Genomic DNA, 144179 nt, shown 5'->3' with positions numbered 1-144179 from the left:
TTCAGGTCAAAAGGTTTTTGAAACTTTGGGGAATGAGATTTGGTGTGCCCATGCCATGGTGGGGTAGCCAGTGTCACTAGATATTTGCATATCCACTTTGCTTGAGGTATTTATATGTCATGGGGGCCTCAAATGAATAGTATCCTCTATCCAACCTAAGTTGTACATGCTTCCAAGTACTTTAAATGTTGAAACCAGTGATGTAAAATATGGGCTAATCTAGGCCCCTTTTCAGTCATAAGTCTGATTTCATTTCAATGTCAAGCAAAATCAGACAACCATTTATGTCTACTTTGTCTTATGTCACTCTTCATGATAAACTTCACACACTCCAAAAATCAAAAACTTGTCCAGGAAAACTTCAAACATCAAAAACCCCAAAAACAGTGTCAAAAATGTTGCAACCTCACGCGGCAAATATAAATTGTCTCAACCTTGCATAGGTTCCATCTTAGGTTTACAGGTTTGTCATTATCCTTAGTGTAGGCTCATTTCCACTACATTATCATTGTCATTAGTTTAGGCTCATTTCCACGTCATTATCATTATCCTTAGCTTAGGCTCATTTCCATGTCATTATCATTATCCTTAGTTTAGGCTCATTTCCGCATCATTATCATTATCCTTAGCTTAGGTATGTTTCCACGTCATCATCATTATTTGAGTTTAGATTCATTTCCATGTCGTTGTCATTCCCCTTAGTTTAGCTTCATTAACACATCATTATCATTATCCTTAATAAATGACCACAATACCCTTAATAATTTAATAATGACTTTTGAAAGATAAAGATGAATTAATAAATAGAATTTAATAATTTATTTATTTGTCCCCTTTGTCCATTAATTAAATAAATTTATTTTATTTAATTAATTAACCCATAAATACGAATAATAAATTAATAAATTGTATTAATTAATTATCTCTAGTTATCCTCCCATATGAGGATAATATTTGTTCTTTTTTAAAAAAAAATTTAAACTCCTCTTTTTTATCCTATTAGGTGGAGATTTTTGAATAATTTTTAATTATTAAAATCTCCAAATAGCTTCAAACCTGCTACTTTGGTATTTATGAGGAGATAATTAAAGATTTTATTTTCAATTCTCATAATATCTTCCCATTCGCCTTCTTCCATTCTCATCCTTCTTTGAATGGCAGCTTTGTGTTGCATTCGATTGCATTCGTCCATCTCTTCAAAAATCATTTCAATCCTTGTCGTCTATCGAATATCAATTTTCTATAAATTGAGGTCTCTTTCTTTGTCAAATCATCTAATTTTCATGCATTGTTACTCTGTCAAATTCATTAACAATTAGCAATTAGCATTTCATTTTTGTCAATTTAATTTGTATAATCACGTTCCTAGTAAATCTCAAATACCACATCCTTTTTTTTTGCAATCATATTCATGCATCATGCATTTGGGGAGAAATATAAGATATTCATTAGAGATTAAAGGAGAAGAAACTAAGTTTAATTGAAGGAGCGCAAAAGGATGGTTTGCATATTTACGCTTTGTTTTGATTACTTTGTTAGTTAGATTAGGATTGATTTGCATGTGTTTAAGTTTGTGATTAGCTTAGTTCAATTCATTCATGTTTTAGTTTTCTCATTTGCATGATTTTTTATCGACATTTGGTGAACCTGACATGAATCGTGCGACCAATTCAATGGTTGTGTGAGTTTCCAATTACATGCAAGTGATCGAGGACAAGATTCGTCATCTTTCGTGTCACTACCCCTGACGTGCACAATTGATCCACGCATTTGGAGTATCCTATTGCACAATTGGAGCATTTTGTTGTGCAGTAGATCAATCATGTTGTGTAGTTGATCAAGTTTAAGTGTACAATTGATGGAGATTTCAGTGAATTTGATAATTGTCCTTAGTTTTGCTTAATCTTTTCTTACATTTAGGTTTTCTAGGGTTAGATTGATTACATGCTAAAAAAATTATGATTAGGAGTCATATATGTAGGATTTTGGGAAGACCTAACATATGCATGTAGGGTTTTAGCTTAATCAAGAGACCTAACAATCAAATTTCTTAATTAAAGGCTTAAAATGAACCAAAAATCTCACATAGCATAAATAGGAGATCAATTAACCTTTCATAAAGAGCACACCACAACGAAGAAAACATTGAAGAGGATGTATCAAAATGTCTTTAAAGAGATGAAGAAGATGTCCCACCTATACAATTTCTTGTTGAAAACTATGGAAAGGATTTAAAATCATGCAGAAGAAAGGGTATGATAGGCATAGTGGTAATGGCACAAACAAGCAAGGTATTATAGAACTCATTCAACCAAAGAAGCGGCATCACACCAGAGGACTAGGATTTAAACCATTACAGATTGGTCCCTCCAACACCAAGTTAGCCTTATGTGAGGAGGGGCACACTCCTGACAATGAAAAGACACCTAAGGAAGACCAGAATAAAAATGATGCTAATGAGTAGGATGAGACTCCTATTCCTCTAGCTCCCATTCCCTAGGTGATATTTTCATTGACCCCAATGACTTACCTATTGAAGAAAAATATGTAAATAATTCTTCTCCTATACAAACTTGTCCTAGACCCTGGATTCTAGACTTTTGGGATCCTAGCACATCTTTTAAATAATGTAATACTGAACACAATTTTGGCAATGATACCATTGATTTCCATATCATGATCATAACCTTTTCCACACTAGATTTGTATAATACTGATGATAGCATGCCCTCAATTCATCTCAAATGTATCGATTTGGACCATCAAGGACCACTGAGTTTAGACTATTTCAAGAATGATGAATGCATAGCAGCATTCCTTGAGTCTCGTGAGGGCATACCAACACACTTTGGGGAGTCAATTTTGTCTTCTAGTCATAAAAACAATGAAAAAAATGAATGAAATGAGTCTCTTGGTGAAAAACTCGAGGCACCTCTAGACATTAGAAAAGTAAAAATAAATGACGTATTTGAGTGTGAAAACCTCTCTAAGGTGCCCAAGGATGGAAGACTGGACAAACCCCCAACACATCATGTAAAATCTTCTCTCTTACTAGAGATAACACAATAAAACAATTTTGGTATGCTAGATAATGACAAGGTCACCCCTTCCAATATTTACTCCATGAGGGGGTAACTTTTAAATGGAATGAACAGTGTTAGCAAACTTTCCATAATTAAAGGACTATTTGTTATCTTCACCAGCCTTGATGCCTCCCATTGAAGGCATACCTTTCATATTGTACATGTCAGCAATAACAACAGTAATAGGAGCTCTCTTAGTACAACACAATGAAGAAGGAAAAAAGAGATCCATATACTACATCAGCCAAATTCTGGTTAGCTATGAATTGAACTATACCACCATTGAACGTGCATGCCTAGCAATTATCTTTACTACCCAGAAACTAAGACATTACATGTTGACTCACAAGACATTGCTTGTAGTGAAGATAGACCCATTAAAGTACCTACTCAATAGAGCAACACTCATAGGACACCTTGCTAAAAGGCCGATGATATTTAGTGAATTTTATATCCAGTATGTAGACTACAAGACTATAAAAGGACAAGCAATAGCATATCAACCTGTCGAAGCTCCTATCCAAGATGATCACCCATTGTTATTTGATTTTTAGATAACTCCCCATTCAATATCACACCTACCACTAAATTGCAGCTCTATTTTGATAGCTCTCACACACAACATGGCTCGGGGGCATGTATTTTGTTTCTGATTCCGCAAGGAAATGCAATCCCTAAATCATACAAAATGAATTTTGAGTGCACATATAACATTGCAAAGTATGAATATTTATTCACAAGGCTAATAATTGCAGTGCAATGGGATGTCAAGAATCTTCAAGTGTATGGTGATTCTCAATTATTCATTTGACAAGAAAATGATGAATATGAAACTAAAGATGAAAAACTTATAACTTACAAGAAATTTGTTGATTTCTACAAGACTAGGTTTGTTACAATCACATTCAATCAAGTACCTCAACTAAAAAACAAAATAGCAGATGTCATATCCACTATTGCATCCATGCTTTATATGCCATAAAATGTTTCTAAATGCGAGTTCTTGGTGGAACAATTTCTCATTCTTTCTTTTGAAATTCCACAATCTGAAATCGTGTGTGAAATTGTTGGTCCCAATACCCCTTGGTACCAAGATATATACAATTACTTACAATCCCAAGCATTGCCTCCCAACTTGTTAAATAATCAATGTTGCTCCTTTGTCCGCCAAAACTCTAGATATGTTATCATCAGTGACACCCTCTACTGTCACTCTTTTGACCAAACCTCCTCGGGTGTGTTGATTCTAAAGAAGTGCAAACTAATTTACAAGAGGTTCACAATGGTATTTGTGGGGGGCATATCATTGATTTAAGTCTTGCAAATAAATTGACAAGAGCAGGATACTACTAGCCTACAATGGAACACGAGGCTCACACTTTTGCAACAAAGTGTTGGAAATGTCAAGTTCACAGAGACCTAATTCATGTATGAGCACAAGAACTCAAACCTGTCATATCTCCTTGGCCCTTTTCTCAATAAGGACTCGATCTCATAGAAAAGATTTACCCTACCTCCACCAATGGCCATAAATTCATAATCACTACCACATAATACTTCACAAAATGGATTTAATCCATTCCCATGACTTACATCACTGGCACATAGATTTCCAAATTCATCGTCAATTATGTCATATGTTGATATGGAGCCCCTTTGGCAATTGTTACCAATAATGGTCATCCATTCAAAAACCAAGATGTTAGGGAACTTTGTGAGAAGTTTCATATTGAGCATCACTTTTCCACTCCCTACTATCCGCAGAGTAATGGTCAAGATGAGACATCTTAAAAAACTATAATAAAAATTCTCAAAAAGTGTCAATGAAGTTGGCTACGACTAGCATGTTCAAATAAACCCTTCTTTATGGGCATACCGAACCATCATCCCCACACCTACACGCACTACCCTTATTCCCTATTCTATGCTACTAAAGTCATACTCCCTATCGAGGTTGAGATCCCCTCATTGAGAGTCTCTTTGCGCCATATCATTGATGATGAAGAATACAAAGTATCTAGGCTACATGAGCTAGAAATGTTGGACGAGCGACGCCAAACCGCCCTAGCCCATCTACAAGCATATCAAAATCATCTCTGCAGGAACTATAACAAGAAAGTCAAGGGTAGGCACTTTAATATCAGATACTTGGTCCTCAAGATGAATCCAAAGAATCAACAAGATAGGGAGAAGCTAGGCAAATTTGAGCCCAATTGGCTAGGTTCCTATGTAGTTACTGCATCCTATGAATCTAGGGCATATCAGCTCGCAACACTAGAGGGAGATTTGTTGTCCGATCTTGTAAATAGTATGTACCTCCGCAAGTATTATACTTGAGGAAAGGTGGAAAAGAAGAATCAAAAAGAACAAAAAATAATTAAAAAATGATCTTGAAAAAGAAAAAAATAAATAAAAAGGGATCCTAAAAAAATAGAATAAATAATCAAAGGAAATCAATCGCCCACTAGTGAAAACCTAGCAAATAGGCGCTTTGGGTAAGTAATGTGGTGAGAACCTAGCAAAACAGGCACCACGCGTAGCAAGTCCTCACTCCACTATATATCATCAACCTATATGAATTTCATCCATATCCATACTAGACTTTATATCTGCATCACCATCATCCCCTTTTATCCTTTATGGCTTGAGACTAGTCGTTATTTACTACCATTTATTTGAGTAGCCAACTTGTATATATCTTTATTTGGCTATTTTATAGAGTTTGACACAAATTGGGGATAATTCTCTTATCATGATCAATAGATGGAGTCCTTCTCACTACAAGATTGAAGGATGTCAAATGTACATAAAAAAAATGTCCTAAAAAAACACCAAAACATCCAGATAAAGTCACGAAAAACTTCAAAAACATTCGTAAAAATGTCTAGAAACAAAACCAAAAACAATTCAGAAAACATCCTAAAGAATTATACAAAAAAATCAAATAACCACAAAAACCCTTGTAGGGATAGCCTGTAATCCACTATTATTTCTGCCCTTAGAATAGTAGAGAGAAGTCGTACAAAAAAATCAAACAACCACAACAACCCTACAAATTTCAAAACAATCCAAAAATCCAAAAACAATCAGTGTTAGTCCATCAATAAATCATCCTTTTTAATAGGCAGACATCTAAGTAGACAACATACGAAAAACCCATAAAACACTGCAATTATCAAATCATGCAACAACAGGCAACCTCTCACTCAAGTTAGCAATCAGACAAATCAATTTGTCGCATCAATCAACCAATCAAGCAACACTATCCAAACTATCATTTGTCTTATACAAGGTGCAGTATACTCAAAAGAAGACTATATCCGTCATAAACAGGGTACATCATTCCTGAAACAAAAAATCATGATCGTCATATCAAACACAAAATATTAAACTCTAACAACAATATCAGAATGGTTGTTGATTTGCTTGGTCCAGTGTGTCTTATCTTTCATATATTTATCTTTGATCATGTTCCTATGCTACTCAAGGATACCCACAAGTGATTAGAGTGGTCGAGATGGTTCATGATCTTTTGCTTTTGTCTCTTGTTTATGGGATGTTTTCATGACATTTTGAAAGAAGTATGTTTTGGAAGTTTGTGTCGGTAAATTCACTTTGTGACTATCACACATACCTCGACCCTTAACATACAAACAAACATTTCAAAACATAATGGAAACATTCCTTGTTTGCAATATGTCTATTTTTCTGCAATGGGATCGTATTATCGCTTTGACCTCATATGTCGCGACGCAATGTATCCACTCACAATATTAAATAAAGCTCTCTTTCTCTAAAGGTGAACTTATGAAGGCAATGATTCATCACTACTAAAATTTCTCCATCTATTTTTTATCTTTTACTAACATTTCTTCAATTAGTCCACGAGTCCTCTTAATTCCGTACTTTACTATTTAAATACAAGTGTATCCTGCATTCACGACATGTTAGCCCGCATGCATATTATAACCATTTTCACATTGTCCCATCCCCCCCACATATGTTAGTACCCTCATATAACATCATGGCATAGCATCATAATTCATACATCCATAATTCAAATCCATACATCTCAGTAATAACATCATGGCATCTTGCAAGCATCATCATCAACATCATATAGAAACAACATAAAACACATAGACATAAGCAAATCAAAGCATCTCATATAGTAAAAATTCCCATATAGAATCCACATCTCATATACATATCATAAATAGTATCAAAGTACAAAAATCTGAGTCTCTGTGTCAAATAGAGCTCGCAAGATTGGTACAACCTCAAAAAGTGTCTACAAAAATGAGTGTATATTGCTATTGTTGAGAGAATCACAAGGTGATCCCTTGATCCTCCTATCTCTAATCCTATCCTAAGGATGAAGATCCTCCTATCCTTAGTCATGCCTGTCTGGATGGCCTCGATGACCTGATAACTCTTACACTGCTATGTGTCATTTGAGAATGTGTCTCGTTGCATGATCTACTCTGAACCTGAAGTGCTACATATGATGGTGCTCTCTGCCCTGTTGAAACCAAGCCCTCATATAAATCCCTCCAATATTTGATCTCATGTCCATACTACATCATCTAATCAAAAGCATCTCGCATCTTAAGATCATGTACACCATCAAGGAACCCTCAAACCCTCTCATTTGCCCTTTGTGCTTGAGACAATGTTGTCTCAAGAAGCTATCAATGAAGTTGTCTTTGTTGCATACTTATCCCTCTCTGCTAATAGTATATCTCTCTCTGCACTCAATTGATCCCTCTCCATTGTCAATTTCTTCATGCCTGCCATCAAAGATGCTCTCTCAACATCCCAAGTTGTCCTATCCAGCAAAAGAGATGTTATTTGTCTCTCTGACAATGAGTTGTGCTCTCTGATACCGCACATCATCCCTCATGGCTCTGTCATCTAGAATATTCTCTACATCGTTGCCTACCACCACATCTTGCATGGGCTCATCCTGTAGAACCTGTATGTCATCGGCCCCATCCATTAGGACAACATCTTAATCTCCCTCCTCATCATCCTCATCTGAATTTGCCTCATCATCCTCATCTAACTCCTTATCCTCATCCCCCTCTGATTCCTTTATCTCATCATCCTAACCTCTCCTTTGATATCATTTTGGTGCCATCCTCGAAACAAGAATATCAGGATCTGTCAAAGGGACTAGCTTGTGCTTTACAAACCACCTATCATATGTTGTCATACTTGCATCTATAACATATGATCTAGCACCCCAATCTCTCAACTATAACTGCATGAACTTAGTATAAGCTACACGCAGTCTAATCACTGGTCACCAGTCTCCAAACTTCCTGTTGGATCACACATAATATGCCATACCTGTACGAACATCTTGTCACTCCTAAATCTGCCTATGTACCCTCTCTAGTAGCTGAATCTCAATAATCCTTCATCTTAGAATGGTCCAGCCTATTAGATACCTCTCTTGTCTACAATAAGGAAGATGTTCATCATCATCTAGCCAGCATGGGCAATCCCTATATGGTCTCAATGTAAAATCCCTGAGGAAATCTAGTTGATGTCTCCAATACAAGATATGACCCAACGGTCCTCGTTACAGTGCCCCATCATAACAATACATGTAAAGTAATCTTGGTTGCATTTGTTTGTCTGATATAGGTTTGCACATTTCTATATGCTCAAAAGCACACACATGTAATAAAGTCAACCCGCAACTAATACTCAAAGTTCATTTGTATGACATTTGGTGTAGATGAAAGTATAACATCCCAAGCATGCATGGTCCCCATGCAAATACTGTCCACTCCATCACCATGCCCTCTAGGAGTCAACCCCATCCAATAGGGATTTCATGCCCTCTCCTATCTAGTGCTACCAATCATGTTATCACTACACTTATGACAGTCACCAACTTCAAATGTTAATCTATCATAGTCTCTTGGACCTAATATAATAGTCGATGATGCATAGCTTGTCCTCGTCCACCTCAAACATCTATCGCAAAGCCTCTCTCCCAGTTGCAAGCTTGTACATAGCTAACTCACCATGGATAGGAATCCTCAGTATACGCCACACGTCCTCTAGTTTGATTGTCACCTCTCTTGTCAGTAGATGAAATGAATTTGTCTCAAAGTGCCACCGCTCTGCTAATGTGGTGATAAGTGCCATATTCGCCCTTATCACAGACATGAATGTGATATGATGTAATCTTAAATACAACAAGCAATTTGTCCCTCATCTTTGCAGTTGATGATACAATGACAGACATGTAGGTTGACTCTCACGAGTCTATAAAGTTGGAAGATCAACCTACAAGACAATGGGGCAAAAATTGTGTTAACCCTAACCTCATCCATCATGTCTTATTAACCAAGAAAGTATGTGAATAAATAAATCTGAACCATAACTTTGATGTCCTAATTCAGTACCCTAATTAGGCACATGAGCATCAACTCTAGTCAGCCCTTGTCAATCCAATTCTAACCCTAGTTCAAACCATTCCTCATCTTAGTCAAACCATATCCTTAAAGCCTAACTGATCTACATTTTGACCTAGTCAACTACGTAGCAGAACCTAGTCAAATGTGTAGTTTAAGCCTTCAATTGTGCAATTTTGGCTTCTAACTACGTAGTTTCAGGCTCCAATTGCATAGTTCAGACCTTCAACAGCATGGGACTTTCATCAATTGCATTGAAAATACCCCCAACAGTGCAAATTTGACCCCATACCCCTCAACAAGCATCAAAAATGAGAAAATTTAACCTAGAAAAGTATGCTCAAATCATAAATTGACAAGTGGGATTTGGAGTACGTACCTCTAGTCATGTGCCCTTCGATCACTTGTAGCTCCACACGCACTTGCCATGATGATTTTGCCATGGAATTTGCACCATCCTTGCCTAGTCCTCCTTGCTCCAGAGCTCCAATTCTTCCAAATAAGAGAGTGAAAATGAGCTCTTTTCACCCTTCCCCCCTTTTTATACCCATCTTACTTGCCTAGATGGGCACACATGCACTCCCATTTGTGTTGGTCATGGTCTTTTTGACCTTCCAGAGCTTGTCTCTTTTGCGTTTTAACTCCAATTTCACTTTCGTTCACGATGTTGGAATCATGGCGTCATTGTCAACAAATTAACCTTTTTTCCAAAAAAATCAGTCAATTTCTCGAGGGGGCACCCTTATACCATGTCATAACCTAGGCATGTTTTCATGTGATTTTTCTGAAATTTCTTTGAAACAATGCTCCAAATCACATTCTCTCAAAGAGGGTCAAAATGTAGACATTGAAAATTGGTCAATACATGCATCTCCTATTTTTAACCTAATTGTGTGTAAAGTCTTTACTATTCATCGATCTTCTCTCGCTTCCTCTTTCCCATTTTCTGTCCCATTGATATCATTTTCTCCACATTTTAATTTTTTTATATCAATTTGTCCTAAAATCCCTTCCAGTGATGTCAATTCATCCCCATTTAGATCCTATGACATCAATTCATCCCAAAATCTATCCTGATAAGGTCAATTAGCTCTCATTTTGATCTTGTCATTTCGTCTTTGCCATTTTATGTCTAGATCGCATCATTTTCTCCCAATTTCGAGTTTTTGAAATCATTTTTACCTTGTTTTATGTCCCATGGCGTTACATCGGTCTCATTTTAGTCCTTTGAATCACCTTCCCCTGATTTACCTGTTTTCACTCAATTTGACCTAATTTTCCCATTTTGATTCAATTATTCCCATTTTCTGCCCGAACCTTCCCAATTCTTCTCAATTTCACCTCATTTGACCTAATTTGACTTAATTTGACCAAATTAAGGTCTCTAGATATCGGTTTAACTTATTGGCCCTTTTAGGTTTAATTAATTAATTATTAATTAAACCCCCTTTCTTACTAACAATTCTTCCAAAGTTAAATAAATAAATTTATTAATTTATTTATTTGTCCTCTTTGTCCATTAATTAAATAAATTCATTTTATTTAATTAATTAACCCATAAATGTGAATAATAAATTATATTTATTGTATTTATCTTTCAAAATAAAGATAATAAATTTTATTTATTAATTGATATTTATCTACTTTTTAAGATGAGATATTTAATAAATCTTATTTATTAATTATCTCTATTTATCCCCTCATAAGAGGATAATATCTGCTTTTTTTTATTTTTAAATCTTCATAATATTCTCCTAATTTTCAAATTTGGAAACTAATATCTTTCCTTGTTTTTAATTGACTTTAAAAAATCATCTTTATGGGCAATATATCATTTATCTTAATTCTAAATTTAAAAATGAGATGCACACATTCGAAAATCAGCTTTCTCTCATCTCTTTTGCTTTATCTCTCTCATCTTCATCCTGTCTAACGTGATCTTAGTCATCCTTTCCACAAAAATCTTGTCGATTCCGATCTTCCGCTAAGTCTCGAGTCTTCTATAAATTGAGGTCTCTTTCATCAATCAAATCATCTAATTTTCATGCATTGTTATTCTATTGAATTCATTAGCAATTAGCAATTAGCAATTAGAATTTCCTTTTTATCAATTTAATTTACATAATCACGTTCCTAGTAAATCTTGCCATCACCACTTGCTTTCATTTGTTTCGTGCTCCTCACATATAGAGAGCAACATGTCATCATTAGAGAAGAAAGGAGAAGCAGTGAGTTTAATGAAAGGAGCACAGATTGATGGTTTCCATATTTATACTTTGTTTTAATTACTTTGTTGGTTAGATTAGGATTGATTTGCATGTGTGTTTAAGTTTGTGACTAACTTAGTTCAATTCATTCATGCTTTGGTTTTCTCATTCACCCGATTTCCCGACTGACATATGTGTGTGCACACACACACACACACACACATACCCTTGATGTTTGTTGATTTATGCACGTAATGGGTATCAACTCCACATAGCTCTGTAGGTTGGAGCATACCCTAAAAATGGTTAAATTAGTGATATCACACTAGACAAATTCCTTTATACCTTGCTCGCCATACTTAATCAATCCCCCATGTGTTTATTAGTGTGTACCCCAACTACCATAATTAGTAATGTCTAGAAAACCCTAAATTCGTTGTGGTCAACCAGTAAAAGGTGTTTGTGTAATCATATTTAATTGCATATTATTGTCAATTTTAATGTGAAAATGTATTTTAATGTTTGATTTGACAACTTAATATTGGAAAGCTAAAATATGTCTTATGTGTATTCATTAAAATTGCAATTGCAATTGCATAATTAGGGCATTTGGGTGAAATTCGCAATTAGAAATTAGATTTATTTTATTATTACTTTATTATTTACATAAATAAAATAAACAATGCTAATGGGTTTTTATAAGGGAGACAGTTCATTTTTAAACACTTTGCCTTATTTTGAGTTTTGGAGCTCTAAAAACTCTCCCTGTGCTTGATTTTTCAAATGGAGATTATAGAGGGATTTTTTGAAGAATTTTTGTGTATATTGAGACATTGGATTAGAATTGTGCCAAAGATCTTGCTACTCTATGGATTTGCGAATTCGTTTTGAGTTTTTGGAGATTTTTTATTTTCCATTTTGGTGTAAATTCAAGTTAGGAACCTCATATCTCTCTATTTTGTTAATTTTTTCAATTCTAGTTGCTTGTTGAATCAATGGATTAAAAGTTATACTTTTCTTATGCAAGTCATTTTATTTCAATTTGTATTTAATTTGTTATGAGAAAAATTGGAAAAAAAAATATGTTATTAAAATGCTACCATGAAAATTTGGAGTGGATGGATAAATTGTGAAATTGATTGTAAAAACCTAATATTGGGTGGATAGGAATCAAAAGGTATGTTTACAATTTTTAAATTTGAACTCTTAGTCGAAAACATTATTCCCTAGCTTCGGGGGAAAGTTTGGAAAAGAGAAATAAGTGGAATTTTGTTTATTTTATGATAAATTATAATGTGGAATAGTAAAATATATATATGGAATTTTAAAACTGGACCGATTCGGATCCATTATCATATGATATTTCGCGGATTGACTATTTGTGCATGTGTATATGAATAGTGGTGAAAAAAGGGAAAAAATTTCTTTATGTTTTGGAGTTGACTTCTAGATTTGATATTTAATTGTTAATTAAAGTGGCCCCTAACGTGCTCCCAACCCAAAGTGGCTTGTACACTTGATCATGGTGTGGAAAGTCAACTAATCAAGTAATAACTAAATTAAAGCATAACTAAAAATTAAACAAGATAATTGGATGCCCCTTGCATGCCTTGGGAGCTTGTATAGGCTAAAGATGACTTGGGAAGACATGCTTGCTCTTGCAATGTTGGACTTGTATGACTATGCATTCTCATCCATATAAGATGATGCTAGGTTCTACGTGAAGCCATCCCTTCGTGCTCATGTTATGACACTTCCCTTCTAGCACTCTAGCATCTAAATCCTACTAGCTTGAGCAGTACCCAAGAGATATTCCTTTCTTTCTCATATTAGTGTTTGCTCCTTGAGATTGTACTTCTTTCTCTCGTGATGTTTACTCTAGGTGAAAGTATAGTGTTGTGTCGCACTTTAGGCAAGTGTAAGGAAAAAAAAAATCCTACTCGGTCGAGTCTATGTGGCGCCACATGGGGCCTACGTGGAGGACGGGTAGCGGGGTATACTCGGTCGAGTAGGACTCGACCCTACATATACCCGCCGACTACACTTAGCCCCCCATTTCCACAATCCGAAATAGCTGGAGCGGGAGGGGGGCTAAGAAATCCTTAGGCCGAGCAAGGTAGGGACAAAAGGCTTTTTTTCTTTTTTTTCTTTTTTTTTTGTTTGATTGTTTTAATAATATATGTATATATTTAAGGTGAAAATTTTCGTGTATTTTTTTATTTTTTTATGCAAATGAAGAACACATAAAAAAAATACAATCCAAAACACCTGATATAAAAAATACAATCCAAAACACATGATATAAAAAATACAATGCAAATGAGATAATATTTAACCATTGTTACCCTATTATTTTGCTAATAGTCAAAATCCTATCTTTGGTAAAATAAAACATATTTAATGTTGTCTCTCCAAATTCGGAACATTTCGTTCTTACTTATGAAGTGATCTTACTTGTCTTGTTTCAGTAAACCTATATGTTGAACCCATGTCTCGGTTCAGAATTCAAAGTTCACCTAGCGCCTTTATGTGTCTCGCGGCTTTGTTTGTTGTTAAGGGGCGAGCGTAAGTATGTTAGGTCAATTTTGAACTTGAACCATTGAACCCTTCTTGTCTGGTTCAAGGTTCGAGATTCATCTTTGTGTTCGTCTAAAAGTCTTCGCTCGTTCCTAGTTCAGTTTTGTGTTGAGTTGTAAGGTAGTATTTTGCATTTCAAGGCCCCTTCATTATTGTTCTCTCATGTTGAACTTGAACCTTTGAAAAAAATTTAAATGGTTCACGATTCAAAGTTCATTGTAAGTTGGCCCTAGAAATATAACAAGGCGGGGCAAGTTAATGAAAGGTGGCACAAAAAAAGGAATATTCTAAGCATGTCAGTTTGAAAATCCTAATTATGGAAAATAATAATGAAAGATCGAGCCACTTGTGTGGAAGTGATTTGTAATAAAAGCAGTCGTCAGAATCCCATCAAATCAGGAGTTCCTTCACATGATTGTATAAGTTGTTAAGAAGCATGCATAAGTTTTGTATAGATTTTCTTACCTTTAATATGCAAACCCTTCAGTTGTAATTTAGTAGCTTCTTATTGTTGGAGAAGCGAAGGGCACTAAAGGTAATTATAGCTCCATACTTCCGAGGGTTGCATAGATTTCATGACAGTAACAAGTGGTTTTTGATTATCCCCTTTCCCGCTGTGTTACTTGATCGGAAAGCCATTGTAGTGCAATCTTTGTTTTGGCTAGAATTTTGTCCTTGTTTTGAAATACTTGATGAATGTAAGAGTGACAGTCATGAGGCCAACTTTTCCAAAACTTGGTCACACATCATGTTTAGTGAGTACACTTCTGGAGCTGGGAGATACTTATTTGGCTCAGGCTGACTTGGGAGATTTTCTAGAGAGAGTGGGAAACCCAGATGGTAATTCAATCATGGGAAAGATTGTTAAGAGTGGGTTGATTGAAGTTGTTGATTTCCCTACTGCTGCCCCTTGCCCCGAATTGGTTATGGAATGCATGAGTAGATATGACGCAGACAACAGGTGTATTAGAACCAGTAGTGGTGAGGTGGTGGTGAAAATTCACAGGGAAACGATGATGGCTACCATGGCCATTCCCCATAAGGAGTCATATGAGGACTGGTCTATTGGTACTTCATATGCATTTTTCTCTAAGAAAAAGGGAACCTACAAGAGCATCATTGCCAGGAATTGGTTCCTTAAGTTGCAAAAAAGATGTTCCAGATTACGCAGACCTCTCACAAGAGAGCATTTTATAACGGAGGTGCGAGCTATTACAATTCTGTTGAATAGACTTAAAGGAAATACACATGCCTTCTACTAGGAAGATTGGGTGTATTTTTACATTCAAGTGTTGCTGGCCGATGAAAAATATTTAGACTGGGCACAGGTTATCGCCGACAGACTTCATGAGGGTCTGCATAATTTTGTCAGTATGACCAGTTTCTGTATGTCTTCCTATCTATTTTATATTATTGCTTGTACCAGAGAATGGCAAGGGTTGCATCATGAACCCTGGGTCGATGGCATGAAACTTTATGAGTATTACCCACACTTGCAACAACAAAAGTATGTTGAGAATTTCACAAGATGGAATGATGTCTTTGCGGGCAAACTTGTCTTTGAGTTGCAAGGAAATGTGAATAAGAGGATGTCAGCTGAAGCCAGGGAATTAGTCAGCATATATGAAAGCTACTACATCCAATTCTCTAGATTGACCTACATTAGAGTGGGGGGCTTTGAAGGTGAACCGTTTAAATTTCCCAGGAATGCCCTAGACAGCCATGTGCTTATTGAAGTCTATAGACAGCTTGCCCACATAGATAAGAAATTAAAGGAAAAAGGTAAATCTGGGGTAGTTTTTCCAGTTGAACTTGGTCATTACAGTTGCAAGTCTGTTTCTGATGCTTTGAACCTAGAACTAGAATTCAAGAAATTGAACTTGCAGCCCTACGTTTCTAGACGTAAGTTTGACAGTAGGGGATATGCAATTGAGCATTTGAATGTTGATGCAGATTTTCAACATGAACCCCAATTAGAGGACTATTGGGAAAATTGTTCTAATGAATTGGAGGTTAGAAGAAGACTATGATCAAGGTTCACCTTGCAACAAATAGTTACAATGGGATTATCAATAAATATTTCAGGAGTATGGGAGGAGGGGAGTGAAGATGTGTTGGATCCCGAGTTCAATGAGAGAGTTCAAGGAAAACCAATTCCTGAAATCAATTGAGACAGAAGAGAGGAAGAAAGTATTTAGAGTAAGTCCTTTAATGTCATAAAGAGGACAGAGAAGTGGTTGAGGGATCGTAGATTCTCTCGTAAAGTGGAAACAACTGGTCAACTTCATGTTGCTACTCAGTTTCCCACTTCTTCCTCTAATGTGATTGTTGATATTGCAGGTGCCATGAGACGAAAAGCAAAAGAAGTTGGGAGTAAAAGGTCAAAGAAATCATCATTGAATCGCTTGTCGGTTCGAGTCACACGCTCAAAGAGAAAAAAGAAAAACAAGAAACCTACGGTGGACCAGATTGTTGTCAACCTAGACTCAGGCGAAGAGACTCAGGTAACAATGGATGAACAAATGTCGAATAATCCCCCAGTTCAAGATATGGACAAGGAAAATGAACCTGAAGAAGACCAGGACCCGATAGGCACCATGACCATTGTTGTTCCTCCCATCTATTAGACGCCTTCACCCAAAGTTCCCTCCAGTGCTCCCAGATGGCTAGAGACCTCTATTAGTAAAAAATGCAATATGCTTCCCATCACCATTCACATTGAAGACATGGTTAGCAAATGCCTTGGGAAAACATCTAAGTACAAAAAGCTTAAAACATAGGCTATGATAGATATTGATGATAGAACAGGGCACTGGGTAGCAAAAGTGGCTAGGCCCATCTCAGATAAAGATGCAGAAAATGCCACTGAAAAGGATTTTGTGGTTGAAAAGGGTGATCAAGGAGTTGCTTCAAGGTATGCAGATGCTAAGCATTTGGAGTAATCTGCCAAAAGGATGATATCCAGAACTTGGAAGGACGAAAAGGAAAAACAAGAGTTGAAGCATATTGTCAGACAGATGGTGGAATATATTAATGTCATGCATAGCCTGAATCCCCAGCCTTTGTCACAAATGTCACTATCTTTTGATCCGAAATCACCAATGAACCTGAAGCTACTAGATCAAGTTCAAAGGAACCGCATGATAGCTGAAATTTTTGATAAATGGCTCGAGTCCATAGCACAGCAAGGCACGAATTACATTGATAATCTGATAAAAGTGTTTGGAGATGTCATAGCTATAAGTAAGGAGATGGAACTGGAAGCTTTAGCGTGGGAAAAAAAAAGAATAAATGGGTAGTAGTATTGACACAAATTAATGATATGCAGAGGTTTGGAGTTATGAAATTTCTTGTCGAGAAGCTTGTGGATGGTTTAGATGATAACGTGTTGTATGTGGCAAAGAAAAATATTGAATGGGGGAACTCAATCATCAAACAATGCCATGAAGAATCCATCAAATTGCTTAAGGAGTTAAAAGAACTCCTTAACATAATGCAAAAAGATCTGAAGTGCATTGATATACAGCTTTTGAAGGATGATGGACAGACTATCGAAGATGCGGCAGAAATGATCAAATCCTTCAAGGAAAGAGTGCAGCTTGTCAAAGAGACGAAATCCCTGACTACTAATGATTTCTCTCAAATAGCAAAGATTGAGTCCATGTTGACAGTTTGCTTTGATCATCTGGAAGCACATAAGATAAAAGTCTTGCAAGTAAGCAAGGACAAGGAAGTCTGGAAATAACACATTATACATATTGGGCTTCCTCATTATCAGCTTGTCCTCAACTTCTCAGCGGCACATCTGGAGTGGTGGAACATACGTGGCACCCCAGCAAAGCAAGATAAGCAAGTAGATTCTTCAACTGCGTCAGAATCTTGATCATGCCACCCTATTCATGGCTCTTGGTCGATTATCTTTTTTTAGTTATGTTAGTTATAGACTGGACAATTTCTTCAACTCTTGGATAGAGTTAAAACTTAATTTTGGTTACTTTTCAAAAAAAAAGATAAGCCTGGAGGCTATTTATGTAACTAAAGAAGTCATTTCAAAGGTCCGAAATTTTTTGAGTAAAGTTAGCAAACTGTGTTTTTTTAGCATGTTGTGGATTTTTCAATGAAGACATTTTTATCTGTGAACGAAATGATACATTTTTAGCAGCTTTCAAATCTGTGTTTGATTGTGGAAAACAAATCTCTATTGGGATATATGTATATGTGCAGAATATGTTACTTTTTTTATTATCCACTTTTCATAAGTCTATGAATGAATCTGATAAATAAATCTACTGTTAGCTTTTGTTTGGATATTCTGATCCCCCTTGTCCTTTGAGGCATGAGAGAGACTCGATCAGAGTCCATGATACATTGATTTCTTTAATAAGGGTAGTTCTATGAAATGAAATTGATCTGATTGCAGGTCTGTGGGATTTGCATATAAAGCATTTATCTTTGTAGCATTCATGTGGTGTTGACTAATGAATGTGGAATGCCTTTTCTCGCTTTCTGGTTAAAATTGAAGTTAATGTTTGTGTTTTTTTTTAAATTCATTGAATATCATACGAGAAGTTGCACCCTTAGAGGGTAAACCAATAATCGGTTCACCCAACTGTTGGTTTCATTTGCCTTTCAAAAAGGGCATACATGAGTCATTCACTGTAAAATTAAGAAAGGGCAAATCTGTTAATCAACAACCATAAACTTTAGAACATCATACATTCGCCATCCAATCGTAAACTACATGTCATTAGCACATTTTGACATCCAACCATAAACTTTCAAATATGCAAACATATGTTGATACTTGAATGCCAACACATCATCACTTCTAGTGCAAAAAAATCCTTTTAGGATACCTAAACAACAACATTTATTACCATGGATTGACATCAATGTTAACACACTACTCCATATCTACAATAACCACAGTTCACTGGATCATTAGATCATAGGAAAACTAAAGATGATTTTTAATAAAAGAGTTTGATGTATTCTACAATGATGTTAAGTTTGTGAAGCAATGAACTACTTTCTATACATGTCATAGTACTGAAGGGCTAGGATAAAAGTTTTGAGTGGAGGTATGTGGATGAAATGCTTATATATATTAAGTTAGGATAGATAGTTTAGAGTGTTTTCATGTGTGAATGTACAAATTTCTCAATGTTTATGTAACACATGATTCGTCTCAGGTTTATCTAAACAAATGTTAAATAAGTCCATGTGTATGTTCATGTAAAAAAATTTCAATGTAATCTTTAATTTTCAATGTCTATAGGTCGCAATCCATTTGATTCATTTTGTTAAAAATGTTTAAAGCATATTTGTACAATGTTTCATCTTGTTGTGGCATACATTGTATATGAACTTGTTTTTAATTCAATTTAATGTATATATGCAAATTCACATATATATGTATATATGTGTGTGTGTGTGTGTGTGTGTGTGTGTGTGTGTGTATGTATATGTGTGTGTGTGCACGTATATATGTGTATATATTCACACACACACACACACAAACACACACACACACACAAATATATATATATATATATATATATATATATATATATATATATATATATATATATATATATATATATCACATCACATAGATATGGCTTCTAGTGGTTCACAACATTTTTCTTCTGAGCAGAGTGTGCATCCTGATTCTCAGCAGACCTCACGTAGGTCTGAGACTCCTGAGAGTACTTCTGAGAATTCGGAGACTACTCGTACTCGGACTATTTTGAAAATGCAGTCCTCTCTAATGCAATTACAATGGACTTTAAACAACACTCTGTGTTGGCCAATAGGGATAAATTAGAACGTATTAAAGATGACTTGATGTGTATGATTGAGCTTGCTCAATCATACAACCCATATGATGACCTTCATATTGAGCATTTTTATAGGACTTTATCTCACACTATCTATGGCAAAGTTAAATGGAAAACAATAGATAGAGATGTTTATGCAATGAATCTGAAATCCATGTTCCCATTTTACATGGAAATGGTTGTGGTTAGAGGATATCAGGTCACTAGATGCGAGGATCCTATTGTCGCACCATTCATATATCCTAGATGATTGGCGACACATCATAGGTTGCAGAAGGATGAGTTGCCACAGTATTTCTGCAAACAATTGTACGCAGAATTTTATCTAGTATATGATGTTGACTACACACACTTTCCATGACATGCTGGGCAGGGTAGGGGCAGATTTGCAAACAGATTTAGACAATGTGATATGCAGCCCCTTAGTAAAGAGGGCAATGGTGGGTCAAAACCTTTCTGTTTTTCTGAAAGGTTTGGATTTTCTCACAGGTGGTGTTGGTGATATGGCAATCGAGGAGGCACATGTTGGCATGTATTCTAGCATTGCCAACATTGCTCCTCAGGTTGATGAGATGACTTCTGATCGTGTGGGCTGATATATGTTGTGTTCTCGTACTGCCCCTATTGTTGATGAGACGGATCCATTTTATGACCCATATATTTGTTATGAGCTACCGTCGCCTGCAGAGATCGCACAGTTACTGGAGGATCGTCTATGCCAGATGAGCTCATATTTAGTGAGTGATCTTGTGGATGTTTATCAAGCTTTCTCTACATTACATGGGATCACTCCCCAGCAGCTTCCTGAGTTCATTGGACGAGTACTTTAGAGATCCTCGACTAGTACCAACCATGGTGGAGGAGATTCAGAGACTGGTAGTTCCAAGCAGGAGGATATTTCGATACCTCCTACAGCTCCCGAGACTACAGTGCATCCTACACCACAGATTCTAGGAGTTCGGCGACGAGGTTTTTCATCTCTTCTTATGGATGACTTTATTGATCCAGATGTTATGTCATTACACTCTTCAGAGATATCTGCCATCGGGCGTGCATTCGAGGAGAGGAATAAGGTAAGAAACCAAATTTTGATTTTAACTTAGTTGTATATATAAAGTTTCTATGTACTCACTACCACTGACATATTTTTTTAATTTTAAATGTATATTATAGGAGATTATGATGGTCGTGAGATATGGAGATTTGTAGGCACCTGGTGATCCTATTCATCAAGATACACAGGTAAATTTATATTTAAATTTAATTTAAACTGATGTGTCTTATTTTTTCCCTATTCATCAGGATCCACTATATAATTTTTTTAGCATGGAAATTGTGTACACAATGTAGGCCCCTAGAGCAGGCGACGGATCAGATCGGGGATCGGGACAAGGCGCGACATAGCTCATTATTGTTATATACATGCTTGCCTCTTCTATTTTGGATATATTTGACATTTCTATTATGTATATCTGACATTTCTATTATACATGTTGTGGACATTTCTATTATACATGTTGTGAACATTAAATTTCTATTATGCACTTGATTTCTATTATACATGTTGTGGACATTTAGATATTATACATGAACTGTGGACATTGCATTTGTAACCTTATTTTAGACATTATACCTAGACATTTCATACATGTTACATGTTTATCTAGACATTTCATGTATTACATGTTTATAGACATTTCATGTGTTGTACATGTTTATTTTATGTGTTACAGTGTGCTCTTACTCTCAATTAGGTGCTCTCACTCTCCTAATTCATCAACACCTTTCCTTAATATTTATAATTTATTAATTAGTGCATAATTTGGTCTAAAAATGATGTCTTAAAGAGATCATAATACATGCTAAATTAGTATTCAATTTCTTCAAACTCATTATTATTGAATTTGTCTACTTAGTTACGTTACATGTTTATTTTATGTGTTACAATGTTCAAATTTCATGTGTTACATTTCAGTTAGATTGATATGCAAAACATTTCTACATTTCTACATGTTTCATTATTAAAATTAACTAAGAAGAATTTCTACATTTCAATTAGATTGATATGCAAATCATTTCTACATTTCTACATGTTTGATGTGCATATTAACTAAGAAGAATTTTGTAAAATTTTAAATGACATCTAGAGCTACTTTATGAGGTTGTGCATTACTAGATAGGTCTTAAAATTCTCAATGAACAAGTTTGTGTATATTATCTAGAATAAATAATTAAGATTTGATATTAATCTAGAGTTTAAACATTATTTAAGACTACATCCTAGGACTACACCTAACTTTTGTTATAAGGATGTCTTAAGGGGATGTTTGAAGAGGATGTCTTAAGGGGGTGTCAATGAAATGTCAATGAAAAATCAAAATGTATTTTCTAAATCAAGTAATATAAAACTCTAATAAATATGAATAATGCAATTATGACTAGTGCCTTGTTCTTAATCAAGAAAAAGTCTTGAGTTTAAAACTACAAAAAATATGTACATAATTTCTTAATCAAGCAATATAAATAATTACTAATAATCTAATTCAATTAATATAAATAATCACTAATAATCTAATGTAACAAAGAAAGGAATTCACATGTGTGTGAACTCATGAAAAATCAAATAACAATGTATATATAATTTAGCATGTGTACTTAACATAAGGGGATCTAAAGTTAGGACCTATTCTAGGATGTCTTAAGGGGATGGCCAAAGAGGATGTCTTAAAGGGATGTATAACATAAAAGTATACATATAAAATCTTTTCAACCAAGCAAGCATAACAATTTATATAATTTAGCATACTTAACATAAGGGGATCTAAAATTAGGACCTATTAAGATGTCTTAAGGGGATGGCCAAAGAGGATGTCTTAAGGGGATGGCCAAAGAGGATGTCTTAAGGGGATATATAACATAAAAAGAATACATTTAAGGGGATGGCCAAAGAGGATGTCGTAAGGGGGTGTAATGGAAATTTTTGCATATCTCCACAATCAATGCATGTACTTTTTATACATTGTACATTGAAGTCATCTAAATCTTCTGATTTATCACATAAAATTGATTTCACAAATTGGGTCGTACTTCCAGAGATGACAATATCTGGATTAAGTACTGCCATATCTTTTTTATATGACTCTAAGTAGCGATGAAACTCAACATGATTTCGACAGCAACAAGTTGCACGTACCTTATTTATGCATACAAAGCAAGGGCGCAACCTCTCAAACATTCTCTGACATATTTTCACATCTGAATATTCTTCCTTGAATGCTTCAAATAGTTCACTTTGTGTTGTATCTACAAAATGTTTAGGATGTGAAATCTTCATACCGGTTTCTTCATCTTTCATCTATATAGTGTCCCTTCTATTGGAAGAAACACAGGAGTGGCTGGTCCAATATTCAATTACCAGTCTTCTTACATCTTTAGAAATGTTGTCTTTTCGAGGAAGTCTACAAATATTTACCCAATACATTTCAATGTTTTCATCTAACATATTTTTCCTTCTAATATATCTTTGAACAATTTTTATAGATATATGCAGTAATTCAGAATTTGTTGTAACTTCTCTTTTATGTGACAATCTCTTACTAGAAATCGTAATCATCAATGCTCTACGTGCAGCACTTGAATCAGCTCCTCGGCTTGTGGTATTAATAAGGTTCAATGCATCTTGCAAATTTTCAACTATTGTTTCTTTTACATGACCTCCGGAGCTTTTCCTATTATCGACACCCAACAACTCCAAAACAGGAGTCATTTCTCTTTTCCTCGATAACTTTACAAATAATTGTGCTCTCCCGACCATAGATTTTTTTTCAAAAAATTCCTCTCGCATGTTTTTGCAATGCAATTTAATTGTGCTCTTAGATACCATGTGTTCAAATGAAATTTGATTGAAAAGAGAATCATCATTCATCTCCATCAAATTTCTCATGACAGAAGAAAAATTTGTACCTACACTAGTACCAATTTCTTCCACTACTTCAGTTGCATCATCTTCAACATCAAAAAGATCTTCTTCAACATCAACAGGTTGCTCTTGATTACGTTTTGTATGACCTTTCATTGAATCATCTCTTATGCAATCATATGTTTTTTCTCTATTTCTTTTATTCCCCATTACACAAAGTATTGAAATTTGCTTTCCTAAAATCACAAGTGAATACTCCTTAAGAAAAAAATCAACTCCTTTGGAAAAAATCCCCTCCTCCAGAAAAAATCACCTCCTTCGAAAAAATCGCCTCCTTCCTTGAAAAAACTCACTTCCTAAAAAAAATTGAAATTGAAATGAATTGTTTTTTGTTTTAAAAAATGAAAAAATGACCTCATTAATATATGAGGGAAAGGGTGGGTGGTCGCTTCCCCACGCAACCACTCGCCGAGGGTCCCACCGCTTGGGGGACTCGGTCGAGGCTGCCTATGTGGCATCCCACATGGCAGCCTACTCAGCAAAACCCCCACAATTTGCAAAACTTTCAAGTTCCGCAAAGAATTAGACCATCAATTTTTTTTATTTTTATTTTTTAAATACCTTTTTCAAGAGCTTGAAGTGAGAAACGTTGACATAATTTTTATATAATTTCAATTAGAATTAATATATTAAAATTACAAAATACTACAGGTAGGTATTTAAAAATTATATATAACACTACAGGAGAGAGTCCTCTTCAAGAATATATATTTTTGGGGGGGATTGCTATAGCTTTGATAGGGGAAATTTGGTAGGAGACAAAAACTGTCGATTTCGGAAAACTTTGACTTTGAATTGTTATAACGGTGAAAATATACATCGAAATCAGATTTATTTATTTTTCTGCACTGGCTATGGATGTCATCTAAAACGTATTTCAAAATCAAAGGAAAACAAGATTATTTACATATAGTTTTGTGGTGGGAGGTGAAACCCCTGATTTGCAGTATTTTTCAATAATTGAAAAATTGACTTTAATAATTAAATCACATACCAATTCTTGTTCCAAAAAAAATTTAAAAATAATAGGCATAAACTTCATCCACTTTTACACATTTCATCAATTTACATCATCTTCAAATATCAAATAGAAATATTACTTTTGTGCTATTGAAGTTGAACTATTTTGTTGTTGTTAGCCTTTTCCTTTATAAAAGAGAGACACAAGTTTGTACTTTTACCCCTCTATGATCGTATATGACATGTATACTTCATGATAGGTGTGTGTGTGTGTGTGTGTGTGTGCGCGTGCGTGCGTGCGTGCGTGCGTATCTCCCCATTGTGTATTATTTGTTAAGTGTTTGGGTCATGTGATGATCTCCATGGGCGTGATGGGGCGGACCTAAAACCGAGGAGAAACCTAGTTTCTCAAGCGAGGTCTGGCAACTTTTGTGAAGTCTTGTCAAGGTTGGAATCCCTTCTTAATCATCCTTAAGGTTTAGAGATTTTAGTCTTCCGCCTATGCCTTGTCACATTATGACAAGAGGTCGTAAGTGTGTTGCTGGAGTTAGTGATCTTCATATTGTGTTGTTAGTGTTTGAGCTCAGGTTGGTTAGTGTAGTGTGATGTGGATTAGAGGTCGATGATTTTGTCAGCTCATCCTGGCGTCATTTCATGGGATGATGTGATCATGGTATGTGTTGATCGTTGTCGAGCTATCATCATTGTGACAAATGGTTGAGTTGTTAGTCTTTCGTTGTGATCACCTCGCATGTGCAATGGCGTGATCTTGTGTTGTAGTCTCTCTAGCGACACTTGTGTGCATGTCATCGTGTCATGCGACATGTTGTGTTGTATCTTTGGTGTTGTAGTTAAGTTAATCTAGAATGTTTTTGGTTTTTTTAAGATTCCTTGGCTTGTTTCCTCGAGAGTTCATTTGCAGGGCATTACATGAGGTGACACATCTCATGACCAAGTTAACCCAATCAATACCAAACCCAAAGACTAATAGCACTTTATGCAGGAAAGCTATTTGACACAACCATAATTTTTGGCCATGACCAACTTGATAAACATTGTCTTCTCCTTAAAAATTGTCGAGTGAATAGCCTCAATTTCAACTATTATCCCATCCAAATTTTGCCTTCCAGCAACAAAGCCACCTTGCTCCTTTGAAATTAACGTAATGATCCACCATTTGAGTCTCTTAGCAATCAACTCAATAACTATTTTATAAAGCACATTGCAAAGAGCTATAGGTCTAAAGAAAACCAGAGAATTATCCCCTTCTTTTTAAGGAATAAAAGCAAGGAGTGTAGCATTCATGGCTCTTAACATCTATTTGTTCCTTTGAGACTCCTAATCTACCTAGAGTAGATCAAATTTAACAATCTCCCAAAACTCCAGATAAAATTCAATTAAAAAATCCATCGAGATCAAGGGTTTTCCCCTTCATCTGAAAAATAATCTCCTCAAATTCACCCAAAGACATAGGTCTAATAAGTGACTCATTCATCTCAATGGACACCAATGAAGGAATGCAATTCAAAATAAGATTTTCTTCATCCCTTGCAAGGGGAGAGTCCTCAATAAACAAGGTGGAACATAATTGAGAAGCCTCCCTCAAAATCTCACGAAATGAAAAAAATTGATTCCCTTCAAAAGACAAAGAGAAGAGACCAAATTCCCTTGCTAACAGAGTTGTGCAAAAAAGTAGCGTTTCTATCAACTTAAAGCCAATCAATATGAGACTTTTGCTTCTAGAAAATCTCCTCTTGCATCTTCCATTCCCCGAGCTCCTTTATAGCTACAAACTCCTCTCTACAATTTTCCTTGGACCATTATTACCAATCTTGCTATATGGCATTTAAAGGAGATTGGGCAATTGTTTTAGCCAAAAATAGATTGCTAAAACACTGCCTATTCCACTTTTTAAGCTTATACTTAACAAACTGTAATATCTTAACAAAAGAGTATAGTGTCATGCCACAAGCAGGGTTCTCTTTGTGCCACCACTCTGGCATAAGATCCTGAAGAGAAGGATTACGAAGACACATACGCTGAAATTTAAAAGATAGGTTCTTTGAGGCTTTGAAAAAATTAGCAAATCTGATAAAGAGTGTTGTCATCATGGGATTATCAGTCTCTTATATATAGACATCATGTCGTCATTCTCCTAAATCTTAAGATCATTAAATTGAGTGACGAGGAAATTTACGGGAGATTAGGAAAAGATATATACCAAATTTAGAGGAAACAAATGTGTTCACTATATGTTACAACTCATCAAGCTCTCAGAGAATATTTATCAAAGGATATGATACAAATCAGATAAAGAATGTTGTAAATACAATTGATTAGTGTAGTTACACTTACTAGTTTGTATGACTAATGAAAGCAATTTAAGACAAGCCTGCTCACTCATTCTATTAGAATGAATCGGCCAAAACAAGGATGCAGAGGAAAAATGTAGAAAGCTTTCAAGCTTGGCCATCATAGGGCCCACAAGATATGTGGAAAATGCATGCTTGACAAGTTTGGCCATGTAGGAGCCCACATAACAGTTTTTGACTAGGTAGAACCTTACATTCAAGTCCCTGCTTTGTAAAACCAAGATATTTCAGCTTCAACCTGATAAGTTTGATTATAGCTAATGATGTAGAGAAAATCACATCACGAAACTTCCAAAAGGAAGACTATCTTTAGTCGTCTATCGATGAGTTGTCTTAAGTGACTAGACATTTTATAAACAACAAAGCAAAATAACAGAGGAAAGATGTGAAGTATGAGTAGAAAATAATTAGGCAATAAGAGTTTGCTGCAATGCTTCACAAACAAATAGAAGAGATGTACGGAAGTCAGAAGGTTAAGATGCAAAATATTATAGTGAGAGGATGTAGAGTTAACACAAGACAAAAGCAATATAATCAACCATAGATGGCACACTCGCCGAAAACTCAGCGAGTGACAAAAACTCACCGAGTTTTTGGACCTGGCGGGTAGTAATGACTTCTACTCACCAAGAAAACTCGTAGAGTTTTTGGCGAGTTTTTGTCAAAAACTCGGCGAGTTTTAAAGAAAAACTCGGCGAATGCATTTTTTGTTTTTCTATATGGTTTTGGGCTGAGAAGGGGGAAACTCACTTGGAAGGGCCACCCTGAGAGCCCACTATGCCCTCAAGTAATCGCCGAGTTTTTTGGTCTGTCCGTCAAGATTCATATATGGAATATAACATTTAAGTATAAGAAAGAAGAAAGATCTCGTATACTTTAAGTTATATTCCATATATACTGTCAAGATGTTTGCGAGTGGTTTCGAACCTCCAGGAGTTATAATGCAAAATCTAGTTTTTCGAGGATTCTTCAATTTTCCAAACTTAGTCAAATTTCAGGATCCTTCGGCGATGCCCCTTGACCCCAACTTGGTGGCGCTGCCCCCAAACCCCCGTCGAAAAATATAGAGGGAAACTGCGCTGATGGAAGTAGGAAAAATTTAACCTCCGAGTTTGATTAGGCTCCATATAACAACATAATTAGCATTGAAGAAATCCTGGTATTATACATTTTAGAGTTGAAAGTTTGAAACTATGAGTATGAATGAGAAATTTCAAATATGATGAAAGTTTGAAAGTAGTTTTAGCTAGAGCTGGGAAGAGGAAGTTGTATTTACTTTTGGTTTTACAAAAACCATTTACTATTTTGCTTCCAGCCATCAGCATTTCTCATGAGGATGCGATTTTGTAGACACTTTGCATTTAAATATATCTAGAATCAGCTTGTTTCTTTTGTGTTATCATTTATTGACTCATTGGATGCATCTTCTGATTAAATTTTGCAAAAAATATGCATTTTTTATTAAAATTAAGTGTGTTTTTACGTTGCCGAGTTTTTCGCCGAGTTTCTCCGAGTTTTTCCCGAGTTTTCGCCGAGTTTTTTTCTCAGGGGCTTGGCGAGTCTAGCCGAGTTGCGAGTAGTTCAACTATGTAATCAACTATCAACTAGAATTGGAATTTGAATAGCTGATATAAGGTGTTGGGAGCCAACAAATAGTTTGAGAAGACTTCTTGCACATGCTGGAGAAATAGGTCACCCAGTGTGGGAGAGGATGAAAGAAAAGCCCTAGGATGCAAAGACTACGGTTACCTGGGGTTTTAAGTTGTAAGAGGGACTAATGATATGCTTGACGGAAGAGCTGCCTGACCCTCCACTCAAACTTTACCACACAAGACTCACTTCCACTACCCCATCATCAACCATGACTTTTGTATTGGCAATACTTCAAAGAAGCAAAATCCAAAGAACCTAACAGTTGACAAGGATGATGTATACTCCTAAATTGTGTACTTTTAAGTTTATTAATTAAGATATGAAGTCCTTTGAATCTAATTATTGTGGTGTTGTCAAGCAATAAGTTGTGTGTACTACTTGCATTAGGCAAGACTAATTGTCATTGTGTAAATAGTTACACCTGCATCAATCTATTCACCATAGAGTCCAATCTTATGGGCATTGCTCGTAGTCATCATAACATCGTAACTACATAAGATTATTGGCTATTATCATGTGATTTGCTGTGAGATCTTTGTGACTAGACTTGGAGATATATCAATGCAATGGACTTCTTTTTAATATCATTTGTCCCATATAATCTGAATCCCATTGTTCCATGTCATGTGATGTGTTTTAATACAATGTAAATTGTGTGCCTTCTTATGTAGAGGAAATAAATGTACAAAGTAAGATTTCCTAAGATTTCCTCCTTCAGCTACATTATCTAGGTCAGGCAGAGATGTACAATTGTTCCTACCAACATCCAAACCAAATGGGCAGCAGTTAAGACATTGAAGACTTAACTCCATGCAATAACCATATGAGGGTTATCTAAAGGAAATGTGCAGTTAATCGAATTGAAAAATGGCAATGAAACTTATATAGAATACTCGTGAACTTGATAAACATTACTATACAACAACACAAAGTATATTAAATTCATAATATTTGCATTCATGCATTTAATTTTCCTGAACTGAGCCTGCAAGTATCTCCAACAAACATGAATATTATCCCAGAAGGAGAGAATACATCCACAAATAATTTAGTCCAGAGAACAAATGGAAAAAGAAATCATGCAACTCAAAACAAAATTAGCACATCCTTCTAGAATAGGAAGGGGGGGATTTTCTTACTTGTACTATCCTGGTTAGTCTATTCATCGTCATTAATAGTTTGTAATGAGATTTTTTTTCAAATAGAGGGGCTTTTTCTCACTTGTGTCATGGGGTAGACGTGGGCTTTAATAGGATTAATAGTCCTGAGATTTCTGATTTCCTTCTGCTAAAAACAGCTCTGCATAATAATCTCGTATGATTCATGCTTATCTAGTAATATCAAACAGATGGAAAAAAAATAAGTCTGTTAAGCAGCTGCCAGTAAGTTGGAATCTGCATATTCTTTATTTTCCTTCGAATAATCCATACCCCGAATATGTATTGTCATGTGCTTGTAGTTCTTTTACATTAATTCTCACCCTTTTTACAAGGGAATGACACAAGAACAACATTTTCGACGAATATTTATGAAGACTTCAAATAAAGAATGCATGTGATTAAATAATGCTGATTTGGAGTCATTAAATTAAGAGGCAAAGGTAATGCATATTGAATCTACTGGATCATTACCATAAAGCAATAAATTAACACTGCCTATGGAAAGAGCCCAATACATTTGTATGCATATATAGTTTTACTGTCAAATTCACCACCACCATAAGTAATTATATTGCAGTACCTCAAAAATATATAAATCTAACAAAACTTTTGTAAAGCATCATCAAGCTAGTTGCACTACTACTCACGTTCTTGATTTCTTATTTTTTGTCCAAGACTCTCTTGCATTTACTTCCCTTCTACCTTGTTTCTTTTTTTCTTTGACTTTCTCTTTATCTCTCTTCTGGACTCCTGCCTTCACACTAATCAGACCACTCTTGGATATTTTTCCATCACCGTTCTGTAAAGCTGCCTCAAAATCAGCCTCTCTGCCTTCAATAGCATAAAGCTGAAGATCCTCAGGATTCAACATAGTTTGCAAACTCTCATTCATTTTATCCTGCACGAGCAACAATAAATACAACATATCTTTGACCATCCTCTAAAACTTAACCTTCATAAACTTACAAATTTTGATCAAAAGATGACCCAAATTTCAGTAGAGGAAATAAATAGTCATTGTATAGTTAAATTTTAAAATAGACAAAAAGTTTTGATTCTGAAATTGTAGCATTCAAGAATAATCAACATAGAAGATATGCACTACTCACTGTTACTTCCTTAGCAGCATTTTTAAGGTCCTCCTCAACTGATGTACTGTGAGGCTGCATAGAAATCTGTGACATAAAACAGTATGTTTTCTCAAGATTTATTGTGCCTTTAAATTTGTAATATATGGCTAGATAGTGTATTTATCTTGTTATGAGTTATTTTTACCTGCTTTAACCGTGGTAAGCTAGATTCGATCTCTTTAGCAGCAGCTTTATGCAATTGCCCATGTAGCTTTCTCACAATTTTGCTGAATAATGCTAAGATTTGTTGTCTTTTCAACTGCTTCAGCTCTGCCTGCAGACATTACAGTTTAGATGAGTTGAGAAAAGTCTTCAAGAATTTAAAACATATCGTGTTTTAACTACATTTGTGAAACCAAACAAACCTCCACATAGTCAACGTCATGATTTTGCAATCCCATACACAGCAAAATTGCTGCTTGACTGTAGGACAATGAAGCTGGTATCTTCTCCTCAAAATATAGATGAGCAAGACAAGATACAAGATCTAGTATCTGCACACAAGCCACCCAAAAAGATCCAATAAGCCAAAGAAGTTATGATAAGTACGCGCTATAAATGCAGCGATACAAAATTTCATCTGATAAGATTCAATACTCTTTCTGCCCTTGTGTGCACTCACAACTATAAAAAGAAAGCAATGACTGAAAGAGGAGCCAAGAAGCAAGAACATGCACATGAGATAGAGATAGATATCTGACACCTCTAGAAAATGTACACTTACATCACCTAATTCAATACATACACACCCAAGACAGTAAAAAGCTAAGTTACCGGTTCTCCTGAAAATGCACCAGGTCCGGGTCCTGGTTCGTGCCCGGTCCTGGTTCAGCCCGGGTTCGACCTGGGTTCAACCCGGGTCCTTCCCAGGTGGCCAGGTTCCCTGTGGCAGGACCCACAGGGAACCCGGCCACCTGGGAAGGACCCCGGTGGAACCCAAGTCGAACCCAGGAGGACCCGAGTGAACCCAAGAGGACCCGCGTGAACCCAGGCCCGTGGGTTCCCAAAAACGGGGCCCACGGGTCAAAAAAACAATAAAAAACGACTTTAAAATAGTTTTTTAATAATAAAACCCTAATTCGCCCCTTTATGACTTGTTAAAAAAGACTTGAAACTTGAATATTATCTTTTTTGCAAATTATGAATATGATATTAGACTTTAGTTATTAGTTCACTGATTACATTTGCGATATATGAATATTTATTGGCATTGGCAATTATGGATTTATCATTTATCATTTATGTATGGAAAGTCACATTGTATATTTTATTTTTGTATGGATTGTATATATTGAACATATATATAATATATGTGTATGTATATATAATTAAAATATATGTGTGTGTGTGTGTGTGTACGGACGAACCCATACCCGTACCCAGGAATTTTATTTTTTTGCCGAATCCACGAATCCGAACCCGAACCGGTAACTTAGGTAAAAAGGAATAGAATAAAGCAAAAGTAAAGACATCCAAAGCTTTTAAACCACTCGGCTATGAGTTTTCTTTATTCACCAATCAAATGCTGCAAAGTAACTACAAAGTGCAATGAATATTAAAAAAGGTGAAGAGACAGCACTTACTTTATAAATAAAGTCAGAAAAATGTAATCTTCCATGAAAATAACATTATGAAAAATTAAGATAATAACACAATAAAATGGTCACCATTAATGTGAGGAAACATTTACTTTGCCACTGATTGAGAATAACACACAACTAATATGTCCACCACTCAATACTCACATCCTTTGATCTACCAACCTTTCATTTCTTGTATACCATCCTAAGTTTCCTCTCCCGACTGACTATTTGAGTTGTAGATTGTAGCGCCCACCTATGTATCAACTCTTACCTTGTCCTAAATGTTCTATGATTGGGTTAAAAACTATGTTAAGAGGATTTTGATATGATGTACCTTCAGGATGGATATGTACCTTGCTAGATTGCACATTTTTCAGCTGATGTGTATTGTTTTGGTTATGATCTCCATTGTCTGATTTGATGCCTTGCTCGAGTGTGCAAGATGTACATATATAGGTATAGATTGGTATGTGCTTGGACTCGGCCTTATTTGGCATCACTGTTTTGTTATGATATTTGATCTTGTGTGTGCTCATGAATATCAGCAACAGGATAAACTATTATTCATCAGTATATCCGAATCATACTTGTGTCAAATGGTTTTCAGTTAGATGTGGATTTGGGTATTATCTTGTTGGTGGCTATCACATACTATACTCTGGTTGTTCTGTATTGGACAAGTATAGTTGATGGGTTGATGGTTTCCTTGTGTGTGAAGGTGCAGGTTTTCCACAACATTGATTAAATGGAGACAACTGATTTGGGTAAATGTGTTTATGTTTTACATTTTACCTTACCCATCTCACTCAAAGTCGAGCTACGAAATGCATTTTGTGTGGCCCTATGAACCTAAATCCAAATCAGTTGATTTTGGATACACGAGTCGTGTAAACCCAAAATTGTCCCTCCATGTTAGCCTGATTTTTGTGTTTACGTTACATAATTATTTTCTATAACATTTGTGTAACTTTTACGATTAAAATTTAATTAATTAAGTTCCATAGGTTTTTGTGTCTAGCAAAATGAATTTATGCCAGATTATGATTTAAAATGTAAATTATGTTTTCCGAATGCATTTTAGCATTGTTAAGTGAAATAGTCGAATAACAGCCTTAGTCAGAAAACAGTGTCACCATGTTATGCCTAAAAGCTCAGTTACCAGGTTCAGCATCAGAAGCCCAGATGCAGGTCTGGGTTTGTGTTGGGTCCACGTCCAGTGCGGCTCTAAGTCAGTAGTCAACAAAGAATAAAAAACAAATGAATAGAAATTCACAAAAGCGGCAACAGAAAAACTGAGCCTGGACAAATACTACGAGTGGTTGAATTGCTAAAACCAAGAGTGTTGTGGAGAATATGACCTGGATGTCACTGATTCCTCAGACAATGAAGAATAAGATTTAGTTGTTCTGCTTCTGACGATTGAATATTTTGAAGTGGCAGCCAACAAAGCGGTGGTGACTGTTACATGCAGCTCTGCTGCTATTATCAATTATTACGCATTTTTTCAAGAAGTGAGGGTTTAATAATTTTAAAGTTCATATATATATGAATTTTACATGTTTTTTGTACTAACGAATCCAAACCCCCCAAAAACATTTAGCCAAACCAGTGAACTGGATCCCCAAACTAGCAACTTAACCTAAAAGGTACAACTTTTGCTTGTCAAATTCCTCACCTATTTTCAAAAGGAAAAATTAGAACAGGCAAACATGTTTAAATGCTACAAAATTCAATTTAAATATGAACAAATTTTATTTTTTTTATTTGGGAAAATGAAATAAGAGTTTTGGGAATAAAAATAAAGAAAAAGATATCATTTTGGGCATTGGAATTTGGAGGGTATTTTTGAAACTGCATTTTGGAATCCCCTTCATCTATCTCCTCCTTGGCATTTTGTCTCCTTCTTTCCATGGCTGCTAGGTGTGACGATTCATGGGGAGGATTCCTGGGGTGCTTTGTGCTGGGATGATACAGTGAAAGCAAGAATATAGTAGAGAGGGTGTTGGGTTTGTGGCTACTAATTCACCTCGTTTCCCTCTTCTCCTCTTGCATCTCTTGGACATGAGAGCTGCTGTCTCAGTTAATGTCTTGGATCAAGGTTTGTCTGGCATGCAAAGTAGTAGGCTGCCCTCTCAAGCCTCCATTTTTGGAAAATAATTGAATGATTATATTTACGAATATACAATGTAATAAAGGAATTACAAGACGGTGCTCTAAAAAGAAAGAACCTTAAAACTAAAAGCTAAAAAGCTTAAAATGCTAAATAAAGCTAAAAAGCTAATTATGCGTTCTTATAAAAGAAGCAGTAGTTGCACTTAAAAGACTAAACAAACTGAAAAGCTAAATGACTAACTAAATGACTATTAATAGAACTAAAAAGGTAACTAACTAAAAGAATTAATAATTCTAATAACCTCCCTTAATGGTCATTGTATCGACTAAGTACCCTACAGAAGACACTGCAAGTCTTTTGATCACAAACGTAAGAACACTCTGTTGCTGCACAGACCCTCCCAGGATCTGCAAAGTGTTAATGACAAAGAATAGCTAATTTCGTCCAACAAATGTATCCCTCACACGCAAATTACAGAACTATCAAACGCAAATTACTAAGCCTAAAACCATGATTTTAAAGAAAACTCGACAAACCCTCCAAAGAGCAACAAACCCAATTTTAGCAAAAAACCGCAAACGCTTTTGTAGAAGAGTATTGAGCATTGTTTGCTCCAGCAACTCCAAAACATACTACAAGATACCACGGTTGCAGATGTTCACCCCAACAAATCCATGTGCGACCCAAAACTATCTACAACAAAGCATGAGTTTTGTGGAAAAAACAGTTAAGACCCTAAAACAGGAACCCTCCAAAAGAGAATTCACGATTTTTGAGGAAAAAATCGATAAACCAAGAAACCTGAGGTTACAAATCATCGTTTCTGTGGAAAAAACGGTAAAATCCAGATAACCAAAATCCCACACGAACATTGCGAACTACAGATGATAATTTTTAAGGAAAAATTATAAACCCTACAAACAATTTTTGAGGGAAAAATCATGAAAACCCACAAATTAATTTAGAGGAAGAAATCGTGAAAACCCAACAAACAATTTTTGAGGAAATAAATCATCAAAACCCTCAAACAATTTTTCAAGAAAAAATCGTGAAAACCTACAAACAATTTTTCAAGAAAAAATCGTGAAAACCCTCCTACAATTTTTCAGGTAAAAATGTGAAAACCCTCCCATGATTTTTTATGGCAAAAAAACCAGAAAACCCATAAATAATTTTTAAGGAAAAAATTATCAAAACCCATAAATAATTTTTAAGGAAAAAATTATCAAAACCCAGAAATAATAATTTTTTTAAAGGGAAAAATCATAAAAACACGAAAACATTTTTTAATGGGAAAAAATTATAAAACCCTAGTTGTAGAGAAAAGGCACTCAAATTGGTAGCGTCCACGAAATTCAGAAAATGGCGCCTAAAAATAAATCTCCACGAGCAAATATGCAGTCGCCATGAAAGGAATCACGTCCAAAACAAAACGTGTAGACTCCCGAGAGAAAAAACTCAAACGCGGGTATGAACGGGACGTGGCACCCAAAAACCATGATTTGCAGACATACTGTAAGCAGAAAACGCAATGAAAATCGCGTCAAACACCAACGTGGGATAAATGGTGGACGAAAATCACAAAAACCATCTTCTGAAATCACAAAAAAATCGTGACTGCAAAACCCTAAATCGCAAACAAAAAACATGAATTTTCTCAGTTGCAAAGAAAATTGCGGAGGTCAAACCCAAATGCGCAAAAAAAAAAAACGCATCGTCGCCACCAAACATAGATCAGACGTGAAAGATTAACCGTTGTGCCAGAAAAACACCACATGAACTTTGGTCTCCAAAAAAAAACAGTAACAGAATAAAAAACCCCAATGCATGCATGCAAACAGGTCGTAAAAAAGGCACGGAAATATTGAAAAAACACGCCCACGAACTCGCTATCTGGCACCATCACGGGAAAAGAAGCAGCGCAAAAAAAACCATCAAAAAGTTAAGCTTTAGAAACCCCACGTGGTGAAAACTCTTAGACACAACTTGTGAAAAAGGAACAGAAAACCCTAGCAATTCAGATTTTTTTTATAAAAACCCTAAAAAAAAATTGGAAATTATATCTAGGTAGCAAAAGGCTACGAATTTTTCATTAAAAAATTCACCAAATTCTGAAAAATCCCATTGACTCGCTCTGATACTATGAAAAATAATTGAATGATTAAATTTACGAATATACAACGTATATAAAGGAATTACAAGATGTTATAAAAAGAACAAACCTTAAAACTAAAACTTCAGCATAAAGCAAAAAAGCTTAAAACGCTAAATAAAGCTAAAATGCTAAAATCTAAAACGCAAACTATGCGTTCTTATGAAGAAGCAATATTTGCACTTAAAAGACTAAACGAACTAAAAAGCTAAATGACTAACTAAATGACCATTAATAGAACAACTAAAAAGGTAACTAACTAAAAGAATTAATTATTCTAATTATTTTACCCCTCCCTTTTATTGTGAGCTTGGCTTTGAGGTAGGTGGTTAAATTTCAGCCTTGATTTTGAGCACTTCTTTGTATGAAATTTTCCCTCTTTTGCATTTTGGCCATGCCCACAATAGATGGAGCATATGGCAGCTTTCCATGGAGCTTATTGCATGGGACGAATCCATAGTTTTATTGCCTTATGAATGTTTTATAATACTGCTTGAATTTCTTGGAAATTTCAGATTTGCATTGTAATGCTGCCAAAATTTCAACAAAATGTGATTCTCGTTAAAAAGAAGTTTAATTTGATAATTTCATCATTTGGGATCTGGGAGAATTGAGGAAAAATCTTGTGTGAGATAAAAGGAAAATTGCAATTTTGCATTGTGCGTGTGTCAAATTTTTGTAAGAACAAAGGTCTTGTTATAGAAATTGGTGGAAACTTAGTTTGGGCTCATGAGTACCCTATCCTGGACCTCCTTTTGGTGTCATGCACCTTGATGTTTATTCAGTCATGTGTTCATGTATTCTTTGATGACTGCATGTAACTTTTGTATGCTTTACTTGCAAAGACCATATGTGATCAATGCGATTAGTATGGGTGTGCATCAATTGATGATTGAATAGCCCCTGGATTATATCTTGTTGGTTGATCCTAGCTTTCCTCCTTGTGCATTGTGTTGCATACGAAATGTGTGCATGTGATTCATGGCTTGTTGGTTGGTTCGTCTCTTCTGCCTTTTTGTGGCAACTCTTGGATGGTATATTGATACTTCCTTATGCATGCATTGTTGTCATGATTAAAATCCTCATGCACGTTTACTTGGCATTATATGTGCTTGATGGGTCACAAGTGTATTCACGGATGGTGTTGGTAGGTTGGCATATGTATGATTGTAGCGGAGGTTGCTTCTAGTGTTTAATCCCCTCTTTCTTTGTACCTTGAATTGCTAATCTAATGACAACTTGTGATCTCTTTGCTTATGTGTGATTGTATGTGTGTGTAAATCACATGGAGGACAAACATGAGATTTTTCATAATGGATTTTATCGATGAGTAAACAAGGCAAAGGGACCAAAATGACAAGGCTCTCCTCAAATTACTTGGTGCTAGAGATTGTCTTACTCCACGAGACCACAAAAAGGGTTTTGACGTTGACCTACATGATTCAACATATTTAGGGAATAAACAAAGTTCATTCTCCACATAACCAATAGAAATCTATGAAAACAAAGAAATCAAAACCTGAAGTATTCATTCAAGACTTGGTAGATTTATCATTTGAAAAGGAACTCTCTTAGCAAAAGATGCCATTGCCATAAACTTAGCCATTGACCAAAATCAAAAAACTCGCACAAATTCTTACTAGCATGAACTCAAAAGAAAAACAAGTTCACAAGGATCTCCTATAATGTCCCCATTTTGAAATGGAATTTAATGGTAAATATTAATATTAAAATTAACATTTAAAAGAATAAAAATAAAATTAAAATTAAAATATTAAAGAATATAATTAAAAACTTAATTAAGTTAATGAATGGACAAAAGGCATGAAATGATAAGTTGTGACTCTCCCAAAAATGAGGTATAAAAGGGGAGAAGAGAGCCTCATTTGAGAGGGGATAATCTGGGGAATCAGATGTGCAGATCTAATTTAAATAAAAGTACAGATCTGATTGTGGAAAGTTGTGTCCCTTTCAAAGGGCAGAAATAATTAAAAGTTGCACTCTTTCAAAGGGTGCTAATGATGAAAGGGTGTGTCTAATGCCAAAGGGCATACAAGATGAATAGAGGTGACCCCTCCCTCTCATTGGGAGATATAAAGGAAAGGAATCAAAGAATCCAGTGAGAACACCATCGATCAGATCAGACCAGAACTGTTATGAAGTTATAGACCGTCTCCATACTCAAACAAAGGCATATATAAGGCTGCTGCATAGGTTGATCTAAAAACAACGAGCACTATAAAAAAAGGCACATTTAATTATTACAGAGAAGCGAAACCAATCCAGGCAGAGATTTTATTATACGCCAATGCAGCATTAGCATGGTAGCAAATGGATTAATGAAACAATAAGAATTGTGTTTACATTATCAAGTATTATTAATAATCCTTGATCAGGTGTGATGATCAGCAGTCGATTAATTAGTTAAGGCAAAAGACATGATATGAGGAGTCACCACCTTTGCAAGGATAGTGACTGTTTGGAAAGGCGTAACTTTCCAGGCAAATCAAGGGTTTATATACAGCATAACAACCACTCAAAGTAAAAGCATCAAACAATGCTGGAAGAGGTGAGCATAATAGAGAGATCGAATCTGCAACTATTGTTAAGATAACACTATATTCTGGTATGAAGTTCTGTGCATATTTCTGATAATATTCTCTGCATATTATTATTGATAGAAAATCGTTGCTAAGATCATTCACTGCATGTACTCTCCAAACTGCTCATTTCTGACTCATACTGTGTGATCCATTATGATCAATATGATGGTATAATAATGTTAAACCAAGGGAACTTGTAACACCTACAAGACTTATAAATTACAAACTCATTGCTTAATGTATGTGGGACCCTCTCTTAGGTATGCGATGCAGAGGGTATGGTGGTAGTGGGCAAATTCCTTGGTTTCTTCTTTAGGGGTCAACACTTGGCACCATCCAACCTCTCCAACCTTCCAAAGGTTATCAAGCCTGTCCTTGATCCTTCCCAAGGATCAATCTTCTCAGGACAACTTAGTTTCTCTAGGAGACTCCTACTCCTAAATACTCAACCCCTAAACCAAGACACCTCACAACCCCCAAGCCCTTTGCCAACAGGACCTTTTGCTCAAATGGTGGAATCTATCATATGTGAGTGTTTGTATATGTTTTATATGGTATTTGCATTGACCTTGACCCCTTTGATAGGTATTTATAAGTCCTTTGTGCCTTTTGCCCCCATGGACCTAGGAAATAGGGCTACAAGCAATTAGCCCTCCATTTGGACTCTTCCCACTTTACCTATCAAACTACTCGAACAACCCCCTGAACAAATTAGAAGCTATTGACTACACCTTAATATCTGGTCCACGAGCTATTGGTCCCACCCACCCCCCCTACAATTTTATGGTAGTCGGTATATAGTTGGAGGTTCCCCGGGGCCCAACTTCGCTGCATGGGACGCCCTACTCTATAATGGTGGGTGGGATAGGAGATAAAATACCCTCGCATTGATATTCGAGTACCCTTTTGGGCATTCTAAAAGATTTCAAACTTTTGCATCTGGGTTTTGAGTGCAAGTTTTCAAACCCTATTGGGCCTATTTTTGGTCTAACTAGCCAGTATAGAGGTTTAGGCCTCAAAACCTTCACCAGTCAGATGGAGAGGAAGTCACAGCTCTTGGAGAAGGTCTACACATGCCTAAGGGTCCTTCCCATGCAAACTTTACCACCGTTGTGTCCACTGTCCCAAGGATTCATTCAATCCTTCACTGCACAGACTTGCCAGATGGAAGATGTCAAGTCTAGGGCATCATTCCAAAACTACAAGGCCAGATCTTTTGCTCCCCAAACCAAGCAAAACAACTAGTATACATGGTAATCCAACATTCCTCAGGGTTTCAGACCTTTCCCATAGAGGAATGTTGAATAGGGTCTCCTTTTGCATCCAAACCCTGGTTTTGAGGGTTTTACCAGGCAGCAAGGAAGAAAAATCAACTACTCCTCAACCACAGCTTTTAAAGACCTCAAACCAACTTCAAATGAGAGGTGATACTGCTACAACCAATTCCAGGCATCAACCTTTCCAGAAGTCCATACAAATCCGTACCAAAGCCAAGAACTCCAGAAAAAACAGTAAAAATGATAGTTTTAGATTGGTAGGAAGCATAAATTTCATTCAAAGCCTCAAATGTAACCTTTGGGAATCGTTCCTCAGGCTTAAATAAGACTAAGGAAGCCTTCTAACCACTTCCCAACGTACAAAATGCAACCAACTAGCTGTTGGGCAACCACAACTCAAAAAGTTGCAAAAATTGCTCATGACAACATAGTAACTTTTGACATATCATGACATCACACACTTGCCCTCATATTGAAGGTTACAAATTGGACACACAACACCTCTAGGACCCCTAGAGGCCAAAAACATAATGCCCATACAAGGCTTGTGACCAAGTATACAACTTTGGAGCCTTAGGGCTTATTACAAGCATTGGTAGCATTGGACCTACCATATCCATCTAGGACCTATACAAGAAACCTTCAAGGCAACACATCATGTTGCATTCAAACACATGTTCTAGCACACCTTTGAGTGCCCCTGCACCAATACGCCACTCCATAGTGGATGTGTAAACCCTGCCATGTGGAGCCAAGAGGGATGAAGCATCTGATATTGGGCTTAAGAGAGGGGGTGGTTGTGATGAGGGGGAACGGCGATAGGACACCACACTGGGTACACCCTCCATGATGGATGCTTAACACTTGCCACATGGAGCCAAGAGGGATGTAGTATCTGCTCTGGGGCCTAGGGTGGAGGGTCTCTTGGACACCCTATCCAGCTAGCCTACCCTAGTGCACTAAGAATTGGATAATTAAGAATGGCAACTAATGTACAATCTGATTTTATCTAACAAATATAATACTAATAGTAATTAATATATTCAAGAATGGTATCGCACAATCTCATTCATTAGTATATGTTTCAGTTTATAAGTATTACTTCATATGTGTTCTCTAATTGTGTTGAAGGAAAACAATATACAAAGGTACTCCCATAAACTTAATTACCTATTTTAGATTTGGGTGAATTTAGTTTAATTTGAAGTATAACTAAGTAGGGGACATTACATCTCCTCTTGAAACATTCTTATGTGTTTGTGTGTTCCTACACAAACATGTTGTGCTTAGATCCGCAAAGGTTATAGGGCAGATCAAACTCTTTTAGCAAAAGATGTCCTTTGACATAAACTTAGGCATCGACCAAGATCAAAAGCTCACACAAATTGTTGCTATCATGAACTAAAAGATAATTAAGTTCAAAGGATCTCCTCTCAAAACATTCAAATGTGTTTCTTTGATCCTACACAAACATGTTTGGCTTAGATCCTTCTCTCATCTTTCATCACTTGGCAGTCAAAACCTAATGCCAAATTGATCAAGCAAAAGCTCCACAAAATGCACCCCAAGATTGCTTTATTAGTCAGCAAAGAAATTTAAAAACTATTGGATGCTAACTTCATTAGACCTATTGATTACTCAAAATGGATCTCCAATATTGAACCAGTTTAAAAAGACAAAATCGATCCCTATTTACTCAAACTTCCAATACATCAACAAAGCTTTCCCTAAAGATATTTTCCTCTGCCTAACATTGACACAATCATTGATCTTACAATAGGTTATGAGATGCTCTCCCTAATGGATTGCTTCTCAAGCCATAATCAGATATATATATCCCCAGAGAGTAATCAAAAACTATTTTTATTATGCCTTTGAGAACCTTCTATCATTGATTCATGCCTTTTAGCTTGAAGAATGCAAGAGAAACTTATCGAAAAGCTACAAGAGTAATATTCCATGACACACTTCATCATGAAGTTGAGGAATATTTTGAATAAGGCAAAACTAGAGCAGATCAACCCATCATCTTGTGTCACATCCTACAACTTCGAGAATAAAAAGTTCACTTGAATCTAAGAAAGTGTCTTCAACATCACTAAGGGAAAATTTTGGGTTTACATTATTTCTTGATGAAGGATTGAAGTCGATCCTAACAAAGTTAAAGATATGTTGGACATGCCTTCACAACAATACCTCACATAACTTTGTAACCTTTAGGGCAAATCTTAGTCCATTAGACAATTCATTGTTAAACATGCCGAAAAGTGTTGGCCATTCACTCATCCCTCAATGGTTATATGGATACCCACTAAAGCCAATCGGTTGCTAGTCTTATATATCTCCACCGCTTGATATGCCTTGGGAGCATTGTTTGCACAACATGATGAACAAGGTAAGGAATGAGCTATATACTATCTTAGCTAAACTCCAGTTGACCATGAACATCAATACACACCTATCGAAAGGCCTTTCCTAGCTATGGTATTTGCCTCAAAGAACCTCGAGCAGTGAATGCTCTCGCATACCACTAAGCTCATTGTTAACAAGTTGCCTACCAAAATAGGTGAGGCTCCTTAGCAAATTTGAAATTGAATATGTTGATCAGAAAGCAATCAAAGAGCAAATCATTGTTGATCAATTAGTAAGAGCACCTCTAAAGGATACACAACCCTTACATAGTTTCTAGACTAGTTCCTTCTACATATTGGAGAACCATGGGTATGGAGACTATATTTCAATGGCTCTTGCACCAAGCATGGCTTAAGGACAAGGATCGTGTTGTTAACAACTCAAGGGGATCTTATCCCAATCTCTCAAAATCAGTTTTCCATGCACCAACATAGCAAAATATGAGGCCTTATTGGTAAGTCTAAAATTCGCTATTCAAAAGAACATCCAATATCTTTCAATCTTCAAGGATTCCTAGCTAAACCTTAAGCAAGTCCCAAATGAATAACAACAATGATCATAAGCACATTATAGCCCCCACCAAATAATTCACTAAGTGGGTCAAAGCCATTCTTCTCACTTATCTAACTGACAAGCAGATTTCAAAAATCATACTCAATCATATCATTTGCCAATATGGTATTCCCAACAAAATCTTTATTGCTAATGGTCACTCATTTAAGAACCATGAAGTACACGCCTGTTGTCCTCATTTTTGATAATTCAAAAATGTGACAACCCTTAAAAAAATTTGCTTAAAATGCGTCATTTTTGTCTCCAAGGCACGTTTTACAAGGTGCAAAACTCACATTTGTTAGTGTCAAATCATTGGGGGGTGTCTTTGCCATCATTGTCCAGGCTTTGATGAGTTTTGGTCTTCAATTTCCTAGCTTTTGGTGCAATTTCGGGTTTCAGAGCAATCACTGCAAGTTGAAGATTTTACTCTTAAGGCACGCTTCCCGAGGCAAAAAATTGCTTCTTGCTGGACTAGACTAATCTTCAGTCCATCTTCGATTCACATTTCAAATTTCATCGCATTTCGAGTTCGTTTGCTATGTTTTTTCTTCAATTTTGGTTTTTTTCTTCCTGACTGGAGGTGGGAAAGTTTCCTTTAATTGCAAGTTTTAATTTTCTCTTGTTTTAGTGTTGTAGGGAAATTTTAAAACAATTACAAGTGCACTTTATTTAAAACTTGTCACTTGTAACTTACTTTTTATTTCCCCCTTGCTTTTTATGTCTTTTAAGTCATTGTAAGAACTTTCTGGACAAATTACAAGTGAATTTAAAATATTAAGAACTTGTAATTTCTTTTTAAAGTTCCTACTTAAGTGATTTTTAAATGTAATAGGGATTTTATTTCCCTATTACATGTTTTATGTCCTTTTAGTTGTTTTAGTCTTTTAAACTTGTAAAAGGGATTTTATTTCCCTATTACAAGTCTTTTTGTCAAAGTCATTATAAACTTGTAAAGGGGATTTTATTTCTCTATTACAAGTTATTTTGACATGTCTTTTTGTTCTTTCTTCCCTAAAACCCGAATTTGCCCAAGGAAGAGAAAAGTGAAGTAATTAAAACTTGCAATGGGGTTTCTCAAACCCGATTGCATCTTTTTTGAAGGCATTTGTTACTTGTATTTGCAAATGAAGAACTCGACCAGCACATTTGCTCCCACAAATCTGTTTTTTGTGGCTTTCTTCCCCAAAATCCGTCCAACATTCATGCAAAATCGTTGGGAATCAATGCTGGTTGCCACATTTTTCACCAAAAACGGTTTTGGCAAACACGTTTTGCACTTTTGAAGGCGTTTTTGAAGATGTTATTGAAGACATTTTTGAATCCATTTTTTAATCACATTTTGGCCACGTTTTGAATTACATTCAAATCGTAGTGTTTGGCACTTAATACTTGGTGTTTCCATTCTAGAACACGTTTTCTGCTAAATGTGCCCTACATTCATGCCGGTTGTTGAGCCTTGGATTCTGGACGTGAAAGAGGTTGCATTGATCTTGTTTAAATTCTGGTTTTTATTTGTTCTTCCCATATTGTAAAAAGAGAATCTTCTTTTTACAAAATTTACAAATGTTGAAGAATTGCCATGAGACTCATTCATTTGAATTCGAGATTTCAAAATCCGATTACAAGTAGAGATTTTTTCTCATTTTCCAAGTTTGTCATTACCGGTTGGTATCATTCTTTCATCATTCCCTAATGTCAAAATCCCTATTCCCACCATTTCATCCATTCATTTCACCTTCATTCATTTTTCCCATTTAAAGTCTACTTGCAATCGAAATTTTAAAACCCGATTGCAGTTGTGTCTTCACTTGCAGTCAGCCTTCTAGAACCCGAAATTGGTCCAAAATGCACTCAAAAAACTCTTGAAAATGAGTCTTAAAGGTCCAATTACAAGTGCAAACTTGTGGCTACCCATTACACATATGAAGTTGCATGTTTGTTCTCTCCGCAATTACAAGTTAATGCTTTTCTTTTTCCGGACATGTAATGCAGTTTCCAGAACCCGAAATTCACTTGTGAGCCCATTTTTGCATTAATTTATCCCTTCCAATGTTAGTCTTGTTTGCACACACGACCTACCAAATCAATGGATTAAGGCATGGGCCTTATTTTGCAAACAGATTTCAAGATTGGAGGAGGATACAATGAAGAGATACAACAACAATTCATGAATACAAATTATAGAATGCTCTCAAGACAAAGATGGTCATGACATGAAAAGAGGAAGGCAGCCCTTTCCCTCCTGAAAATCCAGTACTACCCCAAGCAAGAAGAAAAGGATGAAATTCGTTGGCCAAGGACACAAAGATCATTAAGAATGCAAATTCCCCTTCCGGTTCAAGATGTCTTCACCAATCCAGAATACATCAAGTTCTAGCATCCTAAAGCGACATGAAGATCATCACAGACAAAGGATGATGCAGTTGGAGTCGTGTCTTTGGACACTTAGATTAATTATGCATTTGTAATTTTGTTTTGACAAGTTACATGTAATGTCAAAAATTATAATTGCAAGTGTCACTTTTACTTGCATTTTGTAAAATGTAATTAAATGTAAAGCAACTACAAGTTGAGTTGAATTAGGACTGTAGTTGGAATAAGTCCTGGTGGTTGAGAGAATTTCTCAAGTCAGTTGGGATCCTCCCACCTTTTTCTCAAGCCATCTCTCCTATAAATACTTGAGGGGGTCTATTGTAATTTTTCTTTTGGCAATGCAACAAAATTTTGTCAGTTTGTATGTGCACTCTAAGACTTTGAGCTTAGATGTAAATCAGATTGCTTTCAATAAAAGAGGCAAGTTGTGTTGAGACTTTGTGCCAATTCAAGTTGTTATGTGACGACATTTTCTGGAGTTGATTGTGATTTTTGTTCTATTTTTCAAGAGGTATTTAAATTCAATCTTGCAGGCTTTGAGCTACTAATTGTATTTGTTTGATTTTCAAACTTGGTCTTGCAAACTTTGAGTTGCTTATCATATTTAAAACTAGTATGGAAAGATGACAGCAAACATCACTGGGTGACTGCAGGGGCAGCGAACATCCTTTGGAGGTCAGCGAATTCCATTCAAGACTGAGCGAACTCCATTCAAGGCTAAGCGAACTTCACCTTAGAATCAGCGCGCCTCATTCTTGTGTCAGCATGCACTTATATTGCAGATAAGTTCTTTTGGACTGCTCTTGTGTGAAGGAATCATTCTACTGTGATTCATCTCTCTGCTGATTGCTTCAAGTGCTGAAGCATATTGTAAATTACTTCTGATTATTGACTAATAAAGATCTTAGATTTGTTGCTGGGTTTTTCACCTCCAAGAGGGAGGTTTTCCCAGGGTAGTTAGGTGTTCTTTGTGTGCATTGAATTGTCTATTTGTTATTTGCTACAGTCTGATCCTAAAACTAACACAAGCTAGATAATCCTGGGAGGCAGTCAAATCTGTATAAAGTTTCTCCTAACATTTAGAAGCTGAAGAGCTATTGGTGGTAATAAAAAATTGTAATGTGTGATTTCCCTTAAGAAATGTGCCATGAAAGAGTGGTGTGAGAATGTGCTCAATGTTAAGAAGAGAAAGGGCCAGACCGATGACAGCTAGATCAAGGTGTCGAGAAGCATTACTTACACTGGATCGCAAAGATGAGAAATGTCTAACAGATCTGTCTCAATGCTAAGAGATTTCCACAATCCATCATATGAAGAGAATGCTCTTTCTGGAATCAATTGTGTTCAAGATTTTTTTGCATCAACGTTTCGGATCACACTCCATGATCCACCATCAGGATGAAGAGAGCCAAAGGAATCAAATGATGGATCATGGAGTGTGATCTGAAACATTGATGCAAAAAAATCTTGAAGACAATCGATTCCAGAAACAGGATCTGTCTCATTCATACACAAATCAATAATCTCCAAAAAGTTCTTAATGCCTCTAACATCTATGATGGGTTCAAAGGAGGTAATCAATCTTGTCAATCTAGGACCACCACAAAGAGATCTATGCCTCAACCTAATGAACTCACAAAGCAAAATGGCCAAGCACCTTTGATTAGGTAGTGGAAGATGGATGGAGAAACACCATGATACATATACAAACATCAGTAGCTTCCATGGATTTCATGGTAGACCATACACTCGATATTAAAATGCTCCTTAAAACTCCATCCTCTGAAGAGAAAAGAAGCACCAATTTTTATATCATATCTTATTAACAGTTGCTGTATTTGCATGTTCAGTTGATATTGCACTCTTTTTTCATTAAAATCTTATAGAAACACTTCCCTAATGTTCATAGAGTCATTTGTATGTTTTGTTTTGTTTTTCAGAATTTTGCCAAGTTGCCAAGTCCATGTCAAAATTGGGTCTGTCAAGTTTTGCATAGCCACAAGTTTACAAAGTTTACTTCAAATAATTATAATCATCTTACCCAAACAAGTATAGATATGAATGATTATATTTTCCCAATTTCTATAATAATGATTCAACCAACACAGCAACTTTAAGGATTTCAAGGTAATTAGAGAAATGGAGAGAGAGAAATGAGATACATCCGATTCCTCATATGGAAAAGATCTCCACTAACCAGATGGTAATCTGCAAGATTGTTTGTGTAGGATTCCAAGCGCTGCATGTCATATGGACTTAGCAGAATTTTTCCCCCAGATATATTTTCTGGTGATTTTCCCTCCTGTATATCTTGTTCTGAAAAGCTTATCTTTGGATCTAGAACACTAAAACAACGATCCCATTCAGGAACTGAGGTGCATCCAGTATCATCATAGAAAACCTGTCTATACTAAGGATTGAATCATATTACAAAAGTATGTATTTACCTCAAAGCAAGTGCAGGAGAAAATGTCCGAAAAGCAGAGCACAGAAGTCGAATGAACCTATGCCGAAAGTCTGCATGGTACAAATCATCCTAACCGATCAACATATAAACTCTTAAAGGAAACTCATAACAATGTCCCACTAAGTGTAAATTTAAATAGGTGAATTCCATTGCCTTGATGAAATGGCTCAAAGAATCCACCAGGACCTTTCCCTTTGTATTCAATTTCATCATTTTCCAGAGGCTTCAACATCATACAAGTGTGTTCCCCAGTTATGGCATTCTGTACAGCAAACAGAGACAACAAGTTACATATGCAGCATATTGCAAACAACTTAATGCACCACAGAAGTTAATTTAATAGTAAGCTTTGTATAAACTACAGAAACAAAATACATTATTTCCTAGGAATTCATCGTTCAAGTTTCAATTATTCCTCAAATAACAACTCATTAATTTGGTTCAAATTGGGCATATTACCGGGATCTGACAAATATAAAAAGGCACAAACTTGTGCTTTCTCCAGAAATTGTACAAGTGTTGAGTAAGCCCAAAAGAAACTCCAATGTAATGCAGCTTTTCAGGCCGTCGTTCATGAAGACCAACAAGTAAAGGCGGAAGATTAGCTCGTGGCTTGATTTTTTCTTCCATCAATGAAACCTGTAAGGTAAAATTAAAAGGTCAGTTTAACTGATTAGATTGACTAATTATTTATATTAAAATATAGATCACATAAGCATGCAACATCAACATAAATCATAATTAGAATTTCAAAGTGGTGCAAAGAAGATATTGTATGCACCTACATTGCATGTAAGAATTTAAGTGCATGCATGGACAGGATATATGGACATAGAGTGGGTAAGGAACAAAGGAACATGCCAAAATCATATGACAAGACAGCTATGACATCCTCATTAATAAATTTATAAAAATTGTTAGGGAAAATGATTAAAGGAAAAATCTGACTGTATTAACTAATCAAGTTTGACATGAAAAAAAATCACGATTTCGGAAAAAAAAATGGCTGCGCCACAACATGCCAAAAATCTGGCAGAAAATGCAATTTAAAATCACAAGCAAGGAAAATGAACACTCAGAACAGGACGGAAAACACAGAAGTCACAAAAATTCCACCCAGAAACCCTCCTGCAAGCCGCGACGCCAGAAACACAGGTCAGAAAAAAATGCAAAGGTCGCCCTTCTTGCAAAACAGACTCCGCGTGCCCTAGCCGAGCAATTTTCCAAAATACTTAACCTGCAGAAAAATACCTGCATTTTTCAAAGGAAAAAACCCTCGAAATTTTCCAGAAAAGAATGCCCAAAAAATTTAAGAAAAAAAATTTCACTAAAAAATTTCAGTTTAAAAAATTTAGAATTATAAATTTTTCAAAAAATTTGATCCATGCTCTGATACCATGAAAAATAATTGAATGATTATATTTCCGAATATACAACGTATATAAAGAGGTTTTCAAGACGGTGTTCTAAAAAAGAACAAACCGTTAAGTAAAACTAAAAAGCTAATAAGCTAAAAAAACAATTTAACTAAAAAGCTAACTCTGTCTTCTAATTAAAGAAGCATAAGTTAAAACAAATTAAAAGAATTAAATGACCATTAAGTAAAGGTAACTGACTAAAAGAATTAAATATTCTAATAATCTTTACTTATAAATCAATGTACAACTGTTGACTGTAACCTATCCAACCAGTTAATGCACCTCATATATGATTTAGAGAGAAAGAGAGATGATTTTTGGTGAATCTCAAATACAGCAAGATATAAAAGAGCCAGTTGGCATCATGTTTGTTAAATTACTTTATATGTACACAAATTGTCATCCACAATTAATTTTACAATCTCAATGTACGACATGACAAATTAACAAGCCATTTGCAAGCCCATTAGGACATCAAACGAAGAGATACATTTGTAATGAGCAAAGACTCATTTAATTATTACACTGAATATTTTAATTTAGCATTATAATTGGTCGTTACAAGTCATGGCCAGTCAAATTAACGGAGCGATGCATGCACTAAAGCTTTCCAAATTCAAAGCTGTCCAGAATCTTTTTCCCAAGAACATTAGAGTATTTGGAATCTTACTTCGGTTAATTATGGGTTTTATACAATATGTTTTGTCTTTACCATGTTTGTCCTCTGTGAAGCAGATAGAGTAATAAATCCGTATTGCTTTTAGTTTTAGTTTTAAGCATATACGGAGTATAAAACCAGGCTGCACATCCAAAGTTCATGGTGCTACGAGGCCATGTACCCCAAGTTTTGGGCAAGTCCTAAACATTGCCCACATGCCTCAACCCCTCGTCAAAGCAAAAACTCTTCAAGGCCCCAACTAATGATCACTCACTCACAAACGAGGGAAGACCCACAAAATTGAAACGAAGCCAACCACACTCCACTTATAATGATGTTGAGGGGGTTGGAATGCTTCTGATTGTATAACACAAAAAGAATAACATCTGACTGAGTTTTCCTCAGTATCCATTAGTCACTGCTTCCAATGCTAATGGTGGCTTAAAAGGGTTTAGAGATCCCTATTAAGAATCCATGTTTTGGAACAATAATGCACCAAAGGAAAAGGGCCAAGCACCTTTCAACAAGGAACTTAAAGAAAGTAAATAAAGAATTTCCCAAGACTTTCTTTACATAGATGGGAAACTAAAAATAAATTGTCCCTCTAATCACAACCTCATTATAGGACAGGTTGCAGATTAAATCGACTTGCAAAATATGGTGGTCAGCATCTACTTGTAATTTGTAAAAGTACACCCTCAAATTGCCATAAGAAATGCTTAGGCCATGTGACCTATGATGTTGGAGAAGAACTATCAAATTCATTGGTCACACCATCTACAAGTCATACAAAATACTCACTATGGAAGATCAAATTTGCTGTTAAGAAGCTATACAGGAAACATCTAAGAACATGTATGTGTAGTCAGTGTATCCTCTCTGAAAACTCTATTACTGACTTCCTTGAGGGAAGAAGGTGATGAGGAATATCTAAGGAGTACCTAAATGGAGAAAGTTGATTGATAGTGATGCCAATAGATTGAAGAACAACACTCGTCTCAAAAAGTCAACAATGTTGACACAAAGTAAAAATCTGTTGTTGAAGCAATCTGTGAGACCAAATGGTTGAGAGAATTTCTTCCATGAATATGTGAAAGGTGTCTAGTGATAGGAACCCATGTACAGATAATATTAAATATTTGTAGGGCTTTTTTAACACATGCAATGACTTGGGCAAATTAAGGGTAGACCATTCCACCACAATCAACATTCTTCTTTAATTAATTTTAAGCAATTGCTTCAAGGACCACATCTACACAATTCACATTTATAGCAATGTGTATAGTACTATAGTCAAGTTGGAACACGGTAATAATGTACTATTGTTAAAACTGTAATGATGCAGATTGACTAAATTATTTGTGTGCGTACATGGATGTTTCCTAGGTTGCTTCACTCCACACAAGGACAACAGCTATTTATTATCAATCTCAAACACCTACTACTCTGAAAATTACAAAAATATGCTAATGTCAAGTTTGTTTGCAAAGATCAATCCAAGAAGATGAATGCAACAAAATTTATATATATCATATATGGGAATATCTATATCCAATTTAATTGGTTATGATTCAATAAAAACTATATAAATAAAAATTTAATGCCTTTTTGCCATTATTGGCATCAAAATTCTAACATTCTTTTCAAATGTGGACCAAATAAAGCCATTATATATTATAACACAAATTTCTAAAAGGTTAAAATGTTAAATAACTAACTCAGAGATTGTTGAGTAAAATCAAATGGGCCGAGTTACCATCCAAAATTTTAAAATATTAAAGACACTAAAATTGATCAAATTTGTACATGTAATAAATAAGACTTGGCAGAATACCTTCTCTGCAGCCTGTATTGTCTTCTGATGCTCCTCCTCCATCTCTTGATCATCCATCTCGGAAAGGACTGTCAATTGCCCTTCATAATACCTACAAATGGAATGAAATTTTTCAGAATACTACCAATCACTATAGCAACATGTTAACATCCAAGCATAAAATGTATTATAAAACCAAGCATCACCACTCTTCTAAATAACAAAGCATAATGTAACCAGGAATATTACTTCTCCATGCAAGGAAAAAATGATCAGACAAAAAATGATGAGAATAGAACAGCAATAACACTTAAAAAGAAGCACCATCTTGAAAGAAATCTACCTCCTATGCATGGGAAGTAAAAGACAGGAAACTGCTGCAAAACAGCAAGGGTGGGCATTGGCAGGACAGAAAATGGCAGATAGTAGGACACTGGACAGTAAAATATCTTAACACTCAAAATGGCACCATGCCACCAGAGAAAAGGTGTAAAGGGTGGTGCAAAGTGTTAGTTTTTGCAATCAGATTAGCAGTATAGAACAGAAAATCAGAATGCAAAGTAAATCATACGCATAACACACATTTACCCTGGGAAAACCTCCCTCTTGGAGATGAAAAACCCCGCAACAACTATCTCAGATTGTATATATTAACCATAGAGCAGATTTACAATATAGCCTTCTAGGGTACAAGCACAACTTATGTGAGATATAACAATTTGAAGAATCAAATCCCTGTAGCTCAATTTGGCAGCCCAGATTTGAGTTTGCTGTCTTTGTATGAAGTTTACTCAGCCTTGCAGATGTTCACTCAGTCTTGATAGGGTTCGCTGGGCTGTAACTCTACTTCGCTTGCTGAAGATTGCAGATCAGGAAACAAGGGCAGATCACTGACTAGTAGTTCGCTGACCTCTAGATTATGTTCGCTGCTCTTCCAATCAAGTTCGCTGACTTCTAATACTGATTCGCTATCCTTTAGATATGGTCGCTGTCTTCTAAATGAGATTCGCTGATCACCGAAGATAATTCGCTGATTACATAAGGCAATTTCACTACTTGATGAAGATAGAGGATATTCGTTGAATGGGTGTCTTGTGACCTCAAGTCACTTCCTTTATGTACATGCCTTTAACCCTTATGCCTAGGTCGGCCTTGGTGCCAATTTACAAATTCAATTTGCAAATTGCATAGAACCTACCTCAAGTTACACATTACATATTCAATCGGTCCTGACCTATTGAATTACAAGTTACACAATCAATAGGTCTTGCCCCATAACCATTATAAGTTACATAAGTTGAGTGCCCAAGTAGGGCCTGCCCTTAACATTCACAGGTTACATTGATATCTATTTGGGCCCAGCCCAATTACAAGCTATCCAAATTGGGGCTCAGCCCTAAACATTAATCAATTATATCAATACAATTAATTTTAAGGCCAAGGGCCACATTAAAATTAATTACGCTACGGATTCGACCTAGCTACATTTCAACACAAAGCTGTCAAATATGAAAACCGCAAGGGGGGGAAAAGCACAAGGAAATAAGATCTGCCAGCATTAAAAAAGCCAAGAAACCAAGAGGTTTTCAAACAAGAGGCAGCTCCAAGAGGGGAAAACTGAAAAACCAGAGTGAACAGCTTTATTCAGCCTCTTCCAACATACAAAGAGCAAAATGAATCATCCTTGTAATCATAACTATAAGTATAACCATAATCAAGGCTGAGAATAGCCAGAAGAGCAAATTAAGAGAGAATTTATGTTATTTTATCATCAATGATAATTATGTATAAAGGAGAGAAACTTATATCTTCCAAAAATTCTTTGCCAACCTGCATGAAGAATGATAGCCTTCCTGAAGACTTAGGTTGGCCAGCCAATTGGCAGCTTTATTGCCTTCCTGCTGTGCATGCTTTAAACAGACCTCATCAAATTGGTCAATTAACCTCTTGGCTTTCTTGATAAAGCTGTGGATCCTCTAGTGAGTGATTTCCCATTTTGCACACCATTAATAATGAGGATTAGGTCACCTTCAATGATTGATTTCCAAGCTCCAACTGAATCTCCCAACCTGAGACCCAGGATGAGTCCTTTGGCATCAGCTATGTTATTAATATTAATACCCATAAAGCAAGTACCCAAGGCCACCATTGTATGATAATGATTCATGATGGGAGACCAGCCCTTGAAAATCCTGGGTTATTCTTAGAAGCCTTATCAAAGTTCAGTTTGACCCACATCATTGTCATAGGATATCAATGCTCAATAGCATTCTTTTTCCAAACTTTGGGAAGAGAGCAGTCAAAAAAACTTCTAGTCTTGAACTAATTCCACAAAACAGCAATCTCACAAGGATTAGATTCTTTTGATTTAGAGATATTATATGAAATAATAATTTGAACATTGAACATTGAACATTTTCCTTGGCATTGAACATTTTGTTATTCCTTTCGAACAAAACTTTCTAAACTACAAAGCTTAGAGCCATGTCCCAGAAAATGGTACCAGAACATCCACTTAAGATTGAAACTATCAAGAAATCTATTCCATATAGCCTTTATAAAAACACAACACAAAGTTAAGTGTGAGAAAACTTCTTCATAAGTTAGGCACGGAGAATGACTAGGACAAGAAAAGCTCCTCCCTTGGAGACAGTCTCAAGAGAGCAGCCAAGAATGATCAGATAGCCAAAGAAAACAAAATTGCTTTTAGATAAGCCTCCGAATGGCAAATTTTATCCCAAACAAAAGATCAAGGAATCATCAAGGGAAGGCTTGTAGTAACCACCCTAGAAAAATTAGGAACATGTCCCTTCCTGATTTCTACCAAAGACGTTGTCATCTCTACTCCAAATAGGTCTAATGCTTTGAATAAGATCTATAAGGAACATCGTAGAATCCTATATATCATGGAACTTAGGAATAGATTTCCACTTTCTTGATAGACCCCCCAAGTCTTTGTTTCCTCCTCTCAATAGTCACTAACCTTAATGCCCTAGGAGTTCTTATGAATATTCATAGAGGGTGCAGATCTGGAAACTATTTGAGGGTTTTGTCAAAGATCCACTTAACACCCCAAAAGGAAGTACTTATGCCATTTTGAACAATCTTGAAGCCAAACCAACTAATCGAATTGTTGACTTCCTTTATTCATTCCCTAATAATCGATCCTCATGGATCATCATCCATACAAAGGAAGCTTAGTCAGTTATCCCTAACCAGACACTCGTCCCTAAGACACTCGTCCGAAAGATAAATGTTCAAACTAACTTAGCCATAAGGGATTGATTAAAGAGATTATGTCTTTGATGCCAAGATCACCTATGTTCTTACCTTTACATATCTTAATCCATGGGACTTGGGGGAATTTAAACTTATACTTAATGCCCCTTTTGAAAAAGTTCCACATCACAAAGGTAACTTTAGAAATGATGCTTTTCAGGTCACACATAAGGGAGAATATGTAGATAGAAATAGCTTGAAGAATTGCTTTTTGAAGCACAACCCCACTTGCAAAGGAGAGTCATCTCTCCTTCCAACCATCCAAGATTTGATTCATTATTTCCAAGACAAGAGACTAAAGTTGTTTTTCTTTTATCCCTAACATAAGGAAACCCGCATAGGCATTTGGAAGGCATTCTCTTCTAAGAGACATGCATTTACAAAGAAAATTTCATTACCAATTGTTGATATTAAAGCAAAAGACAATAGATTTACCTCTATTAATTTTTTGACCCAAAGATTTCTCATAATCACTAACAAAATCCTTAATAACTATACATTCTTGATAGAAGGTGTAGCCAAGAGCCTTTTGCCATCAAGAAACTTTCGAGTAAAATCTTTTCTAGTAGAAGAAGCTAGTAGACCTTTTAGGGCCCTCTAGCTTTGAGACATCCAATATACCTACCAAGAGATTCCACCATAATAATAAAACGATACAGGGATAAGGATCACCTTGCCTTATACCCCAAGAAGCTGAGAAGAAACCTTACACCGAGATATTGACCATCACTAAGAAACTGAAAAAAGAGAAGCAACTTTTGACCCATGATCTCTAGTCAAAACTAAACACAAAGTTTGTCAACACCTCATCTAGGAAGATCAAATTAGTTGTATCATAGGTCATAGAGATATCTAGTTTGAGAAGCAATCCTTTCCTCTTACTAGCCTTTAAGGAGTGAATCAACTCATGTATCATGACAATGTTATTAGTGATTTGTTTCCCTTGAACAAAACCCCCTTACTCCTCTAAGATAATAGCAAGAAGAACTTTTAAAATGTTGGCTATAGTTATTGAGATGCTTTGTAGATTGTATTGCACAAGGTAATCACTCTAAAGTTTTCAATCTTGATAGCTTCCTTCTTGGGGATGAGAGTCAAGATATTGGAATTGAGGGAAATCAAAATAGATTTGGAGAGTTAAGATTCTTGAACAACTTACCAAAGCTCATCCCCCAAAAGGTCCTAAAGTATGTGGGAAAAGAGTGTCAAAACACCATCTAGACCAGAAGCCCCATCCCCAACCATACCAAAGAGAGTAGTGTGAACTCTTTTTGAGATAGCTTGTGTGATCATCTCATCCTATTTTTGACTAATCAAGGAGGGGATCTAGCCAATTAAGAGATCATATTTGTCTATCTTGTCATCATTATCTGAAAATACATTTTCTCTTGGAAGCAAATTGAGGAAGACTTGAGGATATGAGAGTCCTTGATGATTCTTACACTTTTGAACTAGAGCTTGAAGATGTGATTCCTTTATCTCTAGATTTTATAAGCTGGATGAAATAACTTAGCATTCTTGTCTCTCCTAAAGAAATCTGATTCTAGATTTTTGCATCCAATGGCTCTTCAATTGTAAAATATGGGAAATGGCACATTTCACCCCTATTACAAAACCCTAAAATGTGAGTACCAACCATAAAAGTGAATCAATAGCATTCACTTCACAATCATAAAGCTTAAAACAACCAATATTTTTTCCCTTTAACAATTTGTGCATTTGTGAATCTAGCAGATTTTCTTAAAAGGAAAAGAATTACAAAGGTGCCAAAGACATTTGGTAGGAGCCGTAGGAAGGAACTAGCTTGCACGGAGGAGATTTATCAATCAAGGGTAAATGTTTTGTGAGATTTTTCAGGTTTTTGAACAAATCTTTCAACCTTTTTCCAAAAAAAAAAAGGAAAAGAAAAATTAAGATTTTTTTTAACATTTTAATTTTTTTTAATTGTTTTTTGTTTTTATATCTTTATGTGCATTGTAAGGGTAACATTTTCATTTTTTTAATCTTTTTAAAACAGCAATTTATCAAAATGACTACTAGTTCAAGTTCACTAGCCCCATAGATTGGGAGACTCTTCAAATGCAATCAAGCATCGCATCTATGGAAATATGTTACCATCATTGAATAACTTCCAAGAGGTACATCTTGCCTTTGGTGTTGTAGTCACTATGAGATTGAGTATAAGAGCTCATATAGTCGATTGAAAGCTCATCTTTGTTCTATGACGAACCTAGGAATTAGAGTTTGTCAACAAACAAACAAGAAGGGATTGCCAAAGGAACAAATTATGGTATAAGTTAGAGAACAAGAAGAAGTTGACACTGTGACTAAGAGAAAAATAAAACATCATCCTTTAGCCAAAAAAGGATTAGGGAAGCCACCTATAGCATCTAATTCAATGATGGCTGCCCAACATCCTTTCTTGGAGCCACCATCTACTCAAGAAAAAGATCCCTATATTTCTTCCCATAAAAGAGACCCATTGCCGAAGGCATTTCAAAATGGAGTGAAGGGCAATGCAAATAAACACACTACACACAGCATTAATGCTAATGGTCTTCCCTTCAACTTGGTGAGATCACCATATTGACAAGAATGGTGATGGCAATCAATTAAACACCCTCTATCTACACAAATCCTATGTATGAGAAGATGCACACCCCCTTATTGGCATAAGAAGCAAAAAATTATAGACATCACTAAAATCAATCAAGGATTCATGGTTGAAACAAGAGTGCTCAATTGATGGATGGAAAAATCGTAAAAGCCAACCTTTAATAAATGTCGTTGTAGTGTCCACAAAAGGAGCATTTTTTTATGAAGGCATTTGATTGTTAGGATGCAAAATTTATTTCCAAAATCTTCATTGACTCCATGGAATGTTGGTTGTTGATAACATTGTCCAAGTCATAACAGACAATGCAAATAATTGGTAGGGCACCAAGTGTTTTGAATGAGGAAAGGTACAAGCACATTTTTTGGATGCCATGTACCATCCACTCCCTCAACTTGGTGATGCAAAAGATTGGCACTTAGATAGAGTGGGTGAAAAATATATACAGTAAATGTGAGGAGATTCAAATGTTTGTCACAAACTATCATATGTCATAAGGCATCTTTAGGACTTTCTCTGATTTGGAATTGTTGAAAGTAAATTTATGAAATTTCAATGTTCATTTTAAATTTAATTATATGACATATTTACTTATTTAAATTTTAAATTGTTAGTGACTTGTTTTCTACACTAAATTAGTTGTTGAGACTTGTATTGCATCACACAATCATTCTGAGACAATTTGTGAAGGTGTGAGAGGCATAAGCACCATGGTCATTAGCAACCAATGGAGTATCTTGAGACAATCAAATTCACAAAGGGCTCAGAAGGTCAAATCATTAATCTCGGATTATGATTGATCGGCTCACTTGGACTACACGAGTTTCACCAAGCCCACCATGAGTATGATCAAGTTCACAAAGGAGAATGACCTCGAAATAACATTTTCCTAAGGGTTAAAACAAAATCTTAACTATTGGAACAAGATGACGATGCCCTTGCATCTCCTTGCATATGCATTGTCTCCCAAATACCAAAGCATGGAAATACTTTCTTCACCTAGGAGAACAGCACCGTATAAAAACAATGGAATCATTGATGGGTACAAAAAGGCATTGTAATAATCTTCTCAAACCCAAAAGAAGTGGATAAGGTAGGAATGAAGTTGGTAGTTTCATCATGGGACATAATCATAAAATTTGTGTTCTTCAAGACCAGTGGTCATACAAGGTAGTGCCTCCATCAATGTGGTTAAATGTTCCTGCAACCTCTTACAATAAAATTCTATCACAAGTAAGCATTTTTTAATTTTAACATTCTAAACATTATTTTGTATTTTTAAGTTGTATTGATTTTTTCTCCAATTTCAACAAGTTGCAAATTCTTTCGGTAAACGGAATTGGACTATATACTCTTTTATTCACACAGTTAAGTGCCACCAATTAATTGCAAAAGAAGTTTAAGTCTTTGCCTACATCCATTCTGACTTGCACCTCCTATCACCTAAGGAAGTTGACTACAATGAAGAGGTAATGAAGAATTGGGATATAGCCCCCAACTGTACCAACTCAGATACATCTGTTTTAGAGCTTGCCAAAGTCAACTTGTACACATTTGTTTTAGACCTTGCCAAAGTCAATATATATATGAGGAGGCTCTTCAACATGATGTTCATGTAGCTAGTGGAAGTGGCATTCGATTGCTTGTGGTTCAAATGAAATTAAGCCTAGTGATGACTTAGATCTAGGTGCTTCATTAGAGGCGAAGATACAATTTTATTGTATTTACTATTTTCATGTTTTGTAATGATTTGACATATAGATATATTATATGTTGTATGATATAATATTGAATTATCAATTAGCTTTTTAATTCAAAGAACAAAATGTATATATATGATATTCATAGAATTACATGCTATGAATTATGAAATGTATTTTGAAGTCCATTATTTAACTTACTCTTTTTAAATTATGTATATGCTATGAATTATGAAATGTATTTTGAAGTCTACTATTTAACTTACTCTTTTTAGATTATGTATAGTTTTAGTGTAATTTTTTTTGTATATATATATATATATATAGCAGCAGCAGCAGCTTAGTTTGTAACTAACATCAATCTTAAAAGAGACTTCATTTTACTCTTCTATGATGGAATCCAAATTGTTGTTATCCAAGAGCAAAGAATAAATCTCTATCGATTTGTTCTCCAAGGTAGCCTATTCTTTAAACAATTGTTCAAGTCCTTGAGGTTCCATTTTTTGAGTCTAAGCTTGAATGCTTTCAATTTTTTATTGAAAACACACATTCTTGTACTACACAAATGATTCTAGCATTTCCAATTAGAGGAAACCAACTACTCAAAATCAGAATAAGTTAAACATTTTCTCCATTCTAAAGGAGAGCATCTCGAGAAACTATCGAGGTCAATAGTCAAGGAAATAAGCCAATGATCGAAGCCTCCCTTTGTCAAGATTATGAAATACAAATGAAGAAGTTATCTAACCATGAGGTAGAAACCAAGAAACAACCAATCATAGCCAAGATTTGATCTATTCCTTTTCTTTTAGTAGTCCAAGTAAATCAATGTTTTAAGGACAAATATTCCATGGTAGAATCTATGAGGAGAATACAAAGCCTGTCCTCATTAGGAGGTGAAGGAGATCCACCCTGCTTTTTCGAATAATCACATCTAGAATTGAAATCTCTAGCAATTATACACTTAGGTTCTTCATTTATTCTTAACATATCTTTGATTTGGCCCTAATTGTGAATCTTATCTCAGGTGGATTGCAAACCATAGACATTAATGAGAGGCAAACACAAATTAGAGGTCAAAACATGAATTGATCCAGCAAGCCAAGAATCAATAGAGAGCATTTCCTAAACATTGGTCTCCTACCTGTTGTAGGCAACGACTAAGCTGCCAACCAAACCCCTAGTAAGTTTATACAAAATTCCTCATTTTCCTTGAAAGATGAACATACTTGGGAAATCTTGATAAAAGTTGATCTTGCTTTCCTGAATTAATATGACGTAAGATTTAAATTTCTCCAGGAATCTCTAGAGAAGCCTCTTCTTGAAGGGGTAGTTCAATCTTCAAATGTTCTAAGAGCATTGGGTAGCCTTTGATCTCTTGGTAATTCTCAAGCTATTCTCTAGCTGAGATTGATTCCCAACAATCACATCTGCCATAGCTACAACTTGTAAGGCAATGTATCTCTTGGGTTTTCCTAGCTTTATTGTCTAAAGTTTCTTTTTCTTTCTTTGGATCATCTATGGATAGAAGCATTACTTGACGCCTCATGTTCTAAACTAGAATTTTCTTGAAGATCTACGGGAAGGCCAAGATTTGCTTGATCGTAACTTTCAAAGTATACTTATGGGAGTGAACCTCTAATCTATACTCCTCAAATCCAAAGGACCTTTCCAACATCTTGTTCGTCAACTACATTTTCCAAATTGCCTTCAAATTTATAGATCCACTCTCTTAAGATCGTCTCTCAATGACTATGCACCAAAGAAATGGGACTCGGACTCGGCTCGAACTCGGCAAGGCCGACTCGGACTCGGACTCGGGACTCGGCGTCAGACTCGGCTAGACTCGGGAAAGTGAAAAACTCAAGAAATTTAGAGATTTTTAAAGAATTAAAACTTGTTTCAGACACCCTTTATAGAATACACCTTAAAGACAAAAAAACATCATTAAACTCGGCTCATTTGATTACATACACAAGTATACATCAATCACATAAGCATAAACGCAAATTGTAGCTGAAGAAAATAAGAAACATAGATATATAAATATTGTCAAATGTATATAATATTACAAAACTCATGAAATAAAAAATCCATGTCATCATATGATCATCATCAAATGTTTCATACAAATACCAAAGGAAAATAGTAAATACTAAATACAACTACAAGTGTACAAGCCTATGGCTGAGAGGGCCGTGCACCCTCTCGCCCTGGCCCCCTGCGAAGGCGTTTAAAGTAGGTCCTGGATGATTCAGCAGCCATAGTCGCTCCCCGTGACACCATGCCATGCTCACCAACATCAGGGACGGCTGTGTCATGCTCACCAACATCAGGAACGGCTGTGTCACTCTGAGTCTCAGTATTTCCTGTCTCTGCTCGTGCTCTCTGCTCCTCCTCTGCCATGGCTACAGCCTCAGCCTCTATATCTACCTGGTCGATCCAATCAATGTCATCATCACTAAATACAGCTATAGGAGTCTCAGGAGCTGTCTGATTCTCATTGGCCCACTCTGCTTCAAGATCAACCTCATCTAGAATGATAGGAGACATGTCAACTGTTGCATTCTTTCTCATTCTCAGGCAGAGGTTGTAGTGAACAAAGACGAGATCATTCATCTTCTCCACAGATAATCCATTGCGCCTCTTGGAGTGTATGTGCTCAAACATACTCCAATTGCGCTCACAACCTGATGCGCTGCATGGTTGGCTCAAGATACGAATGGCCAACTTCTGAACATTTGGTGTCTCTGGGCCAAAAAAGTTCCACCAATGATCTGAGTTTGAAATGAGAAAAATAAATAAAATCAGTCTCACTCATGAACTCATTTAACAAGTTACAATATAGTATTGAATAAAACTAAAATTAAGCCTAACAATTTATTTTTACCTGGCATCATAGTTGTCCTACCGTCTTTGGCGACAGGACGAGAGAAGGTCTCCCCTTGTGCATCTAAAAACATCTGTAGCTCTCGAAAAAGGTCTATCTGAGAAGTACCAGCAGGTCCCATCTTCTCCATGATTGCATATAGCCCATTAAGGACCTCCGCATCAGCCTTGAAAGAATAGATAAAACGGAATGTCGGATTCAGATAATAGGCTACCGCATGGATGGGCCTATGTAGCTGATGATGCCATCTCCTATCAATGATCTCCCAAATGGGACCATACTTGCTCTCATCTGCTCCATAGACGAATCTGATGGCCTCCTTCGCCCTATCCATGCCCTCATATATATAGCCCATTGCGGGCTTATCTCCATCCGCAACTCGCAACAAAACCACCAAGGGCTTAACAAACTGCAAAATTGAAAATATTGTGTAATTTAGAAAAATGAGCAAATAAGAGAATACATATAATAAGTTATAAAACATGAAGCTAAATTGTAGAATTTATAAAAAAATTACCTTCACTATCTCATCACAAGGGACCCAAAAGCCTTGCTCATCAAAAATGCAGTCTGCCATCTCTATCCCTGCAGGGGTGGTAGCATAGGATGAGGAAGACCACTCCTCACCAACAATCATACGTCTCAAGGCAGACTTAGACCTAAGCATGGACTGCAATGTGAGGAAATTTGTGGCAAATCTTGTGATTCCTGGACGATGCAACTCCTTCTACTCTATGTATTGTCTCATAAGAGCCAACACCCATGAATGATTATATACAAATTTGCAGACATTTCTTGCCCTTTCTACACATCTCTTGACCCATGGGATTTTTCCAATATCCTCCAACATGAGGTCAATGCAATGAGCAGCACATGGAGTCCAAACTATAGATGGGTGCCTCTCCATCAATAGTCTACTTGCAGCAACATAATTTGTTGCATTGTAAATTGTAATTAAAGGAGGTACAAACTACAAGATAGTAATTAATTTGCAAACAAAATTAGTTTGTAATCAAAAGTTTACCCGCAGCAACATAATTTGCTGCATTGTCAGTTACCACCTGTACCACGTTCTCCTCACCCACATCTTCAATCACCTCCTCTATCTGCTCACATAGGTAGGTGGCATTCTTGCAATGGGTGGAGGCATCAATGGACTTGATGAAAACGGTGCCCCCTGAAATAAAAAAATAAAGCTAGGTCAATGATCATTCAATAAACCATTAGATAAAAAATAAAAAATTAAAGACTATATGAAACTAAAATTAATCAATCACCTGCAGAAGAAACAAGAAAATTAAGGAGAGTTCTATTTCTCCTATCCATCCAACCATCAGTCATGATGGTGCAACCTTTAGTGCTCCATATGTGGCGTTGTTCATCTAAATCCTTTTTCACATCATCCACCATTTGAGACAAAATGGGTCCCCTCAAATCACTCTCACTAGGGGCTTTGAACCCCGCCCCGCATATGGTAATGGCATCAACCATTTGTTGCCAATAAGGAGACCTGTCGCAAAGAAACTCAATGAGATAAGTTAAGTATAAAAATTCAATGAGATAAGTTAAGTATAAAAATTAAAACAATCAAAGTTATCAAACATAAAAGTTAGTAAAACATTCACCTGGCTACAAAGAATGGAATACAGTTGTAGCTCCAAAACCTGCCAATTGCCATTTTAGCAGCATCATGGACCTCCTTGTTCCAACCCATGCCCTCAAGCAACGGTTGGGACCCAGGAGTAGTGCGAGGCACAAAGAAGGAATCCAACCTAGATTTACGAATCCTAGGTCCAATGGTAACATTCCCACTACAACTACTAGTGGTAGGAGCATGAGAAGTGGCGGTGGCACTGCCACTTATAGAAGCAGAAGCAGAAACGGAAGCACCAGCAGTAGCAAACTGAGTGGGACGATATGGAGGTAAGGAAGAAGGGCCTCCAACGCAACCTAACTGTGTCCCTCTTCCTAAAACTGTCTCTCTCCCAATGGCCGCTCGATCCTCCTTTTGTTTCTTTTTTCTTTCAATCTCCTCAACCATTACATAACAATCACGTACGTCCTTAGAGACTGCTTTTAGGCATGGTTCGGCATCATGTCCACGCACATCAGCAATATGGTATTTCAGCCTATATATACCTCCATGGAATATTGTTTTGCAAAACATACATTTTGTTTGCCCCTTTCCTTGCCCTGGAAAATCCTCATGATATTCCAAGCAGGGTCCTTTCTCATGGGGGGTCTAGAAGCTGAAGTAGACATTTTAGGATAGTTTTGTGAAAGTTGAAGTTGAGGCAAATAATAAAGTGAAGTTTGCTGCAATAAAACATTACAAATACAAAATAAAATTAATACATACATTCAAAAAAACTAAAGTAGGGTTTGTAAATTTTATTTTTTTTAAATTGTAGGGTTTGTCAAACCCTACAGTTTAAAAAAAAAAAATTAACAAACCCTACATACAACCCTACCTAGTACAACTACATACTACATGCTACATACAAATTACAAACATACAAAAGATCTTGCATACAAGAAAATGTAAAACTTTCAAAATAAATGAATAGAAAATGGAATTTTTGCATATAAAAAACAAAATAATGTTAAAAAAAAACAATCTTACCTCTTACAAAAAGCTTGAAATGAGCTGCAAACTCTTCCTATCCAACTCTTGATGCACCAAATCGAAACACAATGCAGCTCCAATGTGACAAATTGAAGAAAACTTGAGCTTCCTCCTTGCTGGTTTTTCTTCTATGCACCCTTGTTTTTCTTCCCAACTCACTTTACTCTTCCTTTTTTTGCAAGTGAATGAAATGAAAGTCACTTTTAGGGCTAGAAGACAATTAACATTAAAAAACGGATTTAAAAAAACTTTCCAAACTAATTTTTTATTGACTTTTTACTTATGCCAACGCCGGCTGAGTCCAGGGCTCGGGACTCGCCGAGTTTGGCGATTTTGGGCCAAAATCGCCAACTCGGCGAGTCTGGCGAGTTTACTCGCCAGACTCGGCCGAGTCCGAGTCCGAGCCCCTGGGACTCGATTGGCCTGACTCGGACTCGAACTCGCCAAGTTTGGGCGATTTCGGGCGAGTCCCATTTCTCTGCTATGCACATACCATCATGTGAAGACTTAATCTAATAAAAGGCTTTTTTATGTTATTATCAAGATTCATGTTCCTGATAGTACTCTTCTTTTTGGGTTTAATGACACCCTCCTAATCTTTCTTAGAATATTCTTGTCTTTTGTGGTTGCATTTACCATTTAATATTGAAATTAAGATGTCCATATTCATTACACCCACAACATCCAAGTGGCAAGCTTTTGCAATCTAGAGCTTGGATCCACTCCATCTCTCCAACCTTTAGAGTTATACCTTTTGGAAGAGGAACTGTGATATCTAGTTCAAAAAAATGTTGCAATTAATTGAAAAACCCTTAACCTGGAATGCCCTAAAATGTGAATGGCTAACCCCAATGATTTGGCAATCATTTTGAAAACACATTGGGACCAGAATTCCTAAGGGAGAGCATATATCCGAATCTAGACTAGTGCCATCATGGGCATTTCCTCAATGGAATTGAAAGAGTTTAGCATCTCAGAAAAAACTACGACCTTCACCAAAAACCATATCTCTATCAAATTCATTAATAAATATGGCAATAAAATACCCTTTGGCACAAGCAAACAGCTAATAATCTCCATTGTTTCCCAATTATTTTGAGCCCAAAAATATAGGTCTTTGAGCGATAACTACATGCAAGGAATCTACAAATCAGGCTTCTACCATGAAAGGTAGACGTATTCTTTTGAAATTCTTGGACATCAATGTTAACAATTGGAGAGTCCTTCCAAGCTAGCATGCCTTGATTCAAACTAATTATGCATTTATCAACCTTACACTTGCCACCAGCCACCAGCCACAAGCAACACTTTGATTTCCTTATTGCAAACCTAGGGTCCAAATCTTGTAAGCACATTTCTGAAAGAGCGAGGGAGGATTGATCTACCTAGATCCATTGAGGGTAAACCAAAACAAGGAGCAAGAACCAACCGCCAAATAGAGAAAACAAAAGCAAGAGGTGAAAAAAAACTAGCAGACCTCATTTCCATGAATATGTTGAATACATTTTTGGGTTTTTCTTCATGCGATAGTATTTTCACCTCATGAATCAACTGTAGTTTTTAGAATCAAGGCTATAATGTTCTATCATTTATGTCATCTAAATAAAATTCATTAATATTTGTTATTCATCTCAGTGAACCTGCAAATTTCTGACTTGAACCTTCATCCATACTGAGCTCAATAGTCTGAGCATTATAATGTGTCCAAGTGTTTCGTGCAGATTACACATCTATAAAAACATACTAGAAGAGGTTTCTATTCATGGCCCACTTCCCTCAGTTCCAGAACTCTACATCCCAAGGTCCATAGTTGCTAAGTATCTAGTACACAATTTAGAGGCCATGCCGTGTATTCCTAGTTCTTAATTTCACTAATTTACTACTCTTTCATGTGAAGAGTGCAATGACATACTGATGTGAAGATCAAGGATTTTTGCTGTTTGTTCTTCACAATAGCTGAAATTCTTCAACTGCTAGATCAAAAGATAATTACTCTCCCATGTGCAAAGAACAAGAACCATTATATGCACAGCTGAGTCACTTACAGACTTAGAATACAACGGCAGTGGTGTCGCATTCATAGAATCACTTGGAGACATGGGATTGGGCACTGAATCATTTTGATATAGGCTGCAAGAGAGTATTATTAAGGGTACAGCTATAATGCATTAAAATATAGTCAGCAAGAGCTTTAAGTACAGCTATGGTGTCCCATCCTTGAACCCTAGTTTCCTTGTCACTAGGAGATGCATGTACTCTGAACACAGCATCAATCAGCACATGAATCATCACTTACTGGTACAACTCATTGTCACAAGCAAAAAAATTAACATTATTGGAGCATTTAAAATAGCAATCTAGTGCACTTCACTTCATTTCAGGAAAACTCCAAACCAGTTAATTCACTTTGAAAATGGGGATATTATAGATAATTGAGTTCCAACAAGAGATATTTGGACGGAGCATGCAAGCCTAACACTAAAGAAGAGAATGCACAATCATCATGTAGTATCGGTTTTATTTCTACCTTTACAATTTCAGAAATACATGCCCAGTATTGTGGTAAATTGAAAAACATTGCTAGACAAAACCAATAATCCATTACAATCCATGCTGCAAGAGTTATTGTTAACTGAATCCATATGTTTCTGCATGTTCGCATGCCTAATACCAATGTTAATTTGTTGAATTCTGCATCCTCCTGGACTTTTTTGTGTGCTCAAACCATAGTGGCTTCATCTACAAGACAAATCACTAATAGGTTTTGTGTACATATTATCTTATAACAGTTTATTATATTTATGGTAGCACAACACTTAAAACAGCAATAACAAAGCACTACCTAAGAGTAGTGTTTTTTCAATCACTCATATAAATGGAGAAAATATGACAACAAAACTTCATGATATAGAGAGGAAAATCATGGGAAAGCTATGGAAATAAAGAGAGATTATGTCTCATCCTGGAGGGGTGGCACAGTTGGACAAAAGCATCCAGTCTATGTCAGCGACATCCCAAGTTCGAGTCACCATCTCGACTTATCCGATGATGGTGGCTTCCAAGCAGTTGCCATCATCCCCAAGGATTAGTCTGGCCCAAAACTTGGGGTTGCGGGGTGTTGTGACGTTTTCACACATTGCCCCATTGCAAATGAGGACCCCCACTTTTGGCTTTCTGGGGTTAACCCTTTTGGTTTTGTTGTTAGTCGTTTTAGTGTCTTAGCCTTTGCATTGAAGGGATTGAGTCAAGTGGATCTCCTCAAGAGGTCGGGTCAATTGAGTGATTAGGGGTTATTTAGATCATTCCTAGGGTGTTTTTTGTGTACTATCCAATCGCACTTCAAGTTGCTAAATCAAACCTTGGTTGAATGCATAATGTCCTCCTAGGTCCCATCCCTTACATCAAGGACAGAGCAAATTCACCTTAAGAAGTCTAGAATGTCATCTTGATCCTCAAATGTCCTGAAATTTGGCTGTGTCTGGAATGTCATCCTGATCGTGAAATTTGACTAAGTTTGGAAAATTGAAGAAGACTCCAAAAACTAGATTTTGCATTATAACTCCTAGAGGTCCGAAACCACTCTCAAACATCTTGACAATATATATGGAATATAACTTAAAGAATAAGAAAGAAGAAAGATATAAGGAAATGTCACTTATACTTAAATGTTATATTCCATATATGAATCCTGACGGGGAGACTAACATGTCAAATTCCGAAGGGTCCATAGCGAAATCCTTAGGATAGCCTAAATTCTTGTCAAAAACATTAAGTAGACGCCAAATTGACAGCAAGTTGGCTTGAATATGATAGGATAAGGGGGAATGGGCAAGTCCAAGGCAACTTGGATGTGAATTGAGCCTAGAAATGCAAATTTCGCTCCTAACCCTTCCAAAGGGTCCAGAGCGAAATTCCTAGAAAGACTCAATTTCACCTAGTGCACTAAATGAACCTTGTTTTGATAGCAAATTGACTTGATGGTGATGGAAGGAGGTGTATGTAATATCCCTTGACTAATCTGACCCTGTTTCGCTTATTTGAACCCCAAGGAATATTGTCAAACACTTGGCATACAATGTTTGAAGCCGCCGTAGTGAATTCTTTATTTGTCTTCTTTGGGTTTGTAGGCTGCAAATGAAGTTATGGAAAGCTTCTAACAATGCAAAGTTGTTATAGAAATGATATACTAGCTGTTTTAGACCTTTCCACACATATGTAATGACTGAAATTAACTAGTACAGCTAGTTGACATTAAGACAAACACTTGTCATGCATCCCAATGTATACCTACAGCCATTAGGCATTTAAGCAAACAATTGGCATGAAAGCTAAGTGGCTGATCAATGTTGAATGTTACCATGAATGTGGAATATGCAAATTATATCTCCATTAAACATATGCAACCTCCAAGTATTTCATGATATAATCATAATAGAAAATGATGCAATGAAGTAATGATTTTCTAATACAATGACCATAGATAGAAAACCTGGAATTTCAATGGCTGCCTTGATATATTGGTTTGATTCTCCTCATATGCAAATCCCTTGTCAAATATATATAGTTGTTCAACCTTTCTAAATCCCCTTCTATAGAACTCAAACTACTGTAGCGCACTGCTCACGGCAACATTAAAATGTTATAATATTTCATTGGCATCGATAATGTAATTAAACCTTGGGTTATGTGCTCATAAATTATTAATAAACTTGGCCCCCTTATCATGATAAATAGACCCTCATTTAAGTGCTTTATAATATAAAGTCATTTTATAACTTAATAATATAATCTCCAAATAATTAATGTTTAATTGAGCCAATTAAACATAAATATCTCCATGAATACTTTGTATTTTCAAACGTCGTCTGAACTGGGAGCTAACATGAGGAGACTGCATATGACCATACCCCCTTTACTAAAAATAGTAGGGGTCCATCTCTAACATCCCAAGACTTACTAAAAATAGGAAGTAGAGCAAATGATGTCCGAATGATGCCAAACGAAGACCAAACTGAAGCACTCTGAACACTGGAGATGATACCAATCCTCAAAAGACCCTCTATCCAACACATTAGCCTACGAGGGTCAGGATAATAGGCTAATCTCACAAAATCCAAGTCTGCTAAAATGGGGACATTACAGTGTAGTAAGTTAAATTCAAGACAAAGAAAAGATGAATCGATGAAGAAATTGGGCGAATTCTCCTAAAAACACATATTTCCTCCTTGTTCAAATCAAAGTTTTTGTTCCTAGGACATGGTTGAGGGGGAATTGATATATTCTTGCCTTAAGAAGTGAATTGAGGAGAGGGCAATGATGAATTTGAGCCAAGAATGCAAATTTCACTCCTGACCCTTCCAAAAGGTGGAAGGGTCCAGAGCAAAATTTCCTAAAACCTCTATTTCGCTCATTGTTGAGACTAAGATCTCTGTTCCTATGGCATAGTTGAGGGAAGATTGATGTATTATTGCCTTGAGAAGTGATTTGAGGCAAAGAGATGATAAAATTTGAGCTAAAAGGCAAATTTCGCTCCTGACCCTTCCAAACGGTCCAGAGCGAATTTTTCTTGATGCCTGTACCTTGCCCAAGGTCCAAAGCAAAGTCCTTTTAGGCAATTTTTAGGGTCAAATAAGTGATGTCTTCATGAGAGAGGGATCGAAAGGTGAAAATCAATGCAAATTGAAGTGAAAGGAAGGAAGAAATTCGCTCCTGACCCTTCCAGAGGGTCCAGAGCGAATTTCATTATAGGGCATGTCCCTGGAGAGGGTCCAAAGCAAATTTCATTATAGGGCCTATCCTTCCAGAGGGTCCTGAGCGAAATTCATCCTAATGCCTTCTTGTTGATGATTTAAGGTAAGAAATGCTATCTTAGAATGAATATGTCATGTATTCTTAATCATCTCTTGTTTGTTTTGCAGGCCAGCAAAATCAAGATGGAGGAAGATCAGGCCAGGACAAGGGCGACCTCATCAAGTTTCATCATCATCAAGGACACTTCAAATGAGTGAGAGAGGACTCAAAGTACTTCCAAGTTGAAGGACTTCAAGTGTTCAAGGAATTGCACGTAATGGACCAAGCTATCCTCAAGGACCTCATTCTATCACATGAAGAAATCACAAGATGGCAGAAAAGAAGAAATTGCTTGACCGTGAAGAAGCCTCATCAAGCACAGGAGAGCCAAGGAGAGGCAAGTCATCCATCAAGAACATCAAGGACAGAGGAGGATCAACCAAGGTCAGTGCAAGGGTACGTTGAAGAAGCAGATAGTTTCAGAAGAGTTAATCAAAGTTAGCTTCTCAGCATCACCAAATTGTGTATCGAAAGAGATACGAGCAAGTACCAAACAAGGTGGCATCCCAGTCATTGTTCCTCCAGTCATATAGGTCCACATCAATATGTCCAAATTCAATGTACCTGACTCACCAGTGATGGCACAAACTTTGAGGCACCTACCTCGGTTTCCTATTGGTCCACACTCATGAAATGTAATTTTCTCATTGGCTAAGGGAAGTTTGTTGTAACAAACCCTAATTAGGGTTTTCATCTTGTAATCCTAGCCATTGATTGTAAATCAATCAGAGCCATTGAAATGTAAAGAGCTCTCTATATAAAGCTCTGGCTCTTCATTTGTAAAGGTTAAGAGATTAGTCAATAGTTAATAGTTAGCTATAAGTGGTTAGAATAGCTATTAGTCAATAATGAGTGGTGATTAAATAGCAATTTGAGTAGATTAGGAAGAGAAGGCAAGAAATTGTTGCCTTGATTGTAAATGAACTCCATTTTCATTGAAGTTATGATGAAATGTGTCGTTTCTTTGCAATATGCATGGTCTTTTGTTGAATCTTCATTTTAGATGATGGTTAATTAGATTGAATGAAGGAAGTTACTGAATGCACTCGCGTGGAATCCGCCTAGTCCAAACCACTAGACTCTTGCTGATTGTAAGGGCGCCCTGCGTGGTCAACTGGCATAAAATAAGCTTAATCTCGAGTCGTTACACGTCTATTATTCATGCATTAACTTGAATGCTGATCAGTGTCTGATGGTGTAACAATTTGAACATCTTTAAAATTCCCTTAGAAGATTGCACTGAGTTGGTGTCAAATTCTTCAATCTGATGGTGAGACCCAGCCCAGTAGGACTCCACCTAGTTATTCATCCATCTTCTTGCATTCTAGGTCTTAGAGTAGACTTTCTGAGTCCTTTTCCTTTTGCTATTTCTTTATTATCTCGGTGAGTAGATAGGACTTGAGTTCCAACAGATTAAACGCTCAGGCAATCGAATGTAAGTCCCCTTGTGAATCTAGCAAAATCACATCACACCAACAGAGCTTATCCACACATAGAGACCCTACATATAAGAACCTTGGAGTTGCCTCCATTGATCCTTAGGTGAAATCTTCAGCATTCGGGGAAACTTTGTTCAAGAGAGGATAAGATACCTTGGTATTTTATTCTGTGTTTGCATGTGCATAAAAAACACATCAACACAGGGCCACCCTGATTTACCAAAGAGAGAGAGAGAGAGAGAGAGAGAGAGAGAGAGAGAGATTATGTCTCAAAAACTTGCAAAATGAAACTGTCTTATCCCCAATATCCCCTTATTCAGTTATTTCCTTAAAATCCTTCATTTTTTCATTTACACTGCGTTTTTTGAGTTGCATCTAGATTTGAACAATTAATTGTCAAGGTTACCGGGAGACGGGGGTACTCGGAGACTGGTACCGGTACTGGTACGGCTAATTTTCAGCAATCCACCAATTTTTTTAAAATATAATTTAATAATTTCCAGAAAATATCATGACATAGAACTTTGAAAACAAGAACAATGGTAAAGTATAATGTTAAATTAAAAATTGAACAAAAATTGATATTAAAATTGCGTATACTACTGGTACCATAGCCAATCTAAATGGCTTGTGCAACGGGAAGTTTCCGGCTCCGATACCGGAGACGCGTCTCCATATCCGATACGCATCTCAAGGGGGTAGGAGACACGTCTCCTGGTAGCGTAGTTAATTGTCAAATTTGAGTGAAGTCTCGGCTAGTGTATCTTGCCAACCACATTACCGGGTCCTTCAGTAGAATTGTAATATCCCTTGGTAAATCTGACCGTGTTGTGATTATTTGAGCTCCAAGGAATATTGTCAAACACTTGTCTTGCAAAGTCTGTACTTGTTGTTCTTGTTTCAGTTTGTTTGGGTTTGTTTTCATGATTGCCAATGATGACCAAAAGCTTAAAAAAGAATGTAAATAAGCTTAACAAATAACAGAGATGCAATGCAAGACTTCTCTTTTAGATATCCAATGGCTTATGAAGATTGAAAATGATTATAACTGATTCTTACAGCCAATAAGCATTTCTACAAACACTTGGCATGTATACTAGTGATTCAATATAAACTGAATGAATAACTACAACAAAGGCATTTCATCAAACAGTTATCATGCAACCTCTCCTTCCTTTTATTGATGTTCTATCTCATTACAACGCTAGTATAGAATGATGACCCGGGACTCTTGGCATTACAATGTAAGTCCGGATACTAAATGCAATATTTAGAGAGCTGGAAATGATTGTTATTTCGAATAGATTATATATACCAACTCATTAATGCCAAAACATACCCGGAAAGACAAGCTGTTCGCTTTTATTGAAATCTGGAAATGCACATTTATCTATGAATGTGACAGCTGAAAGTGATCTATCTGCCTGAGAGATAAATGTTCTCCACCATATTAAACATTCAAAGGATTCCAAAGTCCATGGCATTCTCAAAAGTGATGAAATATGCACCAAAGCTTTGGCATTTTGCCTCAAGCTTATACGTCCCTGCCCAGAACTTTGCTACAGACTGCTGTAAGTTGCAATCTGCACTTTGTGAGCCCACGTGGCTATGTAGAAAGGCACGCATAGCAAATAGAACCCTCCTCAATGATATACCATCATACCCTTGACTCTTCTTGAAGTAAAAACACCACACTAATGAGCAGCATGAGTCCCACGTGCCAAAGGAATTAAGGCACAGCAGCAGCAATATTCTTTGTAACAGCGATTCACTCTTTTTTTTAAGTCTTCAATCTGCAACAAGTATTCTTCAAACCCTTGATGGTAAACTTCAGAAACTTCACTAATTAAGCTCAACGGTGGACTCTGATATAAATCCACTCTACTTAGAAGGTCTGGGTTTGCGTCCAACCTTCAGCTTCCAAGGGGTTTTGTCCTCAGAATGATCCAGTCACTGAATATCAGCAACAAGAGAAATAGCTTCAATATAATATTCTCATGACATGCTCTTGAAGGAAGACAAGGTTTGTTTATAAAGACTCCTTAAACTCCAAATCAATCTCCATGCTCAATGTGGGATAAATCCTTCTTTACTTTTAATTCCTCCTTATGAAGTAGCTTCTCGAACAAGCTTGAGAGCTTTATTAATTAAAATGACTTTATATTGTCATTTTATAAAGTCGCTTTATGAAAACAACCTAAACACTTTTTAACACCCCCCCCCCCTCTTTAGTCATCATATCATAAAGTCATTTAATGCTATAATGGCCCCACTCTTAATGACATTTTATAAAGTTAAATCATAACTTTATAATATAATCATTAACAAATAATATCATTAAATGCCATTATAATTTTAATATCTCATTGATTACTCATTATCTCTATGTTGCATCTGAACCTAGAGGTCAACCATTGTTCCCACTACCCATCCAACTGCCTTACTAAAAATAGTAACGATCCCTCTCGATCAAATACTAACTTACTATAAATAGTAAGTGTGTGAAACAGAGTCAAACGAAGGCCAAACTGAACCAAACGAAGAGCAATCCTGAACATTTCTAACCTTCGGAATGGAAATAAGCCTCCTGCACTGCCAACTGGGACCCTCTACCCATCAGTCTTAGCCTACGAGGGCCAATAATAGGCTAATCCAATCATAAACCATATCATCTCAAAAAGGGGACATTACAGGAACCCCCGGATCTCGGTCCGGTTCAAACCGAGTTCGGGTTCGAATGTAGTTTGTTGTGGGTCCGGGCAGAGTCCAGCCTAAAACATATGGGATCAATCCTGTCGAACCCTGACAAGCCAGATTCATTTATGCTCAATAGAATGAAAAACAAAACCATTTTGCTCCATCGTTGAACTTTCATTTTTGCTTGCCAATGCTCGAAGAGAGAAGAAAATTGATTGTTGCATGCTTGAAGTTGGTTCTTGTGCAATTCCTATTTGGTTGCAATTGTTGATTTGTTCTCAATGTCATTGAAGAGGAAGATTTCAACAAAAGAGGTAAGCTTTGAGTTGTTTTCTATGTTTTTTTTCCTTGCAACTTTTTTACAAATTAAAATGAACTCTTCAGTTTTATTTTGTTTTTTTCATTTTGGTTTGTGATTTTGTGCATATCCATGTTGTTTATAGAATTACTTGTGTTAGGTATTAAAATGGCAAGTGCTTCTAGCTCTGGGAGCCAGCCCTAATTTAAAATAGACCCCCACCCTCCCCTTTGGAAATATGTGGAAATAGTACAACTACTTCTAAGTGGAGAAGGTTTCACTTGGATTTGTTCTATTGCAAAGCCCAATATAACAGTTCATACAGTCGAGTGAAAGCACATTTGTGTTTTATCCCTCATCAAGACGTCAAATTTTGTCCAAGAACACCAAAAGGTAAAGGCCTTCTTGCAGAGGAACAAGTATTCGCATATATTGAAGAGCAAGCAAAAAAGAAAGCAAAGCAACAAGGAAAATAGCTATAGTGGCTCATCCTTTGGCAAAGAACAAGAAAGGATCAAAGGCCTCTCCATCACCTTCCAATCTTGAACCTACAGAGGACCATCCATTCTTGTTTGTACCTCAAGAACAACTTGTGACATATAAGAGAGCAAAGGGACCCTTGGAAACAACATTTCACAATAAGGGAAGAGAGATTGTCGAGCAAGACATATAGCTAGATGTATCTATGCTAAAGGATTGGTATTTAATGATGTTCACTCACCTTATTGGCAAAAAATGGTGAGATCAATTTGAGGCTCCAAAGGGATTCAAGGGCCCGGGTTATGAGAAGGTGCATACTTCCTTGTTGGACAAGAGGTGAAACATGTAGAGGACTCCTTAAAGCCCATCAAGGATTGATGAATCAAAACAGGGGTGTCCATCATATCTATTGGATGGAAAGATGCAAGAAATCACCCATTGATCAATGTTATTACAATGTCCCCTAAAAGGACAATGAATTTTGAAAGCAATGGATTGTGAAGGGTAGGTGAAGAACGGTCCATTTAGTACTAATATTCCTTGCCAAGCCATTGAGGAAGTTGGCCCTCAAAATGTTGTTCAAGTTGTAACAAACAATGCCAAAAAGCTATAGGGCTCCTGGGTTATTGGTTGAGGAGCGCTATTCGCACATTTTTTGGACACCTTGTGTTGTCCACTCAACCAAATGCTACAAAAAATTGGCAATGAAGTTGAATGGATCAAAGAGGTGTATGTTGATGCCGAGGATATCCAAATGTTCATCACCAACCACCATATGTCACAAGGCATATTTAGACAATTCTCGAGATTGGAACTGTTGAAGGTAAGTTAACTATATTTTTTACTTTAGTAAACTTTTTAATTTAATTTTAATTTTAATTTTTTATTATTTTGATTTTGAAATAGGTTGCTAAGACCTATTTTTCCTCTAACCCACTTCTGTTGAAACCACTTGTGAAGGTTTGTGAGGTGCTATCTAGCATAATAATCAACCCTAATTGGAGCATATGGAGGCAATCTAGCACTACAAGGGCAGCAAACATTAGGAGAATGGTATTAGATGACTCTTGGTGAGATCGTGTTGAGTACCTCCTGAGTTTCACTGGACCTATATTGAGCATGATCCATTATACTGACATGGATAGGCCTTGTTTGGGTAAGGTATACGATGGCATCAACTCAATGATTGAGAAGATGAACATCATCATAAATGAAAAAGAGCAATACCCCAAAGAAACATTCTTTAAAGAACTACAACAAATCATGGTGGAGAGATGGAACAAAATGACCACTCCATTACATCTCCTTGCCTTTGCATTGAGTCCCAAGTATTATAGTCCACGGCTCCTTACTGGCACAAGAGTTGCCCCATATAGAGATCCCAAAGTTGCTCAAGGGTATTGTTGTTGCGTGGGACCCCCAACCCTCCTCAACACCCTAACCTCTCCGGTGGTGCTCTCACTAATAGTGTGAACTTTTAGTGTAATGGCAACTGGTGACTCTACTAGGGAGGGTTCGACTCCCACTGGCAATAGCTTACTCGCCTCAAGGTCAACCAGGCTAAATTGTAGTCATCTGGGACCCTTAACCCTCCTCAACATTGTTGTCGTGTGGGACACTCAACCCTCCTCGACATTGTTGTCATGTGGGACCCTTAACCCTCCTCGACACCCTAACCTCTCCAGTGGTGCTCTCACTAACAGTTCGAACTTTTGGTGTTGTGGCAATTGGTTTGTTTAAGAGGTACAAGGTAGCTCTTTGTAGACTCTCTCACAGTGACACATGACCTGCAATGAGGGCTGAATTCATGAGTTTTGCAAGCACAAATGATTGTGGTCTTGAAGCTCTTTGGGACAGATATAGGGTTGATGCTCATAGTTGATAGTACTTCCATGGAGAATCATACCAACACCTACAACCTCTTGCCATCAAATTTTATCGTAAGTTCTTAGTTTTATATAAAAAAACCTTCTATCTTGATTTTAACTATATTGTTTTAATAATTTGTTACATCCCTCTTCCGAACATTGGTTTTATTATAAATGATGCAAATGTGTGAAAGACTGAATATTGATATTTTATGATTTCCTTTTGTGAAAGAGTAATCTTAAGTTTAAATTTATGGATGGACATGAATGGTTATGTTTGGATATGTTTCATCTTTCTTTTATGTAATCATATATATATACTCATGATATGGATGAGAAGATAGGATTTGATCTAACTATTTTACATATGACCAAGTGGTTGCAGGATAAGCTACACACTTAGGAGGGAGGGAGAATATCATGAAGGAGAGGATTGCAGACTTCGGAAAGGGACCAACTTGCCATCAAACCTTGAGCCTAGAGATAAGTTGTGCTAGTAATTGGTCATCACCTTGGCTAACTAGTTGGTGGTCAGTTTATTCCTTGATGTATTGGGTAGTGCTTTTCTGTGTATTGACCTTGAGTTCTCTAGTATTCTATGTAATCATTAATTGAACTATATTGGACAATCTCTTCATATATATATATACTTAAGTAAACCAAATAAGTGTTTATATAGCATAAATAAATATATATACTTTATGCATATATATACACGTACATTCATGCGATGTGCGTATATACACATGTATAAACATTAAGATGTATTTATGTTATATAACTCTTAAGTGGAAGTGTAATAAGATATATTTTCGAGTATGCTTACAAATATTACATTTTACATAATAGAGGAATTTAATTATCGTCTAGTAAGCCAAAGTGTGCTTATTAAATATGAAGTGAAGTGGAAGGAGGCATTATTCCTTACCACCGCTTGCAGCTCGAGGCCTCTTCTATTGCTCAAGATGGCCACGTTCTTGGAGAACAGTTTTCTTGCTTCATGCGATCATTTATAGATGTTTTCACTTGAAACTTGTGTTTGTTTTTCATGCTTGGTCATTATCCTCAGCGTGTATGATGATGATCGTGGAATAAATGCGAGGGGACTGGCTCATGTGAAAATAATGATTACTTCTGCATTGTTTTACTTTGGCATCGAGTAATCTTGGAGGAGCTTTCTTTAATTACCTCAGCTCATCTAGAGGAGGAGTTTTGGTGGAAGTTGGAGACATCTTACTGAGCAACAAACTTGATATTTGTGAGATCATTCTTCTTGGCTCACAGAATATAGGCATGTCGTACTCTCCTATTTGAATTGAAAAGAAGCATCGATATTGTTATGTGTAGCTTAAAATATAAGTTTGATTGTATACAAAGCCGATTGGCACTTTCATTCTGCAATTTATATTGCTGTTGAGTAAAGAACTCGTTCAGAGGGGGCACTGTCTGCTTGTTGGTCAATGGCATGACAAAGCAGCATCCACTCTGAATAATTCTTATTTTGTTTCTTGAATTAATGAGGATCGTGAATGCATCTAGAACATATCCAGTTGAGAGTAGAGATCAACCCTGCATATCTTAGATAATAGAAATGTTACTAATTTAAGTAGAATGGACAAATCGAAGGTTCATGCTTTGTTAACTGTTATAATTCTTCCTGTGAACCGATGCTAAAATGATGTATAATGATTAAGGAAATAAGACTGCTTGCGTACCTGTACCATGGTATGTTGAGCAACGTACTGTAAATTCAACAATAGATTCGTTAAGTTCTTCCGATTGATGTAATGTTATAAACAGACACTCATAATGTCAGAAACCTACTTTCAGTTCTGTAGAATCAGTTTGATTTCAAATGAGGTAAATGCAAAACGGGACCTTGATAGAACCATGTTTAAATAACTGAATCTTTATAGATGTTGCCATGAGTCTTGTGATAATTTATCAGATAGACATGAGATCAAAGATTGGATTGTTAGAACCTTCCTCAGGTCAGTTATTTGGTTTCAGTTAATGTGTGACTGGTTAATGTCATGTTTTCCATGTGGTTCATTAAACTAAGAATCCAGTGGGATAGATGTATATTTAAGAATTGTGAGTTGGTTGTACTCTAGCATGGGCAAGTCAAGTAAGGGTGGTGAATTCTGACAACAAGTGTGTGCATTTTATTGAAACCTAGGCCAACATGGCGCTGCATTTAGCATGCGACCGTCAGTTCACATGAACCAGATACACCTCTAGTCAGATGGTCATACTAGTCAGGGGGTACCTATAGTGTGTGACCGACTAGTTACATGTAAGTTCTAAACACCAGGCTCAGATGGTAAAATGGCATGTTGGTCTAAACAATAGTCTGCTTCCCTCGTGAAGTGTTGAGCCCTTCCAGTAGGAAGAGGCACGGGAGACTATCAGGTCTATGGTTGGGTGGAAAGCCCTTGATGATGCTCTCCCTCCCTAGACTATGTCGCGGCTTGTACCAGATATCATAAGAAAGCTTAATGAGTTGTAATCACTGAAGCTTATCTTTTTCTTTGATGAGAGTGGAATTATTAATTGAATCTTCCATTCATGCATATTAAGAATATTTCTTAACTGCTCTTTTAAATTAATTATTTTCAGTTAAAATAGTTAGTTTTCATTTTCTGATGAAAAGCAGTTAGTTATCTGCTTTCTTTTTCAGCTGAACTTGAAGATAGTTGTTAATTCATTCTCTTAAAATAAGAAAGTTTACTATTTATCCTTTTATAAGTTTAGTGGTTGTTACATAATTTATAATTTAATTTTATATATATCCCTTTTATCTAATATCAAAATCTTGATAGATTGTTAGTTCATCTTCATCTAAGAAGAATTGGAGCACATACTCTTTCGTCCACACTATAAACCACAATAGACTACACTCCAAAAAGGTGGAAGACTTGGTCTTTGAGCATTCAAACTTGCAGCTCCTCACACACAGAAAATTCCTACAAACAAGGGGACACAAAGCAGCACGATATTGATGCAAAGCATGCTGAGTTAGATGATTCAGTTTCCCACCTTACTGCACTTTGAGTTGATGATGACCATGAGCTACCTAGTGATCATGAGACTGAGGATGCTAGTATCACTACCAATGCTAGTGCCAGTGGCACTACTTGTGGTTCTACAGCATATGGAGGATGATGATATTTTTTATGACACATATGATATTTGATCAGTGATGGCTGATTGTTGACACTTGACATTAATATTTTTGAGCTAAAACATTAATATGGTGGTGTATTTTGTCATTTTATTTGAACTAAAACTTTAATTTATATCACGATAGTCGAGTTTGACTATTAATATGGTGGTGTATTTTGCTATGTTAGACTGTTAGTATAGCGGTGTATTTTGAACTCAATTACTGCTGCACATATGTATATATTTTCTATTTTTATATGTTTTTGTATGGGTGAACCCAAAACGAACCCAACCCCCCCAAAAAAATTTGACCAAACCAATGAACTGAACACTCGAACCTGAACCCAAGCCTGAACCAGAACCAGCAACTTAGCTTGCCAGCACAATTTACAAGTTGGATAAGTTTAAAACACATGTTATATAGTTTTCTACTGCTGTGATATTCAGACGTTTTCATTATCATAATTCAAAATTGCTATACCTACCCCTATTAGAGGCCACAATTTGTGTGTAAGCTAAATACAGTTTTCTAAATTCAGAGGCAAAATAAGCTAAAATCAACATAAAGGAGCATCACATAGGATTCCTCTCTAGTGCTAGATTAAACATAAATATTCGCATCTCCAGATTTTTATTCATAAAATTTTTATCTTTGACTCAAATCATTAGCAATCTACATACTCAATTAACATTGTTAGGATCATGCTAGCATATCAATTGTCACTTATTAATAGTATTATAGGTATTTCCATACCAAATTAAATATTTGTTTTAAAGACTAAAAACAATGCCCAGGAAAGGAATAATGTTTAGTTAGTATTCCCTCTGTAACAAACCTGTACACGCAGAAAGAGCTAATACTTATCTTTGCATAATATTTTCTTTTATAAAAACAAGATTAAGAGTAATTAAAAAGTAAATGTCAAATCACTATTTATGAGCATTTTAGAACACCTCCCTTAGATATACCTTGTAAGGAGTTCCACAGCAACTGATCCATACCCAGCCTTTCAAAAAAAGAAACAATTATAGAGGAAAGTTAGGGCATTGTGAAGGAAGTTAACTGTCAAAATAAAAATACAAAATCTAAATAGGAGGAAGTTTTTAACAATACCCTAATAACGTTTGGGTGAACAGCTATTCGAACAATTCGAGCGCCTGAAAGACTTGGGAAATCTGAATTCTGAAATTGTTCTGAAACCTTCCAGGGTATTTGATCTCCAGATGGCTGGTAACCATCACTCAAACTCTTTAACACTGAATCTTTTGTTATCTGTCCCTCCAAGCAAACCTTAACCACAGCAGCATTTCAGTCTCAGAAATTTTTTAGTATATTTTTTTTAAAATAAAGAAGACCCATACTAACAAAAAAATGTGCCAGACACGTTACCATGTTAAACAATACACACTAAACAAAGTCATATACAAGGTAATATAACAAACTGGTCTGGGGTCAAAGTTATGAAGAGTCAATCCATCAAGAATATAAAAGCCAAAATGATATGATAGCTCATATCCTTTAACCCAGCAATTGTTCAAAAACTATAATTTGAACTAATGTCCTTTATTAGTTAATATTTGATATTATAAAATAATGTTAGATTGTTGTTAGGAGCAATGTTCTAAAAGCTGGTGAATAGTTGTGAGATTTCCAGACTGGTGAGTAAATCACACACAGATCGTGATCCAAATCAACTGGAAAATGTCATCAGTTACTCAGCAAGATAACAAGAGAAACTCACAAAGACTTGGCAAGTCTGACAAAGAAACTTGCAGATGTAAAAACAGACTTAAAAATCCCCAAAAAAAGACTCTCGTTGACCTTTTAACCTTCAGAAATTTAAGTCTCAGCTGCCTGAAGTGATTGAAAAAGACTGGAAAGATTTTTCAATGGTTGAGTGCAATTTGATAGGCATGTGCATGGGTTTTTTAAACTTTTTCTCTTTTTTTACTTTCTATATCAAAACCCTACAACTTAGTATGTTTTTATAATTGTATTTGTCTGCAAGAATATTCCACAAAGTTAAAAGTAACCCACATGAAAGAACTTGCACACCAAATACAATCAAGAGCATTGTGACCTACAATTATTGCAGCTTTAATTCAAGATAAGGTATCAATCTACACCTTCCTTGAAACACTGGTCAAGATTTTGACACATGTAACCAAGTGGAGCATAATGTGCAACAAGAAATCATACTTTTCTTTCACCTATGAGCAGAAGAAACCCAAAATGAAAGGGATAAGGGAAGCCATTGCATATATGATAAATTCTGCCCCTTATTCAATAGAAGCCAGTTTTATTGGCCCATGAATTAAAGTTTCGTCAACTCACATTGAAGCAAGTTCAAGTTGTATTGAGTTCCCAGGCTTCATCATTCTTCACATGTTCAAGGTACATGACCTTCACTTGAAGGTACTAATTAGAACAGAGATGCATTTTTAGAATCTGGTGACCAGCTCATATTGGGATGCATGTTTTAAATACATTTAACACTGTCAGTGCAGGCTTTAAGACACCAACTCCACATGATTTTAGTGGGTCATCGCCAGAGGATGATGACAAAAATATGCAGCAATGATAGAAGCCCAAAAGAGATTATGGCAGAAAATGGGTTTTATATAGTGGTTGGATAGATGGCAAGAACAGGAACTTGATTAGCTTTCTAGTGATTTCTATTGGCATACTGGTGTTCTTTAAGTTCATATATGCCTCGCAAAGCCAAGACTATAGAGACTTTGTGCAAATTATTGGATGTACTGATCCAAGAAACAGAGAGGAGAATGATGTTCAAGCTATCACCAACCATGCAAGGAGACTTCTTCAAGAGAAGCATCCCACCATTTTTTTTGAGCCCTTATGAGACCCACTGTATTGCTTGAAAGCTTGTGGACTACAGAAAAAATCAAGTAGGTCAAAAGTGTGATTGAAGATGCAAGATACATCACAAATTTATCTACAATCACACTTGGGTGCTCAGCTTGATGAAAGAGCACACTAAAGAAAAGGAGCTTGCATAATTATGGGTCACATAATTCACCAAAAAACCCAACAGAATACAAAGCATTGTAGGGGCACTATCCTTTTTAAGTAGGCATGTGTGGACACAAGAAACATCACAAAATTTATCTGCAACCACACTTGAGTGCCCACCTTGATAACAAAGCCAAAAACTTCAGTGCATTGCCCACGATTTGCCAAAAACTTCAGTGCATTGCAACAATTGTAGGGACCTGTTGACGTGTATTTTGTACACAATCATACACAGAATAAAATACCCAAAGGCATCTTATCCTCTCTTGAATAAAATCTCTAACTGCTGAAGATATCGTGAGAAGGATCAGTTAGGGTGACTTCAATGTTCTTTTAAGTAGGGTCTCTACGTGTGGATAAGCACCAGTGGTCGTTGTGATTGCTGTGTCATCAAGGGGCCTTATGTTTCCGAAGAATTTTCTAAACTAAACAAGCTCTCAAAAAATATCAAAGGGGAGGGTTTGCAAGAGATCTAATCTAGTCTAATCCTAAGAATGACTCCATGTAGACGAGACTTGGCAAGATTCTACCAACTTCAATATTGCCATAAATTAACAACTCAATTGAAATTGATGCGATCTTCTAAAGTAACAAATGATTTTTCAATACATCAAGTATCAAGGACACTATCACGAAGGTACATATCCAAGATACAACAATGATTGAAGGTTTAAGCGATTCAAATATCTCCAGTCGACCACGCAAGGCGTTCTTACAATCAGCAAGAAGCTAGTGGTTTGGAAAGCGAATCCTACCAAAGATCAAGTCCAACACTTTGTCCTTCGAATTAACACACTACTTTGATTGAGAATGATTCAAGAAAAATGAACAACCATGAAGATAACCAAGAGAATTGCAACAAAACACCATAACTTCAATATTTCATTGATCTCAAAGCCATCATGTACAACAATTGTTTGAATTCCTTTCTCAAAGCTCAATCTTGCTACAAAAAAAAAAACAACTTGCTTCTAATCTCTCTAATTTCTCCTTAATCTCCAATTTTTTTTAGTTCTAGTTTTCTAGCTCTAAAATGAAAAGAAATGAGGGTATATATAGCATCCTCAATTACAATGAACAGTCCAGATCGAAAGAAGATCAATGGCCAAGATTATGACACCTAAACCCTAATTAGGGTTTTATTACAAAAGTCCCCCTTTTATTGCACAACATTAAATGCATAGCCAATTATTAAATTTGGCACGAAAATCTAGGAGACATAGACCAATGACAATTAAGGTGCCATGCCATCTATAATAACCTCTCATCTAGAATCTTATTCCCTTTCCAATGCTCCTTTTTAGCATATGCAATGAATCTAGACACGATTCCTTCAATCTCAGCAATGGGAATCTCGGGAAGATTCTTCATTCTTTCTTCCAAGTGGATGACCTGATCAAATGCTTGGAGAAGAGCAGCGTCCCAACCAGGTTCAAGTTCCTTAGTCTTCTCAATCAGGAACATGGTAGCAAACATCCGGTCCCGTTGCTCATCTGTGATAACATTAGCATCCTTGCAAAAGATGACTTTGACTTTATCCTCCAATTCCTACAAATCCACATCTGTCTCAACTTCGATCCTCCTACCAAGAATGGTACGCAGTACCTCAAATACTCTGTCCTGGATCGGGTGGATAACCTCCTCAACATGATTGCACCTAGTACTGATGTCCTCGAAGAGAACTTCCTTCATCTAGAGTAAAGTTGACCACTGAAGCAAACTATGAGGTCCTCCATCCATTATCTTCTCCTGTGCCAGAACCTTCCTTGATGTTTGTCTGATTACTTGCAAGACAGGAATGATAACATCTTTAGTATGAGCAAAAGCAGCTACAGTTATCATCAAGTTGTGGATGACCTCAAGAACCTGAATAGCTCGGTGAATGGTCTGCATCATCCTTGTTGCAAATTCCATGGCGACCGTATGAGATTTGTCAATCCATGAGCTCATAAGCTGGACTAAACTCCTGACTCTCTCTGCCTCACCAATTGATTGAAGGGGAAGTGCCTGTACGGGTGATCTTGCTGGATCCTGACGTCCCAAAGGTTGATTGAGATGGCTGAAGTATGTTCTCCATGCACCAACCTCTCTCTCAAGCTTTCTATTTTTCTCCATTTCTTCCCTAAGCTTATCTTTCAATGCCTCAAATGAATCCGTGGCATCATCTAGTGTTTGCTCGGTTGTGAGTCGACCAAGCTCAAATGTCTCTACATCATATTCTTCTGCAAGGATCTCACCTTCATACTTGTCCACGGCCGGTGTAGCTATCTGCAATATTCTGGATCTAGTCTCATCTCTAATCATCTTGGACATCTTAGTAGCCTTCCTCTTCTCTGTCACTTCCTGGGAATGTCCAACGAGACTCTCCAAATCAATCACATTGTCCTCATCCTCGACCACAATTACCTTCGTTAATCTTTCCTTTAACCAATCTGGGATGGCAGATCTTGTTTCTTTAACCTAAATCTCCTTAAGCAATTCTTCTTTTCTGGGAGGAGATGTCACTTCGTTATCTTCCCTATCTTCATGCAACTCATTATCTTGGAGAGATCCTCCTGGTGACCTTTGAGATGCCTGTCCTTCTTTATCATTCTGCACCATTGATTCCATGGATTCCTCTATCTCAAATGTCCTCTTCTCCTGTCGAGAAGATGTGCCGGATGAGCGATCTCGGTTGGCCTCTTGCTTCTTCTTGGAGGATTCCCTTTTCTCAGGTCTTTCTTTCCTCTTCGAGCCTCTAGGACGGAGATTGCCTTCACTTGCGCTTTGAAGGTTGCCTTCACTTGTATTTCTGGGATTAGGATTACCTTCGCTTACACTTGCCCCACCTTCAACTGATCTCTCCTCCAAAGTGAAAGTCATAGCTATGCCCTGCTCTCTCAACTTTTGATGTTGCACATCAACCCATCTGCGAGTACAAGACAAGACTGGAGCCATCAAGGCATCTAGATCCACAACCTCGGGTTCATTCCAATCTAGCTTCACAAATTTGCTTTCTCGATCATAAGATGATTGAAGATGTCTGCCACTGTCCTGAGCTTAGTCGGCCACTCTGTAAATCTTGCATTTCTTGATGAAGTCCAAAGGTAATCTGGAATGCATTTTCCTTTTCACTTCAAGATCATCTAAGAGATTCATCATAAAATCTTTTATTTGAAACTCATGCTTATATTTCCTACCGACTGTCTCTTCTATATATCCATGTGGATCAAAGCTCTCTCTCAAGGCAAAGAATGAAAATGAATACAAAGCTAACTCCTTCTCTACGTCATCCATGGCTAGAGCATTAGGACATACCTCAACTGAATTTCCTAATATGATAGGTACGGGAACTCCATTTCCATGTCTGTGTCTGAATGCCTTCGCATAAGCTGCCAACTGTCTAGTCACTTCAAGTAACACTATTCTGTCTGTCGGATATCTCGGCAACATGTATGGAGGTGAAGGACATCCATGAACTCTAATATAAGTAAATTTCGGAAATTGGATAAACCAAGCACCGTACCTCTTTACTAGCTCTTGTGCATCCTGTGATAGCCTATTGTGAATCCCGCCTTGCAACGTCTTGGTGATGTTCATCGTGAAGGTATCATTAACTAACTTGTAGTTACTTCCTGGTGGATGATGCAAGTGGACATAGGAATCACAAACTCTGACCTCACCGGGTCCTCTTCCAATCACTCCTCTGTGAGGTAGTCCTGCATATTCAAAGCTCCTGATTAAGGCATATATGACGTATGAACTCATGTGGAAAGACTTGGTAGCCTTCAGTCTCCTTAACTGTACGTCCAAGCAATGGCTAATCATTCTAGCCCAATGAATTGTTCCTTTTCCCTGAACTATCACTTAGATGAAGTAGAACATCCACTTCTCGAAATAGAAGGCTTGAGGGGCTCCTGTGACTCGGTTGAGCATTGTTATCAAATCTCTGTACTCCTCCTGGAAATCGATCCTATGTGGTGTGTTCGGGATCTTGCTCAGGCGAGGACGACTCTTAAGTAACCAATTCTTGTTGATGATGCTTAGGCAAGCATCTGGATCATCTTCGTACATGGACTTGGCTCCTTCTAAGCTTTTATAAATCATATCTTTATGTTCTGGTAAGTGAAAAGCTTCACTTATAGCCTCCTCCGAAAGATAAGCAAAAGTGTCTCCTTCCTTGGACACGATCGTTCTGGACTGAGGATCATAATGGCGGGCACACTCAATCATCAACTCATGGCACTGGACTGCTGGAGGGAAGCCGGCCGCCTTAATGATGCCACTTTCAATTATCCTCCTAGCGACAGGTGATGGCTTGCCAATATAAGGGACCTCTCGAAACTTCTTCGTACTGAAGTTGCCCAAGTTGGCATCTCCAATGTTGCTCCACTTAGACACGATCTTGGTCTCCAGTTCTTCGGTCTTTTGATCTTCCTTCATAAGAGCTAGACGACTGGTGGATGCTCCCGCCTTCGGGGTCGCCATTGTAACACCTACACAACATTTCACAATAAGTAACTAGATTTTGCAAGGTATAACTATAGATTAGAGATTAAATTTAGGAAACTTCATGATAAGTCTTTGAGTTATCATTTCCTAAATATGATCGAGCTACTGAAATTCAAAATTTCAAAAATTCAAAATTTAAGGCTATGACGATCAAAATTCAAAATTAAGGCAAGGGATCACATCGCCATACCTTACTTGAGAGTTAACTCTAAAATGCAAAATTAAGAAATTCGCCTAGGCAAAAATCGGAGTTTGGAAGATTTCAACGTGATTCCCTTCAAACGAACGTCCTCCTTAGCAACTTCGCCACCTTTGGGGTCTTCGATGTCTTGATGGCAAGCTCGCTTCACTTGAAACTAAGTTCGCACTCCCCTTTGATGATGTTTCGCACCTCCTTTATGAAATTCGCACTTCTCCTAGTACTCTCCAAATCGCATGCAAAGGAATGTTCGAATGATGACTTGAAAATGAAATAATTCACCTCCCCTTTATAGGCGCTCACCCTCTCATTCACGTCTAGGCCGACTTTGCAAAATAAGGCAATTTAAAACAATTTTTAAATAAAAACCAAGGGCCGACTTTGTAAAAATATAAGATTTGAAATTTAAGCGCTCACCCCTCTTTAATTTTTATTTAAAATAATAATTAATTCATTTAATGCCCTTGCAATTAATTAATTCGATTTTTTAAAGGCAAAAGATACTTAATTAAATGTCCATGCGCAAATTTTAAATGCTAACTTTAATTGAATATTCAAATTTTATTGATTTTAGCATTTAATAAAATTCAAAAATGTCATTAGCGCCAAAATTTGGGAGATGAAAAATACAAACCATATCGCTCTGGTCCTTGGGAGAGGGACAGGAGCGAATTAGCATTTTAGCCTTGATTCTTTTGTCTTTTATGTTCAAAACAACCTTCTCCACGTGGAAACTGGCATCTTCGTTGGGTACCTCGAGCTTGATTGACTCAACTTTGTGGATAAATGCCTCTTAAGGTCAATATCGCCCTGGTCCCTTGGTGAGGGACAGGAGCGAACTTTGTGTTTCTCCTTGATCCTTGTTTCTTCGATCACCAATCTTCATCACGAGGCAAGTAACAACGTTATCCCTTCATAGCACGCATAATTTACTTGTCTTTTACAAGGCACATTTGATGTTTGAATGATTTTCGCCCTGGTCCCTTGGTGAGGGACAGGAGCGATCCTTGTGTTCTAGCCAAAACTCGTCATCTCTTAACCTTAACTTCTCGTTCATGACCTTTCAAATGACATATTCGATCTTGTGTACCTTTGCTTGACGTGATCTTGTGGGACGAATGATTGATTTAATTAATATTGCCCTGGTCCTTGACTGAAGGACAGGAGCGATCCTTGGTGTCCTGGGCTCATCCTTGTTTCTATCAACTCGCAAACGCCTTCACAGTGTAAAACAATGTCCTTTGGTCCTTCTTGAACATTTGAAATGTGATTAACATTCAAAACTTGAACCCCATAGAGATTTCACTCTGGTCCCTGAGTGAGGGACAGGAGCGAATTTAGGCATATCGTGTAAATCCTTCATCATATTGACTTGCAATTGTCTTTGAGGCGCAAAATGATGTTCTTTACTCCCTTTCGAACACTTGAAATGTGAGTGGCAACTTAAATTTGGACACATTTGAACATTTCGCTCTGGTCCCTTGGAGAGGGACAGGAGCGAACTTGAGCATTTCCATCACCTTTGCAGTCTTTGATACTTCATTCTTCGTCGAGACACCTCAAACGTCATTGCCACCTTGTACTTTGACTTGGAGTGACTTTATATTTGTAAGGAAGGCAATATAACCAATATTTCGCCCTGGTCCCTGGCTGAGGGACAGGAGCAAACTTACACTTGTAGGCTCAATCGTGCTTTGCTAACTTCCAAATTTATCTTCAACGGACTCGTTGTGTCCCCTTTCACTTATCCAGGGCATGGCATTCGTTTTATCTTGTTGCGAATTTGATCTAAGGAAGAAATCGCTCTGGTCCCTGACTGAGGGACAGGAGCACCTAGGCAAATATGGGCCTCGCTTCGGTGTCTTGCAATCTTCAATTTGTCTTCAATGGGTCCGTTACACCTTCTTTGCTTTCCTCAAACCTAATCTTCACTTGATCTTTGCCCAAATTTGTCTTATAAGAAAAACCGCTCTGGTCCCTTGGAGAGGGACGGGAGCTATCACTAAAATTCGCCCTGGTCCCTGGCAGAGGGACAAGAGCGATTTTGCTTCTAGGGCCAATTCTCCTTATGATGACACTTCCAAGTTATATTCAACTGACAGGATGTACTTCCTTGGTTCTCCTCAAATCGCGAAATTGTTGAAATCTTGCAAGGACAAGGCAATGTTGGATTTTAAGCTCCGGTCCTTCAGTGAGGGACAGGAGCGATTTTTGCTCCTGGCACATTTCCATGTTCGCGAAATTCTTCAAATTATATTCAACGGAAAGAACATGCCTCCCTTTATCTCTTCCAATCCGAAAATCATCTTGATCCTGCAAGGACAATAAAATTTTGAGAAACAAGCTCCGGTCCTTCAGTGAGGGATAGGAGCGATTTGTCTTCCACAGGCCAAAATATCACGATTTCAAGGGTTTAATCACTTCACAAGGCAAAGTTAGGTCATTTCCAATACCCAGGATCAATCATCAAAATTCCAAAATTTGGTCAAAATCATTCAATCATACAAGATTCCATAACTCATTATCAACACTTAGGCAAAAATTGGACTCTGCATCAAAATTCCGACTGAACCTAGACCAACTCACTTGACCACCCGACGAATTCACCTTATTCAAAACTGCATCCTACGGGAGGAAGCTCAAAAAGCTCTCAAGATTGACTGGATTCTGGCCTGAAAACACTAAAACGGGAACCCTAAGGCTTGACCCTAGTCCAGACGACTAACATACTAAACCAAAACCCTAAAAAGCAGAGAGAAAGGCGAGCACAAACGAGCAAAAAGAGGGGGTCCCCATTTTAATGGGGCAATGTGTGAAATGGTCACAACAAGACCACAACCTTCTCTCAGGTAGATGATTGTGAGTAACAAGTGGTTAGAGTCTTCACTCTTCATAATGCAAGAAGGTGGATGACCATAAGATCGTGAGGACAGTTTTTGATGATGTATTCGCCAAGAGTACAGAAGAGATTCTCAATGTAACTTAGAAACTTGTGATTTATGAACTTCTAATTTGTTGTTGCTTGTTTTTGATTAATTTAAATTTTCTATCCTTTATTTTCCTTTTTTTAGGAGGTTGGAGCCTTTGGTCATGGTTCTGCATTTGACTGATAGGGAAAAATGTTGATGAGTTGACTCTATGAGGAAAGAGAAAAGGCCAAGGAGGCAATATTCTAATATTATGTTGGAAACAAGGGAAAATATTAAGTCATTTGCCAAATAATTAATCAAAAATGGGTCAGCCACTGTCACCCAAGCCATTCCTTGGGATACTACTTCACCGATATTTTTCAAACCGAAATCCTTCAAGGCAAATGAGTAGACCACGATACGTCAACACATACATAGAGAAAATGACTCCCAATAAAAGCCTTGGAAATAAAATTCCAAATGAGTTATGGGTTTACAAGAAACGTTCCCCAAAGTCTCTAAAACGGTGAGACATGAGGGCAATTATTTAGGATGGCAAATGTTTTCCCAAAATTTGAGAATGGCAAGGAAGTAATCAAAATTGTATTTCAAAACTTAATTATAAAAAATTATAAAAGAAACTCCAATTTATCATTTATATAAACAATTTGACAATCATTTGAAACAAAAATTCCAAATATATATTAGATATTCAATTTGTTCGAGTTAAATCCAAAGTGCAATGGGCCAATGGCTAATAAAACTTCTTGTTCAAAGCAAATTATGTGGCATACTCTTCATCAATAACATTTCTAGACTCGTCTAGCTCATACGTGTGGCCATCGACCAACCCTATGTGCACAATCCAGTGCTCATCAATCCATGTCAATTCCTCTTGGTCTACATCCCACCATGCTATCTCCAGTGTATTCAATCATCTTGAATTCTACAAGATGCAAAGTACCATATATGGTGCAAGCTTCTTCACTCTTCTAGAGGTAAGCTTGTTCATCTTGATATGGTAGACGAAATTGCATGTACACAAACTCCAGACAAAAATAGAGGAAATACAAACTTGTGATAAGCCTTAAATGGCTAGTTTTCTTCTCAATTTCGGAAACCCATAGAACTACCACCAATGCACTAGGTCTCCTCGCACTAAAGTATCCTTATCTATCTTTGCCGAAATCAAGTACCCTTAGAAAAATTTGATTCACTTATTTTGAATCAATGAGGCATCCTTTGCACTATACATATTCTCAATGGCCTTCATAAAGCCTCTCTTTGCCTCAAAGTCGTCAATAGGAAGAACTCTACAACGCTATACATACCACTTCGGGTTCAATGGATAGGTGACCATGTGCAAAGCAATGTTGAGCTTCTCCAACATCTATTGAATGATAGATTGAATGTACTAATTGCAGATTGGAAGGTGCGCTCACTTTGTCATGTATAGACCTTCATTTGATCAAGCATGTTATTGATGACTCATACATCTCCCCAAGAATTGGAGTTTGGAGTGTCAAATTCCCCATCTCTCACCACCATGAAAATTGGGAATATGATAGAGGTGATGCATGTGGCATCTGACCAAAATTGTTGCTATGCACCATTTCCTTCATTCTCATCCCATGTTTTGTGTTTGACTCATCAATAGTTGCAAGGGCTCTTGCAACTCAATCATTCTCTCCAAGAGTATGAAGAAGAATACTTATCTAGTTTCATATGACATGTGATAATTGTCAAAAAATCTACACCTCTCAAAGTGAATACAACTTGTTTGAGTGCATTGTTCATAGCATGCACATGACAAAGGGTCCAAAATATATGTTTGTAGGCAACTTCAGCCAACTTCCTCCTTGCCTACACACATATGTCACATTGTCATGACTTGCACCACATTGTCGAGGACAACCTTCTCAAGGAATGTCTACAGCTCTTAAACCAAAACTCTACATCCTTGCAATACTTGAACAATCAATATCCCTAAGAAAGTAAGAACCCTCTACATGTGACCATGATAGATGTGTGGGCATCTTCTAATGTTCATTCACTCATCCATGATAATGTTCCATCCATGTGAGACCCACATGACAATCAGTTCCTCCAAAAGTATAGATATCATGGGCTAATTCTTTATCCAAGATAATAATCCTCAATTTTATCTCCCTAGTAACACTTATTAACTCCATGATCGTGCAACCATAGATATGACCTCTCCAAAGTAAGGAATGTGAGCAACATCGAACAAAATGTCAACAACATCATTTATCTCATCATTGGAATGTAGATTGAATATCTCTACTAGTGGGTTTAAAGTTGGAGTTGAACCCATGGCCTTGTGTTACCCTTTAGCCTCTATTGAACTCGACACAAAATAACATACTTGCAATTGTCAAGGAGTTAGATTAGTCCTATAAGGTGTATATGCCTAAGTAGCAACAAGCATGGAGATGTCAATTATATGATTTCCTTTTTTTCAAGCATTTAAATTTGTATATCATTTATAATTTTTTTAGCATGTCAAATTTACATATTTTGGATTGCATTGATTTATTTTATCCAAATTTGTGGATTGCTCAAAATTTAAACACTAATTTGAACGTAAAAAATTCATATATTTTTTTACTAATGGTTTTATGTTTTAGGGTTAAAAGATGATATTTTTGTCAAATTAATTAATTCAATTAACGTATTACCATATCACAATTATAGTTTTTAATTGCATTAATATTTTATATGATTTTATTTAATCACTTTTTTTTGTTCTTATCAATATTGAAGGTTAATATATAACCATAATCACATCTGGCTCTGCATCTAGTTCAAACTCAACCAATGGAAGTCATCCCATTGGAATTAGACCCCCTTGAAGTTGTGTCCTTGCTTGGAAACACGTTGTAATGGGACTGGTAGTGGCATCCATGATTTGTAACTAATACACAAAGAAACTTAGCAGAGGCATCAATCACCTCAAATACATCTTGCAAGAATTCCTAATCATGATTCTAAGCCATCTCCACCTGCCCCAAAAGAGGTGTAACGAGAGAGATGATGGTCCTCCTTGCATCAATGGATGAAAAGAAAATTGGAGAGGGCCATAGCACAAGCAGCCAAAGAAGAAACCATTGCTCCTAATTTGGCAACAAAATCCAATGTAGATGCGCAAGGCATTGTGGGCTCTATTCATAATCCATGTATATATGGCACATCCACCTCATCTAGCTCAAGTTGAGCTCAATCACAGGAATAATTTTTTGCCTACCAGTGTATCACGAGCACAACCTTCATTGGAAGTTACCAGGTAGAACAAAGAGGCACAAAAAGAAGCCGATAAGGCATGCACAATTTTTTGGTATTACAACAACCTTCCCTTCAACATGTCAAGGAGTCCATATAGGGAGTATTTGGTGATAGCACTAACAATTGCAAGGAAAACATACGAGGTACCCTTTCCAAAATAGTTAAGTGGAAAGTTGCTCAAAGATGTTATTGTAGATGGGAAACAAATTATGGAAGATCAAAGGAAGCAATAGTGAAAGTTGGGACACACATATTTTTAGTGGCTTCAAATGGCGAGTCAATTGATGCCTCCAACAAAATAAAGACTGCAAAATAATTGAGCTTGATGTCAGAGGATGTTGTTTTAGATGTGAGCATACAAAATGTTGTTCAAGTTGTTATTGATAATGCAGTGGCATATGTGGCGGCTAGAAGACTGCTTCAAGAGAGGCATCCAACACTTGTTTTGACCCCTTGTGCAGCTCATTGCCTCGACTTTCTTCTAGAGGACATTAGCAAAATTGATTGGGTGAGACTAATTGTAGAAGATGAAAAATACATAACAAAATATATTTGTAATCACTTGTGGGTTCTTAGCTCAACGACAAATCACATCAAGGGGAAAGAACTTGTGCAATCAAATGATACAAGGTTTGCATATAATTTTCTCACGTTGCAAAGTATTTCTGATTCATTGACTCCCTTGAAACAAATGTTTCTGAGTCAACCATGGCTAGACTCGACTTATTCAAAGAAGGTTGATAGAGAGAGGATTGCAAAAAGAATTATGGTGATATTTTTGCAAAAAAAGCTTTCAAGATAATCAAGGTAACTCCAAACTTCAATTTAAATTTCAAATTGAATTCTTTATTTTTCAACTTTAAAAATATTTAGTTTCATTGTAAGTACTAAGTTATAACTTAAATTTGTTTGTACTTTATACTTTGTAGGCATAAAAACAGCTAGTAAGAGTTTTGTGCTTGGTGCATGGGGACCAAAACCCAATGGCTTACATTTATGAGGCCATCGATAGAGCCAAAAAGGCCATTCAAAACCATTAAAGAGGGGAAGGAAGAGCCTGATCAAGAGCAGGCCATCCAAAACTATTAAACAGGGGATGTGTAATGTCCCCTTTTCTAGGTGACATGAGATGAGCAGGGGTTGACCTACCATTCAAGTTCTCGTAAGTCAATGACATGGTTAGGGGACTCATTCTGAGGGTCATGGAGCTTTGCAGGGGCTTTGTGCCGTTTTGGACCTTCAGACAACAGTTCCTACATTTTAAGGAGGTCTCCTATTTTTTAGGGAGAACTGGCAGTTGACTGAATGACCACCTGGGGGACCAAGGAGTAGAGCAGGATCCTTTTGAGCAGTTACAGGTGTTTAGAGAGAGGTTCCTACTTTTTAGGGTGATTCCCTACTTTTTAGGAGGTTGTGGCAGTTTCCATATTTGAGGTTCCACGGGACCATACCATGGTTTCAGTTTCAGGAAGATTGGGTGTGTTTCCTAGTTTCTAGGAGCATCCCTATATTTTAGGGATGGGGCTGCCAGTTGGCCCATCTTGTCCGGCATCAGTCACAGACAGGTGACAAAGTCAGATTCATGTTTGGTTGGTTATTTTGGGCTATTATTGGATCTATGGAAATATTTTAATATATTTAAATATTTCCTAAGTTAGCGATTAAATAAATTAAAATAAGGCTATGTATATAGCCATTTCGGAGTAATAAGGGGTTTTTGGCTTCATCTGGTTTGATATGCCAATGTGTTATAGCTCGTTGGAAAGGTCTTGAACTTTGCTACATGATTCTCACCTCCCGGAGTCTTTTTGGATGCTTGAAGCTATTTATTCGCAATAAAGTGATATTTTTCTATAGTTTGACGCCATAATTGGGAAAGTGTCACTTTAATTATAAAGCGCAAGCTTTATTATTCTTTAGGGTTCGACTTGCAAAGGGAAAGGAGATATAAGGAGATGAAACCCTAATTGATAGAGTCTTTGATCATTTTGAAACTTGCGAATTTGGGAATTGCTCTGGAAGAGTGATTTTGGTCTAGGACGCAAACCTCAGGTCTGAGCTTGCTGGGACGTAGCCCTTAGTAGGAGTTGATAGTGGATTTATCCAAGATTGCACAGAGATTGTCAGAGGTAGAAGACACATCTTCTTGTCCTGAAGATTCAGCATGCATATTGGGGGTTTCAACAGGGCGGCTGGTCTATTTCAGCTGGCCATGATTTGCAGCAGCTTCCACGCCTCCTTTGCAACCACGCCTTGTTTGTATGTTGGCTTGAAGGGTTGTATTCAGCTTATTTGGTCTTCCTTGTTCGTTGCCAGTAATATTCCTCCATCTGGCATCAATCCAGATTGAGAACAGCTCCAAATAAATGTATGGATTCTTGCTAAATACAAAACTAGGTTATTTGCCTAGTATGATTTGCAGTATTTTCAGATTGCTTAAGTGTTCTTACATATGAACATTGTTTACTGTTTTATTTCACAAAGTTGCTATTTATCAATTACTTTACTTATAACATCAAAACCCAAAAAGAAACAATCCCTTTTTGCAACTTTTGTTTATTCTATAAGATCACCAGAAAATTACAAAAATATAGTATGTTTAATTAAGAATTTACAGCAGCAACAGCAAAAGGATCCATTTGGGATCTTTCAGGATACAAGTAGATTTCCCCCTATTTGAGACATGATTGATTGAAGACAAGACAATCAACTCCAACACATTCATTCAAGGGGGTACTATCCCAACCCCAAGTTTTTTGTCTTTGATAACTTCACAACTGCTAATGGGGAGGTTATGGAGAGCCTATCCACATACATTGAGAGGATGACACTTGGGATTGAGGTGAGAGATCTCATCATTTCTAAGTTGCAAAATTATAAGCAAACTAGGGGGGCCTCTTTTCTTCACCATTAGCTATAGAAGAAAGATTTAGTTAGACACCAAGTAAGAAAAAATGAATTTTTATATCTTGCAAGTTACAAATTACAATTATTAATATAATATTGTTTATTTACAAACCCTTGAATATCTTATTTGTGGATTCTTGGTGGGAAGACTGGATTGGAAATACCACAAATCTGCAAAAAGCTAGCCCTCTCAATTTTGTCTCAGCATTGTAATGCTTCTAATTGAGCACAACTAGAGTTTGTTTGATGTCATTCACACAAAAAAGTGTAATAAATTGACTCAACAACACCTCAACGATCTAGTCTTTGTGTGATACAACCTTCAACTTCACACAAAAAAGGTGGAGGAGAAATCAACAGAGCCTATTGATTCGTAGATGAGATTGATCCCTACAGTGACTAACCATGTAGGATGATGAGCCATCCTTGTTTACAAAGGATGTGATTGTTAAGTTTGAGAGGCAAGAGATGGAGGATGTAATTGCACCAGAAGTGTAATGTCCCCATCCTAGTCAGGGACTTGGGATTGAAGAGTTAGCCTGTTTTTGGACCCTTGTAGGCTAACAGAGTATGGATAAAGGGGTCAGTAATGCAGTATCTTGAGGAGTGGTCTATCTATTTGTTCTAGTTCAGTGTTGAGTTTAGTTCTGGTCTTCGTTTCATCAATTTCTGACACTTTATGAGGATTTCCTATTTTTTCAGGGAAAAAATGCTAAAAATAGACATGGTCCTATTTTCATTGGCATGGCAAACTGTGGCCCTAGCTTCTGACAGATTCAGTTTTAGAGCAATAATGAGAGAGATATGAATTTTTAAGTGGTTCCACAGGCAATTAATATTTTAATGAAATATTAATATAAAAACATAAAGTGCATCACTTAAATTTATTTAAGTGAAAATTTATTATCTCCTAAGCTAGGCATTGCTTTTAGGGTTAAGTTGGGAACCCTAAAAGCAAGTTATTATTTTTTAATCCCTAATTGCCAAAAATCGCACCTTTTGGGTATTTAGGCAGCCAAGATGCAAATTAAACCTCATTCTTGATATTGAGCATTTGACATTTTCTTCTGAGCACTTGGCTATGGCAGCTAGCGTTTGGACCTGTTTTGGAGAGCATGCATTCTTCAGAATTTAGTAGCTTTGAGATTGTGAAAGATCAATCGAATTGTTGCAGCTTGGTTGGCTTCATTCAGAAGTCAAATTGAATTGAATTGAATTGGGGCAGATTTGGCTTCTTACAAGGCAGATTTGTTGTAGGGTTTTCCTATTTACTGTTTTGTTGTTGATTCTTCTGTGGTTTAGAGGCTTCTTTTCCCAAACACACAGCTTGCTCATTTATTGGCACCATCTTTCACTGTTTGGGTGTCTTAGTATTTAAATAAGAGAAGATCTGAATTGTTCCAGAATAAAAATCAGAACTTTGTAAGTTGTTGATTTATTCTTTCTTTTCAACAAATTGGCTAAGGACCTACGGGTATGCTTCTAAATTCTCCAATTCATTTTTTCAGTTGATTAAATTCATGTATTATTCAATATGTGCTGCAAATTAAAGAAACCCTCTTCAGCAACTTCTGTCTATTTCTGAAAGACCATCTTAATAATTAAAAATTACAAAGAAGATCTACAAATTACAGCAGGTTGAAGAGTTGAACCAGCAAGGGTTCATCACAAGAAGCAAGGGAGATTGGATTGTCATTGGAAGACATTGATATGGTAGAGGACAAAGCATTGCCATCTAGTAGCAAGGTGGAGCCACAAGCACAATTTTCTAGGCCAAGCAAGGAGCCACAAATGAGTGTGATGACCACACCCTCTATCACCCAATTCTTCACTAAAATTGGGAAATTGTAAGAACTTGAAAATTTTTACTTGCCTAGATATGCAATTTTCGATGATGATTTTCAAAGACAATCATCATAAATTCATAATAGTTATAATTTTGCAACTAGCAATTGTATCTAGCTTCGCATGATGATGCGGTTTGTAATCCATATGTATTCAAAAATCAAATCTAATAGAAAACACTTACTCGTGGAATTTATATTCATTTGATACATTTTGTAATTGAATTTTCAATTTTGCAAAAAATGTGCTTTTTAATAAATTTAAGTTTTTTTTAAGTTGTCGTGTTTTTGCAAAGTCAAAAATTTGGAGCTCGTTGTGTCCTTTCCAAGTCCAAGTCTGCAAACAATGGATCATAGTATCATACATGTTCCGGGTACATGTTTAGACATCCAAGATAGGATACAATCATGGATACGTGACTAGACACCTAACATCTACTAACTTGTTTTAGGCTCTCAGAATCCCTTGGGGATTCACTATAAATACCCATTGAAAAAAAGAGGAAATACAATAGTTACACAAATACTCAAACCTTGACCCCTAGTACCATCTCCCATTTCAGAAACGTGTACCTATCTTGGAGACATTGTGAATATATCTCCAGATATCAAAAGAGTACATACAGTAGTTTAAAAAATGTGCAATAATCATGACGATGGTACATCCAGTACTTTCACTAGAAAACATGTAAGGCTACATGCCATGAGTTTTTATTTCATGGCCATAAGCCACTGAAAATTATGCCATAGGATGATGAAGTAAATGGGATAGTAATCTAAACATTATTGAATATAATTGGGTCCATGCTGGCCATATGCATGCCCGGACAATAAAACCGTATATATGTACCTGACATATGTATATTTCTTTCCACAATAGAATATGCATATGTAGATATAGTTTCACAACCTAGTATGACTGGTATACGAAAAAAGAAATGTAGCGATCACACCTGCTCTTGTATTTATACCAATCTAATCTAGTACTAAGGCCTTTCAATATTTGAACTAGCATAAGTTAGATTAAAAAAAAATGAAATTAAGGGGGGTAAGCTCAACCAGCATCAAGGCTTTTATACTAAGCCACAGGTTCAAATCACAGGAAACATGATAAAGACTTGGAATTCAATAAAATGCCACATCCAAATCACTGGCTACTCTTTTCCCAACGGACAAGGCTGGGTACAAGTCCCAGGTGTAAATGACTTATAAGATGCCCCTAACTCATGGCAACAAAGCCAAAGGTTGTCTCCACCTTAAGGGCAATTTATCATATCAGAAAAAGCTAAGTTACCGGTTCATCCCCTGCATTGCCTGGATCTGGGTCCATTCTGTGCCTGGTCGAGATTCTGGGCCAATTCAGCAGGGGATTCTGTCAAAGCATGTGCAGTAGATTGTCGGTTCGCCCCAGAACCTAGGTGAAACCGTAACAAACCAAGAAGAGGCAGATGGCACCCAAGGTGAACCTGCTCAGAAAAATACCTTTTTCTTTCTTTTTTTCACTTTTTGACTTTAACTGATTGAAGCTGTAGCGCTGAAAGCTGCTTCAATACCATCAAGTCTCAAACCATACTTCTCTGAAGGATGTGTGTAGAAATGAAGCTGGACTGATGGACAATGAATATGTGAATGGTTGCCATTGCTGCTGTTGTTTCAAGTTGTATGCTACTCTTTATTTATTTTTAATTTTTAATTTATTTTGGGATTTGTAAAGCTGTTGAGTATTACCTGCTGCATTTCTCCATGAAAGCAATAATTACCGGCTTCACATTTATTAAAAATACATGTTTTCTTTTTAGCACCTTTTGAGGTTTACTTTTATTTATTGGGGTTGAATGTTAATTATTTACAATGATTTATATTGAATCATCTATTTAGTCTTTAAGTTATTATACTTTTATTAACATTTTTAAAATTAGTAATATAAATATTTTTAAATGCATACTTTATTATATAAATGCATGTCCTACAAAATATATATGTGTGTCTATCTATCTGTCTGCAAAGTTAATAAGTACATATTTATGATTCTTATATGTTTTTTGTATTTGTGTGTGTCTCTCTCTCTCTCTAGACATGATTTAGCATTGAAACTGGGTAAGATACTGCATCTAACTTGCTGGATGTGGCATTACCCAATAAACAAGGCCAGGTGACAGTAGAAATACCCCTCAGTCAGCACATTTAAGTAGAAGGCTACTTCGAAACATTCCAGAGTAAAGAGCATTTTATTAAACAAATTTCACGCAGGACCTGTTCACAGGTCTCCCTACAGAATCAGACATGACAACCTGAGACTAAAACCCAAAAAATTATCAAGTCGGATATGACAATAGAATAGTAATATACGTAAAATATTTATCCAAATTCCACCAGATTGAACAAAATGAATATGGTGATTTTGAATTATCCTTGTTAGAACAGCAATTATGTTGACAGTAGAACTTCAAAAATCAACTTTCTAAGATCCAACTAATGGTTGAGTATATTCTTTCCAAGTAAATGTAAGATATACTAAGTCCAGTTTCCATTCTTACAAGTTCACTGCCAGATGTAAGTTAAAATAAGTCTAAGTTCCTTTCTTGGAAGATCACTCCCAATTAAATTATATATACTAAATTAAATGTCAGTATTATTCTTCATAGTGTATAACATGTTGCTACTTTGAACAAGACTTCATCTATTGATAGGTCACGGAACCAACTTGATAAAAAGTTTGGTAAGAGAAAATTCAAATAGCTAATTGAAGTGTCTTACTAAGGCATTGTCTACCAACTGAAAATAGTTAAAATTTATAGAGCTGCTTTCTCCCACTATGGTAAATGATATGGCAGTGACATATACCTCACTCAAGTTTGCGTGAAACACAAAAACTTGTGTCAAAATGGTAACCATGGTGCATAGGAGATTGCGGTATGCTTGTTAAAGTAATCATTCAGCTGTTTACCAAACTAATTAACTGTTAACACTTAGGATATAGCAAAAATGTGCAACCTAGAATCATTGAAAACATAAATAAAGAGTCCATGTGCTTAACAGCATAAACAGCAAGTGCTTTGTAGATTAAAGGAATCAAATAGTTTAAATTCATAAAATTTGAACAAAGTTGGATATACAGCCCAAACCTGAATAACACACAGAATATCTGGCAAGCGATTTTCTGTCTCGTCCACGGGGCCTGCAAACGAAGTATGATGAGATAATAGAAAAACAAATTACTATATGGAAGAAAAGCAAGCAGAATAGTGAGTGCTACTTACCAAGCAACACAAAAAGGTGATGTGCAGGAGCATCTGACATTAGCTGTAAATCATTTGGCGAATTCTTATAATGAGAAGCCACATACAGTGCCATCATGCGCTGCATCAATCCAACAAGATATGACATGCATGGAACCACAAGTCTCAGAAACGTTGTTCCAAAAGACAGAATGTTCATTTAAAGAACTAACACAGATAAATCAGACCTCTCACCTGCAAAAAGATTTCGCTGGCTTTGTGATATGAAAAAAGGGTGTCACGGTTGACATAGTAAAGCTGACACTCACTTGGGTGCGGAAGTCTACAAACGAAAAACAAGTGACAACAGGAACAAATATATTTTATGGTATGCTTCCATGGCATTTAGCAAAACTTATAATTATAAATAGAAAAATATTAATGCACACCTCCCGTCAATATTAGGAATATAGTTTGCAGCATCTAAACACAGCAACTTGTGAAGCCAAGATTCAATAGGATCACCCACAGCATATCTTATAGGCTCATCCAGGTCCACCTTTCTGAATACTCTGCCTACCAAAATATAAATATGTTTATATAAATAACATAAAGAAAAACAATCTTCCATTTAGTTCGAAACATAAGTGTTTACAGCTCTAAATTCTTAGAGTTAAATTATTAATATTTTTGACAGAATAAAGCAATGTGATAAAGACATCAAGCAGCTGCTGTATCAACTTGCCTTCAAACGCATCCTGCAAATGTCTCCACTACTCCATGTAGAATAAGAACAATCTACAAACTAAATATCTGATACTGCTTACCTAGAATTCAAGACTTGAAATACATACAAACAATGGAAGCATAGTAGCATTCCATTTACACAGCATCGCCAGAGTATATGGAGTTCAATTATCCAAGTTAAAAATGGGAATAAACTAAGGAAAATTTCAGAAAACTTAAAAACAATACAATATTCATAGAAAAAATAGAAATGGAGAAAAATACTGATTTCACATCAAATGTAGTGCACACAGATAAAAATAAACATTTTACATAAAAAAAGCCAACCATTTTTTAAAAATGAGTTGGGTTTTCTGAAAAGAAAAAACTTGAGGTTGTCACAAAGGGCTGATCCTAAAAAAGTAGACTGGGCCATCATGGAACAGGATAATCCTACTATTATAGGGGCAGACCTGTTATTTTTACTTAGACCCTCATTAAGATATAATATAAAAAAAAAAGTCATCATTATTGTTTAAATTTTTAATTCTAGAATAAATATATTCAAAAGAAAAGCATGAAAGAAAATTTAAAATGCCCTAACCTTGACCCTAAACTAAAAACTTTCAGTCTGCTCGTGCCTTGTAGCTTTCTATCTTAAGTATAAACTGAGCAAAAATAAAAAAATAGATATAAATAATAAAAAAATCAAAACCACTTTTCAAAACGGGAGAAAAACTTGACAAAAAGGCATAGTAAATGTGGCGATCCACAATTACTTGGGATAAATCATGGTTTTCTGCAAAAATGAAAGCTCTTAATCGGCAATAAATCTTTTGGCCCAAAAATTTTTAAAAATCGGGAGTCAGCAATAAATCGGCAAATTTATCGAACATTTGAAAATATATCAGTTCTTAAATATTCTAAAAAAACACACATATACACTAAATTTATAGAACATTCAACATAATAACATATTTCTGGTTTCCATCAAATATAAATCATAGTTGGAACACAATTGAAAATTGCTTAATGTTGTTACTTGTTTCTATGGTAGCTCTTTTTTTACAAACAGTATTTAATAAAAAAAATTAAGAAACATCATATATGCAAATATATATGAATCAATTCATAAAAGTAAAAATAGAAACTTTGCAAAACAATCTCTAAATCCGTATAAATGAAGATAGAAAACTCATAAATATCTAAATCCTATGATTCTGGTTGAACTCGTAAGAGTTTTTCATTTTTGCTTGATTGTAAATAATCAAGATAGTTTTTTAAAATCCAACCCACAAGGGTGGTAACTCGGTGTAAACGAGTGCCATGAAATCTTGTGTTTTTCAGCATTTCCACATTCTATTTTTTATGTTCGTGCAATTTTACTTTAGAACCAAAAATGTTCCCAGCTAGGAATTTCTAGAAGACAATACACTAGGATGGGGATTTTTTTCAAAGAGGGTGCAATGTCATGAGTCTCCTTCTGAATGCTTTCAATCGTCGGAGGATTTGCGCATTTAGGAAAACCGAAAAACTGAAGCAGCCGAAATCATATTTTATTTTTCCCGAGCATTCTACTTTGAGGGTTGCATCAAAAAAACCATTCACTTTTTTAAAACACGATTTTTAAAATTTTAATTGCGATTTTTTCCCTGCAAAAATCACGATTTTTTATCAAAAATCCTCCACAATTTTTCGGCAGATTAAATCGGCAAGACAAATGACTCCCAATAAAACGCGATTTGGACGATTTTTAGCCGATTTTTTCATCTATGGTTTTCTGTGTTTAGTGCTAATATAGCAAGAAGTATTTAAGTGAGCAACGGCTTCCTCAGATGAATTGGTTGAGTCATGTGTGGGATTGATCAACTCATTTTAGGGTAGGGATGAACCCCTTTTCATCCAACCCCACCCAAAATGGAAAAGTGTGGGATGGAAGACATTTCAAAAGGTACTCATCCAATAATTACGATTGGAATTCCCTTTAAGACAGCAATGGTTTTCATTTTGGATAACCCTACTGCACTTGTCTATGAAAAGCAACTTGTAAATTTGAAATAAATAAATTGTTTCAAATAGGACATACTGCCTCTAATAGCCATATTCCAATCGGACCAGCCAGAATTCAACAGACACAAAAAAACACCCAGGCTAAATTTTGAGGAAATATTGGACATCAGTGACACAGATTGAAAAAAAAAATGTAGATAAAATATACCTGATACAGATCCATTGTCAGTATTCCCTGGTTGCTGACTTTGTTCCTGCAACTGTTGAATAAGCTTCAGTGAAAGTGAGCGTCCAGTGCCCTCATAGCTGTTATGATACATATCCAACATGATATCAGAGTCTAACTGGTTTTTTTCCTATGCCCTACAAATCCTCCAATGAAACCAAATAAGATCCAGAACTTTAAATTTTGTAAAATTATGATTTTAAATTGCCCTACACATGATGTGTGATAAATGGGACCATAGAAAAAATAACTATGAGAATAGCAAGGAGTGCCTAATGCATATCAAATATCATGGTTGTAATAGAAAATGAGAAACAAGTAAGAAGACCATGTGTTGTGTCAACCCCTATTTTACAGGTTTGATTCTCAACCACTTGATTCTTCTTCTGTATATGCCGCTTGTATCTCTCAAAATTAAAACTAACATAAAAGCCTAGAATTAATATTAACCCTGCATATGTCAAACCATAACATACTCAAATCACAACTCAGTGTAAATCACACATCCATAACAAGGACAAAATGTAATGTATTTCACAGAATAATGCAATAATAAAATAAAGGCAGCTCAAAATTACCCATTCACAGTTGAACACAGAAATACAAGATACGGGCCAAGTAGAGTTTTGACTACTGGCAATGGAATTGCAGCAGCTTCATCAATGACCAGTAATTCCACTTGAGAAAGCTTTTGATAATCTTGAGGCTGAATGTACTGCAAAACATATGATTACAATGATTAATCATGCTTCAATAAATCTAAAGAATGATTAACAGTAAACTGATTAGGAAACCAACAAATGTAGTCAGCACATGTAATGAATGTCAATCTGCAAAATATTTCAGATAAAAATTGTCTAATCAGGTAATGAATGTCAATCTGCTCAGTTTAAGCACAAGTCTCCACTCCACAAATACATGACTTAAAGTTGTTAAAAATAAACATTAACATGTTTATGTTGGTTGGTTAGATATCCCAAAATAAACTCCAAACCAGTCTAGTCATGTGTTCTTTACTAAAAAATAGTGCTAAGATTCTGGGAAATGATTTATGTAAACTAGAATATCGGGCTATACAAGCATCACTTAATATTTAATAATAATTGATGTACAGCAATCAAATTTCAGCTGGAAGGCAATAAAAAGAAGCAGATGTCTCAGCATTCCTCATTTCTCTTGGGTTGGTTTGGAAACAAACAGAAATGCACAGCCAAGCCCTCTATTATGAACATTGTCACAAGTGACAAAATTTTTAAGGTTGCCAATGGAGACAAGGGTAAAAGTGCTGATAGGCTTCTCTATAAAAACTTCTGTAAAGTCTTCAAAGAGTATGGCAATAATGAGTAAGAAATAAAAGGAATATTATGTTTGCTTCCAAAAGACAAGGTGGCTAAGAAAAAATAGCTTTCTAAACGTTTGGCTGGTTAACTGATGAAATCAAATAATGTCTCACCATTTATCAGAAAATATTGTATATTTTCTGCTAAAACAGTTATTGTGGTGAACTTTATTGTAGATCTGATAGCTTGTAGTTGTTATAAAGTAAAATATATGATGCGTTTTTGCTTATTTCTGAATGTTAAATAGGCCTAAATGATCATGCAATATCTTGTTTTTTGTATCTTTCCATGTCTTTTTGTGACAAATACAGGGTCTCAAGAAGAGAAGACAAATCTAGAGTTGAAATATGACAGTCTGCAGCACTTTTAAGCCCTCCAAATTTCCACATGCTAATGTAGCCAGCTCCAGAATGGACTGATAGTCAGCTTTGAACTTGACCAGTCAACTCCAGGAAATGCAGAATAATGATTTTATCAAGTTGGAGTGGCAATTGTAGACTTGTGACACTTGTCCTAGGAACTTGGCACATGTCTTATTAAGTATAAGTTGATTTGAATGCCTTCAGTTAACATAATTGTCAATTGCCTCTCGACTGCCCCATTTGGAGGCACTTACATACATGCTCTGTTTTCAAAAAATTGACTTCTCCAACCATTTGTATAACTATAGTGTTACATCTTCAGTTCTTCCCTAAGATCTAGGAGTACTTCAGTTAGAGAATTTGGGAAAGGCCTTTAGTTAAGACTGGAGCTCATCTCTTTCATAAAAAAATAAAGAACTACCACATGAATTTGTGATCTGCCAATCTTTGATTAGTTAGGCTTTTATCAATAATCCTTTTTAAGCTCATAGCAAAGTTAGTAATTAATTCCATATAGTGGTTAGTATAATTCAGTCAGAAAGTCAGAATAAGAGGTAACTAAATTATAGTAGCAGAGATAGCATGTAAGAACCTATTTTAACATTTCTAAATAAAAAGAATGTAATCTTGACATTGTCAAAAAAGGTATAAGATCAATCTCGAAGGAGAGTAGGGCTCACTCCACCTAAAGGAGATCTTTTGGTATTTTTCTGTTTTAAGTAATTCATTTGTTGTTTATTTAAGTAGTTTGTTTCACCTATATGTTAATTTATAAAAAATTATTTTCATCTCTGCATTTTTCATATTAAGACTTACAATCCCCATGCAAAAATTCAAAAAAGACAACAAAAAAAATCCCTTTCTGCAATTTCATTTTAGCTAGTGTTCCGTTTCAGCAAAGTGTGCTTACAATCCAAAAAGCGTGTTTATTTTCAATAGCAATAGAATAAATTTGATTCCAATCTTAGCAGCCGTAGGATGAGTTAGAGTTAGTTAGAAAGAGCTTGCAACCCTCATGACCTAGAACCATATTACAGATCACTTTTGCACACCAACCTAGATTAATAAAGACTAAAAGGCAAATAATTTTAAAAACTACAATGACCTCATCATTAACCAAGATGACACCACCCAAAGAGCCAAAACTAGATAAACCTAGGAACAGGCCAACAGCATAGAATCCTAGGAAGGAGCCACTAACAATAAGGAACATATCATATTCAAATACAGCGATGGTAATTTATTTTAAATGAAGCAAGGGCTGCTCAAAATTCAACACACCAAAAGAAAATTTTACTTATTCTAAAAAAATTGACTTCCTTGAGTCTCAATATAATATGAATTGTCTTCTTAAATCTCTCATCTTAAATCTCTCACAAAACTTCTTCCTCTACTTGCTAACCAAAAACCGATCCTTCTGAAATAAAGCTGCACTCCTAAAAAAAACTGATGAAAAAATAATTCAAATAGTCCTAAATTAAATCACCTGCATGCAATTTATCAACTAGGCAGTTGCATCTAAAAATTAAACCAAAAAAACTGGGAAATAAATCAGTAATTTGTGCCCTCTAAAAGTAGTGTTTGACTTTCTTCTAAAATAACAACCAATTTATAAATAAAAAATTAATCTGAGATTGCTGGAAAAGTCAACTCAAAACATAATTACCTATCATTAACTGCACCCAAAGTTCAAGCAAACTAAACATCTTCAGCAGCAGCAGCAATCTTTATTTTTATCAACAACTACTATCATCTTCAACAACAGCTATCTGTCATCTTCGACAACTATTCAACATCAACGGCACCAATAATTTGACTTCGTCAACTTCTCCTGACTTCATCAACATTAATCAACTTTATCAACATTTGCTATTTGACATTAAAATTTCCTACATCTTCCCCATTGATGTCAAATATATGTATCACAACATTATCTTTATCAGCAGCAGCTATATATCATCTTCAACAACTATTCAACATCAATAGCATCAATAATTTGACTTTGTCAAGTCCTCCTGACTTCATCAACATCAATCAACTTTATCAGCATTTGCTATTTGACTTTAAAATTTCCTACATCTTCCCCCTTGATGTCAAATCTATGTATCTGCAACATTGTCTTCAAACTTGAATTTATTATCTTTCATAGTCCTTTAGTTATTATATCTATCAATTGTTCCTCTAACGTGAAAAAATAAATTTCAACTTTCTTCTCTTGTACCAACTCTATCATCTAATGGTGATTCAATTCTCTGTGTTTTGTCCTTTCATGAAATACTAGATTTTTAATCAATTGTATTGCTCCACCATGGAACTTTGTTTTTCTCCTAGATCTTCCAAAACTCTTCTCAACCAAACTATTCATGTCCACGTTGTTTATGCAACATATTTTGCTTCTATATTTGATATTACCAGTGTATTTTGCTTCTTTGAACTCTGTGTTTTCAATCCACTTCCAAGTGTAAAACAATGTCCCAAAGTGCTCTTTTTATCATCCGACGATCTTGTCCAATTTGCATCCGAATAACCAAAAGACTTTGAATCTTAAACTAAATAATGATGGATTCCATGATCTTTGTTCCTTTCACAAACCTGAGTATCCTTTTTACTATATGTGAATGTCTCTCTATCAATTTAGTCATAGACCTTGAAATCAATGATACTAGAAACATGATATTTGGCTTTGTAGCTATCAAATGCATTAAGCTTCCAACAATACTTTTGTATTTCCTTTCATCTAGTTTTGGTGACATCTTCTTTCATCAATTTTTCACCATTACGCAATCAATGCATCAACTCCTTTATAGTCTAGCATATTGAACTTCTCCAACATATCCGGGACATACGTTTCTTGACAAATAAAGATCTTCCCATAAGATTGGCATATTTCCATGCCAAGAAAAAAAAAAATTGGTAGATAAATTATTGCTACAAGGCACCACCCTTATATTACTGAGAAAAGAGTACAATGTAATTCATCAACTTCCTTCACTTTCAGTTATACTCCCCTGCACTAATACCCCATATCATCATACATATCAGTATACCCACCTGTTGATGTGTATTTTGTACACGACCAAACACAGAATAAAATACCTAAAGGTACCTTATCCTCTCTTGAATAAAGCTCCCGAATGCTGAAGATATCGCAGAAGGATCAATCGGAGAAGCTTCAAGGTTCATGTTATGCAGGATCTCTACTCGTGGATAAGCTCTTCACGGTATGATGTGATTTTGCTGGAATCACAAGGGGACTTACACTAAATGACCTAAACGTCTGATTTGCTGGAATCACAAGTCCTATTAACTAACTGGAAGACAAACAAATGACAAAAGATGCAGGGTTCAGGACGTCTACTCTACTACCTAGAATGTGAGAAAATGGATGAATGACTAGGTGGAGTCCTACTGGGCTGGGTCTCACCATCAGGTTGAACAATTCAACACCAACTCAGTGCGATCTTCTAAGGGATGCTTCCAATATGTTCAAATCGTACACCATCTGACAATGATCACCATTCAAGATAATGCATGAACAATAGATGTGTAACGACTTAAGATTAAGCTCATTTTATGCCAGTTGACCACGCAAGGCGCACTTACCATCAGTAAGAGGCTAGTGGTATGGACTAGACAGATTCCACACAGGTGCATTCAACAATTTTCTTCACTCAATTTAATCATCTATCATCAAAAATGAAGATTCAACAAGAGACCATGCACATTGCAAAGAACAACATATTCCACCATATCTTCAATGAAGAGAAGTCTTTACAATTAAGGCAACAATGTCTTGCCTTCTCTTCTTAATCTACTCTAATTGCTATTCTATTATTCTGGCCTCTATTACTAACTATTAACTATTAGCTATTATTGACTAACTATTCGCTTTACAAATGAGGAGCCAGGGCTTATATAGTGCCTTCAATACAATTCAATGGCTCAGATCACTTTGAGATCAATGGCCGAGATTTTACAATGAAACCCTAATTAGGGTTTGTTACAACAAACTTAATTCTGACCAATGAAATAATTGCATTATTTGGACACATGTCTTCTTTGGAATATTCGACCAATGGATAGCCAGGGTAGCTACATCAAAGTTAGTGCCATCTTTGATGAGTCAGGTACATTGAATCTGGACATGCTGAAGTGGACCAACCGGACTGGAGGAGTGATGACTGGGATGCCACCTTGTCTTTCCTTCAAATGTTGGACTGGAAGAGGTCGTCCTTGATGAGGCTGGGCTGGAGAAGGTTGTCCTTGTCCTAGCCTAGTCTTCTTTCATCTGCCAAAACAAACCAAAAGATGATTAAGGACACATGATAAATTCATTTCAACATAGCATTTTCAACTTAAATCATCAACAAAAAGATATTAACATGAAACTTGCCCAAGATTTTCTCCAGGAACAGACCCTATAAGAATTTCGCCCTGGACCCTTTGGAAGGGTCAGGAGTGAAATTCCAACTTAGGTCAAAATTCACATTTTTGAAGGTCAAACATCTTTCCAAGGCATTCCAAATAGCTTTTCTCACCCTAGTCCAGGCCTGACTTAGCACAAAATTTGGAGAAAAGGATGGTTTTAGTGTTTTTCGCTCCGGACCCTTTGGAAGGGTCAGGAGCGATTTTCAAGTTTTGAGCATGTTCCTCCATCCTTTCAACTTCAATTCACCTCCAAGACTAAGGACACATTGCCTCACTCCTGTCTAGGCTATAGAAATCAAAATTTTAACTTGTCTTGCAAAGAAAGTAGGTGATCTTAGGATTTTCGCTCTAGACCCTTTGGAAGGGTTAGGAGCGAAATCCTTGGTTTTGGCTAATTTCCATCATTTTTCAACATCAATTAACTTCAAAAGGCAAGAACATGTCTCCTCGCACCCATCCAAGCCATGAAAACCTAACGTTTGACTAGACTTGCAAGGAAAATAGGTGATTTTAAGATTTTCGCTCTGGACCCTTTGGAAGGGTCAAGAGCGAATTTCTTCCCCTAGCCTAAAATCATCATTTTTGGAGACAAAAATCCATTCAAGGGCAATCTCAAGGACCTCTACCATCTTTGTCTAGGCCTAGCTTGGCATAAATATGAGAGGAATAGATGGATTTTAGAATTTCACTCTGGACCCTTTGGAAGGGTCAGGAGCGAAATTCTTGTTTTAGGTTTATTCTTCCATCTTTCAACCTCAACCAACTTCAAAAGGGCAAGAACATCAATTCTCACACTCATGCAAGCTATAAAAACCCAAGTTTGACTTGATTTTGCTAGGAAAATACGGGATCTTAGGAATTTCGCTCTGGACCCTTTGGAAGGGTCAGGAGCGAATTTCCTATTTTGAGCTTGTCTTGGCTACTCCATTACCTCAATCCAATATTCAAAGGCAAGAACACATCAAAGTCCATCTAACTATGCCATAAAACTCAAGAATTTGACCATCTCCAAGAAGAAAAAAATGAGTTTCCAAGAATTTTGCTCTGGACCCTTTGGAAGGGTCAGGAGCGAAAATCTTGTTTTGAGCTTATTCCTCCATTATTTCAACTTGAATCCACCTCACAAGGCAAGAAAACACTTCTCTCCTCTCAACCAACCCAAGTTTGACTTGATTTTGCAAGGGAAAATAGGTGATTGAAGAATTTTCGCCCTAGACCCTTTGGAAGGGTTAGGAGCGAAATTCACCTTCTTGGCTAGAATCCTTCATTTTTTCAAGGCTTTCAAACATTTCCAAAGTCCAAACATGTCCACACTTCCCTTCAAGATGCCTTGCAACTCAAAATTTGGTCAAACTAGGGAGGAAATGAGGTCTAGGAGGATTTTCACTCTGGACCCTTTGGAAGGGTCAGGAGCGAAAATCTCATTCTAGGCTAGATTACTCACTTTTCAAACTTCAAACCACTTCAAGAAGCAAACTTAGATCATTTTCCACCTGAGGAAGAAGGTTTCAAGGTCAAACAAGGTAGCAAATGAAGTTTATGATGAATTTTGCTCTGGACCCTTTGGAAGGGTCAGGAGCGAAATTCTCCTTTAGGCCAAAATCTTGTTCTTCAAAATCAACCAAACTCCCTCTCAAGGCAAAAACATACCCATTCATCTCCCCTCAAGCCAACGCCTAGCCAAAATAAAGAAGAAAACAAGGGTTATAAGGATTTTCGCTCTGGACCCTTTGGAAGGGTCAGGAGCGAAATTCCTCTCCCAGGCTAGAATCCATCATCCCAAGGTCTAAAATCTCCTCTCCAAGGCAAAGTTGCATCAAACCTTCTCAATTATGCCTCAAAAGTCTACAAACGTCAAGCTAAGGAGAAAAATAAAGGAAATAAGAATTTCGCTCTGGACCCTTTGGAAGAGTCAAGAGCGAAATTCACCTTAGGCCATGATCCTGACTTCATTTTTTTGCATTTCTTCATTCAAACAAGTGCTTTTGCCTTCATTCAAGCCTGGGAATGCGTTAGTTGTAGGTTTTAGTCAAAGTAGAATGTCTTATGGAGAATTTCGCTCTGGACCCTTTGGAAGAGTCAGGAGCGAAATTCGCTTTGGACCCTTTGGAACGGTCGAGAGCGAAATTTGACATTTTGGTCTCTCCGTCAGGATCATTTTATGGAATATAACATTTAAGTATAAGAAAGAAGAAAGACACTTATACTTTAAGTTATATTCCATATATACTTTTAGGATGTTTGAGAGTGGTTTCGGACCTCCCGGAGTTATATTGCAAAATCTAGTTTTTGGAGGATTCTTCAGTTTTCCAGACTTAGTCAAATTTCAGGATCAGGACATTCCAGATAGCCAAATTTCAGGATCAGGGCATTCCAGACTTAGCCAAATTTCAGGGCATTTGAAGATCAGGATGACATTCCAAACTTCATCACTCACCAACTCGACCTAACTCGGACCTTCAAGAATGATACCCACTCACAAAGCAAGACACAATTAGCAACGAGAGCAAAACCAGGCCCTAAGGAAGACTCTCAAAGAAACCCTAATTCTGGGGCCCTGTGGACTCACCCTGGCTCAAGCAAAACCTATAATCCAACGATCCCCTCGACAGCACTCATCCTGCAAAGGCTAACAGACAAAACCCTAAAAGACCTAGAAAACAAACCCTAGAAAGCAAAAAGCAGGGGTCCCCAGTTGCAATGGGGCGATGTGTGAATACGTCACAACACCACCCAAGACATTATCCTCCATGCCACAAAATTGGAGTTATATAGATATATATTACAATATCCATCACCGTTTAAACAAAATGGTGACATAGACAAGCCCTATCTTTTAACAGCATAGAACTATTAAAACATTACAAAAAACAGAGGAAGGTGCCAAAAACCATATCCACATAGTCCGCCAAGCTAGCCATCATCTTTTAGCCTTTTGATTGCTAAGGCTCTAGCCACCACAAGGCATTCTGGACTGCAGGCATCATGAGCCGCAGTGCTCACCATCTCCAAGGGATCGTGCATGTCATTCTCAACCCATTCCTCTTCCTGTATAGGCGTCCCAAAATCCAGGTCCACGTTTGACTCTGCCTCATTCTCCTCCAGCAATTCCTCCATCTACATGTACTCCTTCACTCAGCCTTCCTTCGTGACCATCCTCATCCCAGTTAGCCTCTACAGGAAGACAGTGCTCCTAACAAATACCTCCCCACGCCCAACCAAAACATTCGGCTCCAAAGAGCTGATAAGGGGAAATATCTTCACCTCCCTGCCCCTGTCTTTCTACATGTAGTAATTTTGTGGCATCAGAATATGCAGGTTTCCATCTACATTGTCCAACACCTCATCCATCTTGCCTAGGAAGGCATGCTTGAAAACTTTCTGGCACAAAACCTTAGCTCTGCCTGTCGTCTACCCCGTCCTTAATACCATGGCCAAAAACATAGCAATCACATCTGTGTTCACTTCCATGCCAAGAAATTATTGCATCACTCCTAAATCAATCAATTCAAACTCTGAAATCATTGCCTCTTTAAATTCTTTCTTCATCTTATTTGAGCTTATTGTATGGATAAGATCAACATATAGACAAACATTTAATGTTTCATTGTCTTCATTTGGAAATATAATGTGGGCTCATTCTTGCTTCTCGTATATCCATTTGCTAAGAACCATGTGCCACTTCTTCTACATATAAGTGTATCCTTCTTCGCTTTATTCTTCAAATCCTTGTGACTGATCTACATATACTTCCCCTTCATTGTATCCATTCAAAAATGCACTTTTGACATATAACTAGTGTAGTTTCCCTATTTTTTGTGTTGTCAATGATAATATCAATCAAATAGTATCACATGTTGCAACAGATGCATAGGTCTCTTCATAGTCTATACCGTACCTTTGTGCATAGCCTTTTGCAACCAATCCAACTTTGCATCTTTCAATTGTTCCATCACTTTTGTCCTTTACCATCTAAGCCCATTTAGTTCCTATCATTTCTTTATCTTTAATAGGCTTACTAGCTACCAAGTTTTGTTTCTTTCAATAACATCAAATCGCTTCTTCCATTATTGTAATCCATTTTCTTTTCCACTGCTTCTTAAAACTTAGTAGGTTCTACCTCAATATTTAAGTATAATGCATAATTATACCTGTTCATCATATTCATTTGTTTCTCTAGCATGTCTTCTTGTTAACCTTCTTGCAAAATTCTAATCTAAACATCAATGGACAATAGCTCCATGGCCCTGAGGAACTAAAAAAGCTCCCTTTCTTCAAGTACATATTAACTATAATTTTAATCAAACGTATAACTCAACTGCGTGAAATCCACTTTTGGAGCAAGCCTAGTTGTTCCCAATGGATTTGAACCCAAGTCTTTATTGTGGTAACACTTCAACTTTACAACTCAGTCATGCCTGCTAGACAGGTTTTTTCAACCTTCTATTATTTTAGGATTTATATTTTTGCTTCGTTGATTATCATATATAGACTACCAATTAATTGTTACTTTTGGTGACTTCAATTTAACATTAATGTACTTAAACAAATTAGTTTTAAACATTAGCAGTTTACAATTTTAAAGTTGCATAGAAATTGTGCGCATTCACACACACAACGCGCATGCACGCATGCACATCTCAAATCACCCATTTCTCATTTTTGTGGTAGTACCCATCCCCATCTACCATAACATTATGGTTATGAATTTTCTCATTGGTTTAGTGACTAATTGAAGGAACTCCAAGTATACTTATTCATTTAGGTTGTCACAACATTTTATTGATTTTTTCCCTTTTAAAAAGTATCGATTCTCCTTTCAGCATACAGGGACATGTATTTTTTTCCCACTAACTTGTGGTTTGGTTCCATTCTATTAGAATAATATCTTTCTCTTTGTGTTATTAATGGTCATTTAAGTTGTTTCTAATTTCGCCTCTAGTTAACGATTGTTTCTTTTAGAAACATCGTCTTTGTAACTGATTCATAGTGGGTTTTTCGAGATCTCAACTGGGTCATCGTCAGAATTTTCTAGGTGCCTCGATTTTCGAGCCAGCAGATCCAAATTCCGATAGCAAATTCGTTTTGGGTTTTTCGCAAGGATTTCTGGGTTGTCTTTGGATTTTTTTGGGTCAGACGGAATTTTTTTCTTGAAATTCATGCCCGTCGTACTTCATTTTTTGAAGTCTGTACCTGCATATGCCTCTGTTTCTGCATTGGGATTCAAATTTTTTGAATTCCGTGCTAGCGCCGCTTCTCGATTTTTCGTTTTCCATGCATTGGGAAGCATGCAAGATGGCGTCATTAACCAACTTGATGTTGGAAGGCAGTCAGGTTTTGTGCATTTAGCATCTTCTCAATACCTCGTTTTTCATGCCTCGAAAAGCGTGAAGATGGCTTATGGGCATCGATGTTTGTTTCGGTTTTTAATATTTTTTTACCTAAAAAAAATTTTGATGGGTTTTAATATTTTTTCCCCATGAAAAAATCTGTGGGTTTTAATAATTTTGTCCAAAAAAATTATCTTTGGGTTTTTAAATATTTTGTCCCTGTAAAAAATAAAATCATAGGAGGGTTTATGTTTTTTTTCCTCAAAAATTGTACTTTGCTGCAGTTTGTTTTTCGTCGCACCTGGAGTAGTTGTGCGAACATCTGCACTAGTCTCTTATTTGCAGTCTATTTTCGGGCATCTTGCTCATCTGCAATAGTTTGGAGGGTTTGCTGATTTTTTCCTCAAAATCGTGACAGCTATTCTTGGTGTGTCTCTGGTTACAGGGAGGGACAGTTCTCCAACATCAGGTTGGATGGTTGGTGTTGTTTTGGGTATCTCCAAAAGTTCTGCAGTTTCTGGGAGGGTTGGTGGCAGACTCATCTCAAGTGGCAGAGTTAGTGGCAGGCTCTTGTCTTCTGTTGCAGCGTGTTCTAAGAAAAAGGGGGCAACCTTCTCTGTTGTTTCTCTTGGTAGTTAGAACAATGACCATTAATGGAGGGTATTAGAATAATATCTTTCTCTTTGTGTTATTAATGGTCATTTAAGTTGTTTCTAATTTCGCCTCTAGTTAACGATTGTTTCTTTTAGAAACATCGTCTTTGTAACTCTATTTAAAGGAGCTTTGTCTCCTTGATTAATTGAACAACATCGATTCTTTGAAATCCATATGCTTTTGCATCTGTATTACATTCTACATTATGCTCAGTTTCAACATGCTTAAGCCCCCATATAGCTTCCAGATTAAACGTAATTCTAAGCTAATGCCTGGTTTCTATATTTCAGGATTTTCATTTTAATCTAAAATCTTATTATTGATCGCAGCAACATTCCAATAGACCCGGCATTATTTAATTTTAGCCTAACCTGCCAAAAATAGAAATATGAAGCAAATCATTAAAAAAATAAAGATGACTGAGGAGGCTTCTAAAACTGAATTGCTAAACCTGTGTGCTTGTAAATAGACATGTCTTCATATCATATATTCATCGACCCTAAAGCTGAAATGACCCTGGAACAGCACAAAGTGGCTAGCCAAAACACAAAGGTTTCCTAGCTTCCCCAGAATGCATATCTACCATGGGACATAAAATATAAGGCCTAGAATACCCCATCTAGATAGAAATGCATTTCTGACCATTACAAAGAGAAACAAGACTTTACGTTGCATTTCTAGCAACACAGAGAAACAATATCATCATTATGAGTTCATTTTATATTTTATCCACCAGGTATATTAAACCTTGTAAACAGTAGCCCTGCTAAATGACAACTAAAAAGGCTAATAATCATCGAAGCAAATTTTGTAAGAAAAAAAGAAACAAGATCCTCAAAAAGACAAAAAATATACACAAGAAAAGAAAATCGGAAAAAATTTAAATGGGGAAAAACAACAGATATTTTGGCTCAAGTGAATTTCAAATAAATAAAGGCCTCCTATCATGTATGATAATAACTATTATTTATTTTACCATATATTTATTTTCTTTATGTAAATGCAATTTTGATACTCACCATTAATTTAGGGAAGCTCAAAGAAATGCATGTTTTATTTCAAAAATCAAGGAAAATAAAGAACTGCATTCTTCAGATTTTTGTCCATTTTATGCTACTATACTGGAACTATGACTTCTAAGACATCAAATTTGTAGTCCATTTTGATTGCTTTCGTTAAGATGTAATCTAGAAAGTTGAAACTTTGTTGTGTTCAACTTTCTACGAAACCATCTCTTAAAGAAGCATTCTGCATGCATTCAAAATATATATACCCTTATTTCTATACAACTATTTGCAGTGATTTCATAAATACTGGATGAACTGTAAACTATTCATTGTTTCAATTCTCAGATAATTAAATAGTTAAAAAAATCCATAATATTTACGGATGGGCTTTCCCAACTGAACATTTATAAAATCCTTGAATAAACAAAATATTTCAGGCCAACTGCTATACCACAAGCAAGTACAATTAAGATTTATATGCAATAACAAAGATATTTATAAGTTATAACAAATAAGATCATAAGAAACTGTCAAATCCAGTGAAAGAAAGTGGAACATGACAGGAAAGAAAGGCAAAGCAAAAAGGAAGACAATAGCAAGTACAGAAGCTGCAGGTTTTGTGTTTAAACACAATCCTTGGATATGGGCCTATAGACAATAACACCATTAATGAAACAATACATATCATCATAAAGAGCTATCATGCTATGCCACAATCATTTATACAGTCAAAGAAAACAGTGCATGTGTACCTGTATTGTTTGTCGATGCTGCTTGTAGACATTTACCCGAATAATAGCCTTATTAAATGCTGGATTTGTGCTCTGTACCAAGTCATAGTGTATATGCTCCTTACAAGAGAAAATGTAGCTTTTTTTCAGTATGGACATAAAGAAACAGAATTTTATATAGCAATTTTGAAACCGAAAAAAGAAAAAGAAATATTTCTTAGGTGGAAATTCATAACTAATCCAAAGGAACTACAGTTGCAACAAAACATATGCTATATGTTTATATTTCTGAACTATTGTGTTATAAGAAAATAGGTAAAGTTAAATAAGAAATTTTCCTTATACAATTTCATCTAGCACAAGATACCAAACCTTATATTCTAATGCATCAAAACCCTTGAAAACAAACTGGAATAATGTCTTCAAGTTTTCAGGACTTGGTGCTGTAACAAAAATATTTGAGTACCTGCAAAAATGACATCTTATCCATTTATCAACTGATCTTGTACTCATAAAATGATGAATTTGCCATTAAAACTTCAGTGACATAAGATTTACCCTGCAGCAATAGCCCCAGAAATAGCAAGGCCTAAAGCAGCAGACTTTCCCCGTCCACGTGAAGCAGTTAAGGCAACAGTGCTTCTCAATGTCTTCTCAAGTATTGAATCAAGAAACGTAATCACAGATTTGGCCTTAATATTGCAAAATATAAACAATGTCAGTCATCAACCACAATAAGAACTATCATATTAAATTCTCCTCGCCAATTTTTGAGGAGTACAGAGATATAATCAGAGACAAATAAAAAAGAGTAGAGAAAAAGAAAATCAGGTGTATTTTCAAGAAGTTATTTCTTACCTGATCCAATGTGAGGCATTTGCCAATCAACGGCCCCACTGGCAGATCATCACGAAGTTGCTCTTTTAAACCTTTTAGGTCTTTCTCAGCCTCTGATAAGCCATCATCACCCTTCAGAGAAACATAGAAAAAAAAGAAAAACTAAGTAGATCTTATATTCAACACCGGGCAACCATATAAAATCAAATCCACCATCTTTCTAAAAATATTAAGGATGGAAAAGAGGGATGGCACCACCAAAATAATTATAACTAACCTCTGGCACTGATACTGATGCAATGGAACGCATGTGTGATGATACAGGCAAAATATTAAGTTCATCATCCATAATTATGCATGCTTTGCAAGTTGCCAAAGACAAAATGAAGCGTTCATTAAATCGTGCTACTGTGTCGCCATGAGATTCTGTCCGGAATCTTGCATGGACATCCTAAAATCATAAATAAAACATTAATAATACGAAAACTACCATAATAAAAGGTATGAGGATCAACATTTTGCATTACATATACACAGAGAAGAAGCATAAACAGGCAAAATCAAAGGCAGGTGATATTTTACACCACATCAGATGTAGAAATCATATGCAAATAAGTACATTTCATGCATTTCTAACATCTAAAAAAATAGAGTTCACTTTTATAGACCCTAGAAGTAATATTGGGATTAATATTGAAAGTCAATTTGAAACCATCGACTTTTTCCCACCCACGTGCATGGTCTCCCACTAATACACCTCAAACCCCTTGTGTTGATTGATATCAACATTTTCCTATCTTGTCATTCAAAAACATTGTCTTTATATCCATTTGATAAAATAATCAATCAAAATAAGATGCAATAGACATAAGTACCTTGATAGAAGTGTATCTCATGATTGGAAAAAAGGTCTTGTTATAGTCCGTTCCCTCTTTGTAAGAAAACCCTAATCCAACAAATCCAGTGGAGGGTTTTCCCAGGATAAATAGTTGTTTATCTTGTTTTCATAAGTTTTCCTGGTTGCATTTATTTGAGTTTTTAGCTTTCTGGTTCTGTTTTTTACAGTTAGCGCATTGTAGAGTCCAAACAACATCCAATTATATGCATTCACCCTCTCTTCTTCCACAAATTAGTCTTCTTTTTGTCCTCTTCAACTATATTAATCTACCTATAGCCTAAAAGACATCCATGAAGATCTCAATCCAGACCACTTCTTCCAATACAGAGTTTATAGATGGAATGGGGAATGGATCCTCGATGGTAACAACTTTCAAACTTCTTAAATCAACACACATTCTTATATGCCCATATTCTCTCTTCAAAGTTCAAACTTATGACCATCTAAGACACACCCATTAACTTGTCTATACTTTAAAAGTTATACCTATTAACAACATTTTTTCAATTTATTCCTAGATTTTTGCAATGTAATTTCAATTCATCCAATATGCTTTCCTTCCATCGGGCCTTGCTTCAAGTATTAGAGGAATTGTGTGGACACATATCTCTAAAGGTATTCCTTTCTAATCATTATATGTCCAAACAAATAGATATTTATTATCCATGAAAATCCTAAAGGAAGCCACTTTCAACACCAGATCCCCGTCATCTCCAACCATAATCGTTTTCTTTTCACCTCCTAATCCCAAATTTAAATTTACCAATGGGTAATCTTTATACTTCATGTCCTCCTTACTTTCAATTGATGTGCCAATTGCGCAACTAATTCAGCATCGCCAACTTTGTATTCAATGAAACATGGAGGATAAGTTGAATTATCAAAGCCTTTGAAATAGTCTTGTTCTTTTCCTTTCCCTTCATTGACTTCCATGATTTCCACGAAGTTTCAATCAATTTGAAAGACTTCATAATCTACCATTGGCCAATGGAAGAGACCCCAATGAGAGCTTGTTTTGTCTTCTAAACAAGATTTTAACTCCAAAACCCCTTCATTGTTTGGCTCTATCGTATTTCAATCTCTAAACCCCCATCATTCTTCATCAAAGCCTAAATACGAGGATCCCTCAATGAGGCTACTTCCTCATTCACCAACTAGTTCTTCAAATCTATAATGTATTTCTAGACTTTATTCTCAATGCGCAATAGGCTCTTGTTCTAGTTGTGATCGCCCTTGCTTGTTTTAACCAATCGCCACCCACTAATGCATTATAGGGTCATTTGGAAGGTTGTTAGCCAAATAATGGGTTTTCTAAGGTTCCTACAAGTTTCCTTTAGAAACACATTCACACTAGATCTACCATTGATGATGGTATCAATGACTATACAACTATTGACTATCAACCTAGTTATTTGTCAATAACGTGGTGTCAATCACTTGCTTTGCCACTAGAGGAGGCTCCATAATTGATTCCTTTTATTTCATCTAGTTTCCCTCGCCACACATTGCACCATTTGCTATGAGGGGTGTATGTGTTATTCTATATTGCAATTAGAATGAGCATTTATATTTATAAATTCCTTCAATTTTGAATTGATATGCAATAAATATATTACCTTCACATGTACTATAGTTTGCAATATTGCCTTGTGATAGTCTTGTCCAAATTGAATTGCTCGCCATTGCTTCTACATGTAATTGTTGCCTTTCTTCATTCATTTACTTCCCAACCATCTCTCCTACTTCAACCAACCTTTGCTTCCCTATTGATGGATCCACATAGTCCACCATCCTTATTGTGATATTGTTATCACTATTAATTCATCCTCACCGGCTAGGACAATCATATTGATGTCGGCTTGCTTCAAACAATTAGCATCTTTGTGATTGCTTGATCTACACAATTGGTAGAGAAGTCTAGGAGCATTTTACTGGTCAGGCAATCTCTTCCAAAATGACCCCACTTATTGAAGTTCTATCAATATATTATTGGTTGGCCTTGGCCATTATATCTATTCCTCTTCTAAATCCACCTATATTCCAACATCCATTGTCTCTTTCATTTTGTTATCCATAAAGTGATGCAAAGCTTGATGCAATGGGAAAAGCATCTTTATTCTTTTGTTGCTTCCTTTGAGCAATGTTTGGCGTTGATGGCTTACTCTGAGCAAAGAGTACTTGGGCACTTGTTGTTCAACTTGTAGGGGCAAACCTTAATTGAATGACCCACAACTTGGCATATTTTGCAACATCCTTTGGGATAGTTACTTTTGGTATGACCTATTTAACAATCAATAAAATAATATTCTTTACCTTCTTTTGTTTCTTCCTATATCTCTTTGATCATTCTCAACATGTCTCTACAAAGAACCTACACTGGTCCTAATTCATTATCACTTCAATCAAAATTATTTTTGCTTTTCCTCGAATGGAAGGATGTCTTGTTTTTGCTTTCTATGAAAATGATTTAGTTGTACACATCCTCCTACGATGAGAGGTTATATTTTAATCTTCTTTCGTAGTGAAGGTATCAACCCTTTAGTGAACCATCACTTCTTTAGACCATTGTCATGTTCCCTTTTCAAGCTAAGGGAATTATTTAATAATTTAACTTAAGTTGCCCGAAATGTAACTTTATTAAAACGACAATGCATACTTTATTATTAAATTATAAAATAAAACTGATATTATAAAGTGTTTTTAAGAAGAGGACTTAAGATGGTGATAAAAGTGTTTATTGATCAAAGGATAAATAAATAAAATCATAATGATTTTTTGAGGAGGGCTGAAAACAGCAAATAGGAGATTATAAAAGGAGTTGTGCTTGAGGAAAATCATCCATTGTATTGTTCCCAAAACCCCTTTCTCAAAGATCAAGCACCTAGTGTTCATCTTTTGGCTAAAGGACAAAAACCCTCACATGTTCTGGATTGAATTTGGGGACGAAAACACTCATATCCATTAGAGATGATTCCATCCACAGATTGCATAAGTGCAGAAAGATTATATAGGAGCACATTGAAGATTTCAGAAATTGCACCAAAGTTATTGAATAGTTTCTATATTCCACTTTGGTATTTTACAGTTACCTGGTGAATTTGAAAATTTTATATTTGACTCCAGCTTTGTGGAGATTTCAAAATATAATATACATCACTGGCAAATATTTATTATATTTCAGCCATACTATTTTATTATTATTACTGGCTTAGCTATACTTCGTATTATTCCCAGACATGCCATTTTATATGGTTGATATCCTATGTTTGCAACTGGCCATACCATTCCATATTAACCATTTCATTTGAAAAGGGAGTGTTGCACCTTTTGAAGTTCATATCTTTGTTGCTGATTATACTTTTGTTGAAGGGAGTTGTACGATTTTAGAGGATATTGGTATATATTCTATGCTGAAGTTTGATACTCTAAAAGCTTCTATACCACATACTAATTCATTAATATTTCTGACATACCATATTTTAATTAGTAAGAAGCTACAGTACTTATTTTGTAGCGCCTCATATTATTGTAAGGGGTGAAGATTCATAATGGTGAAGATACAGTTTTCTAAGGCTGTCGTACACTTGTTGGGGAACAAGGTGTGACACAAATCTAACAAATTATAGAATCTAGTCTGCTGTTCCTTATTCCTATTCTCAGCCTTTGAGAATTCAATATTTTATATGGTGATTATTGGGGAACAAGGTTTGACACAAATCTAACAAATTATTTGATCTAATCTGCTATTCCTTCTTCATACTCTCAATATTTTATATGGTGATTATTGGAGTTAATATTAATAACTTTGGAATCTGGAATACCAAAACCTGGCAATGTTGAGCTCCGGACACTTCTGGAATGCCTCAGCTATTAATGGTGATGCGGATCCTAGCTTTCCCGATAATGGCAGAGGCTTGGGGGGGTTTAACAGCAAACATTGCATGGGGTGATGATCAGAAGCATGCAGCTCTAGGCCTACACCTATCTGGGGGTCAACACAATGCTGCAAAGAATGGAACCCTGTCGCATTCTTTTTCCCAGAAGGGCTCGGCTGCATCCTTGACCAAGGATCTTGGTGGAATTTCTGCATTTGGTGTGCCTTGGTCAAATCTGGGTCATGACTTAGATGGCAGGGAGCGTTTATGATCTGACAGCTCAAACCCTACAATGCCCTAAATCTACACAGCCTGCCTCATCTCTTCCAGCGCACTCCAAACCCTCATCTCCCAAGGCTGTCTTGGATACAAAAGCTACCAGTTCCCATTGCCCAAAACAGGGGATTGATGGAAGGGCGGGTTCAAAGGTTCTGCAGGGCCCCTCTTTCAGGGATGTTGTTGCAAATGGGGGTCAGCACACGGGCTGTGTCAGATGTGTGGGATGCTTGGCCAAGAAGGAGTGGGTCGTCATATGGTTCGCAGGTGCCCTTCAAGATCAGATCAAAAATCCCTCTCAGTAGGTCTGCATCCTCTCCTATTTTAGTCTTTTTGGAGCAGTTAAAGAAAGATCTCTTTGATGGTGAAAAGTTTAACATCTCCAACAGCTTGATTGGACAATTTAATCAACTCTAGCCAAACTTTCAGACCTACACAATTGGATCACAGATGCCTGGCAATCCACACTCAAAGGTAATGTGGAAGTTTACCCATGTGCTCAGGGATTTTTCATTGTTGTTTTTGACTGCAAACAAGATAGGGATGCTACCCTTCCGGAAAGATGGTGTTGGGGACAAATTTTACTTCTCCTCAAACCATGGTATCTTGAATTCAATCCTCTCCCTGAATCCTTTTTGACTAAGCCGGTTTAAGTTCATCTCCCAAATCTTCCATTCAATGTTGGTTTGAGGAAAGTTTTGAGGCTATTGGAGATTCCTTGGGTGTTTTTCTTGTTGTTGATACTGATACTTCAGATTTTTCACACACTACCATTGCCCACATTTTGGTGGATTTGGACATTTCCCAAGATCTCTCTGCTGAGATCACTTTCAAGATTGATGCTTGCAGTTGGGTACAACCTGTGGACTATGAAGGCTTACCCTTCTGCTGCAGAAGGTGCTTTGCGACACGACATATGGCCCACAATTGTTTCAAACCTCGAAACAAGGTTGAGCATTAATCATGCTGGAAGGAAGCTCTTCCACACCATTATTCAATGCACGCCCCTTCTCAAGATCTGGAGAAGGAAGCTGATTCCTCTTGGGATGTCATTCCTGAGTCTGAGACAGAGTTGCAGCCTGGGAGTAATTTCAAGGCAGGCCCACAGGCTGCCCCCTTCCCAACTAAGCAGACTGTAGCTTCTTCTGACCACAAGCACAACTTTTCGAGAGATGATCCTACTCGGAACTCAAAATTTTCTGCAGATTTGCAATTACCAAAGTTACAATTTCATCAGCTCCTGGGGTGAGACTCAGATTGACCAAGCTGGGTTAGAAGACACAAGGGAAAAGAATCGCCTAGCAGAAATGGACCCAAATTTGGTCTCTACTCATTCTGAGATGGAATGGACAGAGGTTAAGAGCAGAAAACCCTCTTCTTGCAAACACCACATGCTGCTACGATCGGCCACGAAAGGGAGTAGTTGTGGACAGCGTAGGGAAGTCTCAAATAAGGGTCTTTCTGAGAACTCTGTTTTATAACTTCTTCTGTTTTAGCATGTTCTGCTAGGATTTATGGACAAACTTCTCGTGTTGTCTTTCTAGGTGTACTCCCTATACAAAGGGCAAGCATTGGTGTACTGGTTCTTTTTTAGCAAGTTTTTGTGAGAATTTTCCGACAGATTTCTTATGTTGTCTTTCTGTTGCTCTCCTTGTGGAGAGGACATGCATTGATGTACTTGTTTTAATATTGATACAAAATACCACTGCTTAAGTATCAAAAAATAAAATATTAATAAATTTGGAAGTATTTGTTGCTGCGATACATAAGGTGAGACCACTTTAAAATATTATGGACTTGAAGATTGGCCACCACACTAAGCAAAGGGGAGACTCATTCAGTAAGCTAGGTTAATATTCTCAGCCAGTCCACATTCTTCTAAGACAGCCACACCAGTTTAGACAGCTGCAAATAATTGGTATGAGCTAAATTTCAAACTTTATCATTAAATTTCTGTGGTTATGATAATCATATCTCAAATATTTCAGCAGTTAATAATTAATATTTCAGATCATTGAAATACTATTTTACTTGTAGTTTTCTATGTGGTTTACCGCCAAAAATCATATAAGACTTAAACTTTCAAGTTAATTTTAGTATTGTTAGTCTAGACGGCTTTACCGCCAAGACTTTAGTTGTCAATTTCATTTCCAGCATCGCATTCATTTTAGATCTGGGCGGCTTGCTGCCACAAAGATTGTGTCCCAAATCACCATATGCTCTCACTTTGCCCATATCAGAATCTTAGTGATCAGCAAATGTGAGAGTTTCATAAAACAGCTGTAAATTTTTCAAAAAAAAACTGTTGGGAACATTACACCATCCATTAGTTCATTAATTCATTGAGCCTCCTATTATATGCACGTACATTTTCATGCTTACTCTATCGGGTATTATAAATTTCAGCTGCAATCTCATAATCATCCCTCAATAGTCTAAACTCTTATTCATTTGCCTTCTATAGTTTCTCCCATGTTGCTTTCTCAATATCAGGAATAACTTTATACCAATCTACACCACTCCTTGCAATATGGTTGGGAAACGTCTCACCAATGTCTCTAGTTTGTTTGCCCAATTGCAGTCCATATGATAATAAATGTTTTGCAGAGCCTTTCAAGGTCATTAGATCCATCTCCATTGAACCTTGGTAGCTTCTAGCTCTCAACATTTGGACTTGCTAGAGTGATCACCATCACTTGATGTGACTACAATGTCTGAAACCTTCCCCTCAAGAAGTTCTAGTTAGGACATTCCTTCACTCCTTGGGCACTTTGAAACATGTTCAAACCCTCTACTCTTAAAAGGACCTCAGTAATCCAAACACCACTTGTACCACCTTTAAGTTCTCTTCTTCCCACTCTAGGGGTTTGTCCTTGTGTTTTAGGCTCAATTCCCTCTTCAATGAGCAATTCTTCAATGCCTCAAAGTTCACTCTCATATACTCCCTTCCCTTCATCTATCAAGAACAAGTCCTCAAATCCATTTAACTGTGATAACTTCCCTTGTCTAGAGGAGGAAACTATAGAGGTTCAATTGTGTCTTCCTTCGACTGAAGTTGGTCTACAAGATCAACACACACTTCTTAAGAGGAAGAGTTGCCTAGCAACCTTGACCAACTCTTCCTTAGTACACTCTTGAGCATTTGTAGTCAATTGGATGCTTTTGTGTTTTCATTCTCAATTATAACTTTGGCTTACACATCAACTTCTATTTCAACCTTCACTATGGCTTCAAACTTTAGTTCCAATGCTGCAATTGCAACTATGGATTTTCTTCGACTACTTCACATATTCTTCTTCTTTGTTGTCTCTATTCCACCAATTTCAAAGATCGTCTAATCTCTTGATCAGCCCCCTAATGATGCTATGGTCTCTTCACGCCTTTGTTCAAGTTTAAGGGCATTAATTTTGTGAAGTGCAATGCCAATCAGCACTTCAATCTTCTTCTTTGTGATGGTTTCTCTCTCTGTACCTGTAATTTATTTGTTGCATGTGTGACTCATAGACTTGTTCAGCATAAAGTTTTGCAATATTATAAAATTTTGAGCAAGGAATCAAGGAAGATGGTCAAGCAATGTGTCCACATCTACGGTTACCATTTAGTTATTCAAATAGTTTTTTGCAATATTTGTTTCCTTTCAGCTTCTTCGTAAATGTGCTCTTGTACAAATACATCCCACATTAACTAAAGAGCCCTTCCAAGATTGCCTTTGTTGGTGCCCAGAATAAACGGGTTTACACTGCCACAGGGCAAAGATCAAGCTGATTCCTCCAAATACCTATGGAAAGCCACTTCCAACTATCAATATAGGTCAGGCTTGGACCAACTTCAACAAGGATGCAAGATCCTTCTACACTTCGAGCTCTGCAGGACCCGGGAGGGTAATCCCTTCAGTGAACTTCCTACTCTCTACAACAATACTCAGGAATCTACTGAAAACAAAGCAGATTATCTCATAAAAGGACTCAACAAAAAGGGAGAATGCTCAAGGATGGCAAATCCTTCAGTGATCCTCGACCTTAGGCTGGAGCATGAGATGGGTGGGACAACTTTCAAAAAATACATAAAAAACTCAACAAATGACATTCTGATATTTAAAAGATTGTTCTGAGAAATCATAAAGAACATAGACAAGAAATCGAAAACCTAATGACATTTGCTAGTAAATACCAATGCCTTGTTCATTTGGGTTACAAAGTCTTTGAAACGTTACTGAAAATCCGATAAAACTTGTCTAATATCTGGTTTAGCCTTGAACAATACTGCCTTACAATATCGTTTTGTCTAGCATCCCTTACCCGAACTACTTATCAAGTCCTGGTACATGTCTTATTTCTTTGTAATCTCATTCAAGCATTTTAATTAACCCCTTGGACTAAAGCATAGAATGGAAAATTACATACATCATAACAATGCAACAAACAAATGAAACCCTTGATCCCATTTGCTCAAAAGAAGATAAAATTGCACGCAAGAGAATAAAGATTAGAGAACATATTTGCATTAATATCACAAGCTATCTTCTATCAGATAACAAACGACAGTTTCAATTACAAAATCACCCATTTTAGAAGGAAACTTGCAGCTATTTTATTACTTTTGCTCTGCAAAATAACATTACAGTTCCTACTATTCTCATGACTCTCTAAAACTATACGGAACCTAACCCTGCAAAATGGACCTACTTTTACAGAGATCCTTCTCAGGAAAATCGGAACCCTAACTAATGGCCTTGAATTCCCTTTTATAGAAAACAAGGGAGCAACAAGCTTCAGGCCAAAAGACACTTGTCACCATAACCAAGCCCTAGAGGCTGTACACAATTCTGTTACAAAATATCCCTTATCCACATGTTGGTGCTTGTGATGAGGTGGAACCAAAATCTTCAACTGATTATCGGTAGAAACAAAATTACTTGAGCCATGCCGATATCACCCAAACACTTCCGGATGGACCCTGAGATGCTCAGTCTACTCCATAGCATTTTCCTTCCTAAAAAGGAAATCAGATCCCGGCATGAAACAAGACTTTCCCACTGAATTAGAGGAAAATCTCCAGCCTTTATGCCCCGGATCAGAGAAAATGGAAAGAGGAGCTTGGGGGTAAATATAATTTGTTGAGAAGGCGTTAAAGCTTCCATGTCATTGCAGAGACGACTGGCTGCCAATCCTCACTTGAACAAATCCTTCTTTCAGTTCCCTACGAGCTCCCTCTTGGAACACCCTACCAACAAAATGCAGAGTAAGAACAGAAGAGATGTCCTGGTGGCTTTTCCTAGTAAGAAAAGGCTTTCACGCCCCCCCTGACAATCCTTTGATCTTTCACAACCCCTCTAACAATGAGCAACCTCATACCAGAGAAAAAACATACATCCAGTGTCACAAAACATGCAACGACTCCATACATAATTATGTTCGAATACCATCTTCTCACTAATGAAAAACTGTTCTCAGAAAAATGAAGAAGCTTGTATCCGTTTCTACCCATTCTATCACCTGCCAAGTGAATTTATAATCAGAATTCCATTCAAAGTGGCGGTGCTAATCCATGTGAAGAATCATCATCCTGATATCTTTTGCTCATCTTGTCAACTATGGATTCCAACAATTATGCCTACAACTCAGGTCACTGTCATTTCTAGGCCATCACTCCATGGCCACCTGCATATGTTCACCTCACGTGAATGATTTTGTTCTGATCTTATCTTACTCAGTGTACAGTCTTCTACTTCAGGATTCCTGTCAACAAGCAATCTCTGAATTTATCAGAGAACTCGTGATCCATCATATCTAAACCTGAAGCTTATCCCAATCCTTTCACATCTCTGAGATATTGTCCTTTCCCTATCGAATCAGTCCTTTGCTCAATAGAAAAATTTGAAAATAAACCTCCTAGACTGAGTCCGCATCTAAATCTCCCAACTTGTTGTTAATCATCCTAAGTCGACAAGTTTGTATCTTGTTCATCCCATCTCTCTCGCGCAAGCTACGACCAATGTCTTCAAAGATCCCTCCTAATTTAACATTTGAAACTCAACCACAGATCTTACCTAGCTTGGCAAATCAAACGATCATTATTGTCGATGTCATATTTGACCTTCCATCTGTATCCGCGGACCGGCAAAGTCATGACTAATCAGTGCCATATCATATTTTGAGCATACTCTGTCAGCGGCCCCACCGTAAGTCTTCCTGGCCAACCCAGGTCACATGGCATCATCTCGTGATGCTGTTGCCTGTAACTTCCTTTCAACTTCCATCGCAGGGATACGGGGGCCGTCGGATCTGTTCACACTTTAATTGCTTTGCACAGTGCTCGTTAACTCTTTCAGAATTAAAAGTCGGGCACCTTTTACCTCAAGACATAACATCGCCATTCATCCTGAACATGTGCCAATTGATAGGACTGTTAGTAAACCGGCTTTTACCGCTTGAGAACCGGACTTGAGAAAATCACGGGCACAGGCACAAATATTAAAGGGAGACCGTCTATGGGAAGAAAAATTTATGCGCCTTACGGAAATCACTTCAAAAAACAGTCTAACGCAACTTATCACTTAAAGTATAAAAGGGCCCCGCCCATGGTAAACAACCCTCAGCTTTAAGTGGGAAAAAGTAATGACGAGACATATCATCGCTAGGGTTTTCTTCACAAAACATAAGAAATTGATAAACCCTAAACCCTAGACCTTGGACCTTGACAAAGGATGCAAATAAAACCAAAAAAATCAATATTTAAGCTCAAAATTGGCAATTCTCATTTAATCAATTTTCAGAGCTATCAGCCTTCTCTTTCTTTATTAGATTCCACTACTTCCTCAATAGGTCATCCCATTTATATCACCATCTTCAAGGATTTTACAAACCAATGCTAGCACTTATTTAAATTTAACCTGAACTCTTAAAGGTAATTATGCCAATGTTTTCTCCTTTACCTAATAAGGCAAATACTTGCATAAATAAACATAAAACATAATGCGTAGCAAATTGAGCAATAGATGTATAGCTTTATTCACATTAAATTCCTTACATAGAAGTAGACCAGGGATGATCAACCAAGCATTGGATAGGTCCCTATCTACAAGAGATCAAATTAAATAGGGAAGCCAATAATCGGCAGTTATGAGAAATACATTGGAACTGCTTACAACTAATCAAAGCAACTATACAAAGCCAACAAATACTAACAAAATAATTGGCTAATAATAAAACATAACAATTGCAGTTATTCTAGTTACAACCCTAAACCTATTTTTCATGATTTTCCTATGATGCACATTTTTCCAAAAACCCTAACTCTAACCCACTTTTTTTCTCATTAAATTGCAATTTTTTTGAAAAAAATCTTTCCCTTTTGGTTTGCCGATTTATTTCCAAGAACAACTTTTCCTGCTAGGGTTACCTTGCTGATTCCATTACAAGCTGTTAACTTTTGCCTATGTGTATACACTTCAATGATCTTATGATTATCTAATCTGTGAAGGAAAATTACTATTAGCTAATCTTTGGTCGCTGTATTTTGGATGAAACAACTCCCACTTTTTTATTTTTTTCAGTTGGTGCTTGGTAAGATTATGATGAAGAATGATCACATAGTACTCTTCAAAATCTGGTTTTCTCCTTTAAAAGTTTGGCCATGGCTTCACAAAATTCACAACCTTTTTAAAACCGTTAAATCATTTTATAATTTTTTTCAGACAAAAAAAAATAGCTTCAGCCTTTGAAAAGAGAAGATAGTGAACCTGGGAGAGAAATACGTTTAAAGTATTTGATTCTGCTTTGGTGTGCTTGAATCTCAAGTACCCACTATAGATTGATATATATGTTTTTGTAATGTGTTTCATTGCGATTTTTGAATTCAAATAAAGCTTTTCAATCTAGTCAACTCCTATTAATAGTTCTTCCAATGAGCAGCAAGTCAATAAAAGCGACATAAATGAATTAGTAATAATTCCCCACGCAAATGCTAATCTTATGAGCATCAATCAATACAATGCAAAAGGGGCTACCATGTGAAGTTTAAATTTGAACAAGAATTCAATGATCTGGACGGAAAAAATTAAATGCAGTAAGATAGGAGAAACATAAGATATTTAAAATTTGGCCAGACACCAGAATAAACAAGGAATTAATATACCAACCATAGTCATGGTGTAGAGACTACTCAGGGAGGAAAGAGAACTCAGAAGCAGCACTACCAAACCACCCCCTTCAACTGTCTCTATGGTCCGTGCCAGCAAGTTTGGAGTCAACGCTTCAAAATCCTAGGAAAAATGTTGAGAAAGAATCAGGATATAAAACTCTAATTTAAGATGTCTATTACAGAATGGCATCTTAATCTTTCTATTTTTATGTCTCCAACTGACAAATCAAATACAGTTAGCATATAACCTGAAGCACACACATGCCATATGTGTTTCCCAAAATCTTTTCAGTGTCTGTGTAAAGACAGTAGCGAATTTCTGTGCTTGTCATAAACAATAAGTAGGGATCCACTTTTTCCGGATCCACAAATCCTCTCTGCGCCAACTTCTTTACCTGCTTATCACGCTTTTTCCGATGACTGCATACAGCCCAATGTATACATATTATTCTCAAACGAAGAGAGTGGGCCTATTAAAGAATGAACATTTTTTGTCCTGGTTTAAAACTAAAAATTTTGGAAAAAAAAATAAAATCAGCTCAAGATGCAAATTATGCATCCAATTGAAATTGACAATGCAAATAGTTATTCATGAAAATTAAAAAGCTTAAAACACGAATACAACCACACAAAATTGTCTTTTACACTGAATGATGGGTTAAACATCTTGAGTCTGTGGGAAAGGCTGTTCACTGTTTGGTCTTTTTAAAGTAATATACTTTAAGAAAAAAATTGCCCTAGAATAACTAGCCACTTCAACGACGACTTGCAATGATAATCTCAAAGAATTTTCCATAACTATAATTTATCAAAGCAAAAAATGTCCTCAGCAAGAGTGTAACTGCATAGTGACAAGACTGTAAAAGTAACCCTAAACAATGTATGTTCACCATACAAATAAAACTATAACCCCTTAATCAAATAATTCATTAACATATAGCTTCTGAGAATAACCAAGAAGTGACATAATTGGTTAGCAATTGCAAAGTTTTAAAAATACTGGGCAAGACTAAAGCTTGGAATACTAATTGCACTCAGAATTAAAGAATTTTAACAAAAGAAGACTGGCTTCGGAGAAGCCGAAAAAATTACAACGAAATCATTAATGCATTTTTTGTTCCTGAAGTGATATTCTAACAACACCAAGCAATTAACATTAAATTCAAGTCACGTGCATGTAAATAGATACAAAAACGAGTGCAAATAATAATCTGACACTCTCAGAATTGTGCTGAGCAAAACAATATTGAGGAGAAGTAAGCTGCACCTGCTGAGGAAAAGCTCTTTCTTATAACACCATAGTACAGAAGGCCGCGCCTTGACAGTTGCCTTGGTTAACATATAGTGAAGATTGACAACCTGCAAGCATTGGGCCTATCATAAATACTTCAAATAAGGAGAAACTATTCACCTAAGATATTTAGTTTTAATTTTTACCTGATCACGACCCTTGTCGCCAATAATGACAAACATGGAGCGATGTCTGTCTTTAACTCCATTTTCTACTAGAGCGCGTATGCGCTCATCCACCTTCTTCCTCATGTTGATGCTAGACCGGCATATATTGTGCTAATGCACAGCTATAAATTCTGAAATACCTTTAACCTACGCCACAAGGGTCACCGAATTTAATCTATGAAGTTCGAAATCAGGTGAACTTAACAAAAAAAATTTTAAAAAATCGTTCTAGTTGGCCTAAGACTTGTAGGAAAAATGTTTATTGTGCGAATCTGTCCTGCGGAAGTTTGAGTCGAACCTGTCCTGCCGAAGTAGCCTGCGGAAGTTTGAGACGAATTTGTCCTGCCGAAGTAGCAGGCTGTTGAGCTCCAAAAACCTAAAGTAAGCCTCCCATCTCTACTTTATTTTGTTCCTGAAGTTTGTATTTTTATTTCATTATTATTATTATTATTAGTTTTGTTTCAATAAAATTTAAGACATTAAATTTTAAAATGTGACGCCTGTTTTGTTTTTTATAATTCAAATTTAATATTTTTATTTTTATTTTTATTAATATATTTGATAGATATAATTTACTTTATATAATATTTAAATTAATTTTTTTATTTTAATGTTTATATTTTAAAATTATAATAAATTTAAATTAAACATTTTTAATAACTTTTTAAGTGTATAATATTTAAAATTCATGATTAAACTTATTAAAAATATTAAATATTTAAAAAATTATTTATTCAAATTTAATTTTTTTAATTGTATTTTTATAAAAAAAAAAAAAAAAAAAAAAATTTCAACATGAACATGAATTTTTTTGTCATATTTTTAACACTTTTCAATAATAAAATTATACATTTCTAACCCATTAAAGGGTCAATTCTTGTAATGCATTGGCAAGGCCATCTCAATGGAGCCTTCCGGAGATGGGCTGGGTAAAAGTTCTAGTGCTAGATGTGTTGCCAAGGATAGTTATGGAAGAATTACCGTTGTGTATGCAATGATTAACCATGGGAATTAATAATGAAGCTAAGGTAAAGGCGACCCTTTTGGCAGTACAAATGGCTAAAAGGTTAGGCGTGGTAAGACTGCATTTGGAAGTAGACTCTCAAATTATAACACAATCAATTATCAAAGGTGAGGCTTGCAAATGCAAAATCGATAGAGAGATCAATTGCATCAAAAATTATTATCCCATTTCATAACTTTAGGGCGTCGCATAATTTGTGTGAAGGAAACAAGGAGGCTAATTTGTGTGCTAACCAGGCATTTGAACTATAGGTTGGTGAGCTCATAATTGATACCCACCCCCCCTAACAATAACACCCAAGTGTAATTTGAATTTGACCTTGGCCAGTGCACTAAGCGACATAGTCCAATGCAAAGATGATCTAGATGCAAATGCACAATACAAGCCTTTAATGCATGTTAGTATGTTGTCAGTTTACAAAGGACATGAGTAAGAATGCAAATCTTTCCCATATCTCTCGCGTGAGCTGGTATTTATAACTAAAGAGGCACGATTGAGTAAGCAAACGGCATCATCTTGTGCCTTGTGTGTGTGAGTTGAAGCAGTGTCAAATCCACATTGCACTACCAATTTGAAAGGTTGATTGTTTGCCTCGCCAATACAAACAATAACTAGAGCTAAAGTCTCAACCCAAAGATTGGTCATTCATTCTGAGTAGTTATTATCTCCACGACTAAAGTTCATTTACTTGTCAACCCAGGGACGTATTCCTTGAAATGGGTCTGCACTATATATGCACTAAGTTCCTGCGATAGTTATTCTGCACTACTGCAGCAACTAAATCTATTTAAAATAAACAAATGAAGAAATAACAACTGAATGGCTATAGGAAATTTTAACATTAACAGAAGATTCTAATTAAAGAACTTTTAACTAAGTTCAAAGCTGACAAACAGGAATTACTCTGTCTGCTTTGGCTGTAAGAACAGTCACAGGATCTGGTTCCAATGGCTGCAAGAACAGTCAATCGCTAGAACATCTACTGCAGCAAAGGGAAAACTTAATCTAACAAACGCACAGGAATACTCACCAAGTGGGCCCCCTTAGATGAGTGTATCCAGACTTCAAAAAGATGATTCTATATACTCAAAATAACATAACTTTTATTCATTGTTTTCAAAAGTCGATACAACACATGAAATGAAAGAAATGCTTCAAGTTCTGAAAAACGTTGTCTATCCCTGTTGAATCCTCTTTCTCTGACTAACCTCTAAGAAAAGGTGCAGGCTTTTATTTATAAGAAAACTATAACAAACTTCCTACTATCTAGATCACGCCCATGAAATGAGGCGGAAAACATTTATGATTATCAAGAGAAGAAGTTAATCCACAGAAAACGTGGAACTCAGCTAAACCACAAACCAAGAATATAGCATGGCGGTGTTACAAGATTGATGTTTGTTGAAGACAAACATAAATGAATCTGGAGTCGCCTTGCTATTCCTTTTTTTATTCTTACGCACACCATCTTCTCTATTGTTTTGAATGCTTAACCGCCCTTGATTGTCTCCAACTTCTTTTATGACATGATTCGCCATCTGGCTTGCAATAACTGCTTATGCAGCATCTCATTTATTCTGCATTTAAAAGATAGAACACACAAGCATACATATATATCTATTTTCATTAATCATAACACTTATACATTCACACATGATATTACCTATGATAATCTGCATGGCAATAGGAATAATAGGTCAAAATAATACAGATTTAATGGGTTTAGTTATCATCCAAAATGCACATGGTCAAACTTTAATACATCACATGACTCAAATACTATCCCAATATGCAACCTATAACATGGCAAAAACTTATCAGTTATAGGAGTAAAAGAGCTATTATTTCAGCTCATCGTGCCCCCCAACTTAATGTCTTGTTGATCCTCCAGCAAGAGGAAAATTTCTTATCCAAGCACTGACTCGTAAATCGCCTATGGTTCCTTGTCTTGTTCCTCCAGTAGCCAAGTTCCAATAAAAACCCCTTCATCTTTTCCAGTCTAGTCCACCTGGCTTCCTCTATGGCCTCTTCATATGGTTTGTTTGTAGCCCTGCATCCCATTAATGGCCACATAAGGATAGGTGACTGAAATATAAAGGGTACCCAATTATTGCTTTTTGTCCTACCCAAGTGGATATGCTTGGGAGCTCTTTGTGTGGCTGCACGATAATTAGGCAGTGAATGGGGTTCACCCTACTTTAGGTCTTCTGGGAGATTAAACTTTGCCCTAGCACTTCTTGCATCTTTCGCCTCAGGAAAAGATTTCTCTCTCTTGCGGCAACCCAGTGACCTCAACAATTCATTGTTCTGTGGCAATGACCCTTAACCCTTTGATAGAGGCCTCTCCTTCACTGTATGTGCACATGAATTCATGAGCAATTTCTTCATTAAAATCCGTCAATTTTAGAATATAGTTAATCCACCCATAGGTACGGAAGCAATGTTCACACTGAACGTCCTGCAGCAAAGTGTCATGAACTATAGGTTCATGACGGATAGGAGCTCCTCCCATGGCTAATTTGACTTTCAAAACAATTACCACAACAAATTGAAGGACTAAAATAACCTGCAGAATTGAAAATTCATGCTCTGAAATCCTTTACTTCTTTTTTCAGTACCTTTCATCAACTATGGCGGCAAGATAAACTACTCACTCGTGCCACAGGATTTCTCATTCAAAAATGATATCAGGCAAATTAAAACACATTACCGACAAGGACACCTAATTACGCAATCTGTAAATCAGACCATAAAACGCCCCCCAAGCTTAAGATGACACGTGTCCACACATGTGAAAAAGGATAGAGGGAAGGGTACGTGGATTATGCGAATCAAAACAGGTAATAATCATAATGAAAAAATAAATGCATAATTAAAAAAAAAAATGATACACATACCTGCAGTCGTACTAATTAATGTTGCATTAAACGATTAGTTATTCACAATATGAAATGAGATGACGTGAAGTGAATGATGTGATAGAAATAGATATGAAATGGGATGAGGTGGAGGAGAAAACTATTAGTGGAGAATTATATTTATTATGAAGGCACGCATGAAGAATTTAAGACTAAGGACCAAGAAGGCCCCCTGCAGAAGCTACAGGAATTGTGTCCATAATGTCCTCTTTAGATACTGCAGAAACTTCTTCAGATGCTACAGTAACTGTTGCAAGAGTGTTTTCTTCAAATGTTGCAAGAACTTCTTCAGATGCTGCAGGAACTGTTGTTTGCACTTGGTTGGCAAATTGCTACAGGAACTATTCTTTGGTTGTAGGCTTATGATAAAGGCGTAGTCGATGACCATTGACCAGAAGTTTGAATTTGACTAGGTTATGCTCAAACTCAATCGGCATCATTGTTGTTTTTCCATACACCATTTGAGAAGGTATAAAACCAGTTGTTGTCTTCCATGTTGTTCTGTATGCCCAAATGGCTTCAGGAAGTCTATTTGACCAATCTTTCTTATGAAGAGCTACTATCTCGATAAGAATAGTTTCTAAATCCATGTTTCTAACTTCTACCTGACCATTTTCTTGAGGATGGTATGGGGTAGACTTCTTGTGTCTGATGTTATATTCATTAACCAATGTTGCAATTAATGTGGAAGTAAATTGTGGTCCTTGATCTGAAACAATCTCTCTTGGTACTCCATATCTGGTAAATATTTCCTCATAGAGAAATTCAACTACCTTATTATATCTTGCATGTGTCATGGTCATTGCTTCCACCCATTTTATAACATAATCAGTGCATACTAGAATATAAGATTTCCCATTGGAAGGAGGATCAACTGGTCAAACAAAATCCAATCCCCATTTGTCAAATGGTGCAACCAATATCAGGGGATATAATGGCATTTCATCAGATCTAGTAGGCCTACCCATTTGTTGGCATCTATCACATTTTCTAGTATATTGTGTTGCATCTTTATACAAAGCTGGCCAATAATATATTGTGCTAAGGATTTTAAGTGTTGTTCTTTTAGCAGCAAAATGTCCTCCACATGGCTCATCATGACATGCATGAAGGATATCATATGCTTCATCCTCTCTGACACACCTTCTTATGACTTGGTCAGGTCCAGTATAGAATAAACAATTAGCAATCCATGAGAAATTAAATCTTTTCTCAACTAGCAGTCTTCTTTCTTTAGGAGAAAAATGAGATCTTTCTTTAGGAGAAAAATGAGAAGGCGTCTTATTAGCAGCTAAAAAATTTGCAATATCAGCATACCAGGGAGTGTGAGCTTTTATCAGGAACAAATGTTCATCTGGGAAAGCATCATCTATGGCTATAGGATCATCCTGCAATTGAAGCCTAGAAAGATAATCTGCAACTACATTGGCTTTACTTGGTTTATCAACAATTGTAATATCAAATTCTTGCATCAATAGTAACCAAGCCAATCTTCCTATAATGGAAGGTTTGTTCATGAGATATCTGATTGTTGTATGATCAATGTGCACATATATCTAATATCCTATGATATAATGCCTGAATTTGTTAAGTGCATATATGACTACCAACATCTTCTTTTCAGTGACAGTATAATTAAGCTTAGGTCCCTGCATGTTTTTGCAGATGAAATAAATTGCATTCTCCAAATTATCCATCGTTTGCCCCAAAATTTCTCCTATTGCATAGTCCGATGCATCTGTATGAATATGAAAAGGTAATGACTAGTTCGGACCCTTGAGCACTGGTGCTTGAGTCAAGGCATGTTTGAGCCTTCAAGAAAGCTTCATGGCATGCAGAGGTCCAATCAAACTCCATATCCTTAGTCAAAAGACAATATAAAGGTCCTGCAATTTTACTAAAATCTTTAAATAACCTTCTATAATATCCAGCATGACCAAGGAAACTTCGGACATCCTTTTGCTTTGTAGGTGCAGGGAGATTTTGAATGACTTCAATTTTGGCTGGGTCAACCTGTATTCCAATGATAGAAATATGATGACCAAGAACTATGCCTTCCTGCATCATCATAAAGCACTCTTCACTGTTCAATGATAAATTGTAGTCTTCACACCTCTGCAAAATTTTCTTTATATCCTTCAATGCCTCTTCAAATTTTGAACCATAAGTGGCAAAATCATCCATATAGATCTCCATGTTGTCCTGGGAAATATCTGAAAATATGCTTATCACTGCTCTTTGAAAAGTAGCTGGAGCATTACACAACTCAAAAGGAAGAACAAAATATGCATATGTTCCCCAAGGGCAAGTAAATGTAGTATTTTCCTGATCCTCAAGAGCAATTTGAATCTGGTTGTAGCCACTGAATCCATCCAAGAATGAAAAGTACCTCTTTCCTACCAAGGAATCTAATACCTGATCCACAAATGGTAATGGAAAATGATCCTTCCTAGTTGTTGAGTTCAAAGCTCTGTAATCTACACATACCTGCCATTTACCTCCTTTCTTTGGAACTATGACTAGAGGCGACACCCACTGACTATCTGATATAGGATTAGATAAATCCAGCATTTAATAATTTTCGTAGTTCCTCTTTAACTATCTCCCTTAATGCAAGATTATTTTTTCTTTATGGTTGTCTAAGCGGTCTACATTCTTCTTTGATATAAATACAGTGGGTACAAATTGTAGGATCAATTCCTTGCATATCTTTGTAATCCCACGCAAAAGCGTGTTGATGACATTTGAGAAATTCAACCAATGTTGACCTTTGAGTCTTTGTGAGTTGATTGTTGATATTCAAATACTTATTTGGATCAACTTCCACTTTGACAGTAAGATAAACCTGAGACGCTTCAGAAAGATGAGAAGTACAAACTTCCTGCGGCAACTGGGTATGCAATATATCAGTGGCTACAAGAAAATCCGATGCTGCAATATTCGATGTTAGTTCTTGCAACTGTTGCTCCAGATCAAACTGATTTGTCAGAATTTTAAAGAGGATTGAAGTGTCATCCTGGAGTCGTATGAATGATTATCTGTTAATCATCATAAGATGATTGTCAGAGTTGACTTCCTCCTCGAATTCTTCTCCCACGTTAGGCCAAACAACTTGTTCTTGATCAAGTTGGGGCTGAGCAGGTGAATACATAGCCACATTTTTAGTGGTATTTCCATAAGAAATAGTCACATCCCCTGACCGACATCCAATATATGCATCAGTTGTAGCAAGCCAAGGTCTCCCTAAAGTAACCAGATATCCCCCCAATGTAGCTCTAGGAGAAAAGATCATAAAATCTATCAGATATTCCCAGGAGTCTAAAGTAACGACAACATCTTCAATCATACCATCAGGTCAAATTTTGGAACTGTCAAAAAGTTGTAGGACTGTAGGAGTAGGCCTGAGACTAGTTATGTCAAGTTTTTGCATAATATATCTTGTCAATACATTGATGGTTGCCCCCAAATCGATTAAGGCATTTTTTATTTGAGTGTCATTGATGACTATTTTCACAATAGGACTACCAGGGTCAGAATATTTAGGAATTGAAACTTTTTTCAACATAATATCAGTCAGTTGACCCATTACATGCACTATTTGTGCATCCTTTTTTTTCTTTCTACCAAGTTTCTTTAAACATGCCTCTTTAATTGTTTTACCATAGATAGGGACATCCTTAATAGCTTGAAATAATGGGGTTTTAACACATATGTGTTTCAGCTGATCTATGATACCAAAATTTATATCTTCTTTCAAAGAAATCTCTTTAGCTTGCAACCTCTGAGTAAATGGGGGTATTTGTTGATTTTGAGGTATTTGGGTTGCTGGGCTAGATATTTCCTTTTCCTTTTGTATATCGTTACAGCTGGAGGGGACAGGTTAGGTAAAGCTGTCCCAGATCTAAGGAGAATATCACTTATAGAAAGAGAATAAGTTGGGTATTGATTAGGGTCAGCTGAATAAACTTTTTGTTGTTGAGGCTTGCTATTAGGATTTGGCATGGGTTGAGTGGGCAGCTGTGTAGGTTTAGGTGGAACGGTATTGGCAGTAGGAGGAGGCATTATAGCAGGCTGTTGTGGTTGCTGCTGAGGTTGTTGATAACCAGAAGACTGATTTGTCCATTACCGACCTCCTCTCTATTGAGGGGTAGGTTGCCAATTCCCTTGGAATGATTGCCATGGTCCCTGGGGTTGAGACCAATTTCCTCGTGGTTGTTGCCACTGTGGAGTTTGATTGGCAAAATTTTGCCCTTGGCCTTGAGGATTATACCAATTTTGATAATTTCCAAAATTTTGAACATATGGAGATT

At 36.4% G+C, this 144179-nt stretch overlaps 2 protein-coding genes across 2 annotated transcripts; both read right to left on the bottom strand.

Moving 5' to 3' along the window:
* Window positions 1-30485: 30485 nt before the first annotated feature.
* Window positions 30486-136357, bottom strand: LOC131062624 (RNA cytidine acetyltransferase 1). The gene is made up of 27 exons (XM_057996333.2): window positions 136226-136357; window positions 135907-136074; window positions 135737-135828; window positions 134718-134889; window positions 134468-134590; window positions 121556-121729; window positions 121300-121410; window positions 121000-121133; window positions 120814-120907; window positions 120463-120561; window positions 107168-107304; window positions 106572-106669; window positions 104077-104203; window positions 103883-103970; window positions 103670-103769; window positions 103535-103587; window positions 82837-83013; window positions 82692-82729; window positions 52838-52928; window positions 49387-49566; window positions 49081-49189; window positions 48908-48977; window positions 48658-48805; window positions 31758-31886; window positions 31538-31666; window positions 31372-31437; window positions 30486-31160 (listed from the first exon to the last, which is right to left on the bottom strand). The coding sequence occupies exons 2-27, from the start codon at window positions 136009-136011 to the stop codon at window positions 30906-30908; spliced, it is 3099 nt and encodes a 1032-aa protein (XP_057852316.2). The 5' UTR covers window positions 136012-136074; window positions 136226-136357; the 3' UTR covers window positions 30486-30905.
* Window positions 62495-64316, bottom strand: LOC131062633 (uncharacterized). The gene is made up of 3 exons (XM_057996342.2): window positions 63817-64316; window positions 63300-63708; window positions 62495-63186 (listed from the first exon to the last, which is right to left on the bottom strand). Exons 1-3 carry the CDS (start codon window positions 63964-63966, stop codon window positions 62591-62593), a joined length of 1155 nt encoding a protein of 384 aa, XP_057852325.2. The 5' UTR covers window positions 63967-64316; the 3' UTR covers window positions 62495-62590.
* Window positions 136358-144179: the final 7822 nt, after the last annotated feature.

This window comes from Cryptomeria japonica, chromosome 5, assembly GCF_030272615.1.
Source record: "Cryptomeria japonica chromosome 5, Sugi_1.0, whole genome shotgun sequence".
NCBI classification, from domain to species: domain Eukaryota; kingdom Viridiplantae; phylum Streptophyta; class Pinopsida; order Cupressales; family Cupressaceae; genus Cryptomeria; species Cryptomeria japonica.
Note: the sequence above shows the minus strand (reverse complement) of the source record. Positions and strands in the feature narration are given on the sequence as shown.

Coding starts and splice junctions, on each gene's coding strand:
- LOC131062633 (XM_057996342.2), bottom strand. CDS start 63,966: ATGCTTAGGTCTAAGTCTGCCTTGAGACGTATGATTGTTGGTGAGGAG. Junction 63,709..63,816: donor CTTGTGATGAGATAGTGAAG/GTAATTTTTTTA, acceptor TCAATTTTGCAG/TTTGTTAAGCCCTTGGTGGT. Junction 63,187..63,299: donor TAGGACAACTATGATGCCAG/GTAAAAATAAAT, acceptor TTTCAAACTCAG/ATCATTGGTGGAACTTTTTT.
- LOC131062624 (XM_057996333.2), bottom strand. CDS start 136,011: ATGAGGAAGAAGGTGGATGAGCGCATACGCGCTCTAGTAGAAAATGGA. Junction 107,305..120,462: donor AGCATCGACAAACAATACAG/GTACACATGCAC, acceptor TATGTTTTGCAG/TACATTCAGCCTCAAGATTA. Junction 103,770..103,882: donor CCAGCGAAATCTTTTTGCAG/GTGAGAGGTCTG, acceptor GGATTGATGCAG/CGCATGATGGCACTGTATGT.